This window comes from Trachurus japonicus, chromosome 24 (assembly GCF_045865225.1).
Source record: "Trachurus japonicus isolate A0001 chromosome 24, Traja_1.0".
In the NCBI taxonomy this organism is placed as follows: Eukaryota; Metazoa; Chordata; class Actinopteri; order Carangiformes; family Carangidae; genus Trachurus; species Trachurus japonicus.
The window spans coordinates 16,546,536-16,666,832 of record NC_140930.1 but is presented as its reverse complement, the minus strand read 5'-3'; the positions used below and the strand labels follow the sequence as shown (position 1 = coordinate 16,666,832).

The window sequence follows — 120,297 nt, the reverse complement described above, 5'->3', positions numbered from 1 at the left end:
TGAGAGTAATGGGCCCTTGTAAAGTGCTGAAAGTAAAAGTGATGATGCATTGTGTTTTACTTTGTACGTTACAATACTTTTTTCAGCTTTATGTGTAAAATAATTTAAAAAAACGTTTTTGTTGCTTCTGATTGGTCCATGTGAGTGAACTATACCCCTTTACCATCCAGTTTACCTATCCAGTTGGCCTGTTAGACCAACTCTTTACGAGCAAGCATTCATACTCCAAAAACACAAAAAATCCTCAATGCTGTCCTTAATTTAACTTTTTTATTTTCATATGCTGACACATATTGACCATAACAGTAATATCCACCTCATGTAGGATAGGTAACAGAACTGTTATATTAGATACTTTTCCATCAACAGCATTTAAACACGCTATATGCAATGACATTGAATCATATAGGACAAATTCTGTGGATAAAGTTTAACATGTAAGAATCAAACCTTAACAGTGATTTATGAGTGCGACCTTTTCCCAGAATAAATGCTAATCTCACACAGCCCATCGTGAAACAAACGATAAGCAGGTATCCTAAAAGGAAAGCCTGGAGGGAAGCTTTTGACATTTTTGGGAAATACCGGTCTCTTGTTGAGCGTGGGGACAAAGAATTGAAAGGTAAAAGCATCTATTTATCTCGCTTGTTAAAGCTTGAAGCCTACAAAAACTGCAGTGTGAAGAGAATACAGTAAATTGTGCTTTTACAGGGAAACACTGCCTGTTGCCTAGAACGGTGACAAGAAAAAAACTGCAGGAAGTTCCCTGCAATCGGCCAAGACATAGTCCAGCACGTAACCCCTGTAAAACTCGTCATTTTTATTGCTTGTGTGAAGTGCTGTTTTATGTTCAGATATCTTTTATCTCCAGACCACATTTGCTTGGACTAAGGCAGGTCTTGCCAAGGGAGCATATGAGCATGTAAATTATCAACAGTAAGGCAACAATGAAACCTGACAGTCTGAATCTGACAGCAATGCTTATTGGATGTATGCGTGAACTGGACGGGGTGACTGATGTACAGATCTCTCCGTTGTGTTGATCGTGGATCCTCCCATCAGGCCTTAATTGTGGCGACTCTCAAGAACACACCAGAGCAACACCACCAACCTCCAACACCAGATACTCTCTCTCTCCATATGGGCTGATGAGTCATAGCGCAAAGTAAAAGTGAAGTTTAAGCGTCTTTGAGCATCTGTAAAAGCGTGCTTTAAATAAAATGTATTATTATTTTATTATTATTAAGTGTTCATTTAATTAAAAGTGTTCATATGCACTCTTTTGGGGTGGTGCAAAGTGATGGATTCAACCTGTCCTCTCTTCCTCTCTCATTGGGCAGTCTACAGCCTCACAGTGGAAATGAGGCATCTCACTCAGAGTGAGAAAGTTCTATAATTCATCACAATAATGGGCTATGATTCATGCATTTCAGATAGGAGCACCAAATTGGCATAAGTGACAATGGAGACACTGTCCCTGGAGTGTACACGCTGTCCAGACAAACGGATATGTGTGAGAATGGACATTAATAAGCTTATTTCATTCAGCAGATCCTCCATCCATGGCTCCATTTTTATGCATTCGGCTATTATTCTCCTACAGAACTGGGCAGGACTTTGTGTAAAGTTGACTGTCTTCTCTTCCCCTTTGAAAAGCACTGTACAGTTAATGACCTCAGATATTTTTATGTGTTTGTGTAAGGGTGTTTGTATGTGTCCGCCCATGGATTTATGACATTACGCTGTAACACACTTGGCAGAATCTCTTTTGGAAAGATATTCATCTTATAGTAATTTGCCTGTTTGATCAACTGGGAGAGAATGCAGCCCCCTGAATTTAATATCTAATCTTTGACTTCTTAAATTCCTCATACTATAAAACAACCTCTGTTATCAAAAGATAAATGTTTCATTTATATCTTCTCTGAATTTCAACATTTAGCTCATGAGAAGAAAAAAAAACATCCCCCTTTTTCCCAGTTGTTTCTGTCACTCTATCTCCATCACCTCAGCACCTCTGGTTGTTTTTAGGCTGGGTTGCACTTTCCTCCCCAGCACCTCTTCTGTTGTGGCCTGAGAGAGGGATGTTTAGCGTTTGGAGTTCTGGGTGCATCCGAGAACCAAACCCTTTTTCCAGATAGGACGTTAAATCAAGTCTTTGAGTCAAACGCAGACAGCTTTTGTTGATGAATTTGGTGTAAGACATGGAAAGAAAAAGGGATTACAACCACAGCACGACTTGGTGAAACATTAGGATCCAGTTTTTTAAGTCACTGGTGAAAACTCAGCTATGTCAAGAATGATATTGCCAACTAAGCTGACACTAAAACAAAGCTCTAGGCAGTAATATTTGATTTTATGGCTCCATAACTGCCTCCATGTCAGTAGTTCCAGTTAACTGTTGCACAGCGGGTTAGCTGAGCATGCAAATGTGTCTAAGTTAGCGGGATAAAGTTTCCAATAATTAATTAATATTTATTCAGAATTAAATTTAAAAACCTTTCTGTCTAGGAAACTCACATTTTCCAGTCATTTGATTCCAGATTACCCAGGAAGATAAAGCATAATACTAAAAGCTGTTCTTGGAGCTGAAAAGCTTCTAAGACAAAGCCCACACATCTGTTGAGAACTCCCTGCAGTATTTGCGAATGCTTTTGATGCCGCTCTGTACGATCTCATCGCTACTGTCTGTGTTAACACTGCATGAGGAGAATGCATTGCATATATCAGCGCAGGGACCTTAAGGTCGATATGGGGAGCACTTGCCAGAAACCTTGTTTGTCATGTTGTGATCTGCAACTTCCCACAATGCCACTGGATATCTGTAACAGAGAGCGACCGCACACTGTGGGAATGCCAGCACACACAAAAACCGGGAAAGGTGAATAAGTCAGGGAGGAATCTTGTGCCGTATGATGTCAGGAATGATCTCACCTGAAATATAAATCTAACAATGTCAACTGACTTTTCTACATCTGGACTTTTGAGAAAGACCGAACTGCAGCAAAAAATGACCTTTCTTCCTAAGTAGAAAGTACACACATCTGTTTTGAAACACAGTTGCTGCATAAAGTGATACCCCAGCATTTCTTGAAACTGATAACGGATCAACTATAACAACTTTAGGGTACACCCTAATTCTTTTACTTTTGTTCCTATAATAAAAACAGGTTTCTTTTTCAATGTGCTGTGTCATACAAATAGCATAAAACTACTGTATAGGCTACTGTCTGGTTTGTTTCTCCTTTTTCCAGATATTTTCATTGCTGTAATTTAATTCAATGTTGTGATCACAAAATAAAACTGAAACTGCTTATCGTTTCAATATCTAATATATTTCTAATCTAATATATTTGCTAAAACACAGAAAATACATCAATAAATGTGACATGTGCATAATTTATTTTACAATACACACCTCATTTGTTTTGATTTGTTTTATGTCGTAAATACAAATACATCCTACTGCAAGTCTTGGTGGTTTTTGTTAGTCAGAAGCAGTAGCTTTATAGCTCACCAGTATGCATAGTATGCATAATAAAATAAATCTATATAATCATCTATATGACAGTGAGTCATTCATAAGCACACATCGAGTGAGTCATCTATCACTCTATCAGTTACACTGCTCTCTCCCTCGCCTTCTCTTTTCTTTGTATTGCATTACAGAGCATGCCCAGTCACAGTGTGACTCAACCAGCTGACAGATGCTGCTGCTGCTGCTGCTGCTGCTGCTACAGGACTCAGGCATCAGTTCAAAGTGTGCTGCCTTCACTGTCCAAAGGTACTGGGTTACGTTTTATGTTGCATTCAATCACTTGATAAATGCTTCTTAATCTCCTTAATTTATCTTTTAATTAACAAGAATAAGAACAATTCCAGGTACTTATTATGTATTCATCAGTAGCTCCTCGTGTGAAGGATGCATTTAATAGCATGCATTCTTGAAAACAGAGTTTAGTATTGCTGACATTATGATACATCACAGTAAAGTGATATATGACACGCGTGAATAAATCCTTACAGTTGCTTGGAGAAAGCCTAGGAGAGGAGGAAACTGTACAACAGTGAACAGGCCATTTGGAATTTTGCTTTGTGAAGTGCGTACATAGGCCAGATGTTTGGGCCAGATGTTTGGCATGACATAGAAATAAGACTAAAACTAAATGGAGTAAAACTATCATTAGTTCTGCTAAAACTAAAGAAGAGTATCTGACGAATGTTAAAATTTGACCTGATGATGGCGCTGTGATAGATAGTAGCTACCACAGATCCCTCCTGTGGGGGACGTCAACAAATTCATCCAAAAGTTTGGAAACATTACAAAATCAACCACAGATGACATGTTGTCAAAGAGGATACATAATATGGGGACCATCATGAGTGTCAAATCAAATTATGTTTTTTGTTATCTAGCACCAAATCATAACGGAAGTTATCAAACCGTAATTACCAGATTCCATGGCAATTCATCCAATGGTTGGTGGGTTATTTCGGATGGGATCAAAGTGACAGACATTAAGATTTCTAAAGTCATGCTTTGTAAATGTACCACAGACTCACAAAGACTTAATGGTAACACATTCTAACAACTATGTAATATTATGTTTTCAAGTATTTATTAACACTTTATATACCACCTGTGGGTGCTTCATATGTGTCACATGATCTTAAAACTATCCTAGAACATGTGATATTAAAGTGTTGGCGTGTACAATCTAGGCTTGATTGACATGTCCCTCATTCTCATGTTAGTTTGTTCCACCAATTAGACCCCAGCAGTTCACACCTGCTATCATGCTGCTACTGGTACAAAGAGTTTTGTGACATATAGCTTACACTATAACTTAACAGTGACTTGAGGTATAATCAGGCACAGACATTAAACTTTAAGGGTGTCTCTATTCTGCTTAGAAATCCTAAATAGCCTACTGGGTAAGAAAAAAAAAACATCTGTATATAATATTACGTTTCAGAGTGGAATTGAACAACAACTACAATGGGCTTGTCATAAACAATGAGGTTTCATGACAACACAGACCTCATTAAAGCAGAAGAGATAAACTAATTATTTTCACATCAAACTCGCTGTACATTGATGATCATTCGGGCTCTGCTGCTATGTGTAATGTATATTCACAGGGATCTCCATCAGCATAACATTGAATCAAACACAGTCCTGTCTTTATCAGTAGATTATACGACCACAGATGTTGGGGATCACAGCAGGAGCCAACATAAACTGTATAGAAAGAGTGAGGGAGGACTCTGTGTGACAGACGGTGAAAACACTGTCTTCATTTGAGCTCATTTCCTCTCTATGCTGGACAGATAAACTCACAGCGGCTGTTGTGGCCTATGCAACATGTGTTTATTCTCATTCTTTCATATTTAGTAATAAAAATGCATCTCAGGATTAGCTGGCTGTTGACTTGATGTGCACCGTAAACAAAAACATCCACAAGAAGTCAAAAACAAAGCCCATCTGTTTATTTCGGGGATTTATACTTTAGTTTCAGATCTGACCTGACAGCTTCATTCATTGTCCCTTATTGGGGTGGATGTGGGAATGCAAGCCAAACATTTGTGAGATGTGCTAAGAATTTTAATGTATGTAGACTGGAGAAAAAGAAATGCATATACATTAAAGCTGGCTAACAATTGAATAGGATCATTTATCATCTCTGAAAATAACCATTGCATGACTAAATGTTCATATTATTTTTAATTCTCTAATTGAGGAAATTAAACTTTACCGACATCTCTTTGGGGTGGGATGACCCTGTGACAAACAGCAGTCTGCTGGTGGGTTAGCTATTTGGCCACAAACGCATACTAATGCTGCCAAATGCTGTTCAAACACTACATTGCTTTATTTTAAACTGTGGTGGAGATGCCAAAATTTCCAAAGATACCACATGTCAGACTACATTTCAGGGAAACGGGTATAAACCAATGCACACAGCAACAATTTGATGGAATGTTGCACGCTTAAGAAAAACATATGGATTCTTGGGCTCACACCGCTTCATATTCAATACACATGTAACTCTGTCATAGAGTGGAATCTGTAAATGTGCTGAGGGGGAAATGAAACTGGAGACCTTAATGTTAAGAGTTTTGTGCAGATCAGACACATCTAACATTGAGTATGACTTTAATTCTGAATGCTCTCATCTGTGAAGTCCTAACTGCACAAAACCTGTGTGAGCCCCAGCCTCAGCTCACATGCCATAATACATTGACATGATTCATCTTCATGTCAAATTCTGGGCAAGTATTTCCAAATGTTTCCTAAAGCACTATTATAACATTCCTACTGTTGTTAAGAAAAAAAAAGAAAAAGAAAAAGGGCATATATGATTCTTTCCAATAACAGCCCACGCTCTTCTTGATCGATTAAGTTAGTGATAAGATTCAGCTTAAGCTTTCAATTAACCTTAAGTTGAATAACTTTGTACATAGTTGTGTCAGTGTTCAGCAGAGGTCAGGGTTGACTTTCATTAATCAGTGTTGTCTCGTTTTTGTCACGTACACTGTTCCCCACCTTGCAGCTTGAGTACTATGGTCATCTTATAAGACCTCTATTCTGACAGGTGGTGTTTCTTTTATCCAAAGTGTTTTCACCCACAGGACTGCAGCTGACTGTGTGTTGTGCAATGTGCTGTTACTGCATGACAAACACAGGGAAAGCAGCCATATCCAAGATACATGAACTGGTGAATTTGGCTGCAACGTCCGCACCAATCAGACCCGAAGATTTAAACGGAGGATAGCATCCGTTCAAATTTTTTGAAAAATGACCCTCTTGAACTTGAGCTTTCATTTAGACATGACTCATGTCTAGAGAAGCTGAACTGGTTGCAGCAACTGCGTTGTGTTCAGCGTGTGTGTGCGTAACACCTGCACTTGTTCACCAAAGAGAGGTCACAGTGCAACCCCAAATGCCTCTAATGCTCTAATGCTTATTCTCTTCAGACGTGATCAGTTCTTCTCGCCGAGCTTCCTCCCTAAGAGATGGAGCCTTGTCCAACCTACACCCTCGTCCACCCACACACACTTACCATCATCACTTCCACCAATATAACACACCCATCTATCTTCCTTCCGGTCTCCTTAAATAACCAAACATGACCGCTATTGAATCACTCATGTCCAAACTTAACGAGTCCTGACAGATGGATACAGGCAAAGCATACCAACATTGATCAAATGCATCTGGGAAAACAAGTAAAAGGTGATACAAAGAAAATCAAAAAATAAAAAACTGTAAGGTTGCAGCAACACATCCTGTCAACTCTCTATAGAGATTTGAAAAAGGTTTTAAAATGGATTAAAACATTTTAAAAAACTTGACGAAAGTCTCCCAGAGTGCATATCCTTTTGCTGATCTCATGTCATTTAATCTCTACTGCCCTCTAGTGGTGTACTAACAAGTGGGAAAAGACAAACACTTGGTATTGTGCACTTTTTGAAATGAGACCATTCTTTAAAATGTCAGGTGACTGAACATGACACTTTCAGACCTACTTTGTGACTTGTTTCAGTGCATATTACCAATTGGTGCATGTTCCTACCTGTTGTGTTATATACTTTAATACATTTTTTTTGCTTTCTTAAACGTTTACCCGTTCAAAAAGTTAGTTAAACGAAATGTCAAAAAAGCTCTGTGGATGACCCTTGGTCCTCATACATCTCTTCATTTTGAATAGTTTAAACCATAATCCCAAAATGTGACCTTAGTCACAAGAGCAGCTGCTGTGATGGAGGAAATCTCCTACACATACCTTCAGTGAAATGTGCTGCTGCACATCCAGAGATGGATTATCATTTGTAAAATGTCAACTTTCCCTGATAATATGCTGAGTGTAACTGCTGTGTCTCCTGGGAGAGGTGAGTGAAGTGGTCAAACTAGCCTTCAACAAAGAGGTTGTTCAAGTATCATCACTTCAACCATCCCAGGAAGCTGTTAAACCAGTTCAGCCTAGTCTATGTGAATTTTAGTAGTTGCTCCATGGCTCAATGACAACCTACTTTGCATTACTAATAGTCCCGCCCGGTATTAAAATGACCAGTCACATAAAAGTAATTCAAAAATGACTTTATCTTTTCTTGTACATCTTAACTTGCTTTAAAACAACTTTAAATACAAAACAGTATCTGTCCTTTGGTCCTCATAAAACCTAATAGTGTGCACAACATTCAGCAGCACCATCCAACATCCAACTGTCGTCACCAGAGACACACATCCAGTCCTGATATCAACGGACAATCCTTTTTGCAGTCTCAAGAAAGAATCTGCTTTTCCTCTCCAAACTCCAGGATAAGCGAGGGAGAGACTCCAAGCTCCTCTCAGCGGAGCCCATTTACAGACAAAAGGAGGGGGAGACCAGTCACTCTCACTGTTTCTTCTCTTTGCGGGCCTTTCGCTTCAACTGGAGGGTCTTCAGCTCGGTCATAGTGGAAAAGGTCCTGTACACCCACACCATCTATGATTATGTAACACACACAAACAGACATGTGATTATGTTATCTGAGGCACATCTGCTGCTGAAGACTGCTTATAGTATTTGTTTTGATCTGACAAGATGAAACATAAACAGTACAACTTACCACAATGATGATTGTGTTACACAGAAGAGGAATGGAGAAAACCAGAGATATGAACATGCCCTTAGAGTCGAAGTACTGGAAATCAGAAAAAGACCTAAAAAAAACCAACAAACAACAAACAGAAAGAAAAGTTACTGTATATTTGTCCACTACAGCATGCTGAATTTATGCACAAAGCCAGCACAGCTTCAAAACACATTATTCTCTACATTACACCTAAAATACCGGTGAAAAAACGACCTTACCTCCAGTTCATAGCTGCCAGTTCATTCAGATATTCAGCGCTATACACCAGGCCAACTGTAAAAAGACATTTTATCAGTTTGTGAACACTCAGAAGTCAGGACATAGACACATCAATAACAATACAGCGTTTCAATGGTCTCTTGGGTTTTTGCACTGGTCATGTTAGCATCAGGCCTCATTTACAGCTATTTATTGGCTCTTGTGGTGACAAAGACAAACAAGATATAAAGGATGCTATTATTGAGTTTTGAGATTCATCTGCATTTTTCCTGCCCATTGTTGGTAATAACATAATAAACTAATCAACTAATACACAGTTAATATTCTGGGATAATTAATAAGATAATTATCTGGGATAATTAAATCTTCATAGGCTTTATAATTTCAACCTCATTCCTATTTGTCAAGTCTCTGCCATAAAATAAAATACAGTGTTTTCAATGGTTCTGTGTTTTTTCTGATAGGCCTCTTTAAAAAGCACAGGCCCAAGAGAATAACCCCATTCAAATTAATTGATTTGTACAAACATTTCTTGTATGCACTCTGGTCTAGGGCGAACACACAGCATGTAGTTTTCTAATTGTGCAGAGTACAATTAAATCACTAATCTATGGATCCCCTAGCTATTACCCGATCTGCTACGAATTATTACCCGGTTAACCTAGGATTTAAAAAAATGGTAGAGCACAGTCTAGCGTCGGATCAAACTACATAATCCTGCCATTGTTAAAGTAATCGGTTACTCAAGTAAGACCAGGTCACCGTAGGTTACTTGGTTAGAAATTACTCGAAATGCCCATGCCTAATACATACATTTCTATACTGTAAGGACAAGACAAGAGACAAGAAAAACAATATGCAACAATTGTATGCATGGCACATAGGTTGCCATGTCAACATGAAAACTGCAGATGAAGAGTGAGTGCTGCTATTCTACAGTGTGTGTGTGAATCCCAAGGGACTACAGATGCCTATCTTGTAGCTATTATCTGGTTCAGTGCATTACATTGTGACATTTATGTTTGAGCCGTTCACTGTCCCTTTTAAATAAAATAAAATTTAATTGACATACATACCCATGAGCAGGAAGTGACAGATCTGAGCTCTGTAAAACCTGCAGGTCACCACCGTCACAAACAAACAAACCACATGAAACACCAACAGCCCAATGAGCCAAGGCTCGGACCACTGCACCTACAGACAGAAAAGAAAAAAGGACCGTCACAGTTAGTTGTTGCTGCTGTTTACTGATACTAAAATTAAATAAATAAAAGAAAGAAAACGTTACAGACGCCCACTCCTCTAAAAACTAAAGGGAGTCGATGCTAGTCGTGAGAGCTAACGCTAGCGCCATGGATAAACTCTCTACTTACAGACATTAGAAACGTCCATATCGACGTGATTCTTAAGTTGCTGAAGCCGTCGATAGGGATTGAGCTAATATTTTCTGCTTTCGTGTCCGTCATTTTTTAATAAAACACTGAGCTGAGTGTGGCTGACCACTGGCTGCTGCTGTTTCTGCTCTCAGGTAAACAAGACTGCGGAAGTACTGTAGCTTCTCTGTCGCAGTCTAACTACGTCACAAGGAGGCTCGTCATACTTTTCACTCTGCACTTCATTCAAACACTAGTTACATGGTATGAAAGACGGAAAGCTATAAAACATTATACATTTACAAATCACTTAAAACGTCTGTATGATTATTTGAAAAGATAACCCCTATTTTCAATTCAATTGTGTAAATAGATGTATATATTTCGTTTGTTTTTTGGTTTCTTTGGGTAGCCTATGTATAATAATAGCCTATAAAAAAAATGATATAGGCTACAGTAGGCTATAACATAAATATCAGATAAACGGTTATAAAACTAAATTTTACCATTAATTTTACAGGTAGGCTACTTTTCACAAAAAAATGCTCAGAATTTCACTATTTTACTTTTTTAATATGGAATTTTACATGAAGTCACAGTAGTCTTCTATCTTTGTATGTTGTTATTAAAAATACAACAACAATAAAGATTTTTCATACATTATATAACAATTCAAGATGTCTATCTCTAAACATTAGCTACATCTCCAAAACACGAGTGGGTGATTCTTCCTTTGTCCAATCCACAACAATCACACCTGTGATCCGTATCAATTTGAAATCTTTCCACTCCAACTTATTGATATCATGACAAGCAAAATCTTTACCACTCACCATAAGCTCTCAGATGTAAAAACACTCAACTTTGGGACCACAACACTATTTATAATCTGAACAGAAAACCTCCTTAAAATGCAGTCCATGGCAATTTAACCATAATCATCATTATCCAGTCATTAGAAGTCTGTTGTTCATCTGACTGCCTTGTTTTGACAGTTTGAGAATTGAAAAATACTCATGAGATGAGATCAGTTCAGTTGCTCCACTCTGAGGGGAGGAGCAGGAGGGTGGCCTGGTTTGTCTCTCCCTGTGTGTGTCCACATCCTGTCAGCCTTGGTGCTTCACTGATGATCACTTCCAATCCTAAGCCTTTCCTGCTTTAAAGTCCTTTGAACAGTATCCGTCTTGATTCACTTCATCTGCAGCTACAGTAAATACTCAACCATACAATTTACATAATCCATCTTGGTGCCACATTAACACATACTTGTACACATCTAGATGCTTCTTAAAAAAATAGAAAATAAAAAAATACATGTGTTTTTCTTTGTCTACAGCTTGATTAGTGCATGAACAATGTCTCATTGAGGGAAAAGGTCTAAATATTAGGTCAATGCAAAAAGCAAATGTACAGCCTCTGCTGCTAATTTCAGCAATTAATAAGACTAGCAATATGTCTTTTTCACAGAAGACACTTAAACGTATCACAGCAGAACCCAGGTGTATAATAAAATCAATCAAACTGTTTAATTGAACAGAATCATCCATCTGTCATTTTCCTACTATGGTGAGTCAAAATATCTGCTGTGAAAAGGTTTTTATTTATTTATTTTACAAATGTAGGCCTATATCTTAGCAATATAATCAAATAATCAAAATCAACATATGAGTACATTATTGATCAGATCATGTTGAGACATGTAAAAAAATATGTAATTTCAAATACACAAACATTAGGAATATCAAAAGGCTTCGGCCAGTGTCCTTCTGTACAGTGTAAGGAACGTGGGGGAGGTTGTGCGGATCAGCTCAGGGCCTGTTTCTGCCTGGGTGAAAGTCAGGGACAAAAGTTGCTGCCACTGTGATTGGGGTGGAATAGCCGAGGGCAAAATGGTAAAGCCCAAGCATTAAACACTTCCAAGTGGAGCGCAGCGCTTTTCCCACATTCTGAAAGACAAATAAACAATTTTAGATTAATTATGAGCTCTGTAAAATTCAATAGTAATCAATTCAAATCTGTTAGGTCACTTAAAGGAGGATCCGAATTACTCTAACAGGGATTAAAACTGAATCACAAACTTTGTTTTGCACCAAATGCTTATGTCTTCAGAATCAGAATGTAAATATTCAGGTGATGAATACTACACCAAAACATTTCCAGTGATTTCAACAGAATGGACAATTAATTCATTATTTTTTAGGAGTCATGACATGATCTTAGATGGAATATGTTCAAATCAGCTAAAAGTGAAGCCAATGTATCTCATCGTTTTAGAACAATGGCACAGCAGGGGAGAGAGGCACAGTCTGTCTGTGACCTCAAGATGTAAATAAAGAGTCCCGTGAACACTATTGTCTCTTGTGGTCTCTGAACAGGAAAGGGCTGTCCGTCTGAAGCGGATAACGGAAGTTAGGTGTTCAAGACAAATAAAGCAGAAACAATCCAACTTCCTCCGTGCAGCATGTGAATATGACTCTGCTCACCACTTAATCACTTAAAACTGACTATAACTTGAAACAGGACACATTATATAACTGAATAGTAAGTGGACCTAATCCAGAGTCAAGAATAAACTTGAACATTCAAGTGTCAAATAGTCGCTTGCGCTCTTTTATGATTTGATTCTTTTGGCTTTTTGGTTTTCATTGACTCATGTAGGACACAAGTGACTGATGAGAGTCTGGTAATGTCCAGTATAAACACAAATACCCAGTCAATGATAAACAAGCTGTAGTGATGTTGTTTAAGGTCACATTCCAGGAGCCATTTCCTTGTAAATCTCACGTGTGCATGGGTTATAAAGCATTTCATCCGGTAAGCAGAGTGATCCAATTGCTTGTGACAGTAATAACCCTGTGATGATTATTAACTTCTGGGAATGTCTCTTGATCATTTGAGATAAAACTTTGTATCTGGAATAATTTTTGAAAATGGAATCAGCAGTTTAGAGATGATTCTTTGGCCCACTAGCTTCCTAGTTTCCCTATAATTAACAGTGTCTGCAGTGTATCATTCAATAAGGCTGATTGACGCCAACAAAAAACAAAAAACAAAAAAAACAATACAACTACAGTACATATTTCAACTTACCAGCAAATGAACTGCAAGGAGAGAGACAAGTTTAATCAATCTTAAGTCAAAAACTTGAAATCTTACTCAGAATTTAGCACTGTATTTTCAAGATTATATTCACTAAATATTCAACATGTCAAACTCAATAATGAAACTATTCTCCACTTTTATTTTCTGTAAAATCCCACTTCTTGTATCTGCTCGTATGACTCAACAGTGGAACTGAATATTATTTCTATACCCCTATGTGGATATGCATCAGTTTGGCAGTTGAGTTGAAAACCAAACTATTAAATGTAAAAATAATCTAAATATAGCTAATAATTAGCCTGACCTGAGATTTATTTATGATTTGTTTTCAGCACGTGTTTTCAAATGGAAATCTGATAAACTGATAAAGATTCTCTTATGGTTCCACACAAACACAGTTTCCTTATCAATCACATGCGTGACTGGGTTATTACAGAAACTGTGCCGTAAACAGACTCATGTTTTTCTCAGAGGATTCACCACTCTTCAGGACTGTATTGTTATTTTCCCTTGATCAAGAGAAGAAGTTGATTGGTAAAGCTGATTGAGAGATGAGCAATGTAAAGTGATTGGTGCAGGGAAGAGGAAGGACACATAAGGAAATTGGACAGCACCTTTGAACAGCAATTTCTCTGCCTCCCCTTGCACTAATTGTCATGAATCACTGACTTTAGTCCTGCTGGGTTAACATGAACCCAGAGGATAGACCACCAAAAGCTGGTTGCAAAAGAGACCACAGCTGTAAAATCTTTTGATAATTGGGATGGGGACTGTGACAAAAGATGATCATGTGTAATTTGACATTTATGACCTTTTAGAGTTCTTTGAATTCTAAAACTGTCAACAATTCAGTGGTCAAAATATTGTTTTTGACGAGTAATTACCTCAATAATCAGAAACCTGAGCCTGAACTTTATGGGAAAATTGGGATGATTATGCAGTTGGAGCACAAACCGCAGAACCACAGCAGCAAATCACATTTTTCAGGATAATTTACAGCAGGAAGGTGACAACTGGGATTCATTTATCTCAGAGTTTGTTTTTTAACAGTTTCCCCAATAATTAAGAACCTTTTAGAACAATTTAGGGCTGATTACTGTCATATCAAAGACAATTGTTAACTTACCCAGGTTGAAGCTATAAAGAAAATACAAAGGAGCAGGAGATGATGGATCTTTATACGGCAATATCTATGCCACTAGAATGCAAACAATGTACTTGCAAGTTTATAATTATTGATAGTCAAGAGAAATTTGAAAGTATTTGAAGGGAACACCAACCTTCTTCACCTTTTTGTATTTTTCCTTCTTCCTTTTCTTCTTCTCTTCCTCCGTCTTGGCTTGTGCCTCGTCATCTGTCAGAGGCTCATACCTCTCTGACAGAAAGGCAAAGTGTATTTCTCTGTGGCTCTTCTCATTCTGTCTGTTGTTGCCTGCCACTGGCTGGTTAGCGTTGTAGGCAGAGTTGTCCTCGGTCTCTGGGGGATCCACGCAGTCCACATGTCGCTGGTACTTTGCTGCTCCTATATTCAAAGCCTCACCTGATGCTACATTTCTGTTAAACAACCTTGATGAGAGAGATTTAGGCTTCATGATAGCTGCTTGTTGGAGTTCTCAGGGATGTAATGAAAAAGTACCACTTTCCTCAGGAGGTTAGGTATGTTGTCAACAGACATTATGTGCATGAGTGGAAGTGCATTCCAGTGGACCGCCTCGTGTGGGAGATTTGGCACAGGGCCCTTAAAGGTGCAAATCCTTCCTCCTCAATAAACTGACCTCAATAGGTCTCAGCCTTTCCGGTTGAATGTTTCTATGCAGGTTTAAATCAGATAGGCTTTTATCCAACTGTTATCAAAATAACTTCTGTCTCTGTTTATTGATTTTCTCAACCACTGTTTATCTGAGTTTTCCAAAACTTTGCAGGTGCAATGTACGCATCCCAAGACATGCAGTGTGGACTGTCCAAGTTTTTTGAATGAGGGGTTCTCAAGAAAGCTTCAGGAACTGATTCTCTTCATGCAGTGATAAATGTGAAGTGGTTTGGATGACGCTCTTGGAAAAACCTGCAAGTTTGATTAAAGCAGGGCAAGCAATCAGCCCCATAAACAGGGACATTTTTGAATGGAAGAATATGTTCAAAATTTTTCAAGTTCACCTTCAAGACAAATTCAGATACTCAACATTGAAACAAGTTTTGCTGTCATTATTCTTTACTGTTCATAACAACTACTTAATTATCTCCACTCCACTTGTACGTGATCAGGGACAAAGTCCTCCAAACTCCTTTTTTTTCCCTGTTAAGGTTCAGTGGATTTTTCAATGGATATTAAAATGGCACAAAATCTCAGCTCTGCATAGGTATGAATATGGGTCAACAAAATGTTACTTGTTACTTTTGAAGTTAAGCAAAGGTTTAATTAGGTTCTTATGGACTTAATAAACAGGACTGGTTGGTTCATAGTCAACTGATCCTACTTCAGAGAGTAAAGGACTAGGAAATAATGTGCGGGTAATGATTTAAATGTCTATTGAAGTCCTACTGGTTCATTGATTAAGTAGAGCTGAGGAACAACGTGAAGAGCCTGTTAAGTGCTGAAGTTGAAGGCAACAGGATTTCTTAGATTTCAAGAATCTAAAGAAGTCCAGTTGCCTTCAACTTTAGCACTTAACCACTTTTCACTGAAACAAATGTATAATAGATACACTTAACTATGATGCATATCTTTCCTTTTAAATTTTATCCTAAGATAATATTAGATAGCTGACTGGAATTCATTTTAGGTCAAAATAAGAAAAACTCCCAAACACAATTTGGCATTCATCTTGAAATATATTTCCATGCATAAAAACCCCTCAAACATGCGTCTATGAACAAGTATTTTTAATGGATAACATTAAATGAATATTACAATTCTCATTTAAGCCATTTAAATTATTTTGACAAAAGGGATATAAAAATACTCCCCCACTGTACAAACCTCTAAAACATATTTAATGGTACTGTGCAACACATTTAATACGCTGCTTCTGAAACACAGCAAAAGTTATTCTGAACAGTCATACAGAAGTGGACCCTCCCTCCCAGCTCTGGCCTGTCCTGGTATCACACTCATGGAGGGTCTTAGCACTTGGGGTGGTCTCATCACCTCATTTGAGGTTGAACTGAGCAAGAAATCCTACTGGTCCTCGTCCTGACGGTCGTTCTGGCCGCGGTCGGGATCTTTCAGTCGCAGGATGCGGATGATTTTGCTCACGGGAAGATTACTGAAAAACAAAAACAACAAAAGATAAGAGCGAGGTTAAGAGGGAACCAAGCTGTGGACATAAAATGTATTATCAATTATTGCTAAACAGATTAGTCTTGCATTGCTCATTTACTAAGTTAATATACAGCCGGTACATCAATAAATCAAGTGTCTGGGTGGTAAAACTGCTAAAATATACAAATGTATAAACAAAGCAATGTATCAGTGATTACATACATGGTCTGTGGGGTGAGGAAAATGAATTGTCTTCGGCGTTGAGCAACAGCCACCTTCAGCATCATGTCCATTGAAATCCTCCTGTTCACCATATCCTAATTAAAGAAAAACAAACCCAAAGATTAATGTTATGTTTTGCTACGTGAGGCTACACACATCGAGACAACAGTTCCTCAACTGTCAAGGACCTTGAGTATGAACTCCCAACTTCCCCCCTCCCTTGAAGAGATAATTGCACTTCACTGTTTAGGCGATTCAAAACCAGACAGACTCAACAATACCAATAAAAACAGTCTCAGATTACCATGTAAACATCGAACTCGTCAAGGCAGCGGAATGGCGCCTCCGTGATGGCCCAAAGGGAGAGCACAAAGCAGACAGTGGAGAAGGAGCGCTCGCCTCCGGACAGAGTGCGCATGTCGCTCAAGTGGGCCTTGTTTCCTTGGCCTGGCTGCACCTACACAGCAGTGGATGAGAAGTCAGATTCTGAACAGAAAGGCTTTGTTGTCAGCATTTCATACTACACCACCTGGTAAAAAGCTGTGGCTGTCATGTCTCATTTCTTAACTTAGAGTCATGATAATTTAAGAAATAGTACAACATGCTCTAATTAGATTTTAATTGTGCTGCTGCTACATCGTTTGGTCTGTTTTCCACCAGCTGCCTCTCGCTGTCCAGGTCACAAGTTGTTTTGAACTCAACCCGAAAATATGTATTATGAAAACAGAACCCGTGTGGCTTAGAGTTGACTATTGTTACACAATCCAACTAGAAAAATTTCATTTTTGGAGGGAAATTGACTGATGAAACAAATGTTCCTCTTACTGTGATGGAAAGGGTTTCATTCTTGTGGTCAAAGGTCATACTTCCAGTGTAGCCTCTCTGGGCCAGCATGCTGTCAAAGTAGTATTTACAGCGGGCTGACAGAAACCTAAGACATTGAGAGATGCAGATAGAAGGGATCAAATGGACAAAAGAGGCAAGGAAAAAGGAAAAACAGAATAAACAAAAGGGAGGGGGACTGTGTCTGCAGTCAATGGGTCAATGGGATTTGACAACTTGCCTCCTGAGCTCATTATAAACCTTGAGTCTTTCGTTCATAACGCTGTCAAGGCTTTTCATGAAGGTGTTGAGGTTCTTCACTTGCTGTGTGAGGTTTTTGTAGTTCTCCAGAGCCTCATGGTACTGCCTAAATGTGGAAAGGAAAGTTCAGAGAGAGGATATTTGATATGTTTAGAAGAATCAACTGAAGTTTGTTGTAGTGGCTGTGTTGAAATTTGCCCCTCAAAAAACAAACAAAAAAACCCCGGCATTGTTTCACTGTAGCATTGAAGAGGGAAAACTCAGTGATTTAACTGTCATTTGGCACAGGAGTTGAGATAACATACCTCACAATCTCCTCACGGTCTCCCTGTTGCCCCTGCTGGGTAGTGATCTTAACCTTGAGACGGCTGATCTCGCTGTCAAGACTCCTGGCTGTCCGACGCACGTCCACGCGCTCAGGACAGATCTCTGTAGCCTTTGACACGGACGCCTGAACCAGAGAGCAAAGCAAACCATCGATCTCTGACACAAAAATTTATGTTGGAAAAAAAATACAAGGCGAAAAATCTATGCCATGCGTCCACATAAGTCATACCTGAAGTTCCTGCTCCTTGCCTTGGAGGCTGGCTTCAAGGGTCTGGATGTTGCGCAGATGGGAGCTGCGCTTCTCTTCGTAGTGTTTCTTGTGATGCTTGCACTTCCCCACATCCCGGTCAGCTTCACTTAGCTCCTCCTGTAGTGGGATGAGCAAAAAACAAGTCAACACATTGATGTGATGAGGCTCTGATGAGAATAATCACCAAATGACTGGGCTGCAGTCATATCTTCCACAACTCAGATTTGACATCTTCTAACGTATAAGACTTTTTTTTTTTTTTTTTTTTTTTACAGTTTAGTTCATTAGTTTCTGGAAACTGAGAGGAAGCTTTTTGCAGCTTCTGCAAAGCAAAAGCCTTAAGCCAGTTTAAGGAAACAAAGTAAGGATGTGCTGATTGAAGACGCTGACTGTGAAACAGTTCTAAGAAATGTTATCAATGTTTGAAACCTTCAGATTATTGTCCGTATTGGTTTCATCTAACTGCCTCAACTGCTTCACTCACACCTTTGAAATTAAAGGCTGAGAGTATGTTGGCTGAAAAAAGTTAGTTTTTGTGAATTCCACAATGAGCACAAAATCTCCAGGTGCCAATCTGGGTCTGTCTTGACACACTATTCCTCAGGTATTTCAGTACCTTGATGGAGTCTGCTTCCTCAGCGACAGTGTTGATCTGCTCCTTGTGCTGCTTGTACTCCCGCTCTGCCTTCTCATATGCGGCCTTGAGGTCGGCCGCCTGAAGTCGCGCCTCTTCACATTCTGCACGCTTTGAGGAAATCTTCGCAACAATCTCCTGAAGATCCTCCTCCTGTGGTAGAATGGTGACGGCGACAAATTACAACTGCTGACACTTTTTTAAGATAATATTTTGACAGTACGCTGCAATGACGTGTTCTGTACAAACCAGGGGCCTGAGGTCCTCTGACTGAGGCTCCTCCACATTCTGCAGGTCTGTCAGCTCCAGCTGTAGTTTTGTGGCCTTGTCCTAAATCAATAAAAAACAACAACAACAAAAAAAAACAATATCAAAATTTCAAACCCTGAGTTCAGAAAGAGAAGAAGTCTGATCATGAGAGGTAAAAAAAAAGGTTACTTTGGTGTTCTTCTGCTCTATGTGAGCTCTTCTCAGCAGCCCATCATTCTGTTTGATGTCGTCATCTAATCTTTTCCTCTGTTGCTGGAAGCGGTTTGCCTGAGCTACCTGGTTCTCCATCTCCCTCTGCAAATGCCTGGGAAGGGAAAGAGACGGAGAAAGTTCATAGAACACAAGAGGAAATACTTACACAACCACTTTTGTGATATATTTATTCATTTGTTTACTGTTTTATTGTTTCAAGATACACTAATGATTTCTTCCATCAGACATTCCAACACCACTAAGTCAGGAGGAGATGGCCCTGGTGGTGACCAGATGTATCTAGGAGTGGAGTAATAAAAGTCTGACTTTACAAACAAACACACACCTGATCTCCTCCTCGACATCTCCCGTGAGGTAGTTAGCTCTGGTCTGCTCAGCAGTGTAATTGCGGTTAGTGAAGATCTGGTCTCCGTCCTTGGAGTATGCCTGGATACAGTTCTGAGGAGGGTTTCTGCCCTGCATCACTCTGCGTGCCTCTTTGAAATTCTGCACACAAACACAAGACAAAACACTCTCAGAGCACTAAAAATGAAAACACTGCTGATACATGTCTCAACCTCTGCTGTCATAGATGTGAGGCCAAGTTTTATGCGGTTTGATTAAAGGGATTATATAAAGGACAAGATCCGACCATGGATTAAGTTAGAGACCTATAAAAACAGTTACTGGTTGATTATCATACAGGAAACCGTGTGTGTTACCTTAATGAGCAGAATGCTCTCTATACTCCTTTGATCAATCAGGCAGTTGGCCACAACTGGATCCTCGATCTCTAGAGCTTGAAGCACGGAGGGGTAGTCGGGATGATTCACAGCTCTGACAACAAACAGAACAGACATAGATTACTTGATTACAACTCCACACAATATTCTTGCACTGTTAAAGTAACATTTCAAACGTGTGCATTTTAACACGTTCCCAACATTTCTCAAACCAGCATAAGTTTCTGTGCTGCAATGTGGGTTTTTAAAACACATTGGAGACACAGCTACAAATATGGCTGTGGTATTTTTCTAAGAGGTCTGTCATAGTTGTGAGAAAGATGTGTAAAGTTGACTACAGTGAAAATGCATCGTCAGTGTGGTGTGGAGTGTGTGTGTTTCTAGGCAACTCACAACTTAACTTTTAAGTAAATGTATCTGTGAATAATGTATACGTCCTCACCTTTTTCGTGTATCATGGACGTTTGGGAGGAACTGGCTGGTAATGATGGCCGGTCTACGGCCACCTGGGAACACTCTGGCCATGAGGCCCTGCAGTACCCTCTCATCCTGATGGTTGTCACAGGTAAAGGCCTGCAGCTGGCCTTTAAGACAAATCTCTATAGCCAAGGCTAGCTCCGGGTCTTTGGGGCTGATAAGGTAACCTGTGGAAAGAAGTGTTAAAAGCAGTTAGGAGTGCATTTGCCACTTTCAGAAAGACACAATAACATATTCTTTAACAAGGGTCTGACATTGCTCAGCTTCCCACAGAAATTTTGTTGAAATTTTCACTTTATATCAGACAATGTTTTATTTATTTATGCTGAAATATTTACAAAACTACATAAATTGGCTTCTGATTGTTTTTTCTCTTTGAAACCAGAATAGAAACTAGAGACGCTACATATAACATTATCAGAATATCTCCCTGTTTGAACTCGTACCGCTCGCCGTTACTACAGAAAGTAGAGCCTGAACATTTGTTTAGAAAATGCTCTATTTCTTCAACAACCACGTTCTATTTTACTGTAGATTAACTATATCATTCAACTACTTTTCTACTCTTTATGCTTTGCTAGGGATGTCATAATATCATAATATGACATTAGGCTAGGGTTGTTCGGTATACCGGTACTAGAGTGGTACCGGGGTACTAACACATTTAAAACGGTACCATACTGCACTTAGATGGGACCGGTACTTTCATTTTGCGCCGCCGGCAGCGGTGACGTCGCCACGTGAAGTCGCCGCATTGTAATTTGAGCCGAGGCGAGTGAGAGAGCGAGTCACAAACGAAGCAAGGTGCTTTTTTTAAATTACCGTTACAGCGCCACCTGTGCCTGTGTTTATGTGTGTGTGTGCGCCGCGCACGAGAGAGAGACGGGCCGCTACAGACTCGTTAATTAATGCACACACTGTTTCGTTTCTACCGCGCACCACCACTGGCTGCATGCGCTCTCTCTCTCTCTCTCTCTCTCTCTCTGTGAGTGAGTGAACACAGCGAAGGAGCGCTACGCGGAGGAGGGGGGGGGGGGGGTCAGAATCAATTTGGTCTACGTGAGGGAAACAATAGGTGTGTGTTTGTGTAAAATGAAAGTTTGTGTTTCATTCTATAAACTACTGATAACAATTTCTCCCAAAAATTACAACTGGTCAAAATAACAAAAAAAAGATGCAGTGTTTTGAGACCTCAAATAGTAATGCAAAGAAAACAAGTTGATATTCATTTTTAAACAGACCACTAATGTTTTAATTTAGGAAGAGTTCAGATTAATATAGATGGAAATTTAATCCTGCAGCAGCAGTGCCTGTTTACTGATTTACTGATTATTTACTGATGCATATATGTTATAGTTCTAAGATTTTCTATTAAAATAAGGCCAATAATGACATTTCTCTTTTTATTTGGAAAAGTACCGAAAGTATCGAAAAGTATCGAAAAACATGTTGGTACCGATACCGGTACCAAAATGTTGGTATCGTGACAACACTACATTAGGCTACCTTAATAACAAGCCCATGACATTTATTGCAGTATTGTAAAGCATGTCATGATATCAAAATTTCACTGTATTATAATAGCACAGTAGCCTACAATAATTATTTCATTATCCATAAGTCAACAACAAGAACATTTGGTCAAAAATAAAATACTGTAGCTTATCTGCCTTTCTCATTCAACAGCCTCTCTCCCCTTATCCCACCCTCTCCTGCCTGTCTGCCCCCACCTCACTCACTCACCTCGCTCCTTCTCCCTCTCTAACTTTAAACCTGGTTCTGTATCTGCCGTCACACAACGGTAGTTTTTTTTCATTAGTGTGAAAAGTTTAACATTGTCTGCGACATCTGCGCTGTCGGTCCGTGTGTCTGTCTCACGTGCGTTACGTGTGACCCCAGCTCTCAGCAGAAGCTGCAGCGACTGTTGTTGTTGCTCCAGGTAGCGCTAAACATCAACAACAACAGCTGCGTGGAAGTCAGCAGTGACAATGCAGCCACACGCGCACCAAACAGTCCGCTGACACGGTGACACGGCCGTTTGCAAGCACCGTCATTTATATCGTCAAATGTCCGCGTCGCGCGGCTCTGCCATTTCACCCAAACCTGAGGCGCAAAGCCCGGAGGAGGGTGGGTGGTTGAGTGAAAATGAAGTGTTCTTTTTTTTTTAAGTATATTTTTTGGCTTTTTTTTTTTAATGCCTTTATTTGATAGCCATAGTAGAGATAGACAGGAAAGGGGGAGGCAGAGAGAGGGGGAATGACATGCAGGAAAGGTCTGCCCGACGCGGGATTCGAACCGGGGACGCCTGCGTTGAGGACTGTAGCCTCTATATGGGGCGGCCGCCTTAACCACTGCGCCACGCACCGCCCCGAAAATGAAGTGTTCTGATTGGCCTAAAGCACACCGCTTACGCGCAGATCTGTGTGGCACCGGAGCATGATCTTCAGTGACAACAAGGCTGGTGACAACTTGATTGAAAATTGGCGAAATACGAGATCAAACAATATGCGTACTTTAGAACATAGAATCGTACAAGCGTACTAGGAGGTCAAAATGCGTGACAAGTACGCAAAATGCGTACATGTTGGCAGGTCTGTAATAATATTTACTGATTATGTTTTGTGTAGTCTGTCCAGATTTTAATCTATGGATAAAGTGAGTACATGTTCTTATGATGTAAAAATGTGCTGCTCCTTTTGGTTGGCATTATACATGTGATTCAAAGGGTTCACAACTGAGTCTTACCCAGAGGTCCTCGGGGTTTGTGCTTGAACTGTCCTTTTTTGTGAGCTTCCTGGATGGCAGTGAGGAGCGCCGGCATGTGCTCTCCAAAACGCCGAAGCCGATTGGAGCGACTGCCCTCCATAGTCTTCAGGTTCCTTCTGTTGGCATCAATGGACCTCTGGAGAACTTCATGCTCTCTCCTAAAGACACACAGAGGTGGGCATTTTATGATGTTACTGGATAACTGTAGTAATTTAAACGTTGTTTTTTTTCATTAGTGTGAAAAGTTTAACGATGTCCGCGACATCTGCGCGGTCGGTCCGTGTGTCTGTCTCACGTGCGTTACGTCTGACCCGCTCCCAGTAGAAGCTGCAGCGACTGTTGTTGTTGCTCCAGGTAGCGCTAAACAACAACAGCTGCTTGTTAGTCAGCAGTGACAATGCAGCCACACACGCACCAAACAGTCTGCTGACACGGTGACACGGACATTCGCAAGCGCCGTCATTTATATGGTTAAATGTCCGCGTTGCGCGGCTCTGCCATTTCACCCAAGCCTAAAGCCCGGAGGAGGGCGGGTGGTTGAGTGAAAATGAAGCGTGTGGCACCGGGGCAGTGACAACAAGGCTGGTGACAACTTGATTGAAAATTGGCGAAATACGAGATCAAACAATATGCGTACTTTAGAACATAGAATCGTACAAGCGTACGACTCACAGATGTCTGCAGCTTTTTGAGTAGTTTAATGAGGCGGAGCGTACCAGCGTATTTTGATGTCAAATTGCGTACCTGCTACGCAAAATGCGTACAGGTTGGCAGGTCTGTAATTTTCTTGCCCTGGTTTCTTATTTGTGCAATTGACTTTTTTCAGTGTCCAGTTTCCTTTTCTTTACCTCATCTTTCCTTGTTCCTCCTTGGCACGGCTGGAGGCGTTCTGATACTGATCAATCTGCTGACCCAGAGTGGAAATCTGGTGCCTCAAGTTCTCCAGTTCAGACTCGATCTCCTCCGTACGCTGCATCCTGGCCTGACTCTCTGCTCCTGTTGACTGACTAATGCTAGAAAGATAAAACAAAACAAAACAAAACAAAACATGAGGACAAATATTAGGAGGAAAAGCACTGGGGAGGGGAGCGTCAAGGCAGAATGAAAACATATTTCAGCTTGCAAGGAACGCAAGAAAATAAAAGTCATACCTCAGCTTGAGATCATTTATCCTTGAGGATAATTGAGCGTTGTCCTTTTCCAGGTCTCTCAGGTTAGCTTTGCATCGATGGACAGTGACCTAGAGTGCACACACAAATAAAGAACAGAAAGTTGTAAACCAAGCGTCAATTTGCTTACAGACACTTTGGGAAAAATTTGAGATAGACGGATCTTGGACAGAATTTGTAGGCACCATCACTCAATAATATGAGGTGTATGTCAATTGTGTTACTCAAATATGGTTGCAAGGACTGAAGCCGTAGATTCATGTGGCTAATGAAAAGAAGGGAGACAATGCAAGCGATACAAAATTATATAATATTACAACTTAAGAACCTGACCTCACTGGACTTGAGAAGAGCATTACGCCTCTGGGCTTCGGCCTTGAGCTCAGCACATTTGGGCTGGAGCTCCTGCACTTGCTGGGTGATCCCCTCCAACTGTTCCTGAATCTGCTTGTACTTCTTCTCTGCCTCCTCCACCTTGTTCTGTGTGAAAACACAAAAACAGACAGGGTCAAAGGATATGCATGCACAAATCATGATGTCAACTATGAAACTAAATAAAGCAACTCAAAAATAAAAACAATGTTTAACCCTTGATTTTAAGGGGAGTACTACAGAGGTCCTACCTTCCATTCATCCACCTTCTCATCATATTTCTTAGTAGACTTTCTGTCTGATTGCAGCTTCTCCTTCATGGGCTCCAACTCCTTCTCCATTTCTGCCACCTGCACCATTTCACATGACAAGATTAATCATCTTTTAAATAATCAATGCACTCATCTGAACTTACTGAGACAAAAATGAGAGAAAATTATCTCACTAAAGCCCAGGCCATCTGCTTCTGCAGCTCCTCCAGTTTGGTGTGCATTTCATCAAGTGATGCCAGGCTCTTGTAACGGTCCTCCTTCTCCTGATATTTCCGCTTCAAGTCTTTCAAGCACTTTAACAATCAGACATACATGGTCATACAAAACTAGTCAAGCTGTCTACTTAGATTACTGAACTACTAACAAAAGGTTAAAAACAAATGCACATGGCCAGGCAGAGGGATAGAAAAACAGAGGAAAAGCGACCAGACTTGCATAGTTCCTCTTTAAAGTGGCAGACTAGAAGTCTTACTTCATTATGTTGCTCCACTTTATCTTCTGTGACATGCTTGGTGGTTTTGATGTAGACAAAGTCTTCCCTCATCTGTTCCAGTTGTGTGGCTTTCATGAAAAACTGAAAAACAAAAATGAACATTTACAAAAAAAAAAGTGTAGAAGTACAAAATACAAAAGTTTTTGACTTTAAGGTACAGTATGGTCGTCTGTAATGATTAGACAAACCTTATACTTGTCCCCCTCTCCTTTGGAGTGAAGGAAGTACTTGCTCATCTCTTGAGTCAGAACTGACACAGGATTGTTGACCTTTAGATGAAAACAATGTGTCAGTGACTCTTTCCCACCAACCCAGAAACACATGTTTATCCTACACGGTTTCCTTTTGTTGTAATAAAGTTTAAACAACATTGTACCATAGAAAACATTGCTCTTACCTGAATATTAAAATTATCCAAGATGCACAGGAGCTCTTCCTTTTTGGTTGAGACAATTTGACCTACAAGAGGAGAAAAAAGCTTGTGGATTCTTAACACTGAATTATACAGGAAGCATATGAAAGTGTTATGGTTGCACACAAATGTTGCAAAACTTTAATCCTAACTGTAATCCTTTTACACGTTTCATATTGTTGCTCTTTAGCAGAATTTATTGCAAAACAAATAAAATAAACACATTTTCTAGTCTGTTTAAAGATGTTCAACCTCAAAATGTCTTTCCATAAAATACTGAATATGAGAAATCCATAAACTTTCGGGGTCTTTACCTATTTTGCTCCTCAGTTTATAAGTTCTCAACCCTTCACGTGTTATTCTCAGGTCCACAATGATGGCTGCCCCATACACCTCAGGTTTGTAAGCATCCCGTCCTTTGTTACGCAGGGTAATCGATACATCAGCTGAGCTGGGGGGACAGTGACATTTTCAATCTATTTAGAGCCTAACAATGAACACAATTTCATATTAATGATGGCATATAGAGAGTCTCCTCTCTACATAGACAACTGATGCAAATTTGTAGTGCCTCTTTTACTAAGAACAGTCAATGTGTGACACTTAACAGCAGGATGTTGGGAGTTTGGGTGGAAAGAGCCACAATGTCAACAAATTTAAAGTCAACTACAGCTCATCTCTGACACAGTATGAAAACAGAATATCTATTATACAATACAAAACATTGTTTTACCTTTCACCCTCTTTCACAAAACCCTTGAGGGACGATCCTCTGTTTGTGGCCTGCGCATTCCCCCCTAAAGCAACTATGAGAGCAGTCAGGACGGCACTCTTTCCACCTGTTGCAAAAGCAGGTTGTGCAAAGAAAAGAAGAAAAATGTGAACACTGCAACAGACAGAAGAACTAAATGAAGATGAAGTTCAATCTGTTACCATAAATACATTATTTAGGTTTAAGTTGACATGACCATGTAAAATAAATGCTGACAGAAGAGGTCAAGCAGTGGTTGTATTGCTGAACACACATAGAAACAGTTGTGAAATTAATTGCCATAGAGAAGAATGAAGGAAGACAGACTATTTCACAACCACAAACAAATCCAAAGACAACATGTAATTCTTCAATTTGGTTCACAAGTTCAAATTTCTATCATCATCCCTTATTATCCTGTTAACATGGTTCTGTGATAAATGTGACACTTGGACGAAATTATTTGTGTTGGATTTCATTTTGGACAAAAGATTTAACTGCAATTTAGTTCCATTATAGAGTTGAGACATAAAACTGGTCAGAGATAAATAACTATGATCATTTTAAACTCCCACATACATGTCAAGTTATTATGTTTTGGTCAGCAGTTGCCAAAGTAACATACTACTTTTGCCAAACCTAGTTTCTGGAGTGGGTTACAAAGACTTCTCTGATTATTCTATGCTAATCCTCTATACTGGCACACCACATTTGTTGGGTAGTTTCACTCACTTCCATTGTTGCCAACGACAAAGTTGACATTGGAGCCAAATGTGAACGGACCGAGGAGTGAGTGGCACATGAAGTTTTTCAACGTGATGCTCTCCACAATCCCTGCATCACTCGGCACATCAGCAGCACGTTTCACCTATACACAGGTTATTGCTGTCAGTCACTTCACTCCAAGGCATGGCACATAATATGCAGTATGATACACAACTTCGCTGCAAGGGCACAAAATAGATTTCTATATAGACATTTAAACTACAATTTTCATGGTACGACAGTGACTGTAACGTTATATCCACGTACCTGTTTCAGTCGAGGACCATCCTGGTCACCATCAGCATCAGCATCAACATCTCTATCCTCCTCCTGCTGCTCAGGTCTGACCCGTTTGTTGGGGCTTTCCCGAACAGAGGTACTTTTCCTCTTCGACATCCTTGCCAATCTACTTTTAAATGAGGGAGAAATGAAAGTGAAAGGAAACACACGGCACGAAACTAGCATTGAGTCGTGTTGTAATTTCGGAAGTTTCAATTCAACAAAACGCGTGTCTCAGTCTCCATGTAAAACACTGTTATCGCGGTTGTGGGGGCTTTGTTACCCGTGGTAACGTGTCTCGGCAACTTTAGTGAGACTTCTTGAGGAGCGGCCGCGGCTACACTGACAAAAGTAAGTTAACGTTAACGTTAGGTTAGCAATGTTGCAGAACTAGCATAGCCGGCTAAATGATGCTACACGCTAAATGGAAAGTTATTAAGTGGACAGTGAGCAGTTGAGTATTTTGTGAGCGGGTTTGTATCGTTAAATGAAGCCGAGAGGACTCGTGTGATGAGGTTTTGGAGTCATTGCTTACCTCGTTTGCTGCAGCCACACAACACAGCTGACAGTCGGAAGGAACAACCGTCGAATTCGCGCCCGCAACTCAGGGGGAAATCTCGCGTGAATATACGAGAAGAGTGTTTGCTTTGCTTTCTAAAAAAACAAAACATGGATCTATTAAAAAACACCACAAAACTATGGCTTTATGAAAATATTGTTGGTATGTTATAGATTTTAATAAAGGCAATCACTGCTTGTTAAAATGTACAGGTCAATACGTCAAAGTTATATTTCAACCAGCCGTTTGTGGTCGTTTCATGTGTATTTATGAACTATCACCAATAATCTGTGATGTGAAACATGTTGGACTCAGGTTAAAGTTCAAGACCTAGTAACTAAAGTATCCACTCTGGTATATTGTACTGTTTGTCTACAGAGAAATAATTCTTGTAGTTTGTTTTTGAGCACTGACAGCTGCACCAGCCTTTTGATGTCATGCTCTTTATATTGAGATACTGAAATTACTAATTACTACAGATTTAATTTGAACCCTATTAGTGTATCAGAACAGGCATTCCAATATATATTTTATTCACATGTAAAATTTAATACACTAGGACGGCATATTGAAGAAGCAAAATTCACACAAGCAAAGTATTTTATTTATTTTTTTAGCCCTGATAATGATAAAGGACACTTTATTATAGATACCTCTCAATAAAATAAATTCTTACAGATGGTTACATTTAAAATATATTTCAAATTACTTCACACATCACACATGTCACCACAACATACATACAGGGACTGTCAAAAGTGCATAACAGGCAGAGTTACAGCACGCAGTTGGCTCTTGATGAGTCTTCCATGGCCAGGAACCTGTTCAGTTTGAACTTAAAGTCAATTGGATGGTCACTGGGAGGACTGTAATTCCCTCTCATTGTTGAGCTCAGGTAGGGAATGAGCGCACAGTTTTCTTCAAATAGGGCCAACTTTTTTTTGTACTTCTGGCGAGTGTAGTCTGTGCTTTTGTTGTTGAAAGCTGAAAAAAATATTGAGCTTTTGTTTATTACACAAATTAGAAGGATAACCGGCAACAGTAAACAGTAAAGTAAAAGTAAAACAAGTAAAACCAAACACACACACCCCGTGTTTTCAAGAAAAGAGTAGCTGACAACAACCCTCCCATTCAAACTCACCAGTATACTGTATGTTTAATTTACTTGATTTATTTTACCTTTGAGATAGAAGGCGACATAGAGGAGTGATGATCTCTGTATAGTGAGGAAGGGATGCTTTGGTTTGAAGCACCCAACAGCTGTCATGGCCTTGATGACTGCTACTGCCACACCCTGAAAAGTACAGACATTACTCAAAACAGAACAGATGTTTGCACTTATAGTAAATCTTGATATCACACAATCTCTGCAGATGGGACTAATTAGCATTTTGTATAGGTGTATTTATGTGTATTTGACCTGTTCCAGGTAACCCAATGTTGGAAGGGAGGTGAGGGGTACAGGCTCACAAAGAGGAGGAACTTTACAGGGCAGCCTCTGGTCCCAATAGGTTTCAGGAGTCCTTGATAAATTAAGTGTGAACATTCAGTTTTACCAAATAGACCAAAGTTTAGTAAAGCAATTAATGGTTCACTGCCAACAGTGTTTATCCTTTCATATGAGTCAGACACATTTCTGAAATTTGCAAATAGAAACAAACCTCAAAAACTTGTTCTGTTTCTGCTTTGTCTCAAAAATGTAGATCCGTTCTCTGTACTCCACAGCATATTCCATCTTTCCTCGAACCAGGGCTTCATACCTGAGAACAACACACAAAGAAAACAAATACAGTAAATAAATGAGAGCAGTTCGAGATCTGACACTATTTAAGCCATCAACATGTCTGTTGCGATTGTGTTGGGATGTGATGTTGGACCAATGGTTTTCTGTATTATGTGTCGTTTATTATTCACACTAGTTTTCATTACCAGTTTTCATTATGTGCTTGTAAAATGCACTGTACTTAAACCAGGGAACACTGTTGCTAAATGAAAACCTCTGTTAATCCAAATAAAAGTTGATTATGTAACCAAACACTTACTATAAAACCTATTAAAATTATCTATTAAAAATTAAAGTTTGGTTCATACGGATCCCTTTGCACTAACAAAAAATAACTAGAAAACATTGTCTTTTTATTCATGTTCGACAATGAACCAAAGAATCTAGTGGTGTGCACAGTTTTTACCATTTTGAGATATGGTATGTTTTCAAACAAGTGAGATATGGCAAGGGTCAGACTTGATATGGGTGAATACCATACCTTTGCTTTCCATCCAGATAAGTGACAGGACAAAAGCCCTTCATCTCAATTTGCTGTGGGAACTTGTTCTTCACCTGAATCTCAGTTAGTTTTCTTGGCAGCAGATGGGGCTGTGGGAGGGTGTAGGGGCAGCCAGGAGTCACAAATTGATCTGGAGTAGACAGGAACTTCTGTGGATAAGAGAATAATACATTCATTAGTCAACATGAATGTGTCCTTTATAATTGTAGAGTATGATATAGAATTAAGTAAATTCGAGAGGAATGACCTAAATCACCCAGAATTTAAACAACATTTCAGTATATTGTCTTGACTTGATTGTTCTACACCGACCTCTACATGGTCTTCGCCACATATCTTGTAATATTGTCCCCTGTATTCAGCAGCATGAGACAACACTGTAACTTCTGAACAGTCCATCAGGTGGTGATGTAGAGCCAGGCACACAGGACAGTACTGGCCAAACTCTCCAAGCCTATGGAGAAGCTCCTTAGGCGTGATACACAGCCTATTGATGCACGCTGCTTGACCTGCAAAATTACAGAGCATGGGCAATGACCTGATATTTGTCCTCTTAACAGCAAACTAGATGCAGTTTATCATTAACTTGGTCTTTATTTTACTTTTAAAATTCATTTATGTCCAAAAATCACATTCTCCTTTCTGTTCCTACTTTATTTTGTAACAGATAGTACTGTATGGTGTGCTATTTAAAATGTTATTTCACTTCAGGTATAACATTTCCTTCTGGGCTGATGCCTGATTAAGCTTCTAGTACTTACCTCTCTGTATCCTGTCCAGGTAACTATAGATGTATCTCATGCTGATACTGACTTCCTTTATAATGCTGTTCCAGAGCCACCATTTGCTCTTTAAGCCATCAAGCAGAATCCAGTTCTGATATTCTTGCTGATAGTGCTTCCTCACCAGCTCCACCTCCTGCTTGTAACGAGAGTTACGGATGTGGTGGATCTCGGAGCTGTCGTGCATCAGGTGAGGTCTAGGAGGGCACATTTTATGACATAAAGTTTAAAGGCTTGTGAACTTGAAAATATGCATAATTTCAGTATGTTCATTATCCCTATTGTTCCTCTCACTTGTTGGGCTTCATTTTGTCCTCAAGGCCTCTCTTCAGCACCTCGACTGTGTCCAACTGAAGCTCAACCACAACCATGGGGATGATGCTCCGAGAACTCATGAGCTCTGCCTGCTTAAGTGTCATCGGAAAGCCATCCAAAACATACCTGGAAAAGACATATCATGACATGTGGTAGTGATGTTCCTAAGGTAAGAGTTAGGTCCTTTTTAGGTTTTGAGTTTTGATAAACATAACTGGAATACATGCCCTCATCTTACCCCTGAGTGCTGCAGACCAAGCTCATGAGCGCCACCTCCAGACACTGAATGGCCAGTTCATCAGGCACAACAAGGCCCTGGGAGAGGTGTTTTTTCATCTGGACAGCCAAATCAGTGTGCTCCTTAATGTTCAGCACCATACGCATAACACTGCCAAAGGACAGCCGTGCCAAGCCATATTTTTGAGCAAACATCTTTGCCACTAGAGAGATAAAAATAAACAAAGAGAAAAGAGAAACATAAGTCTGTGAGAAAATGGAAACTTTAAGTCATTTATTTTGCAGCTGGTGCAAGTCTTACCAGCAGTTTTTCCAGATTTGGGTGGTCCAAGGATGGCCATTTTAACAGGAAGGGATGGGGAGGGCTTGGACTGCCTGAGGTACTTTAAAGGGTTGAGCATAAATGTGTTTCGGTTCTCCTTAGATGCAAAGAAGTAGATATACTGATGGAAGATCAGGGGGTGTGAGGTACTGAGAGGCCACTGCAGAGGTTGGATTAGGTCCCCCTCCCTATATTGCTGTAGAAATTGGATAAGTGTGGAGACAATAAACATGAAAATAAACAGCAATACACTATATTATGTACAGGAAATCTGAGAGTTCTGAGTCCTGAATTATAAATACCTTGATGGGATCCCAACAACCAAAGGCGCTATGTAATTTGTAAGAGGAGATCAGCAGCCTTTGTGCCAGGCTGTATGAGATGGGTTGACATTTTTGGAAGAGTGACTCCCTGTTAGTCAGCATAGGCTGTATTTTCTGGAGCAGCCGTTGCTGCACGATTCGGAGCTTGCGAGATGCACTGATTGAGATACTGGGTATGTTTTGCTCACTCAGCAGCTCCTGGTTATAGAAAAGTACACAGCAGAATATATGAGGTTAAATAACCTACTTTATATTGTAGAGCTTTTCCTGGACATTAAACGATGCAGAAACTGGAAGGTTTTGGCAGAAAAATTGTTTGTGTTTATACCGTTACAGTAACGAGTTGGTTTTCATCTGTCACGTAACGCTCTTCTATCTCTGTCTCAAGCCTTTCAGCAGCTGCATCCTCGGTCTCATCATTCACTGTGTCTTCGTTATCCTCTTCTGGAGGAAACTCCTCCTCCAGTGTGGCCTCTATTTCATCTTCTATGTTGCCTGCAGATTCTTCCTCTTCATCTTCCTCTTCCTCTTCCTACTCAGTTAGGTGATGAAGAGTACATGGGACAGTTAATTAGTGATTGAGAGAATGTTCAGCACTGACTGTGGTTATGACATACTGTACCATACCTCTGTTTTGGCTGCCGTACCACCTCTCTCTGCCATGAGTTCAGCCCTTCTCTTGACAATTCTCTCCTCCTGTAACAAGCAATGACAGTTGTGTAAAACATTCACACAAGCCAAGACAACTAATGCTTCATAAGAAAGCTGGTAGAAAAAGTCTATTACCAACTTGCTTACCCTGTTTTTCTTACGCAAATCACGAAGTAGGTTCAGCTGAGCTTCACGGTGGTTGCGACGCTCGCGCCACTTGCCCAGGTATGTTGGTAACAGACGTTTCTGAACATCTGCGACATCCACCGACATGATTACCACAATGTCAGGGAAGAGCTGCTCCTGCGATAGGTACTGCACCTCCTCAGGATTTTGGGGGAAGCCCTCCAAAATAAAACCTGTTGACCTAAGACAGAGATAGAATGTTAAGTTCAGCAAATGTCAGGTGTTCACAAAAAATAACTGTGCATAAATACACATAAATGCATGTATAATAAATGTAGGCCAATAATTAGGTATGAGAGAACCAATTTAACTCAGCACACAAGCAAATAAGCATATTTGACAACATTTTTACATTTATGAAGATAAAAAAAACTGAGTGTGTGTGTGTGTGCAGCTACATGTATGGTTCTTGTTTCCAGAATGGCGCAATAACCATATCCAGGATCTGTGGAGTCAGAGGTTCTCCATTTGAGAGGTAGGCTTTGATGGCCATTTCCTCGTCAGTCAGTTCAACTTCCTGCTGTAGACACACACAGATAAATACAAAATTGTGCTGAGTCAGAAAGTATCATAATTCCTTGACTATTAGTTCTAATGAGAAACAGATCTGAGGCAACATAATAATACTGGAAATGTTGACAGAGATTCAGTTTATTGTGGCTGACCTCAATGTCACTCTCATTGGCAGAGGTATCTTCCTTCTCCTCCCCTTCGCTCTCCTGCTTGGCTTCCCGTATCAGGATCTCCAAGTCCTCAGGAGACTCCTCTTGGGACTCTACCTCATCAGCATGAAGAACCCGCTTCGTTGTCTTGGCCATGATGAGCATTTGGAGCTGCTCTCTGAACTGAATATGGAAGAGGCCAAGCTGCTGGGCGAGCCACTCACCATTAGAAGTCTTGCCTGACCCACGAGTGCCAAGCAAAAAGACCCGCAGGGCAGGAGGCTTAGATATAAAAAGATTAGAAATGTAAGGATTAGATTAGAAATTGTTTATTTACTTTTTTTTTCTTACTATTTTCTTTACTGTCTCATGTATGTTGTGTTCATACCTTGAGTGGTTCAGTCTTTGCAACAAATTGTGCAGGGTTTTGAAGGAAAGATTCTCTTGCTTCGTCACTGGAAAAGTAGAAGGTCTTTTCACGGTACCTTGCTGCAATGTCTTCCGTGCAGGGGAACAGAATGTTTTGTTTTTTTAGGGCCACAGGGCAGAAATGATGAGTATCACCTAAGAGTCTTTTTGCTGTCATGTCCCCCTGGTTTCATAGAGAAGGAAGAAATCTTGTTAAGGGCTTGTTCATATCAGTAACATCTGTCTACAAAGTAGTGAAACAGCCCTGCAACTGCAGCCTCCTCACTTATAAACCTGTAGCTTTTAAATTCACATGACAATACTCCTCAGTTTACTGACTTCCTCCTCCTCTGCAGCATCATTGTCACTGCTGTTTTCCTCGGCCCTCTCCAACTCTGCTAAGGCCTCCATATCCTCTGCTTCCTCTTCCAAGTCCATTGATGACAGCTCCCAGGATACATACTGAAAGGGCTCTGTAGTGGACACAGCAGCATAGTCACACATCATCAAAGAGGTTTTCTACTGTATATATGCATGAGTTTTAATTTTGAATAGTCTATTGAAGACTTTTGGAAGAATGTGCATTTAATCATGTAAGGACTTCATAGGCAAAAAATACAGTGATCTCTTGTAACACACAATACCTAGATATATTGAACGTATTTCTCTGTGTGTTTCGCTAGACTTTTTGAATATAAAATTGCGAGATTTGGCCAAAAGAGAGATCTATGTCAACATTAATAAGCTGTTCAAATTAGTCTAAACATTAGTGAATTACTATGTCAGTTTTGGACTACAATTCACGGAGTAAAGGTAAAAATGAATTGTAGATCACTAAACCTGTTGTTAGGTTTTTATCTCTGTCTAAAGCCACCTGCATTACAGCAGCATTCCTGATAGCTGAGAATATCGTTGTCGGATATTGCCCCCGCTCTTTTACAGTACAGATGAAAGGAGGCACCAATATGCTTGAGTTTTACACTGTTGACTTGTCCTGCTATTTTCAGCCTTTTCAAAAAACTTTGAAAAATTAATTCTGCTCAGGTTTCATGAATGGACCCGGTATGTGCAGTCAATTACTTTTCATAGTGTAACAAATGTTCAAGACTGTGACTGAGGTTACACTCACTCTCCATCTGAAAGATCATCTCTTGAAGTAAATCCTCAGGGCTTTTGCCATCAATTTCCAGCACTGAGCAGGGAATACTTAGAGCCGACTGCATTTGCTCCCATCCAGACACAAACTGTTGCAGTTGCAGTTTATAGTCATTCATTTCTGGGCCGTCTGGATAACCCAACTCCCACTGATCAGGCAGTATCACAGCTTGAGCAGCAGAGGGAGAACAAGAGGGAAAGAGAATAGAAATTTGTAAAATATGAGAGTGGGGTGTGAATTTGTCTTCCCCTTTTAAGAGGAAGTCAGAGCAATTTGCATTTTCGGCCTCAACAACATATTATAGAAACATCTCACCTTCCCCTTTGGTCATATCAGGATGTACAGGGCTGGTGGTTTCAGATGGCTTAGAATTGACTGCATAGGAAAAGATTGCAAAAACACTACTGATGTAAAACAGCCTCTTGAAGAGTCTGAGCATGTAAAATTGATGACAGACAGTTAATACATACCATCAGTTTCCTCAACTACTGTCTCTAGATTTGACAGTGCCTCTGATTCTGGCTCCTTTTGGTTTCTAATGAAATAAATTAAGCAGAGAAACAACAGATACATGAACAAAAAAAAATAAACCACCAAAATGTCACTGCATGATTTTATCTTCACTTACGGGACCGGTTTATCCTTCTCAGACTGTTCGACTTGCAACCTCTTCCTTACTGCTTTGTCCACGCTCTCCTTGTTCATCTCATACAATCTTTTCAAAACTGTTCAACACATGAACACATGGTGCATGAACACTGACACTATATATTGAAATAACAACTTGTTTGTGATCCTTTATTTCTGTGTCTCCTACCTTGGGTTCCACCACTGTCTTTGAGACAAAAGAGAATGTCAGGCAGGGTTTCACCTTGCTGTAAGGCATTCACTTGGGAGAAGTTCTTGGGAAAGCTGTCAAGCACCCAGCCAGTCCTGACCTCTCTGTCTGTGTCTGCATCTTCCATCTGTAACATCAATGCTAATCAGTTTCAAATGGCCACATTTATGTTTATTACCCGTCTACAGTTTCTTGCAAATAAATTCAATAACTCAAATTTGAACAGCCTTGAATAATGTTGCAGAAGGGATGGTTAGCTGAATGTGTATACATTTCTGAAGCTTATGTAAATGCTGCTGCCATGTAGATCTTTAAAGTACCTCTTTTACACAGTTGTCCAGGGCCTTAGCATACAAGTCAAGGGGAGAGGTGCATAATTTTTTGGCTTCCTCCATTGCACTAAGCACCATGGCCTTCACCTCTGGATGATCTTCTGTCACTGAGAACAGAAACATTAGCATAAAAATTGTTAAATACTAAATTCCCTCTTTGTAACAGAATCACACTCATTGATATCCAACAAGACAGTAAAAGTATAAGTAACAGATTGCGAAGGAGATAATGTATCCTTGCCTGAACTCTCTCCATCATCCTGCTCCATCTTCAGCTTGATATTCTCTATAGCGACCTGTGTAGTCTCGTCTTTGACTTTATCAAGCCTCTCTTGTTCAACCTTGATCAGAACTGGCTGTACCAGATCCTCCATGTCAAGCACTAATGCATGGTAGTGCTGGGCTAGGAGCTTACATAGGGTGCTCTTTCCTGCTTGAGGAGGCCCAATGATGGAAACTCGACAAGGAGGCCTGGGCATTGGAGAAAGTAAATACCGTCTGGGGTTTTTGACAAATTTCTGGTAGGCCTCTTGAGACGAGAGGATGTACACTTTGTCCTGGAAGCTGTGTTGAGAGACGGTAAAACACATTCTCATTGTAAACTTCTGGGTAGATTGTTCACCAGGCAATAGCCTCTAATAATCACGCACCCTACAGAGAATTCAGACTGGCCAGGAACGACCTTGCCCTCCTTCAGAGCAACAGGACAGGTTTGCCCCCAGCGGCTCCTTCTCCACCTGAAGCCAGGGGCTACCTGCCTGGAAGAGGACAGAATTCTCAGCATCATGTCCTGGAAAAGAGAAGAACTCAGAATTAAACTATTTCTAGTTCAATTAGAATCACATGTGTGTTAATTTTTTTTTAAATGCTGGTGGTCTTAAAGCATTCACACAAGTGACTGTGTTTTGATGAAAAAAAACAAAAAAAAAACATGATCATTAATGTCAAACCGTGCCAACATCCTCTGGCAATTCTTCGTCATCAGTCTGGCGGAGGAGGATGGGAATGGAGACACGTTTTATTGCCATGGATCCAAGACGAGACATTACAGTCTACAGACAAAACAATTAACAAAGTAGCATCAGCCTCTCACACATGCTCACTCACACTGACAGCACTGCTGTCTCAAATTTAAGCCAGCACAAAGACTAATGTTGGTGCTGACAATGGTGACTAAATCAATCCAAAAGTTAAAGTTAAAGTTGGTTAATTAATCCCCAGTGTCTTTACCAAGTGTATCTCTTCAGGTGTGTTGTTTCCATCCAGCTCCAACAGGTTGATGGGGTTGTGGTTTGACATGTAGTCCTGAAAAAATATATATCAGTTAACTTTGGTCTATGTCACTTCTTCAGTAATGTCTGAGCTATTCGGTGGTTGTGCAGTATACAGTAGGTAACTCACCTCTAGTGGTCTGAGTATGGTATCCCTGTACATGTTGATTCTAACAGAAGCATGTTGTGCCAGATTCTCTGGTAGCCACACAATCTGGTCAATAATATCCTTTCCCAGTTCCTCTTCAGCAGCCTGTAATGAAAACAATAGTCTTTTAAATTTATACAATATAATATATTATTTTTAAAAGACAATAATCATATCTATATGCTTGTAATGCAAAACCCAATGACATCACTGAAGGCAGGAAATATTCAGGTATTTTCCCTTGAGCCATACCTTTTCCTTTTCCTCTTCATCTTCTGCTTCCTCATCCTTGCTCTCTTTCTTGTTGATATACACATTTTCACGCTTCCACTGGTCCCTGTTGTACACCTGCCCTGTCTCTGGATACTGCTTCAGACCTGACAGCCTTTTAGCCAGGTCCTTGTCTGCACACTATTGGAAGATGGGAATGCTGTGTTCATAATTAAACCAATGATACACAGATGCACCCTATTAAAAAGAACAAATATTGCTAACTTGAAAAAAAAAAGATCAATTGTGGCATTAAGATACAAATATAGCTAAAATGTTAACCTTGATATTAATGATGAAATCAGGTGTTAGCTTGAGGTTTTTGATCAGCTCAATTTGCTCATGAATCTTCAGACAATCTTCTGACAGGAATGGCAGGCAGCTCAGCACATATCCTGGGTTAAAACACAAGATTGATCAAATACAAGCAGTGGCAGAGCCCACATCCCGCTGTTTTGAATGACATTTACTTTGCTAATATTGGCCGTCCTTGTACACATCAATTTTTTAAAACTTATTTGCACTCTTCAAACACTTATCAACCAAGCCAGATGTTTATTTGAATGCTTGATTAAATGAAACTTTGAGTACATGATTTACCATAGTGTTCCACATCTGATGAGTTAAGCCTGGCAAGAATCAGCTCCAGCACCTTGTCTTCTGGTATACTTTTCCCCTCGGATAAGATCTTAAGGAGCTAAAATTGTCACACAAGGCAACTCAGTGGCCTCAATGAAGTATTGATGGAAACACATAAAATAAACAATTAACTGTCCTGTATCATGATAGAGCATACATATCACTCACCTCCATGCCTTGCTTTGTTTTATTTTCTATGTGTGTGTTCAGCAGATCTGAATCTGGAATAAGCAGAAGAGAAATATCTGACATGATGTTGTGCAAAGACATTTTATGTTGGTATAAAGACAAAAAACAAACAAACAAGAAGTACTTACCATCAATCAAGATGCACTTCCAGGACTCTGCAATTTTTTTGGCTAAGGTGGATTTGCCAACACCCTACCACACAAAATGTCACACAATTGAAAAACAGACTTAATTTAATCACCACTAAAATAATCAAAGAAGGGGGAAATTACCGGTCTTCCTACTACGATGAAACAGGTGGGTTTGGCCAGAAGACTTTCTCTCTCCGCGTCATCTTCCATTATGTTGTCCACAAAACAGTCCATTTGAGCTAAATAATATCAGGAACAGTAGAATTAATGCTCATACAAAACTGTAATGTTGGGTATGTTAACTACTAAAAGTTTGTTAGCTACTGTAGCTAAAGGTTGCTTAGCTACAGGATAACTACAGTTACGGCTGTTACAGTCCAGTAGTACGTTTATTTACCTTTAGTTTGACGCATTCTGTCCATTTTCACCAGTTTAAACTCATATTATTGGTTTTTTAACCAGTACTAGTTAAATTAAGTTGCCTGAACTCTACATAACCCGCATCCATCCACAGTTAACAGCCACCTAACACTGTTGCCATGGCAACTAACAAACACCGGCTTGTTAACGTTTGCCAAAACTGCTATACTACTTGTTACCAGCTCTACTTGTCTACATCCAAAACAACAACACACGAAAGTGTATTTAAGGTTCTTTTGCAAAGCGATAGACACGTGCACTTGTTTTCTGCCTGTATGACAGAAAGTCAAAAACAAGGACCAACTGTTTATTTTCAATCGCGTTTTCAGCCCGTCCACCTTTTTGGCCCTGCGAGGCGCCGTATCAGCTGACACAAGATCCTTGAAGTCATTCATGAATCACATGACTACAACAGATTCATGTTGTATGCTGCTGGATACTAGTCGAGAAACACTTTGGCAGCTTATAAACGCATTAAATGTATTTAAAACGTGCACAGTGCTTATTTGGACTGTTGGAGAAGATGCGTCATATCATCACTGGAGACGATTTGCTGCTAACGGAGCTAGCTAGCTAAATTGGTGAGTAAGTTAACGTTAGCTAGGAAGTGGCGAAGGCCAGAACTAAAAAAAAAGTAGCACACACAGTAACTATAAAACTTGGAATTGATTATGATGTGTGTGCAACCTGTCTGTTTAGTGGTATGTGACTTGGGCTTACATATTGTGTTTACATTCCCTTCACAGCTCTTGTGTTGTCTCTTCTGGACTGTGACTAGAGAAAGCAGAAATAAAGATGTCTCAGTCAGCGACTGTCATCAGTGGGATCCAGAGGATGGTTCTCTATGAAACCAGAGCTGTAAGTTTGACGTGAACATTTTGCTGTTATTATTGCGGTCTTGCCATGATACCCATCACCTTTGGCCAGTTTGTGTGTGTGTGTGTGTGTGTGTGTGTGTGTGTGTGTGTGTGTGTGTGTGTGTGTGTGTGTGTGTGTGTGTGTGTGTGTGTGTGTGTGTGTGTGTGTGTTGTGTGTGTGTGTGTGTGTGTGTGTGTGTGTGTGTGTGTGTGTGTGTGTGTGTGTGTGTGTGTGTGTGTGTGTGTGTGTGAGTGAGAGTTACACTGTGCAGGGTACAAACAGGCACCAAATGAATGAAAACTAATTGTGCAGCTAATACAATGCGTATGAGATTTCGATTGTTCTGATGCTTACTGGTAAACATACACAACACAGAACAATGCACTGATTGTAAGAACAAACTCATATGAGCTAAAGAAGAGATGATTTAGCATGACTGCTGTCTACCAGCAACAATCTGTTTTATATTCATACAGTTCCGCTTATTTAGGCTGTAGAAATGCAAAGCAGTACTAGAAACCACCACACCACTCTAATGAAAGTGCCCTGTGGCATAATGATTTGTTCAGGAAGGAGGATCATATTTAGGTCAAAATTTCAAAGACATTCTGGATATTCAAAGCGAGAGAATTCACAAGTCCTTGGATGACATGAAAAGTTAATGTATATACCGTAAACATGAGGATGGAGAATGATGGAGAGCTCCTGTAGGATTGGACATAGTACTTGTCATCAAACACTGGGTGGCAGCAAAATAATATTTGTGATAGCTTTCTGCTCCAAGTTGTGTCCAATCTACTTTGATTGACCATGACCTCCTTAAAATCAGTTATAAGGATTTGCATGAAAGTTGTACAGACTGTCAAAATAATTGCTTTTCAGCAGGAAAATAATTTGAACATATTACATTAGGGTGGATTTGGTTTCTACACCACTATCAATACATGCGCTTAGGGCACAATTCACTGTGCACTTTACCAATAGTGTGTTGCTTTGCCTTCCAAATGTATTTAAAAGTATTTTCAGCAACTAAAAGTGCACTTGTGTTTGTATGAAAGTCTGATTCATATCCGCCATCACTAGTCACAAACATTTGGAAAATAAGACAGGAAAACATTTGTTGCAGTCGAGATAACAGAATTTCCTATTGAATCTCTGTCAGCCAACTTTACTGAACATTGAATAATCTGTCTAACTACCCTGGACAAATGGAGCTCCATAGGATACTGGAAAGTGTGGAACAGGACAGAATGGTTTCAATGGTTGCGGACTGTACTGATACATGGTGTTCCAAAGCCCAGTATGAGGGAAATAATGACGTGAAAAAGAGAGACATACAGGGAAGACACAGATCTTAACAAGGGACATATTAGAATGGAGCGCTGTGATCAAATATGTGCTGTGCCCACATGTACTCTGGACTGCAGCTACTCTAATTCCACTTCAATTGAAACTCATGGAGTTTATGAAATGCATATCTGGATTGAATCCCTTGTGTCATTTCACATGTTTCTGATATTCATTTTCTCCTTTGGAGCCTTATTGTGAGGAGAAAATGTTGCATATTGTGAGAAAAAACCCTGAAGAAAGTAACTCTGTATCAATGGGACCCTATAAAGCTTGCTTATTACGTCAGAGTACATGTCTATTGGAATTTGAAAACATGTAGTCAATTTTGTTGGAATTGGTGGGTAGCGACCAAAGTGTGAGCTGAATATCTACCTCTATGAGAATGCCACTTGCATTGAAAACCTCTATGCACATGATATTATGCAATCATAAATAGAATGTTTTCAGTATGCACAGCTAGAACCATGATACATTGCATGGCACCAAATGCATTATAGCATACACTGTGTGGACATGATTTTATTTCTCTTTGCAGAGGTATTTTTTGGTGGGGAGCAATCACGCACAGACAAAACACAGAGTCCTGAAGATTGACCGCACAGAACCAAAGGACCTGGTCATAATTGATGATAAGGTAAGCGTTAAATTTCCCCCAGAGTTGGTATAGTGCAAATGTATATGCTTATGTAATGCAGTACAGTACGCCTGGGGGGGAAATTGTACAATCACTCAGCTTGTCCCAAGTGTATTGTGGATGACAGCTTATAGCTGATGAGTGCTGAGCGTGCCTCCCTTTCTTCTGTATTGCTCATTACCAGGATCTATGAGCTGGGAGTTGATTTGTTTGTCGGTGTTGCGGGTGATTATGATGATGTGTTTGTTATTATGAAGCATCCATGACTAAATATCCATTACCCCATGCTCTCAGCCCAGATATTGCACTGACCTGAGGAGACTGTGTTTATTTAATTTGCGTAGTGTAGTATTTTATAAACAGCATGCACGCTTGAGAATGTGGTGAGAGAATTGAGCCTCACCTTTCACTCTCTCCAAGTTCATACTGTATGTGAAGAAAGCTGACACACATAATGAAATAAAGAGCTCCATAGATGAATAAAGATTATACACTGTGTTGAAGAACCTAAACAACTGGATTGTGGACACTTCCTAGATTGATGCATTTTACAAATACAGAGGAAATGCACATACAAATACATTGCGTAGTACATAAAAAGTAAAAAATTATTATACAGGGGTAAGAATAAGTATATTCAGACGTTGGAATAGTTTTTTCTGCATTGATTTTTATTCCTAAAATGTGATGGTTTGTGTCTTTATTTAACACAGGCATTAAGCACTGACAGTGCTGGTGGAAAAAGTAAGTGAACCCTTGGATTTAATAACTGGCAGAACCTCCATGGGCAGCAATAACCACAAACAAGCTTTTCCAGTAGTCGCTGATCAGATCTGCAAAATGTTCAGGAGGAATTTTGGCCCAGACTAATATTATAAAACTGATTCAGCTCAGACATGTCGTGAGGATGTCTAGCATGACAATCTCTCTTTAGGTCATTTGTGTATGGGTAGAGTTACAGTACAGGGTTAACAGTTGTAGGTTTGAACAGAGATGTTAACCACCTCCAGCCTATTCCTTTAAGCCTTAGCTGTTCTGAGGTCTGAGGTTCTTTGTTACTTCACTTAACCTTCTCTTTAGTGCTTTTTGGAGTCATCTCAGCTGGGTGCCCACTTCTATTGATAAAATTGTCTCCATTTAATTGACAGTTTGTCAGACTGTGGACTGACTGATCAGTATTTCAGCAGCTGTTTCAGCTGAATGCTTTTTTAAAAAGGCAAACGGAGCTCTAACATATCCTATTATGGTTTAATTGACTGAACTTCAGGTTTGTTCACTCCTAATGCCAACAAACTTCTTTTGAGGCCATAAGTTGAGTGGCACACAGTTTTTCTAACTAGCCTACACTGTGAACATTCATCTGATCCACCTGTTTTCAAACAGATTGTCTTTGTTCTTAATAGTGACGTTTTAGAACAAATACATCCTTTAATAGAGGTAACTCCAAAGGGTTCACTGATTTATTCTTGCCACTGAATGAACTTAGAAACCTCCTGTGACTACTTTGCATAATAGTTGTTTAGAAGTGAATGATGAAAAAACACAGTTTCAGTGTAGAGGGCAGCTAATCTATTTTGGTTGAATTGCCTCAGTTTGGATCAGTCTAAACCCTTCTGTACAAAAATTGGGGCCATTGATTAAACAAGGGCCTGTTAGTTATTTATTATTGCACAGAAAAGAGTTTCATACAACAAGGCTCTGAATGAACTTGAAACATAGATATCAAGAAGCAACAGCTTTTCTTTTGAGTTAAAATAACAATAAACATCCTCTTCTTATTCATAAATGAAGAAACAGAAGCTTGTCACAGCTGTTACAGCTATTCATGTAGTGACTCTATCTGCATGTGTGTATTTTCTTATAGCATGTCTACAACCAGCAAGAGGTTCGGGAACTGCTGGGCCGCCTGGACCTGGGCAACCGCACCAAGATTGGCCAAAAGGGTTCCTCCGGTCTGTCCAGGGCTGTTTCAGCTTTTGGGATTGTGGGTGAGTATAGTTGCTCTACTCTTTTCCTCGTTGACATAGCAATAACTTTTGTAGGACACAATGATAACAACATGTACCTCAGGTATTGACCCAGTTTTACATATTGTGCTTAAGAGATGGGAAAAATGAAATAAAAGAAACACCTGACAGTGTACAGTAATGCAATTCACAATAATTTGACCCAGCTACTACGACTACCTTTGTGAGGCTAACAATGTTCAATTCTGACTTTTCACATAATGAGTAAGTGGTGTATTCAGAAGCAGCAAGAAGCGTTGCACATTTTTATTACTTTCCCTTTCATCTTCAGGCAGAACAAAACTGTGACAACACTATTTGGCAGGGCTGTCTGTGGAGCTTCCACCCATCTACTAGTCAGACTTATAAACACGGTCACATTCACACCGGTGGGTAATTTAGAGTCCCCAAATCACCTAACCTGTTTCTTTGGGCTGTGGGATGTGGAGGAAACCCACACAGGGACTGTGAACGAGGAGAATATGCAAACTCACAGAAAAGCCCCAGATGAGCTCAGGTTCAAACCCAGAACCCTGCTAGCCACTGCACCACACCTGTTTTGTGTTTATAACTTACTTATTATAGGTAATATCTGTTTTCCTTTAGGCATGAAAGGGTTTTTCTAAATTACATTGTAAAAAAGGCCACATTAAATCTGCTTGATTCAGTATTGTGAAAGAATAAAACATGTGTTTTTGATGTGTAAATTACATCATTAGATGCCATAGAAAAATGAAGGGCTCACTAAAGTTATTAGCATTCATCCTCAGTGAACCATTATGGTCTGTACAAAATGTCACAGCAATCCAGGTTTGTTTTGATACTTCAGTCTGAAAACTAGTGGTGGATTGATTGTGTGAGTGACAGGCTGGCTCACTGACCGACTGTCTGACTGACTGATGTTGTCATCAACTGAGCCACGCTGCTAAAAATATGTCACAGTTGCAACGGTCTTACATTGTACTTTCCAGTTCATCCTGTCCCTCTGTGTGCGTGTGTGTGTGTATACGTCTCCATTTTCTGGCCAAGAAAGATACCGGCTATTGTCAACTAATATTGCCGAGGCTCTTTCAGGGCATAAGAGTAATACATCAAAGATAAAACTCAGCCCTGCTCCCGTTTAAATAAGTGCTGTAATAGTATACTTTTGAGATTAAATTCAGCATCACCATTGAGGCTGTAGATGGGCTGGTCACACTGACACAGACAGACTCTGACATTGGCATCTGTGTAAATAAATGAGACGCTTATCTTTTTTTTCCACTGTGCCCCGATGCCATCTTAGTTCACAAGCTGCTTTTTTGTCAAAGTCACTGTGTCGTATGGAATAAAAGAGTGATGCCGCCATGTTGGGGAGAGTGTATCCTGAGAGCTCCTTTGCCTGGCACCTTTCGTAATACAGTATGTAATGAATACCATTATTATAAGCATATTTTAATTCACTTTCATTTTCCAGTTTTTGTCAGTCTGACCCATCTCTGGCAAGAGGGAACACAATGAACTGACACGTGTATTGTAAAGCAGCAAAGTCACAAGTGAGAGAATATTAAGGGGGCCATGGGAGGATGTTTTGCTTTCGTACACGGCTGTGGCTCACATACTTAATTGACTGTCATTACACAGGGAAAAATACCTCATACCAAGTTGCAACTTTTCCTTGATGTAAGTTCTTCAGATGAATGGCCAGGAGTTATTTACAGTAGTGTAGGTATCAGCTAAGGCAGATAATAAAATGTTATAATGCAACATTGTGTGTTATTCACAGATTTGAACATGTTACTTTTCAATGTTTCCTGTAGTCGTGCTTAACATAACAAATTACAAAATTAAAACTATCATCAAACTTACTTCATAGTACAGCTTTTACAGTAGGTTTTGATACATACTTGATAAACTTGAGAATACGTTCATAAAGTGGGAAGCAGATCAAAAACAAGAAGTTAAAATCGATGCAGCAGGGTTTAAGTCAAAGTTTGTTGTTAACACTTTTTAAACCCTGTGCACGGCCCAATTTTGCAATCATACAAGTCTCCAGTTGCATCATAACATCACCATCTCTAAAACTACGTGACACCATTTTGTGGTGAAGGTTTTCTCATGAATATTTGTCGCCTCCAATTCTGTGACTTCTATGTAACATGTTACACAACTGTTTTCACAGTCTCAGTGCTCCCAGTGACATATACACACATATTGAAATTACCGAGACTGAAATATTTATTGAGTGGATTCAGGGTTGGAGTGGAACACAGTATGTTGTGTGAAGGACCCGCAGTGTGTCTTCATTTGTAGCATTAGGCAAGGCAAGGCATTACATATATATTATTTGTATGTGGCAACACAATATGAATTTCATCCTCCTCACTAGTCACCTTACATCACACTGGTACTGGGACCTTCTGTTATTGTAAAAGGTTTGAATGTAAAAGGAGTTCAGTTGCAAAACTGTATCTGTGACACACTACTGAGCTGATTACACAGATTAGTCTTAGTAGTAATATAATGAAGGTGCATGTCTAGCTGGCAGACTTACATAAACCACTGTCCTTGAGGAGACAAATATTACTAATAATATTCAGACTATTAGAAAAACACACAACACCATTCACATCCATCTATTATTTACTGAATGCCAGATATTACAAAATAGCTCATCAAAAGCTGAAAGCAAATCATTGAGTATATTGCGTGATATTTTCTGGGTCAGATTTTTAATTATGTAAGACTAAATGGATTTGAGTGTATACATGACATGACACACAAACACTCCTGACTCAAGAGTAGTTCACTTGTTTGTGTTATGAAATCTGATTTGCAGGCAACAAAGAGATTGACCTACATATCTGCTCACTCAATTTTTTAAAAATGTCTGTCATAAGGTGAAAATGTTCCAAGATAGAAAGTTTGTTTATTCTAAAAGATCTGTAGATAGATGATCTAAAAATATCTTTATTTTTTTGTGTTATAACAACAGGGTTTGTTCGTTTCTTGGAGGGCTACTACATCGTGTTGATCACGAAGCGCAGAAAAATGGCTGACATCGGTGGCCACTCCATCTACAAAATAGAAGACACAAGCATGATATACATCCCCAATGATTCAGTCAGGGTTACTCACCCCGACGAAGCAAGGTACTGTCTGTTGTCAATGACGATTTTGCATTCACATTCGTTCTCAAACCTACCTGTACATGATGTAGCCATCAAGGATTAAAACTGATGAACCATTTTCTTGCCAATACAGTAGAATCCACAGGATGAATAAAATTGGTGAAAACCATAATTTCCAATCACTTTGCCAGTTTTTTAAAAACTTTTTCCCAATGAATACAAAAAGGCAGAAATGCAGTGCAAGGCAAGGCCACTGATGCCTACTGTATGCGCATGAGTCTAGATCATGTTTTCCAGCTCATGACTTTTAGATGGGTTTCTTTATAGATACGTGAGGATCTTTCAGAACGTGGACCTCTCCAGCAACTTCTACTTCAGGTAAGACAAATACTTGTTCCAAATTCTCTGTGGAGGTGCTCTATTTGTTTGCAAGATTGATATGATATGGGATATTTTTAGATTATTGTTTCATTTTTTGGGGGGGTAAACTACATTGATGAATTGCATCTACAAAACCTAAGACATGTGTCCATGATTGGCTTACATGTCAGTGTGCAAGGCTGAAATTTAACAGAGAGAAATTGCCAAGATTTTTTATTTCCCTTTTTATTTTTTGTGAAGCCGTCTTAAACTTAGCACAAGGCTGAGCATGTGTGATGATGCCTAGAGGTTAGATAAAGCCTTGCATCAGTATCAGTGAGTCAGTTGTCAGGAGGACTTTGCACACAGCCTGAAGATTTGATTGAATAAAAACACCTTAATAACATATCCTATTTTGCATGTGTGATATTGACTCATGGTAAAAATGTTTAAAGGGACATTGTGTAACTTCTCCTGTTATCTATTCACCACTTGTTTACATAGAGGCTTGTTTATGCCGTTATGTGCAGCGGCTGTCTGCCGTCTGCCCAATTTCAAGTGAATGCAGCATGAAAAATACGATTGAGTTGCTTACGATATACAACCGCAACACTAGATGGGAGTAATTCTTACACAATATACCTTTAAATGTTGGCAAAAAAATTAAATTTGACATTACCTTACAGCTACAGCTATGACCTGAGCCACTCGCTGCAGTACAACCTGACTTTGCTGCAGAGGCCGTACGACCTGTGGTCGTCAACAGCCTCGTCCACTGAGGAAGAGGTGCACACGCAGAGCAAGCAGGACAGTTTCGATATCTTCGAAGATGAGGGCTTGCCTACGCAAGGTGAGTGGAAGCTGACAAATAGCTCTTTATTCTATTGGTTGGAGTAGACCTTGGAAGACCATTCAGACAAACCTCCATACTCATGAACCTGAGGACATGTAAAGGCGAAGAGCACAGAGAAATGGAAAGGGGACACGTTTTAAACGGGAAGAGGGACAGTAGGCTACAGCAGTGAACCAGAAACTTAGATAGTGATTGGGTGGATGGTGCTAGAAGTAAACTCCCAAAGTAGATGATTTGGGACACTAAGGCAGAGAGTAGTGTTTAGAGAAGCAGTGACAATGGGAAGACAGTTTTCAGGTATTTTGTTAACCACTGTGACATGTTGAAAGGTTGCAATTCCATGGTTTTATGCCTTTTTAGACGTATCATTATTTATAATTATACCTTGTTACTATTGCCACATAATTGATAAAAAAAAAAAAACTAGTACCTAAGATATTAATTTCTTAATTAAGTTGTGGAGATAACTTTATTAAGAAGTTGATATTTTAGTTTTTAAAGAAAAAAACTTTTACCATGGCTTCGTTCCAGGTCCAGTTTTTAGTTTCTAAATATATGATCTTGGTCAAGGCCAATATCACCTAAGATAATCTTTTTTTTTTTTTTTTTTTTTCCATCTGTTGCTATTTAAATGCTAATTCAATCTGATCCTAGATCAGTAAAATAATCCAGAGGTTTCATGTGTCCCTTCTCTTCCGCTACAGTTGTTTACAGCCTCCAGACTGAGCCGTACTACAAGTACGTGTGGAACGGGAAGCTGCTGGAACGGGTCAAGGACATAGTGCATCATGACTGGCTCATGTACATAATTCATGGCTTTTGTGGTCAGTCCAGTATCCTTTGACAACTGTCAAGTTAGTTATACATGATGGAATTGTTTGGTTGTTGCTTTTCTAAATGTTTCTGCGTGCTTTCTTGAATTGGCTTCACCAACCTGATGATTTGGGCTCTAAAAGAAACTTTTAAAAAATGTGCCAATGTAAAAAATCTGCTATACAAATTATATAGTGCTTTTCAATAGATAGACAAGATCTTTCAAAATCAGTGTTCATACGCTTGTAAAAGACACAACTCTCACAATGTCATCCTTTGTCAGCACTCCCCCTCATCTCCCAGCAACACTTGTTGAACTGTGCTCGGTCTCCATCAAAGCACGTGGATTTTACTGTGAGCATAGGCTGAGAAAGTGTGTGATTCAGCACAGAACTGCAGAATCAATTTGTGTTTGTTTTTAGGGCTTTAGCCGAGCAAGTACAATGGCAATTAAGCAACGATTATCAAGTATGTAAACACTGCCACTTGCATAATCTCTCCATCTGTTATCCGCAGGGAGAAAGCTGCAAGATTCTGATTATTTGATCACATGAAATAAGTGACTGCTATTTTGTACATGCATGCACACATTTTTGTTAGATTTTTTTTTTTTTTTTTTGGTCTTGCATTTAGCTCTGTAGCAGTTTTTGCTTTGATGTCTTTACTAGACACAAACTGTGTACCAGGGATTTGTATATAGCTCTACATGAACAATTTCCCCTGTTTTTTTGAGAAGCTTAGTTAGGTAGTATTGATGCATGGGTTACTGCTGCAGAGGGACTTTGGGCTAGACTAGAGCTGAATAAATGATTTGATTTATTATGGTAAAATGTAGCCTTAGGTTATCTATACTAGAGATTTCAATAACTTTCCATTAAGTCCCCTTTTACATAAATCATAGAAAGCAGTGTAAAGTTGTTGCCTTTTGCTTTTAAGTCAAGAAAAAAGTTTATGAAACCATTTTATTTTTTACCAGTGATTATTTTTAATGCAGTAATTTGGTAATACTTAATTTTGTCTTGCACTTGCTAATGCCAGTGTGTTGCACATTAAAACTCTAAAACTGTCATCTCTTATCAGTTGGCGTTTGTTATCAGGCAGCATGCTGCCACAGAGACACTGTATGAGTGTTTAGAGAGTTCCTGGAAACAAGCCTTCGGTGCTGTTTTTCTGTGAGTATAAGAGAGCCAGTGGGAGTAGAAGTGGGAGTTTTAAGCAGAGAGGGTAAATGCAGAAATTTGTGGTTGATGAGGAAACACTGAAGCGGACAGGAGAAAAATCCATGTTTGAAAAGATGTGATCTGACTGAGGGTGAATAAAAGGGAGACATCTGGCCCCATTAAAACATTCCCAAGTGTATGTGTAGTAGAGCTATGGTAAGATTGATTATTTTGTTATTTCCAAAATGCCTGTACTGTAATTAAGAGCAAGATTTATGTGATGTAGTCCTGTTATGGTGTTTTCATGTTTTGTGTTAAATTCACATGCTAACTCATATGAACCACAACTGATGCTGATTTAGATGTCAGACAAATTGCTTACTGTAAAAATAAGTTGGAACTTTTTTTTTTACATTGGCTGACTTATTTTTTCAGCAAATCACTCATATAATTTAAATTGCAATTGACATAAGGAATACTTTAGACCTGCTGCACTACATTTCTCTTGGCTGTAATACTTCAACATCTTTTGTCTTGCAGTTTAAGCAACTACACTTTTGAGTTGATCTGTGATCATTATAATAATTATTTCTATGAATTGCAGTGTTTCTAATGGTAAGTTCCTGATGCTTCAAGATGCACTACAAGTGTGTTAATAACAGAAAACTACAAACACCCCACATAATGCACACAATAGACTCTATGTGTGTTCAGTGTCAGTGTCTATCATGTTGAGTATTCCTCCTTGACCACCAAACTTTACCACAGAGCTTCTCATCTACGGCCGGCCAGTTTACATCACCCTCATTGCCAGGAGATCCAGCAAATTTGCCGGGACCCGCTTCCTGAAAAGAGGAGCCAACTGTGAGGTACAGCAGTTGCCGCGGCAACAGGGAAGAATAGATAGCGGAGGCAGGCTCAGAGCCACCAGGATGATTGAGATGACTCATGGTGATCACGGGGGGTTAATTTGACCCACTGCCTCTTCCTTGAGTATGCATGGGTGTTTGTGTGGGTGTGTGGCAGGAGGGGAGAGCAACTTTAGGAACAAACACAGATTTCCTCTTCCAATTTGGACCGTTTATTAGGTTGGACGCTATCTTCGCCATTTCCTGCTGTTGTGTGCATTGCCACATAGAGTTGTCATATAAAACAGTTAAACAGCGTAGCACACTGATTTTTTGGACAGTTGATATTTTGACTAATAACAGAAACAGCACAAATACACAGACATGTGCAATGATAGATCTGTTTAATTTAAATGCATCAGAGAGCTATTTTACATCAGAGCCCTGGAGTGAGTGTAACCAGATGGAGTTTAAAAATATGAGGGTATAAAAATGCAATTTTTAACACCGTCATGTAAAAATGTCCACCAAAAAAGAGGCATGGGTTAAAGTCAACTCCTGCCCTTTGAAACAGCATCTCGATCAGCCTCTCCAAAATCTCTAGGCTAGGTACTACTTAGACCCCACTTTCTTTTTATTTTTTTAATCAACCATAGGGTTTCTCTGTGCTTTTCTTGTTTCCAGGGGGATGTTGCTAACGAGGTGGAGACAGAGCAGATCGTCCATGACGCCTCAGTTATGTCTTTCTCGGCAGGAAGCTACTCCTCATATGTCCAAGTGCGAGGTTCAGTCCCGCTCTACTGGTCCCAGGACATTTCCACCATGATGCCAAAACCGCCCATACGATGTAAGAACCACGGCTTTTCCTTGAAATGCATCTCATTTTGAGCAGCAGCAGCATCCAAATATTTGGTACATGTGCTACACTCTGCATTTCCATGAGTTTTAAAATTGAAATGGTAGAGAGCTGCCAAAGGTCAATGGAAACGTGATGGAAATTTCTTCTATCCATTTTGCTATGAGAACAGATGACGAGTGATGGATCCAAATATAGCCTCTTTAATGTTTGAATGGGAATTATTACTTAACTATTTATAAATATTTCTAATACTCATATATTGCATATACGCATATATCTTAGTAGCTGCCCAGGACCAGAAATAACCTTGCAGAGAACAGAGGAAAAATGCAATGTCTTTCAGGGCCATTCCTTTCAAGATAAAAAAAAAACAGAAATAGGTGAATTCAGGACAGACCCCCCCCTCCCACACACACACACACACACCTAACATTGGTATTCATCTTTGAATCCATTTCCTCATCTCATTATAAACTAGATGAATACATAAAACCTGGGGCAGAGGGAGGTGATCAGGTCTCTGAGATAGATGACACTGGAGACTGCTGTGTATGTGTGTTCCTGTGTGTCTATAGGCTGGAAGACATCAGTGTACAATGCCTGTATTAAATCATAATCTTTCCCCCCAGTTTGCCCTTTTATTCATCCTTGGATGACATTTACCCATGTGAGATAGAAACACCGAGCCCTGTCCCTAAGATCCCCCTGTGTATCAACTTACCTCATTACACTGGTCCCGCTTTGATCTTGAAAGACAGTCCTTATTTTACATTTCCCAAGTGTTGCTCAGTTCTCCCACGTCAGTCAGTTGGCCCTTGGTGTTGGTATATTTTCCTATACTGATGATATGTGAAGACTTGTTTAATTTGTCATTCACAAATACATACTGTATCTGAGCAGATGATAATCATGCACACACATCAAGATCGTGTCCGTACTTATCTGAAAGGATTGATTATGTTATATACTGTACACTGAGATCAGGTGAGAAGATAAAGTATTTGGTTTCATGATGTCGCCCTTTTCTTTGCATTGACCAGTCAAAATGCCATTATGAGAGACAACATGCCAACATGAAAGCCAGAGATTTCCAACAGCCCATTATCGAACTTACCAACTTGAGACACACATATCTAGTTGTGCGCCTCAGTTTGTTGAAGGCATCACCAAAGCAACATCTACAGTACGATGAGAAAGTGCATCACTATCAGTTTTCAGGCTTGATAGCTAATTAGCTTCTAAGCGGCAGCACATTAAACAGCCTCAAGGAATAATTTGACATCGGGGGAGTTCGCATATTTGCTTTCCTCCTTAGAATTAGCTTGGGTGATACCACTCTCATGTCTGTAGCTCAGACATGCAGCCCATGGTCTGGCTAAGTGTTTCCCTGCTTCCTCTATCGATCTTTTTATTTGACTCTCTACAAGGGATTAAGCATGTTTCCCCAGGCCTTCTCACTAGAGTTTACTTAGTCTGTCTGTGTCCCAGAGAGAGCACCACAGTGTGTGCACACATTTTATTGATACGAAAAAATTAAATAAAAATCACATTGACATTATTTCTAAATAAGCAAAATTACTAATTTAAGATATAATAAGATATACCTTTATTTATACCACAGTGGGGAAATTCCAGTGTTGCCAGCAGCAATACACACAAAAAGTGCAGTAGTGTAAAAATTGTATACATGAAACAACTGTGCAAATATAAATATGGAGCATAGAAAAATTGTTGTGATATTTTAAAAAGGAAATTGCACGTCTGTTGTTTGGGCTACTGGTAGCAGACCTGATTGTGGAGTCTGACAGCAGAGGGGAGGAAGGACCTGTGATGGAGAAGCCTGTCACTGATGGACAAGCTTATTTGATGCAACTCAAACCTTTTGTCACCCATTTTACACCCTTTTGTTCTACCACAGCCTTGACTGTTGTGAGACTGACAAGAAGCCTCATCCATGCAAAAGTGGGCCCATGTCAAATCAGAGTGATAATCAGCCCACGTTCAATACAAATATGATCTTTGATCGGGATGTGGGCTGCATAGAATGACTTCAGACAAATCTAGGTCAGCGATGTAGCTTTGAACTCGATGTCTATGTGTGCTGAGCACATTCGTCCATATCCCAGGATCCTTTGCCCCTGGCCTGTCTTTGCCATGCCATGTCCAGACTAATCGTTACATAAGTATATATAAAATGTCTTTATGACTGGCCTGAAGTGGTGGGATGTCTTGGTTGTGATGGAAATGACCTGAATGGGCTTCTCTTCTTCGTCATCGTCATCATTATCAACTGTCCCTTCCCAAGGTGCATTAAGAATGTTATAGGGTGCCATGTCTTTATGTTTACCTAAAGCCTCGTTCCCCAAAGGGGCCTTGTGAAGTTGAAAACTATGTGACCACGCTTTTGTTTATTTTGTCACTTTTGTAATACCCACAAGAGACGGTGTGGGATAAAGTGTGGAACGAGCTGACCTATTTCTTCTAATCTGCCTTCTGCCTCCTTTTCTGGTCCAATTTGGCGGCAGGCTGCAGGTGTGGTACTGTGCGAGATTGGTAAATGGAGGCATTAAATATGATTTTAAGATAAAGAATGAATAGAAGAATGAAAATGGAAGTGAATGCATGAAACGGTGGAACAATAAGCCAGAACAGACTTTGCTGCTCAGTATTGCGTTAGACTTCACAGTCTTGCACTTTCATTTGTCCATTTTATTGGCCTTGAACTAAACTCAGCCATGTTATCACATGTTACTTCATCTCTCTGTATTTCAGAATTGAAGCTTGAGTTATGGAAGAAGGTGGAATCCGGTTTTTTTTTTCTTTTACTTTTTGGATTTCAGAATTTCATATTTTGCTTGTTTTTTCCTAAATTGTGGTTACCTCAGTGTGTTGAATGTTAAGCAACCAGTTTTCCCTCTCTTGTAGTGGACCAAGCTGACCCATATGCCCATGTAGCCGCCCTCCATTTTGACCAGATGCTCCAGCGGTTTGGCTCTCCTATTATCATCCTCAACCTGGTCAAGGTAACAAACATGCACACACACTTTTTTTTCTACATTTCTGTGGTAAATCATCCATGTGATTCTGCTTGTCTTCTTGAACAATGGGAATAAGAAGAACACAACTGACATCCCATTGAAAACAGTAACAGGTGGTGTTGAGAAGAGGGTTAACATTTTCATATACATTAGGGGAATATTTGCTGTACACAGACTGCTAGATAAAATGACAGCCCATCGCCTGTGCTGTATATAACATCACAATACACAATGTGCCCATTTTGTGTCATTTGAAGACACACAGTTATGTAAGTGTTCAGTCTCTCTGAGTTCCTTGAAATGATTGCAGTCTCTGACCGTGGCTGTGAAACTGTGAACTGCTATGCTTTGTGCTGGCACATTTAAAACATCTATACAGAAAGGACACATGTGAAGAATTCATTCGGGAGAGTTTTCTGTGGTTGTAAACATGAAGTTACAGTACATCTATTGTTGTAAAGGGTCTCCAGCTACAGCGGTCTAGGTCCACACATTTGAGGAGACTTAAAAGTTATAGGAAGAAGGATTGCACTACTTAAGCTCTATGTTGTTTTGTTTGTCTTAATCTTATTTATTTAAGTGCTTCAACCTTGTATCTTTGCTCCTCGTCAAATTGAATTTGTAGCTCCTTGAATGTCAAAGAGAAAAGAAATGATGACAAGATAATATGACAGAGGAAGAAATGTTGTTTTATGACAGGCAAGTGCGATCTGCTGAAAACTGCAAACCAGCAAACCTACAATATAAGAGTGCAGTAGTCGAAATGACCTTAATGAGATCCATGTAGTTAAATGTTGGTATTGTCTTTTAAGAAGATTTAGATTGTCATTGTAAGATCCAGATGTGGATCTTTGTGAATTTGTTGCTGTGAGTCTTCAGTTGTCTTTGGATGAAACATCGCAACCCTGCGAAATCACTCAACAGGTAGTTATCAGGGTGTTATTGTAGAAATTGTCCGAGCGCTCACTTAAACAATCACAGAGGGTTTCCTGGTGGCTGGTGATTACTACCAGTTGAAATGTTCCTTTGACTATTGACAATCTGCCTGTGCATTGCGTGGAAAAGACACAAACAGACACAGCCGTGGTGAAAGGTAACGCATCACTGCACACAAACAAAGCTACCCCACCCCCCCATTTTCTTCTTCCTCCCTCCTGCTGTCCGACTGTAAGATGTTATCCAATTTGAGCCGCTGCTCTCGTAGTAGTAGTTTTGCAATGCTTCTTCGCATACACTCACATGGACACAGTGGAGCACGCCGCTCCATATACACTCTGTAGCTTGGGTTTGCGAGCTCACGTTGTCGCTCACAAGGGGAGCCGTGAGACAAGGGACCAATCGCAGACCTCGGAGGTCCGCACAAGCTGCAGCCATGTGATAGTTGCAGACTGTGGGGAATAAGGGAGGGGACCCCCTGCTCATAGACTACACCCTCTCTCTCTCTTATCCAAGTGAGACGGAAAGAGGAAGGGAATGGCAATTAACCATAAAATCATGACAGCCCATCTCTCCGTGGTGGTGACTGGGGGTCGGCGTGGCAGTGTCGACTCTGGGATGGGTGCACGGTTTTTTCATGGGTTAGTGCATGTTCCTCGGTGTGCATGCTGAGAGAGGAAGAGTGGGGAGCGCACATGGCCAAGCATGTGAATCACTTTCCTAACTGGCTAACCTAATTAGAGTGAATTTTCTCCCAACTGTGGGAGAAAACTTTTACTCTCCTCACATCGTCATTTCTAAAAAAAATTATTTCATTTGCTAACCCTAATTAAATCAGTGATTTCTAAAGAACATAATCTTTTTTCTTTTTTTTCTGTCCAAAATGGCAGCAACCACCCATCATCCAACCAACACACACACAAGGAGGAGGAAAAAACTGAGAAACATTAAAAAAAAGCCATTCAGTGAAATCTTTACTATGTAAAACTGTATTTAAAAATAATTACAGACCCCATTTCCGTCTATTAAAATGTCCATTAACAGCTCCCTCCTGTATGTACATGTGCATGGGTGGATTCATTCCTGATCTATAGCTGAACCTTCTTACATCCACAATGATGATTATTACCATGGCATTTGTAAGCTGGTTTGTACCTGTGAATGGTGTGCTTTTGTGAGTGTAATGTGTTTTTGGGCGTGCATGCGTGTGTGTGTGTGCGACGGAGCGAGTGTAACAGAGGAAATGTATGTAGGAAATGCACTGGTAATTTCACTGGGTGCTGTGTTTTGCTTTGCCACTTTGCTGGATGTGTGGACGGAGATGTGGGCTGCTAAATGATGCAGCCAAGCCAATTATCACCCAGGGTGATCAGTCAAAGAGCCACAGTGAGGGGTGGAGGAGTACATGGAGAAATAACTTAATCGTCAATGTGATGACAGGCCCAGAGAAAAACTACAACTGTGAGCATTGATTTTCATCAAAATCCCTTTTTAAAAAAAAAACAAAACAAAAAACTTTTTTCATTGTATTTCCCCCTCCTGTTGATTGACTAAAAATATCTGGGGCTCGAAAATATACAAGTAGTGTTTATCTACTCATTCAGAGAATAAAACACTCAGAATTTTTCACATTATCTTTGGACCTGAGTTGGGTCATATTTGTTTTATCCAAATAGGATGCTTTGTATATGCACTTGGTTTTATGTGTTAGAAAAATCATGATCACCACGTTGTTATTTCACCTTTACATTCCATATTTGTCATTGCAGAAGACCAGCCTTGATACAGTTTTATAGAAATTTGCTGTATTACTGTGCTTCTGACAAAATAGAAAATGAGGGTAACCATACATCAATGTGTTTTTAACCTTGCATGAATTTGTAGTTATCAAAATTTAATTTACTATATCTGGATTCCAAACGCTCTAGCTACTCCAACCCTTAATACCTCTCTTTGCAGCATAACAATTTCACATCGCTGCTTCACTTATCATATATCTGCAGCATCAGTCATCAGTACTACAGTACATATATCCATCTCTGCTTGTAAATTGCCTCTCACAGGTCCATTTTTCTCTGAGGTCACTGTGGAGAAGACCTGAATGCATCAAAGAGAGAAAACATCTGTCACATGTCTGACTATCAGTTCATGTACAGTACTCATGTCATGAGACCTTTGAGCAACTTGAATTCTATTGTAACTGTAAATCAACATCTTTGAATAGGACTTTTTTTCTTAACCTTTGTCGTCGCAGAACTGACTTCATGTGCTATACTTCACACCTCTCTTATGCCACAGAAACGGGAAAAAAGGAAACATGAGAAGATTCTAAGTGAAGAGCTCTACCCAGCTGTGATCAACCTAAATCAGTTCCTCCCTCCAGACCACTGGATCGACTACATCGCCTGGGACATGGCCCGCTACACCAAGAGGTTAGTCTAGTCAGCCTAAATTTGCTTAAAACCCAGCTTTGTCACGTTAGTATGTTTACACCTTCACTTGTGCTTCAAACACAGGACTAAAATAACTGAAAAAGTAAATTAAATGTACCTGAATTGGGCATGATGCAGCCTTTGGGTAACACTTTACTTGAATACGTGTTCATAAGACTGACATAACACTGTCATAACCATGACATGACACCTGTCATTCGGTAAGTTATGTCACTTTTGATGCAAAGTTGACATTGTTTGAGATATACTTGTTAGGACAACTTGACATAAAGATTACATAACCTGTCATAGCAGACCTAATTGCCAAACTTTAACAATTATGTCAAGTTCTCATAACAAGTATATCTCAAACAATGTCAACTTTGCATCAAAAGTGACATAACCTACCGAATGAAACTTAACGGCAGCTGTCATAAGTATTCATTGATGTTTATGACAGGTGTCATGTCATGGTTATGACAGTGTTATGTCAGTCTTATGAACATGTATTCAAGTAAAGTGTTACCAACCTTTGCAACACAGGAGTGGAAAAAACACTGACCCATGGTGGTTTTAGGCTTAATGCACAACAATGGCTACATCTGTATGGGGATAATTACAATTATCCCTATATGCTTTCATTGTATTTCAATTACAATTGAAATACAGTACTTCTTAAAGAAGCTGTATGTGAGATTGTTTTATCTCCCAGCCGTAGCTGCAGCTCAGTGGTAGCTCAACTGGCAACCCGGACGCTGAAATGCCACTGACGCTGTGATTGGGAGAGGGTGGTGGGTGGCGCAACAGGCCAAAACACAAAACCAACACATAAACATGATTTGCAGGCTGCAAATAAAATGTCTGGCTGTACTATTGTTGTCACTTAGATGAGTATTTCAAATTAACATTCCTTAGTCTCTGGTGACATATTGAGTGATTTTATGATTACTTGCTGTACATTTCTTACATACAGTTCCTTTAATATTTTCTATTAGGTTTGAGATTATTATCCGTACCTCATGGGGATTATAGTAGCGTTTGGCAGTTCTTTGAAACAAAATCACCTTTTATAGATTTTGAGGCTAAAACTAATTTTGTGAATAAAGTGTTGTGAAAGGCCTGGTGAAATGTGAAGCATTGTGTGTACAGCTGCTTTCTCCATCTGAAATAACAGCCCAACTCTGGGAGTGACGCACATTTGCTTTTTTTGTGCCAAAACCATGCTAGGACAATTATCCCCAGAAGTTGCTCTTGTTAGATGTGTGCTGACAAAAAAATAATTAAATAAGCATTTAACAAAACATAGAAGTATCTCTGCAACCCAGCCTCAACCACAGACACAATTTCTTAAACTACCAATGTAGTGAGAATCTTTCTCGCTTTTTTTTTTCTCAGTAAGTTGTGCAACGTTCTGGACCGTCTGAGTATGATCGCGGAGAATGTGGTCAAGAGAACGGGCTTCTACATCAACCGATCCAACTTCTACTGTCACACCCTCAGACCTGATGACAGGTGAGCCTCTGTCAGACCTATACATTACCTCTGCTGTCTCTCTTGAATAACTGACAGATACACTTTCAGAACAGATTTTAAACTTTGGTCACATCAATTTATTTGATGCAGAAGTGCAAAAGGGATGTTTAAATGATTAGAGGTAGCACTGGATCAAAGTGCAGTAACAGATGATGCATGATTAATATAAGAGAACTGTAAGAAGACTACACCACTATCTTTTCTGCAATTGCATATCAGACTTTTTCTAAGAGCAAGTACATTTTCCATTTTTGAATTCATACCTATCCAGAGTCGTACATTAATCCACACGGCTTAATTTGGAACCTCTCTGATATGAATTCTTAATGGAAATTCTGCCTGATGGCAGTTGGGCCACGGAGAGTTTTATGCTAACGAGCCGAGTAGATTCCCGCCCGTGTTCGTAACGCATGCCTCCTCCATTGTCTGCATGTTTTAATCACTTTCACCCAACATTATGATTCTGTTACATAACCCAACAGCGGCACCATGGTCAGTATTTATTACCCTTTTTCTTTGCATTACCCGACACCGTCTCGCTGCAATACACACTCACTTAACACTCATGCACGCAATGCTCTGCTCTCATGTACACACACAAAAAAAAACACTCATAAGCTATCATGGAGATGCACTAATCATTATGGCACCTGTAGCACTGATCACATGCATAGGTTGGCTCATGAATAGTAAAGAGGATCAGAGATGAGTCTGTCTTTATCATACTGTCTTTGTCATTCCTCACCACCTCACTTCTTTTACACTTACATTCTTTAGGACAGAACATACATGATTTAACTACACTTGTTCATCGGTCTCAGCCAGTTCATTGAGTTCATGCCCTGAAGAGGCAGACTTTGCTTTCAAACTCACCCTTCACCAACTATTGAATTCTGTTTTCAGAGCTTCTCCGTTGAGCAAGGTTTTTGTCGCAGGCTGATTCCTCTTTGCCTATTGCTGTTTTTAAAGAACACTTTAAACAGAAAGTGATGAATAGTGTGTAGTGTATTTAATCTGGGTAAAAAGGACTAAAAAAGACTGAAAGCCCAGAGCAGAAAGTGGACTTTGTTCACTTCTGACTGTCCTTCAGCTTGAAAATCTGATACTAAAATCCATCTTGCTTTTATTTTCACGATCTGACATTTAATATACTTTTTAGGGGTTTATGTGCTGGTGAGCCTATAGTTTTTCTCTCATGCTTAACTGTGCTAACTAGCAAGCAGCTGGCTTTGTATTTTCTATACAGATGTGAGAGTGCTATCCAGTTTCACAACTAGTTCTCAGAACAAGGCAAATAAGTGCATTTCCAAAAAATGTCAAACTGTTCCTCTAAAATATGTTACAAGGTGTTATTTACACTACATTTCCAACTATGTAAGCAGTCTTAATGGGTTCATTCTGTTTGGGCTCAGATTTATTCTCATTTCCACACATACACACCTGCAAGGAAGTGAACTGTTGATGCTCATGGAGCCTAATAGAGCATAAAACAGACATTAAGGATAAGTGTAAAAAGGATGGAATGGATGCAAACAACGTGGAGGCAGGGAAATGGTGATTTTAACATTGATCACACCTCTTGCAGCAGAAGAAGATGAGCCTGTGGAGCTGACAGTTACACTTTAATGCCTTTTGTTTGTTTTCAGTGTTTTATCCTCTCAGTTGAATTAAATATCTTATTTTCAGGTGGGGAGATGTAGGAGGACACATCACAGCCAGTGGACGAGTGCAGGTATGCCACAATAGAAAACAGGTCAAAATTAATCAAATGTAGTTTTTTTTTCTTTCTTTTCTTTTAGTGACTCCTTTGCAGTATTTGCTCATATAAAACGGGTGAATAAAGCAGAGTTAACAAATAGAAACCATCAATTCAGTCATAGAATGAATTCAGTTTCATGTTGAGATATCTAGGCTGAAATAACTTTTGCTTATTTAAAAGAGACCCATTGCTGTAACTGCAAAACTAGGCCATTGCATTGACATTTAGTGCATGAAAAGCGGTTTTATGAGTTTTCATGGAAACCTTGATTCTTGTGGAATAGTCATAAAAGATAAATACATACAGATAAATATGCCGTTAATGTTGTGATACCAATTGTGGGCTTTTCATGAAGTTTTTGTCTGATATCTTGTAGATTAATAGATTGGTGTTGAAAGTTTCATAAGTTTTTGTTATTGCAGACCGGTGTGTTACGGACCAACTGTGTGGACTGTCTGGACCGCACCAATACTGCCCAGTTCATGGTGGGGAAATGTGCACTGGCCTATCAACTTTATGCACTAGGAATGATTGACAAGCCCAAATTGCAGTTTGACACTGACTGTGTGAGGTAAAGCTCATTTGTTTATTACATATATTGTGTGTGTGTGTGTACTGTATGTGTCTTTTTGTGTGTGTTTTTTGTGTTCTCGCTAAATATTTTTTGTTATTAAATTCTAACTAATTCTATATGCATGCTTTGAAGAAAATGAAAAATGAGGATCGCTATAGCCACATATCAATATGTCTATGAAACTTGGAAATTAGCAAATGAATCACTTACCTCCGGCCTTAATCCCACTGTTTCCAGCACAATATCCAATTCCACAAAGTTGCACCACTTCTACTATATTCAGATGTATTTACTGTAGTGTAGCTTGTATCTATGATTCTGCACCCTGAAGCTGAAATCTATATGTGTGTGTTTTTCATGTCAAAGGCCCCATGCTTATCTGCCTGCCCAATACTTGTGTGTTTTTCTGTGTGTGCGTGCGTACCTCAGGTTGTTCGAGGAGCTGTACGAGGACCATGGAGACACTCTGTCTCTGCAGTACGGCGGCTCCCAGCTGGTCCACAGGGTCAAGACCTACCGCAAGATCGCCCCATGGACCCAACACTCCAAAGACATCATGCAAACCCTGTCACGCTACTACAGCAACGCTTTCTCAGGTGTGTGTCACATCAACACAGTCTTTTTTTCAGTATTATTTGCACAGGCTTTTCTTACACACAAACCATCTTCATGTCAGAAGTTACCATAGCAACTTTGGGTGTAGACTTTGAACTTAGACAAATAGACCATAGAAATACAGGCAGTATACAAAGAAATAAACACACACAGATGTTTACAGTTTCCAGCTGCTGTACAGCACCACTATTGCTAGGCTGCTCTGAGAGTAGTCATAGCTTTGCAGCTGTAAAAATATTCTCAGCAATACACATGCAGCACATTACGCACCCAGAATTCAAAATCATAAAAATGATATTGTTTTACTATAAGAACAAGTACTAACCTTTTATACATTACATACATCCTGTGATAATAAATATAGGCATACACAGATTATTGTAGATACTGTTAAACAATTTGAATGGCAGCTGCAATATTATTATAGAAACTTTTATCGTCAACACCTGTGAAATGGGACATTTGTTGGATTTGCAGTTTCTATTACTGTTGTGTGGAGAAATCTTTTAATTTCCTGAATTGATTTTTTTTTTCTAATTTGTCTTCCAATTAACAACCTGGGCATAATTGCAAATCAATGTGGCTTTTGCAATTCCTACAGTTCACGTTTGTAATCATTTTTAATGATACCCTGGCTTGTAGTTAGACAAAAGTGTGTCCAAGACAATTGTTCATTGGTGTGCACAACATGTGTTTTCACAACATACTAGTGACTGTTCCACATCAAATCTGTGGCATATGTGTCCCCAGAAATGAGGAGGAAGATTGTCCTTTGTGTATTAAGCCAGGAGTTGTACAGAGCTGTACTACTTGACCTACTAAGTCGACCTCCTCTCTGTGTGTTTTGAGAAATGGGATCAGTGGCTGGTTGCAGAGCAGATCCCGGAAAGTAGCAGGTTGTTTATTCAGACTGAAATGTCAAGAGTGAGAGACTCATGTGATGCCCCGCACAAACACACACAAAGACCGACAATCTTACACACATAAGTGCTCAGTGCTTTATGAGCTATAATGGTGTGACCCGCAGTATATCAGATCTTATAGTTTGAAGTGGCTGAGCTGTCTGTCTCCACTCCTTCCTCCCAAAACGCTGCAATCAGGGCGGAGAAATTATCATAATTCAGTTGCCTGAGAGCAATCCACTGTCTGCTGTCAACCTGCCCTTTTCCCCAGGGCACAACCATTTTCATACATTTACCCATGATTACATTTTCATTTCCATGTCCTACTAGACTTGCCAACTCATACTTCTTCAGTCACTTGCCCGTGGTTACAGTGGTGTTCATAAATTGAAGTAATCTAAATGTGACCTTGTATTTCCATGTAAGTCTTTTGCTCACAATTTAAATATATAAATGAACTCTACTTTTCCTTCCTTAGAATATATTATTCCCACATATTAACCTCATAAAACTTGGTGTCAGATCAAAACTTGATATAGTGGTGTCAACCTCCCTAATCCGAAAAAGGGATGTGTTTGCACAAAAATATTAGACTTATGCAATTAAGTTGTCACCACAATTTAATGATTCACCCCATTATTGGGAGAACACAGCAGCAGACAAATCAAGTTGTTTTATTTTGCTGTTTTGTTTCCACTTTTTTGTTTCTGTGTGGGTACACAAAGGTGCAGTACACGCTAAGAGATGTTTTGCTGCCTTTGAATGACTGTTTTGATGAGACCAGTGAAGAGGTGGGAAAAGTGTGCTGAGACCTGCAGACAGATTTTCATTCATAATACATGTCATGAGACAAGGGTTTTTTGTCAATGCCTTCTGTTGCACGTGTATTATTATGTTCATCCATAACTCTTATCTCATGATGTATTGACCGAATCTCATGCTGAAAATTACCTAGAGAAAAGGTTTGATAGAAGGCTTTAATAGAACCCAATTTAGTTTCTAATTATCTAACGTGACTGTTGGAGCAGCATGCACGTGGCTTCACAGCTGGGGGATGGATTAAATGGCACCAAACTGGGCAACATGCAAAACACGTGCCACACGCTGAGCACACAAACACACACACAGATTATCGCAGCACACTCTCTTAACCAAACATGCTGCAGAGAGTTTTCGTTGGTCTGTGTCCTGTTAACAGACAGACCAGGGGTGAGGGAGTTCAACTTTACCTGGATTTCATCAATCATGTTACATAACACATCGTGGGGGGTAAATGCATGATATCAATAGATACACTATTCCCAGCTTAACTAACTCCATGACAACGGAGGATGTTTTTTTCTGCCTACATGTAGGGTGATTGTAAGCAGTAGCTGAAAGCTCAAGTGAAAGCTGATAAATAGACTTTATGGTAAGATTACTTTGCAAAGGTTGAGCAGGATGCGTCTTCGTTTTGGTGGAAGGTGAACTGATAAATTCACACCACAGTCCCGATTGGCATTGCGCTGTAACTAACAAATATGTACATTTCTAATTGATTTTCTCACTGTTTTTTTTTTCCTTATCGATTGTTGATTTGGTTCAGAAAATCTCCAAACAGTCAGATATGGGTAAAATGTCTTAAAACCCAAATATGGTGTGAAACACAAAAACAATCAATTTAAAATCACATGAAACTAAGAAAAACAATAAATAATTGGAAATATTTTTGACAATCATTTGCAACTCATTTCAATTCCCCATCATTACTGCTGATCAAAAAACCAATTGGTCAACAAATTGTTTTAACATTGCAAACGACAAATGATAACATTGTGTATTATTCCTTTGTGTTTCACAGTGTTTTTGTTGTCATGTGTCCATCTTGCTCCTCCAGATGCGGACAGACAGGATGCCATCAACCTGTTTCTCCAAGTCTACCAGCCGTCAGAGACCAAGCCGCATCTGTGGGAGCTGCCCACTGACTTCTACCTGCATCAGAGGAGCACCATGGCCCTCCCTCAGGACAGGCGCAGGTAAACACACATACAGTTACAAATACACAGCAACTTATTACACAAATCTAAGGATCTACTTATGTAATATATCTAATATATCTGAATACACAAATGTAGTCTTACACACAAACAAACAAACAAACCCAGAGACACATTTGTCGACACAGTAAGCTCTTAACCTAAATAGCTCAGTGAAAAATTGGTCACCAAAGATTTCACCTTTGTTGCCGTTTGTTGAAAGCTTTTTTTTTTTTAGCTGATACTAAACCATGTCCACCAAGAGTGCTGAGGTTGTTCATAGGAGTGTGTGGATGCGTCACCATCCTCATTACCTGGACAATGGTGTCAGAGCTTTTGGCCATGAGGTGTAATTATGTGTCACACTCTTGATGCCCTGAGGATTCAATCGAGTGTCTACATTACAACAGTATATGATATGAGAAGATCATTTCTCATATTTCGCTTCTGATTTGAAGAGTAGTGTCAGTATGTGAATAACTTCACAAAAAGATTACATTTCCAGTCTGTTAATGAAGCTGTCGTTTCTTCAAGATGATGTTTTGTCTGTCTGTTAAGTGGACTTTGTTTTTCCCTTATATTAGAAAGTGTGACTCAAAGTAGCTCTTGTCCTAATTGGCCGCTGTGTGTGGGAGCATCCTAGCACTATGCATGTTGTTTGCTCTTTATAGGACCCACGCTTACATAAAGTAGACCCAGTTTTCTGGTACAGCCCACTGGTTGATGCAGCCACAATGGGCCTATGTAGCTCAGCAGTTATTCCAAGAAATTACCGCGGGCGGAACTGAATTCAATTCGGCGGCCACACACTGTGCTTTTGCTCTCGAACCCGCCTAAGTAGCACATCACACACTAAATCATAATCAGTGCATTCGCTCAAATTGGTCATATTGAATAAAAGGCTGATGTATTCAGGAGTTGTACAGTGGGTGGTCCAACCAAGTCAATTTGTATATCTAGGTTATGTGAAGTCCCAGTAGAAACAGCGTAGACTGCAGTGCACAATAATCAATGCAAAGTCTTCTGAAAGGTTTCAGTACTCAATCTATCACTCTGTTTCTGTCTCCAGCTACACATTTTGGTGGTCAGAGGGAATCCTGTCCTATCTTCCTGTTCCCTATGATGAAGGTATTTCTTCATTATCTGTAAATAAATTGTATCCACCTTCCATTGGTACTCTAATCAGTCTGTACCTCCTCAGCCTGTGGCTCTCAGCCCAGTCATTCCTACTGAGGAAATACAACTTTTGAGTCTTTAGCTAGCCATGCTAACTGGCAGCCCTGTGACTAGTCGAAGGCTCAGCTGTGCTTTGAGCTGAATGTTAACGTCAGCATGCTAATTAGCTCACAGCACAGCTGAGCTGAACTACGTTCCATGAGTATATTGAAAATATATTCACTGCTCCATCTTAATTTAGCATCTTAGCGGGCTAACATTTGCTAATAAGCACAGCTGAAGCTGAATTGATACATGCGAAAATGAAATAAAAAGTCATAAGAATGAATTCATGGGGTGTCATCTTTGCTAAAGTTCATGAAAAGCCAACCAGTAGGCTAGCCTATTTTTGATGTAGCTTCTTCAGTTCAGACCAAAATGATGCACCAATAATGACATGATTAGATATTAGATAACAGATAAGAATACAGTATTATACTGTACTTTATCACCAACCTTATTATATGTGTATTAAAACCCTTTAAACGCTGTCTTCCCTGTGTGTTCCTGTTTGGATGCAGTCCCCTGCGAGGACAACATGAAGAAAATCATAGTGAAGAGAGTGAACCGCTTTGATGAGAGTACCGACACTTACACAGAATTCTTCAAACCTTATGAACTCACCTCCTTTGACGACACGTTCTGTATCGCCATGACCAACTCTGCAAGGTGACTACACAAAGAAATACACAAAAGAAATTCTAGCAATCAAAGATTTAGTATGGGTACATACAAAAACAAAGGTTGGTGGTTGTAAATCCACGTACAGTTTACTACAGTGAGTTTATTGGTTCAACACTGCTGAAATGTTTTTGTCAATGAATAGCGCCTCACTTTAAGGATGTAGCAAACATTCATTAGCTGGTATTGCGATGGTACCGCAGGATGTCTGCTAATGGCTTCCCTTCTGCTCTGTGTTCATAAAGGGAATTTATGCCCAAGACCGTAGGGGTGGATCCAAGCCCATTCACAGTTCGCAAGCCAGAGGAAACAGGAAAATCAGTGCTGAGGTCAGTAAATCTAAGCCACTACACATGTTCACATTTGTTATGTTCTGGTCGGTGTTTTTTTTTTTTTGGATGCAATAAATCCTATGTCACTGTGCCCTCATACACACAACTTCATTTGACACTGTGTTCTCAGGTAACCAAAAACAACTCTCCACTCTTTTTGTTCATAACATGGTGTTGATTTCATCAGTGACCAATTGTGTGAGTGTGTGTGTGTGCCAGAGCATGTACATGAATAGATTTTTTTTTAATAATCACTCTGGCACACACAGGCTTCTTTTAAACGAGTTATAGCTGAATTTGTCCTCGGTTAAAGTCCTCATGTGCTGGTGTCTCTTAAATGCACAGCACAACGTGACCACCACTTTGCTACACCTGACAACCCTGATGTTCTATACTGCTTCAGTGTTTCCCTTGAATACTTTACTCTTTAGGGAGCCATCTGCTATTGTATTTGTCTGTTCACCTGGTGAAAAATACAGCATGTAGCATTTATGACGTGATTTGACTCACTGGCTCTGAACTTCACCACATCACGTGTACGGTACTCACACATACACACATACACACACACACACACACACAGACTATTCTATTCATCCATCTTGTTAAGCCACCTGTCTCGGTCAGGTCACAATGGCAACATGTTGAGTGGAGGAAACCAGAGGTCCTTGAGCATCATTGCCTCCTCTTCTCTGGTTATGCAGCAGTCAACAGATAGGGTTTATTATTATCAGGTGCTTTTCATCATGTGATGGAGCAGCTTTGGTGCGATTGACCGAACGTTGCCTTTGTGAGCTCTTTGGTGCAGCTCTCTGTGTCACATTAGTCAATATATAGATATGTTGATCAACAGGGAAACAATCTGCAAATCATTTTCAGACTAATCAATAATGGAAAGAATTAGTTGCAGCCCTACTCTGGGCAGTTGCATGAGATGAGATGATCTTCATCATCCAGTGTATGTAAGTGCACCTGCCGATACTGAATCAAAACAAACATCGGTGTTAAGAGCTTAAAACAATCATTGATCATAAACAACCCCTTAAATTTGTATATTTGTAATGCTGAAGTGTGACTCAGATGTAGACTGATAGAAGATAATCAACCACTATATCAGCTTTCACATTAACTTTCTTAAGTGAGCACTGCCGAGAAATGACCATTAGTACCAAAACAGCTGGGTACATGCCCACCGAACCAAGAGGGGCAAACACTCTGAAGAGTTGGATCTTGTTATAGAGATTTTTGAGTCACCGTTTGGTGAGTCAACCAAGCTTTCCTGGCAGAGCTGGGAAACACTGAGTTCAAGTGAGATTTTATTTGCAGAATCGAGGGAGAACTTTGTCTCACGAAAAATCTCCCTAATTTTTGTGTCTATGTTGGTCTGGTTTGTTGGGGAGCAGTTATGGTGATATTGTCGCTTTTTTTTTAATTTTGCAGAAGACATGCAAAACATGTTTTAAGTTTACAGATGAATTAATTAGGTTTTACACATGAATTAATTAGTTAAGTTAACAAAATATACAAGCTTATTGTTGTGTTTGAGTATACAGTTGTGCTCATAAGTTTACATACCCTGGCAGAAATATTGGCCATATTTCAGAAAATATAATTGATTAAAAAAGAAAGTATTTTATTCAGAGTTAGTGGTTGGGTGAAGTCATTTATTATCACACAATTGTTTTTGCTCCTTTGCTCTGAACATTTCATCCATTGCTGCACTGACTTTGCTAGATTGTGAGCCATAGGGAAAACAAGGACCTGAGAGAGAAGGTTGTTCAACTTTATAAAAAAATATTAAAAAATATAAATATAGAAAAACTTTTTTTTTTTTAATCCAAAGATTTGAGAATGCCCATCATCGGTGCTCAAACTCTCATAAAAGTGGAAATTTAGGGGTTCAAAATCAAGCCACGGTCAGGTGGTAAACCAATTTGTTGGGCAGACTCTCTGATGATCTTTATATTTTTAGGTTTTTTGGTTTTTTTTTACTTCTTGCCTTTAATTGATAGGAAAGTTGAGAGAGAAAAGAAAGGGGGACTGACATGCAGCAAAGGGCCACCTGATTCGGGTTTTGAACCGGGGCTGGCTGCAGTGAGGACTGTAGCCTCTGCATATGGGGTGCCTGCTCAACCCACCGAGCTATACGGCACTCTGATCAAAGTTTTTTAATGATTGTGTTATTTTGGGATGTCTCATAGTTTCATTTAAATCCCATTAGAAATAAGGTAAATGTGTTTTTCCTGATCACTCATGTTTTCCTTAAAGAATGGTACACATTTTACAAAATCTACCAACTTATGAGCACAACTGTATTTAATTTAATGTCTGTGCATGTGTCGGCAGCAACAAGAGCAGTAAGGAGGAGACGCTGCTCCAGAGGAAGACTGCAGCCAGCGCACCCCCACCCCCGAGCGAGGAAGCCATCTCCAGCACGTCGGAGGACGACTCGGAGGAGGACCGTGACGACGACGGCTCCGTGTCCCAGCGCTCCACCCCGATCAAACTGCTAACAGAGTCTGGAGAGAGCACCCGCACACAGGAGGTATGAAAACACAAGTAAAACAAAATCAAAATCACCTCAGAGCATCTGTTTAATAGGGAGGAGGAACAGAATCCTGTCAAATAAGACTCTATAATGAGTCAAGGTTATGTAAGCACCTCTCAGGACCTCAGGAAAATGTCATTACATTTTAGGCTGTGATCATGCCACCTGCTTGTATTTTAGGCCTCGGAAGCATTTTTCTTTCCAATTTGAGTATGTCACCCTGATTGTTTTTTTTTCTCCTCTCCACCCACCGCCCTGAGTCTCCCACAAGAAATCAAGAAATTAGTTGTGTGTTTCTGTTTGCGTCAGACAGAAGAAAAAACATCAGTCTCATTAGTGTAGCCTTGTGTTAATGCTGTTCTCAGGGCGATTAGATAATAGAAGGTCCCTTATGCCGTTATTTCTTTCTTTCTTTACCTCTAGTTCTTGATCTAGCCTCAGTTATCCTCAACAGTAGATCTGCTCTTATGTAAAATATTAAAGCTAAAATCCATATTCTTTTATAAATGTGCAATTTTATCCATCTGTCTGGTGGCTATTACTGAGATTTGTGCAGGTTTTGCTCCGTTTTACTGCTTCACTTTCTAAATCCACTAACTGGCAGCCTAGAGCACGAGGGGGGAGTTGACTAGTAACTAAATTAAAGTAATTCAGTTTTGATCTCTATTGCGTCTTTCTGTCTTGACTTTTGAATGCTTTTGTATAAAACGGAGAAAGTGTTCAACATGTAAAGCATCATTCTGAAATGTAAGCTTTCTTTCTGAAATCTCCCTGTCCTCTCTGGAGGTTCGCATAAAGCACATAATGTATCCTGTGTACAGCATGATCAGGATTTTTGTGGGAATTTATAGCATTGCTTGTTGTGGTGTCTTATATGCACTTGTGTTACTTTAATGGGAAGAGTAGCAGTAATTTTGTCTGTGGCTTCGTCCTCTAAGGCCCAGGTATCATTAAAACCTGTATGTAGGACAGGTGCTATGGGATTTGTCTGATTTTAGGGCATCAGGGGATATGTGGTCACCTGCAGGTGTCATGGTCGCTGTGATTCTTTTTTGATTGCTCACTTAATCTCCTCTTTGGTTTTCTTGCTCAGCTTTTGATGTTTACATTGAAATGTTATTTATGGGAAAAGATTTACTCTATGCTTTAATTTATTGTCAAAGCTAAAGATGTATTATTTGCTGTAAAAATGAACACAGTAATATCACCACTATTCTTTTTTTTTTCTTTTTTTTTACATGCATTTACTGTAACACACATTCTGCTTTATGGACCTTTGGCCCGATCCATAGTTGGATTCAGTTGCCGGAAACTAATCGACTCACGGTTTCAAGCTAAACCGTCTCTGCTAACATTAAGGTCACCACTTGGATGGAGATGGACCTTCATATTATTATTTGAGCACCTTTCACTTTAGCACATAAATGCAGAGAAGCCTTTGGTGGTTTTTGGATAATGTATAATTAAGTTACATTTGCGTAAAGCAGTATATTTGTTATTTTGAACAAATAGAAATGTGCAATTATTTTGAGATTAATCGTGATTAAGTATTTTACAACAGCCCTTATTATAATTACAGCCATAATTACTTAATTTGCTTCAGATATCAGTGATTGTGTTGTGAAAATCTGGTATAGTGTACGTTGTGGCGTGTTATTGATCTGGTGAGTAAAAGTCAAATATTTACTCTACCATTTTAGGTCTGTTTTAATCTCCACCAGCTGCTTAGAGACATATCTGGCCTCTGACCAGATAATTAGCCACTGTGTTCATTAACTAGACATTAGCACCTTGGCTGCTCCGGCTAGAAACTAGGTTGATGAGAGTGAGCCCAACAGTAAAGTTGCAGCTGCAAAACGTAAATAGTGAGTTAGAAGACATTGAAACTCACCTCTATGGGCGCCTTCTTTCACATTACACATGGTTGCTTGATCTATTGTTGAAATACGTATACAGAGTTTTCCTTAAGTCTTTTACTTAAACTTCGTAAAAAAACACACACAAAAAAACATGCATGCACTGCTATGCCGAGACCCCCTGTGACTCAGAGAAGCCACGGAGGAATCTGAAACTTCTTCCAGCCCTTAGTCAACATGAGGGTGAGTAGATAATGAGCGAAATATCATTCTAGGGTGAACTATTCCTTTAAATCTCATGGAGCAAAGTAGGGAAAAAAACGGTTGACTCAAAATGCTCTTCTTGACATCATGGTGTAACCAGCCACAGATAAGATGTGAGATGTTGCTTTCTTAAGTGGCACATTTCATTTTATAGCTCACCACACGCTGTCATTTAGTATATGTAGCGTACAGTGCAGGGGTGACGAGTCTCCAGGGTCAATCATCACTATACTGGTATCTATTTCATGCCCCAGGTGGACTGTTGTCACGTTTGCATCTCCCATTAACCCAGATTCAGTAGCACAGCTGAGAGAGGGAGCACATCAATCAGAACAGGTAGTAGGTCAGTGTGTCAAGAGGATCAGTCGGAAACACCAGGTAATGGCTTCCTCTCTGGATGTGTCAGTTGATAAGAACTGTCTTAAAGGTGCAAAAGGGGGAGCGAGTCCTGCACTTTGCCCTTTTGTCCTAATTTTCCATCAGTCGTCTCATTCAGAAACGATTTGAAAAGTCTATGGACACGGTCCTGAGTGCTGGTAGGCAGTCGTCATCCAACCAAGCAGATTAGTTGAAGAATTACAAACAATCTCCCAAAACACCAGGGGATTGTGGGTAAATCAGTTCTTGTATGCCTCAGATGGTGTCAAGTCTTTGCTTGGCATCACTTGAAGGCTCGTTCAGCTCTTGCTGTTCAAACAAAATCCACTTCAGCACTTTGATGGAGGGACTTCTTCTTCAGTGACGATGGCAGTGACATTGTTCCACTGTGGGAAATATGGGTCCCATATTTTTAATTTACTTCAAATGCAAAATTTAACACAATACCTGTACATAAGCTAAAATCAAAACAAGAAGAGACATTACATTCATTTTTATTTTTTCAAAAAGAAGTGATGTATCTGTTGCCACATACGGGAAGGTTTAATAATGTTTTTTATCAATTTGTTTTGTGTGACAAAGACAAAATCTATGAGTTTTGGATGACTGCCAGTAAAAATGAAATAGAACTGTCGATAGTGAGAGTTAACATTATGTACATCCTGTGACTACTACTGATTTTCCACATGTCTGGTGAGACTCATGATCTTGTGTACTTGACCTAGTAATTTCTGATTTTCCAATTTTAGTTCTTTGGAAGCAGCTTGTGTTCAGTTCACATTAACACATGAGTATTTAATACGCCCTCATCAAAGGAATAGTCAATCGGAAAATGCATTATAGGGACCGTGAGTAAAAGAGCTGCCCTTCCTTTATCCGGATGTCACTGCCATTCAGGACCTTAAGGCTCATTATTTAACATGTTACATAAATTATAGTACACAAGTAATTATTTTACTGTATGTGGTGGTACATGATACAGTCATTTCATTGTCAAACAGACACCATGATTTTCCCCTGCATCAAGTCTTTAAGCTAATTGGTGTGTTGCTTTGACACAAATAGATGAGAGTGGTATCCATCTTCTTGTGAACACTTAGCCAAAATGTTGGCAAGAAGGCCTCTTTAAAAAAAATTAAATCTAATTTGTATGGAAAATGATTTTCTTAAAAAAAAAACCTGTGGACTGGGAGTGGTACTTCCAATTTTAAGTTTTTTAAGGAATAAAACCATTTTGCTCCCATCTGCATGGTTTGCCAGCCAGAATTTGGTACATTGCAACTGTCATTCGTCACTGAGACGGTTGATAAAAACACTTATAACTGGCCTCATGATTTTACACAAAGACAAAAAATTGTTTTGCCAAGTATAATATTTCAAAAATCCAGTTTTGCTTCATGTAAAATGAGGAGTTTTCAAAGGACCGTTTTTGATTCTCTCCCCACTCCTGCTCCATCCATCTCTTTCCTCTTCTGATTTATGATGTATTTTCCATAGGCCCCCTCTTCTCTATCTTCTCGGGGCCTTGAGCACTGAGCCGATCATGAATATTTCGAGCTGGACAGCTAGCTCACGTGTTGGGTGCACACTCTCACTCGCGTGCGTCTCGTGTCGCTGGCTCCCAGCCTGTCCCTGAGAATGGATTGCCAGGGTGCCGGCACAACACAAAACTGCTGAAATATTTAAACATCAGATCATTACCACGTTTGCCATGTAATTACACATTCTCATTTCATATTCCTCCTCGATACAGGCATACGTGCACCTGCTTAAACATGGATAGATTTGCAATGCGTGTGGGTGTATGTTGCTGTGCTGTGTATGTTTACACACTCGTCTGTGCTCTAGACACCATATGTGTGTATGTTGCATGTGTGTGTAATCTTGGAAGTGTTTTTATGATGCTGTGTGTGTGTGTGCGTGCGTGCGTGCGTGCGTGTGCATTCATAGCGGCTGTTTTATAGAGATGGTCGTGGAACACCGTCATTTGTTTTCCCCTCCCCGCATTGCAGATCAATACAAATTCAGTGAAAATTCAATTCATTATGTCGAGGGTATCGCTGCAGCTTTAGAAGAATGGCACCACTGACTGCTTTAAGGCCACTAATGGGCATGCCGTTACATAACAGCTTCATAGAAAGTCATAAAACACACATCCAGGTTTCACAGAACGTCTGTCCAAGAAGTCATTTTCCAATGGGGCGTCGTGTACAGTAGCTCACTGGGTTGAGCAGTCGCCCCTATATACAGAGGCTACTGTATAGTCCTTGCCTTTCGAATCCCCTGGCGGCCCTTTGCTGCCTGTCATTCCACCTCTTCCCATGCCTTCCCATTTCTTGTCTGTCTCTGACTATCCTATCAATTAAAGGTATAGAAGCCCAAAAAGAAAAAGAAAAGTGTCTCAAGGCCTTCTAAATAACTTAGATGAGTCTTCAACTATGAGCCATGACATCCAGAGCAGGAGAGAATGACAATGTACACTATGAGACAAAACAGATAAACATTTACAGACACTACTGTACAGTATATTGCCTTCATCAGTGGTGTCTGAGGCTGTGGTTAGTTTCCCTATACCCAGCTGCATGACTAATGTATCGCAATAGACATCAGATATATATATTAAAAGAAACACCAAAAACACAACAACAGGGTAATTTTCCTTTGAAGTTGTTCTCCAAATTAATTTCTATGATATCCACATTGATGTAAAGGGGTTTCTCTCTTTTTTTTCTCCATGTTTGAAGCTGCAGTGTTCAGATCATGCTCAGTTGTTGAGAAACGGTCCCACACACGCGCCTGCCAAGAAAACACTCACGACCACAACATGACACCATCCCCACAATCTCACACCAAGACACAAGGCAAGACGGATTCACACTGTTTACATGAGATTCATCAGACTAGAAAATGTTTACCCACCAATTCAGCTGTCTGGTGGCGGTGAGCACGTGTCCACTGGAGCCACAGCATCTCGTCCTCAGCTCACAGCAGTGGTACTGTGATGCGTCATACTCGGCTTCAAGGTTGAACAGGTCATCGTCTTGTGCACCACCGTTGAACGGAGCAGTTTTTTGGATCAACATCAGCCTTGTGCTTGGTAGGAACCTTGGTAGGTTTAGCAGTGAGGACGAAGGGCGAAAAACCTAATAAAATATATATTTCCACATGAAGATAACAGGCAAAGCTGAATAAAAATAACTTAAGTAATGAATATGTATACAGTATAGTTTGGTCTTATTGTGGCTTGAAAAACTTAACAATATATCATAACATGCCCTGATGAGGAAATAATTCATTTCTAATCATAACGTGGTCTCATGATACATGACCCCCTATTACAGTATAAATATTGTTTCCTTTTTTCTTGCTTTATGTTGAAGAAATTAATCCTTGTTAGGCCACATTCATTTGATTGATTAATATATTTTCTATTGAAAATGCAGTATTTTTGTTTTTCTATTACTTCATATAGTGTGCAGTAGTGTTTTTTCTTTTACCAGAACAGAGCACTAATGATTTGGTTGTTATTTTGTTATTATCATGACTTGATTTAGCCAATGATTATTTTTGACTGATAATTTGTCCGTAATTACAAACTTTTTTTTTAATGTTGCTGATTTAATAATCTTCTACTATCTTTCTTGATGAATTAGAGATACAGGTTCCCATTACCTTTTTTTGGTATTAATTAATTGCATGCGGTTATTTTAGTTTTATTTAACATGACATTATGAATTTCTTTTTCTTCTTTCTCTTTCTCTTTTGAATCTGTCATCTTGAACCGATCTGACCTTTTTAATCTGATATCCTGTTTATTATTTTTGTCCTATCTCCACTTACTGTGGACACGGTGTGCAGAGACCCCAGGAGGGCACCACCCTTGCACATGAAACCACCTCATCAGACACCAGCAATCAAATTACATTCAAAGTTGCTTAGTTTACACTGCTTTGGCCACTCTAATTAGTGATTTCGTTGTAGAGAAGCAACTGAACCTGATGACCTGAGTCACAGCTACTTGATTTGCTGGATCCGGCTGTTAACAAGGAAGCCTTATCTGCTAAAGTGTGCCACTTTGAATAATTCTTAACGGTGCATTTGAGGTCATGGTTAAAACTCTTTTATTAAAGCTGTTTGTGTGTTTCTCCGGCTCACACATGGAGCTGCAGTTTGAGTTTCTGACCTGTCCTCTCTGACCTCCTCAGGAGCAGCAGCAGGTAGTGAAGGAGCCATATGGACTCAATCTGGGCAAGTTTCCTGCGGAAAAAGACCTGCTCATTTATGAAAGGTAATATGACACATACATGCACATTATGTATTATGTCCATATTTAAAAAAAAAAAAAAGGCACATACTAGAACATTTGGACCAGTGTGCATGGGCATTTTGGTCTTTAAAGGGATAAGAAAGGTAATAATGCATGTCCGATAAATTTAGTAACATGTGATTTTTTTTTTTCGACAGGTGTTTAGTCAAAGACCAAAGCATTGGACATTTAAATTAAATGTCATGTTGACGATGGTCCTAAATAAAAAGTTTAGGAGTCACCACAGTTATCACAAGGCAGCACATACTGTGCTGTATTTCAAATATATGATCCACACCACATGTACACAAATTTAGTGTATGTATTGTGTGATTAAATGAGGGAGGTGAGTAATAGATGCTGTAACTCAGAGAAAGTAATACAGACATCATGCACACAACTCTAACTTTAAGTCACACTCAAGCAAACGCCCACAAAGAAAAAGGCCCAGACATCTTGTCCAACTACCACTGTACCACTGTTTAAACTGGTCCTGAGGAAAATGCTTCCTTTTTATTGTTATTGACAACGCACCCAATGCCCAAGATGGAGAGGGAAGGCACAGACAGTCGGTGTCAGCAGCCCCCTCAGGGTGATATCGGTCATTTTGCAAAAAGGGGACATTGTCAACTCTACCCTGCTGTGTGCATCACACATCTGACCTCACTGCTCTTTGTCCACCTCAGCCTTCCCTCAGCCCTGAGTTTTTCGTTTTGTCTCTGTTCTTTCTGTTTCATTTTGTCCGTTCTCACCGTATGCTACCGAACATGTTGATGAGCCACAGTGAATAGCCCTTATCAGGCTCTGAGACTGAACACAACTATCTGTTCTTTGGATCCCAACTGCTGATGTGATACAGTGTGAAGCTTGAATAGCTTTTTGCTCCCATGCAGCTGTCCTAAACCCACAGAGGAGGATAACTGCTCCACTGTGTTATTCCAGTGGCAAATGTTCAGTCATGTCTATTAAAGCACTATTTACTTTTTAGTCTTAATTAAATGTGGCCTGATTCACTGTCTGGGCCATTTGTTTCAAATGAAACCACAGAAACTAAATGAGAATAACATTTTTTTTTTTAATATTCAATAAACTTGCATGCAACATGTAAACCCTTTTTTTTCTACAATTCGTTACGTGACTTTTCTTTCCTAGATTGCTTCTATAAAAACATTCAGTTATGCAAGATAAACAGTCATGTGTGACTGTCTTTATGCCTTTAATTATCTTGTGATGCCTCAGAGTTATCCTGGGAGTCACATTTAGACTACAAAAAATGTTGTTTTTACAACTACTAAAATATCTCTACAATTCTGAATCTCTGTCAACTCAAAGAGAATCACTGAAAGCAGCATTTTTGATTCACATTAGTATCAACCATGCCTGTGTTTGATACTGGTTGTCTGCCCTACAATGGAAAGCATGCTACATACAGTATGTATGACTTTTAATCTCAGATTCGTATCTCATCAGACTTTGATATCAGGCACAGTTTTGAGGCGACAAAAACAAACAAACAAACCCCAACTGCAATGAAGAATGTTGTTCATATCCTCCCACTGTAGTGGCACATTATGAAAATGAAACTGCATTCATTATTGAGGCAAGATTTTTGGAACAGCTCCAAAGATGTTAGCTGCAGCCATACACGCCACTAATCATTGCATTAATATTAAAAATCCTAAGCAAGAGCCAGAGGGGAACTCTCAACTTCTCCTCATTGTTGTGACTTTAAAAAAAAATTACCTGTGGGAAAACTTGAGATTTGATGATGACGTGCTCTGAACATTGTAGTTCTCACCAGAGATGTTCAAGAGATGTTCATCTCTGAAAAATGTGTGTGAAAGAACAGACAACATGAACCTGCAATTTTTTGAGAGCCAATTTCGCTCTGTTAATTGCTCCTCAGATGATGAAGACTGCAACAGGAAGGAAGCAACAAAGATAGCCACGTGTACATTATTGGATTATTCTGCAGTAATGTGTTTAATTTTGTTCTATGTTTTTCTTTTCTTTTTCCTGCAGGTTTGCACATCTGGGTGAGAGCCAGCACAAAGTGGAGAGAACTGAACACATAAATCTGGTGAACATCATCTGTTTGTGAGTAAAACATGTGACACATTCACCCAAACACAGAGAGAGAGAGAAAAACATATGTACCCAAACCCAATAATCCTCACTCACGTCACGTGTAATGTTGAGCACTACGATGCAATATTGGTTTAACGTTCTAATCCGAACCCTTTTAAATACCACTCAACATTTCCAGCAGCCTTGGGACAAGTGAATACAGTTGATCGAGCTAAGTGGCCTCAAGGGAGGCTTCTAGCTGTGAACAGTTTAATCTTCATCTCTTGTAACCAGCCACTCTTTCTTCACTTCTTGTCACCCCTGCTGTTTCCCAGTCTGTCCATCCACGACCCAGCAAGTCACTGAGATTGTGTTTTTTTGTTTTTGTTTTTTTTACCTCATAAAATCAATATTCAACCACATGACAGGAGGCAATATGGAGCCACAATGACACCTGAGCATTTTTCCTCATTGTCTTTCACTCTTTTTGTCCAGCTCCAACCTGCTCTCACTCTGTTACACCCACACAAAGACACTAAATAAAATAGGAAATGGTTTAAAACATAACATGGGGCGGTGTTTAGCTCAGTTGGTAGAGCACCCGCCCCAAGTGTTGAGGCTATAGTCCTCACTGCAGGCGACCCCGGTTCGAATCCAGCACCGAGCGGCCCTATCTCTGCCTCCCATTTCCTGTCTCTCTCTGAACTATCCTGTCAATTAAAGGTGAAAAAGCCCCTAGAAAATATATGTATATATATATTAGGGCTGGGACTCGATTAAAAAAATTATTCGAATTAATTAGAGGCTTTGTAATTAATTAATCGTTTTAATCGCATATAAATATTTGACCTGAGAACAGTGAGAAGCATTTTTTTTCACATGGATTTTAGTATACCATAATGACTGAATACATAAGCTTAAGCATTCAAGGTGGTACTTAACCAAGACCAACAGACTAGGGATGCAAATTATCGATTAATTCACCTAAAATTGCCTTGCCTTGCCTTGCCTAATCGATATTTGGTATACAGATTAAATGGTCTTTCCTTCCAATACACTATGATGATTACTGTAGTATTTAACTAGGCTACTTAAATCACAGTAGCATAAACTGATTTGTTGAACTCAGCCTGATGTAAACATTAATAAAACTCAGTAACCAATCACACAGCAGCTCCATGTTGTCCCTGTGTGATGTTCAGGGACAGGTCAGGACAGTCTGAAGACAGACAGCTCTGAGGGTGTAGTCCTATCATAATGAGATGAGCTGCACCTGTGACAGTGACAGGTCATAGATATAGCGCTGCAGCTGAGCAATTAGCGCTATATAGCGCATTTAGCGTGCGCCCGTGTCTGTGTATCTATGTGCAGGCAGAGATCAGAGATGGTGTTTTAACATGCTAGCGTTTCACCAGCTCTCATCTCTGCCAGTCAGCCTCTCAAACTGCCGCCTCTCTCGCGTGCGGGCGCACCGCACGTAGACACACATGAGAAAAAAAAATATATATTTTTTTTTTTTGATAAGTGCAATTAAAATGCGTTAATTTTTTTTAACGCGTTAATTTTTGTGTAATTAATTAATCGTAATTAATGCGTTAAAGTCCCGGCCCTAAGATATATACAGTATATACATATATATATACAAAGGGAGGCAGGCAAGCCCAGCAGTCCCCATGCACTGCCCCCTTTGCTACTGTTGCAGCACAACTGTCTCTCAGGTTAAAGAGACTCAAGCGTTGTTATTTATAGATTACACTCAGATATGATGGCAGTTTTATACTTTGCAGAGATCAAACAAACAAGACATGTTGTAATAATGTGTTGCCTTTGGATAGAACTAGACTAGCTCTTTTCAGTCTCTGAGCTAAGCAAAGCTAACCAGCTGCTGACTGTAGCTTTATAATTAATGAGCTGATACAACAGTCGTATTGATCTGATCTTCTCATCTAAATCTGCCAGAAAGCTAATAAACACATTTCCCAGTATACTATATCAAAGACTCTGGTGTAATGTCTGATTTAGTGCATTGCAAAATAATACACAGGACATTGATTTGCCCACCACAACATTAGCACATACAGTAGTAATGAGGAGGCAAGAAAATATAAAGGACGTTTGTTTGTTTGTTTGGTCCAATTTTGACATATCAATAAAGGCCAATGTGCAAACGAGCAAAGGAAGGGAAAGTATTTGTAAAGTATTCTTATTTTTGTCATGAGGCAAGCAACAAAAATATTGGACACAAGAATAGTGTCCTGAAAACTCAGTACTTCCTTCTGGGGAAAGAAAAAAAAAAGTATAACCAGCCTACTCAGGAAAAATAACCCTCTGAACCCCACTCAAGATGAGAGATGCTTGAAGGCTGTTCACGGTGAGGCACGAGAGGAAACAGAAGGGCTGTTTTATTGTTTTGCTCTAAAAATACATTCAGGTCGCCAGACTGAGTTTACAGTTTCGCTGTGTGCATCATGGGCTGGAGACTAAAATTGCAGAAATGATACATCAACAGGATGGAAAAATGGTAGATAGAGGACAAAAATATATCCACGTGGCGATGTTTTGCTTCATCTCGTGCTGCACTTTGCTGTCTGAGAGCACAGGTTAGAGAGGGAGAGGGAGTGCAGGTGAATAAAAAAGGATTTCATTGTTGATCAAGAGGACCATGAGTTGACGGTTTTCATAGTTTTGACTGCAAATTAAAATATGATATTATGAAGAGGACATGTTAAACAGGTCAGTTTTACCTCATAAGAAAAATAATAACACTAATCCCCAAAGAGTTTTAGCATTCGGAGGGTTTTGGTTTGGAACACAGAATCGTCCTTTAGGTGCTTTTTGTAAACTTAAAGGAATAGTTCACCAAAAAATGAAATTCATTCGTACAGTAGTCCAACAAAAACTTTATATGAGAGTAATACTGTAGCTCCAGACACAAAAACGTCCATAAAACTACACAAAAAGCCTCTAATATTCCTCCTTACTGCTCGTCCACTGCAATCCAAGTCTCCTGGAGGGATATAGTCCAGAGTTTACTCGAAACAACATCATTTAGGACATTTTTACAGCCTAAAACAGTCCTGTTTTTGGTGAACTATTGCTTTAATGAGAAGAAACTTCCGTCCATTTAAGGATGATCCAATGATCAATGTTTTTATTGAGTTGAAGAGCTATTTAGTGACTTGTTACCCAGGACAGGTTCAGGACGTCCTTTGTATCTGCTACAAGTTTTATGATGAACATTGTCGCCAGCTGCCTTTGTTGTCGATGACTACGTTGATCTGATGCATCTGGTGCTGATGTTGATCTGTTGATGTTGTTCACTAGGTAAGTAGTTCGACCGAGGATTGTGGAGCTTAGAATCCATGAATTTGTTGATGTTGATGCTACATATCGTATTGTACAGTATCGTGTCGCATTGCGTTATATCGTAGTGTCGTATTGTACAGTATCAAATCATTTAATGTCCAATCAAGAGACACCTGAGCTAAATGTAGTGTCTGAATCCTTACGTCAGAGTGATATTTCCGTCATTCCTTTTTAATACTTTTTCAAAAGCTTTTTTGAGGGTCTAAGTGCTTATTTCTGGCAGTGTATGTTGGATGTAACGCAGAGATATATTTTGTAGCCTCTGAGTGCTTCGCCTTTTTCGAGGGAACACAAGATTGGCACATAACTTGCACTTTTTTTCTTTTTTTGTACATTTTGATCAAGGAAAAAGACATACCATTTTTTGCCCAGGTTGTTAAACGTCACTCAAAGATGACCGGTATACAAGAACAGGGAACCTTCAGTCAGCAGGGGACCTTAACATCTTTTCATCCATGCTCGCTTTGCATCTCACCTTGTCCACCTATATATCTTCCACTCCCGGTCATTAGTCCATTCATCCGTTGCGGTCGTCCTCATGTTAGGTCTACAGGGTCCGGCAGGTGTGTCTGTTGTGTAACAGTGCTATTCTAAGATGCTGTTACAACACACCAAGCATGTTTCCACTGACAGGAAAGTCTGTCACCTCCCTCTGTGCAGTTCCTCTATTGACCCACCAGGCAAAGGCAGAATTTACTCAACTGGTGGAGATAAAAGCAGAAAGGATGTGAACATTGTGCAGATTCCCGTCAAGAAGAATTAGTGCTGTGTGGTGATTTATTTTTGCCCTATGTTATAATTAATGTAGACTTGAGGAACTATGCAGGATTTTCAGCTTAACTATGCTACATTTTTACCTTAATTAAACAGCTTTGAAGTAGTTGTGATGGTTTAATAAATGACATGTTACTTGTTACGAGGGAGAATGGAGGCTCTCTGCCTTCCACCCAGCGTCTCTTGGCTGAAAAACAACTTTGCGAGATCAGTGTGTCCCAGCTCTCGTCCTGTGCACTGATTATTAACGATTATCGATTCAAGTTTGATTATTGCCAATTATTGTTTTTCCATTTGCCAGTAACAGTAAACCAAAATACACTACAAACTTATTGCACCGATTACTTCACTTCTTTTTCATTGTGTTAGACCTCACTGCACCTTCGATTTGTTTAGTGTAGATGTAACTTCCAAATTATGATTTTGTAAATGTATTGTATTTATTTATTTTTGTTTTAGATGTAGTCTTCAAGGTAAAAAAAAAAAAAGAATGTCAACATTTGCAAATAAAAGTCCATAGTTTGAGTTTTTTTTCCTACACATCAAAGATGCAGCTTGGGAACTTTAAAAATGTAACACAACAAAATAATCATTTGTCAACATTGGTCCCATGCCATCGATCCTAAAGCTAAAGTTCACAGTCTCCAGTGGCTGGAGGAGTCACTGGTGTGTATTCCCTGGTTTGTGTTACGATGAAAAAAACGCAATAACAATTGATTTTTGGAAATGTAATAATCGACTCATAATCATCCATACAATGATTGCGATTAATCAATAATCGATTTTTTTCACCACCCCTACTGTGAACAGGAGAAAGTATAAAGTTTTCTTCTACCAGGTTTGAAGTAGAGCAGAGTGAAGTCCTGAAACTGGGCGACAGTGAATGAATGTAATTTGTTCCTCATTGTGGATGAGGCGCAAATTGAACAATGTTCTGGCACAGAAACACAGTACTCTACTTCCCTTCTGCTCAGATGCTTGAGTAGATCTTGGCAGTCCCAAAGTGGATTTCCATCCACCTGTTTTTAATGTGCACTTTTAGTTGATGCCTGAAAAGAATTCCCCCGAATACCTCAAATGTCACAAAAAGGTTCAACCTGTCCATTAAACATAACAAACCTGTGTGATGTTCTCAGCCTCTCTTCGGCTGTGTGTTGGTGTCCCTTGGACTTTGGTTGCTTTAATTTGCATTAAACCCTTAGCTGAAGTCTCCAATGATGACACTCACTGAAGTCATGATTCATCTCAAGGCTTCCTCGAGCTGTCACAGCCTCTTGAGCCAGTCACCAAGGAGCTGCATCTGTAATGCAGCCATGTGTCTGAGCAGCTTCTCACTGGGGCCTCAGCTGCTGCTGAACTGGCTGACTGAATGGATGACCAGGCAAGCACACCGTTGATAATGCCCCCTTAAGATGATGAGACATGCTTTGGAGTGAAGCTTCTGCGAAAAATATGAGTAATTCCTTTGTAAAAAGCCCCATCTGTGCTATCCTATTTTGTTTCCATTAACGGCCCTCTTTATGCCCTGCTCTCCCCGGTAGTGTTTTAAGGTCTTAGTTGGATTAAAAACAATTTTCCATTCCTTGGTGCACTTTTTGATTATCTTGTGATAACTATAGATAGCAATATTTTTCCCCTGATGTTAAAATAATTGAACTTCACGGCTTGTTTCTCCACCACCACTTGAGTCATCGAAAATGAATTCTCCGCTACACCCACCATTCCTAACATGCCTCTTCCTCCTTCTGTCTTCTCAGAGAGCCGGTGTCCTGCTTCACCGAGGACAGCATCTACGCCGTGTGTCCTCCACAGGCGGACAGGGACACCCGAGACGTGTTCGAGAGCCACGTGTTGACCGGTCAGGGCCAGGTGAGGGCGCTGTGCCGGGAAGACATGCTGATGTACAGGGAGTACGTCAAAAACAGGTACATGTGAGGCACAGCTGACACGAACTGGATCTTCTGTTACCACTCTGAGTGTTGAAGATGATCAGCTGATGTCTAGTGACACATTCCGACTTTTCCGACATTTTGCTTCAACTACCCACCTCTTTAAATGTTTGTTATTGCTACTACAAGAAGACTTTCCAAAATGAAGATAATGGTTCACGAGCAACTCAAATGTCCTGTATTTGGACTAAACCTTTTCTTTTGTAATGAATCAGTGGACGTTTTAAAGCGACAAATCTAATCCAGTTTTGTTTTTTACTCATTCAGACTTGCCTTCAATGGCTGCCTTTAAGGATTCTTTTTATTTTTTCTTTTGTGTTATTTTCCATTAATTACATTTTTAATTGCAAATCTTTTTTAAACAAAGTTTATTTAACTGTATATACCTTTCAAAAATGTCAATTGTTTTTGACTCTTAAATGATGGAACCATTGGAAAGATTGTAAAAGGTCCAAACACTGCAATGACTACTTCTTTAAAAATCCACCTCTGATCTACGAGGAGTTTAGATTGTCTTTTTATTCATTGTGTTAAATCATTTTCGTATCATATGAGACTCTAAAATCTGCTTTAAAAAGTGCCAATATGAGTATGTGTTAGTTTTTTTGTTTGTTTTTTTACTTCAGTGAGAAACAGTGTTTCACAGTATTACATAATGCAAGTCAAGTCATCAAGACATGTACTGTCAATGTCAATCTTCTTCTTTCTTTAAGCTTATATTTGGACTGCATAGATTGAAACCTGGATTTTTTAAACCTAAATCAGCAGATAAAATAATGACTGATAGCTTGATATTAAGGGTTTTATGAAACCTTAAAACTGCACCCTGAATTTGAAATGTCAGCTTGTTGTTGTGTATAATGCTTCTAAATTAAACATTTATTTATTAACAGGGTGTGAGAGGTTTGATTGCTGTTGCCTTGAAGCAAGCAAGTCATTTTTCCCTCTCTTTGCATTTCTACCTGTCTGCCGGAGCTTTGTGCTTTTCCGCTCTTTTGTTAATGCAAAAATCGAATCATGCCTCTGTAATTGTTTTTTGTTCCTCCCATCCCTCCTGTACTGTCAGCTACTCTTTCTCTCAGTCCTTTTCCACCCATTATGCCTCCTGTTCACTTTCCTTCTGTCAATCACACTTTTCTGTTTCCTTCACCCCCCCCCTGCCTCTTAGTGCTCAGCTTTCACCCACAAGTGTCAGAAAATGTTAATGTAATGAAGACTCCCTTTCTAGCAGTACACATACACATTCAGCTGCGGCGCTGGCTGACCACCGGTCTCTGCATCAGTGCCTCGTGAGCCTGAGGAGGGTGGGCGAGCAGGGGAGGGTTGCTCCAGCATGTGATGTGATGGCAAATGGCAGGGGAATTAAAGAAAACCTGTGTTTCACTGTATTTTAAAGCAAATAAGGAGGAGAGGAGGCCACCCCGCCCCCCCAACACACACACTCACTCACTCACTATCATTATACAATAATATCATTATATGGGAGGTGTTGAGAGTGCACTACAGATATCTAGTGATAGCACATGTCACTTAAAGTGGTAGAAGAGCACACAGGCACTTGAAATTGGTTTCTCAGAAGTTGTTTTGTTTCGCCTTTGAGAATTCGTGCTATGAATGTGAAAAACCAACAAGGGTCAGTCAGCTGTCCATAAAGGAATTGCAGGTGGTTACAGGAAAAGATTAGTTGAAATTTCGTGGTACTTCTAGTCTCAGAGACTTGCTTACACCACACACAAGGACACTGCTTCTATTGTTTCTCATGTATTGTTGCCATCACCTCGAAGGTTTACATGTCTTCACCAAGATTTTTTTTTTTATATAAAATTCTGCTCAGATATGGTTGAAAAGGGGAGAAAACCTTGCATCAGTAGAAAAAGAGTCTGTATTCTAATGCTGGCAGAGAAACTGACTGCACTGAGGTCAGCTTTTTATGACTTAAACAACAAATAACTAAAGGTACAGAAGGCCTTCTGGTATTATAGACATACTGTACTGTACTGAGTGCAACTCCACCAAAGTGAACCTCAAAAACACAAGATATTCAGTTTGTATTTCATCATTTTCACTTGTCCCCTGACTCAACTTGACAGGTTATGTGTGGCTTCCAATATGACCTCTTAAAGTGCAGATCTATAATTAACATAACATATTTACATGACTTTGAATCCTGGGGACCTTCCTAATTTTGGCCCCAAGATTGAAAAAGAACAAGTTCCCATTGTTATATTTACCTCTACCGTATTACTTCTATTTTCTATTTTAGTTTTATGTGGAAACCTAAATGTACTAAAAATCTGGACAAACACTGAACTGCTTCATTTTATTTTGATTTAACTTCTTTGTATTTTCATCTCAAAACAATTGTATTTGAAGAGATCACTCCTAAAAATGTCAGATTATACCTTAAAAAACTCACCATGTGTCATTTTTAGGGTTACTTACTGTTCAAATCCTCAAAAAGAGAAGACAATAGCGAAGACATGAGCACAGTGTCCTCAATGATGGCCCTGCTGGTATGCATGAAACAATTTTTTATTTTTATTTTCATTTTTAAGGCATCTTCATGAACCATCACCCATGTTTACAGCCAGTGCTTAATTTTGAACCCAGTGAATTCATTTAATTTGAGCCATTGGCCGTGAGCAAGTTTTTAGCAGATGCGAGTATCATACTGCAAAATCGAGGTCAAGATGACATCTGTGGCAAGGCAGTTATAGTATAGGGTCGGTCAAACACATTTACCAGATTATGTGATCGTTTCCTCCATGACTTCTTTGTGAGTGGTGATCTTATTTTGTATTTCGAGAGCGATATAGTGGGCTTAATGTTATAGTGCTGTGAACTACTTCTCTTGTCCGAAGTAGGTCAAGTAAGTGAGTAAATTATAGTGTTACGTCTTCGCAATAAATATGTCTCTGTTATGTCTCTGTTTAGGTGTCACAGTTATATTTCTCACACCGTGTTCTCCCTACCTCCACCTCCACCTCTTACTTCCTTATCTGAATTTCTTAACATTTGGCACAAACGTTCTCCATGCTTCAACTGACTAGATGTTGGTGGTCAAGATAACTGTTGACCATACGAAACATGTTTTTGACCATATCTCAAGAATTCAAACACCAAAGATCCTGCGCAGCAATGGTTGGGGCCGGGCAATTTGAAAGTGAAAGTTCCAAAGCTGGGATTTGTTATGAATTTTCAAAGTTTTGAAATTCAGAGGCTTGCTGTAACACCACCATCAGGACTAATTTGTGTTTCCAGTTGTGGATGTCTGGCATGGGACTGGACCTTTGTGAAAAGTATGGGTAGATTTCTCATATGGAAAGGTTTTAATACCAACAACCATCCTCTATTTCACTGACCTAATTGTCAGTTGGAAATGTCACATGTTTGACTATAGTCAGTCACCTGTGTGCAAGACAGCAGCTGTTAGTGTGTAAAGGCAGATTTCAAACAGCTGTCAAAAATTCAGTTATTAAGACAAAAATCTGAAAATACACGACCTGCATCTACAATAGACAGCATGGAGATGTTGGTAATTAGTTTTTAACATTGATTTATTGGCTCCAGAGTGAAAAACATCTGAACACATACAAGGATTTTTTTCTTAAATCAGTTTTATTTATATTCCTACAAATTGAAAATACACTTTATACCTTTTATTGAATTGAAGTCTATTACTATATGAACCTAAACAGCCATCGGATGTAAAGCATGTGCCTGCAAGGTGGTAATAATTGCTATCTAAAATCAATCGATATATGGCCCATACTTTACCATCATTAGTTATTCAAATTTCCTTTGTCTCCTCTCCATTGTTAATGGCCATTTTTTCAGTTTAATTGATGACATGCTCAGTTTATCCTCTGTAATATAAAAGGGCATTCTTACATTGAAGGATGAGTCACAGAGCTTGTGTGCTTGTATGCAAGCACGTGATAGCATCTGTGCACTCTTGAAAATAAGAGCACTGCTGTCTGTGTTTGCAGACAGGAGTTAGGGTCTGTTTCCCGAAAGAGGCTGTTTTGAAGGGAAAAAGAGGTCTTTTATGCAAGGGCTGTGTTTTTCTAATGCTTTTGTGTTCCTGATGGCAGGTGTCTCATTACACAAACATGGATATGGGAGAAGAAATGCATCTAGTCACTGACATTTTTTGGCATCTGTTTTAGTAATCCTCACAGAAATAGAATAAAGACTGATGTTGTTGGCTACATCACAGCCGTTTCTATTTAGATGAAAATACAACTAGTTTAGTTAGGACTAAAAATACATGTCAAAATCATACTTGATTGTTTCTGATGACAGACCGGTGTGTTTGTTGGGTATCTGCCTAGGTCTTTGACATGAGTCACTAGGCACTTCATGTGACCGCTTAGCTTATGAATGAAGACAACCCCCTCTCCAGCTCCTGGTCCACTGACAAAAGGTGGCCCAACAGCTGTTGCCTGGAAACCAAAACTGGTTACCATATTGCTATGCTGCTCTGTATCTTTCTCCTGACATTTCATCCATTGTTATATGGTATTAAATTACTGAAGTTTAAGGCAACAGACAGTTTTGGACATCATATAATTTATATTCTAAGATACAGGATTCAGTTTTAGTCTTAAGAAGAAAAAAAAAGGTTGAGATTTATTGACAAATCAAGGTCTAAACACTAAACAGTGACTAAAACTGTGAGCAGATTTGATCATGTTTGAATCAAAGTCATATTCCACGTGTTGTATCACATTTTCATCTTTTCAGGGGTCACTATGGACTAATTGTAGGCTGCCGAAATACATGTACAAGTCAAAATAGGAGGTAAATGTCAGTAAACCCAAGAAAAATGATAAAAGAGATTCAAAACTTTTCCACCAGTGAGAAAGGAGTGGTGATTATTACAAAGGAGTAACAGTAGTACTGTGGGTACCTAATGGGTATAACATGTTTGTTCCAGGTGGACATCATTTACTGAATATAATGAACCACAGCCTATAGTGAGTTGTGGTGTGGGTCTTTAACTTGTTGCAGGTACATTTAGTGTTTAGAGACAGATCAAACTGAGCTGGATATGTTTCTGCAGGCTGAAAGACAACTTGCTATGGAAACAGAGAAGTGGATGATGTGAGTTGTTCAGAATGACTTCTACCATCATCTTCAGTGAGCATCTCTCCGCCCCATCCCCCAGGGAAACATGATTGAAGTCTCCTGATGCCTCAGGATGTTTAATCTGTATCCTAGCAACAACTTCATGGAGATGAAGGTTGGTGGGATGGGATCTCCACTTTCATGCCTTCACCTTTGCACCTGCTGGAATAGGGTGGCACCGTGGCATCTCTCCAGATCTGCTCTGTTTTCAATGAAAGAAGGCCCTCTCCTGAACAAACTCCTCTCCCCCACAGAAGTATCCATCGGTAGGTGAGTAAAAAGTCCGTTACCAGACTTTGCTGCTACCAGCTGATGCACATTTTCCAGAAAGTTCTGTAAAAATAGCTTTGGGGGAAAAAAAACAGCAAAGTTGATGAAATTGGTTTCTTTTCAAATCACAAAAACATGCAATACAATGAGCAACATTTAGAGTAATTGTGTTATGATAACAAGAAAGATTCACAACAACAAGCAAACAGTCAAATGAGCATATTTTGATACAATTTCACTGTCCATAAAGTTCTAATAACCAAACTTACCAGAAATATTGTGTGGCCACTGAAACATACATCACAATAAGAATTCACAAACATTGATGGACAATAAATAAATAAATAAAACAGGCCTTAGCAACACTTTCAGACAGCTAGACATAATGGCTATCATGATTAAACTAATCACAGAACAAGACTAGTCAGTGTTAGGCTCAAAAGATTAAGATTAGTCTAGTTCACATAAAATATTTAGTTACTTTGAGTCTACAGCTATAGCAGCTCTGTGATTAACATGCAAACATGCATACAATGAAATAACTGCTATATGACCTACTATTTAGCATTTTCACCACTGAAGTTTATTGTTTTAAGATCCATAGATTTGCCAGTTCTCTCTTGATAAAAAAAAACATGGTCTGAGTCATCAGAATAAATCCTCTGGGGACTATACATGTTGTGCAAAATTTATTCACAGTCCATGTCAGATAGTTATCAGTTGTGATAAATCTGTCTGGATCAAAGTGGAGTACGGTATCGACGAACACTGCTATCCCAGGTTGTCCCATCATCGGCATAACTAGACACTCAAAATATCAATAAATCATGTGACATCTACAGATAATGGTTAATTAAAGGCACTGGGGAGTACATGTATAGAAACAGGAGGTTTGTTACAGATCTGACCTATGGTGGATGAAAACTTGAACTAAATGCCACTCAACTGGGCCAGAAAGTGTTGCTATAGTAACATAAATGAAACCAAAAGCTGGTGGTTGAATAGATAAGGATAGGCTATTACAAGGCTCACATTGGTTTTGATTAGATAACCGTTCTTCACATAGATAAATACCACGTTGAAGCATAGACGCGTTGAAGCACCTTATATTTTTATTCCTTTAAGTAAGGGAAAAAAAACATCATCATCATCATCAGCCACTAAATCTTTCCACTGAACACTCACTCTGACATTAGGAGGTGTTAAAGATTAGTTGACTCATCCCATCTATTCAGTCAAACTCTGAGAAACACTGTTCTCTTACATTTTGATTACAGTATAACCTCTATAATTGAAAGAAAGTTGAACTGAAAGTTTCAGACTATATTTAGACCATTTTTTTGTTTAGGTTTGTTTATATTCCTGATGCGAACACCTATTTTATGGTTAATAGTTAATAGTAAGTGGACTAGCCTAATTATAGCTGCACTAAAAGGTACACTAATTACGCCTCTGGCCTTGGTGACAGCCAGAGCCAGACATTGTTTTCAGGTTGTCTGAACGTCCATCTGTCCCTCCGTATGTTCAACTCATCCACCTGTGCTATTCTTGTCATGCCTTGACAGAATTTCTGAAAAAAATGCTGCTAACGAGGATTATCTGATTTCATTTTGAGGGTCAGAGGTCAAAGCTCACAGGCGTGGTGACCTCAGAAAACACAACTTTGGCTTTGTAAACTTAATATCTCATTAAGAAGGAACTTCTTCAAATTTGGCACAAGTCCACTTGGACACTCTTCACTCAAACCAAGCTTGAAAAATTAGACAAAATAGGCAAGATTTTTTTTTTCAACAACTTTGGAACAGATTAGGCTTCAATGGTTTTATGTGCATGAACTATAGAAAAACTTCAAAAAAAGAAAAGAAAAAGTCACACGCACATCCGTGCCAAAAACTTTGGGCAAGGTGTTGAGCCAAAGACTTGCAAGAATTAAAAAGAAAGTAGGAAGGCTCGCACACCGCAGGGCTCCAAAGTGCAGTCCATTTATTATCAGGAAAAATGTAACGTTTCGAGCAACAACTGCTCTTCGTTAGACATGATGACATGATAACACTTTCATAAAATGCCGTCTAGCAGAATAATATCAAGCAGATATTATCATTCATCTGTGTATTTGTCAACCAGATAATGAAAGGCAAGCTTAAACAAACACACCATAGAGCTCTCCTGAAATCAACATTCATCATAGCTTCAGCAGAGATGAGAGGAACCTTCAAGAACCTGGAGTTTTATTCTATTGAGAGAGAGGGGCTGTCTCTCTCCCTCTCTCTCACTCTCTCTCTCTCTACCATGACGTCACTCAGGTTTAAAGCTCTCCTCGCGTGTCCTCGGTCGGTTCCCTCCTCGTCCTCCTCTTACTCCTCACATTCACCTTCCTCACTCAGCTGAACACCGGCCAATGCTTCACACCACCCCTGCCCTGCGTGTCTGTCCCATGCGTGGGAAGCACAACCAAAGTCAGGGCTTCACTGCACAGGGTCCACAGGAGCGACGAGAAGGGGGCAATCTTTGCATCCTCTTTATCTTGTTTTTTTACATTTTGTCTTCGGACGAAGGGCTCTGATTTCAGCGACAATCTCATCTAATACCGTTTTGTCACGGAGGTATGTATCCTAAACTTACCATAACTCCTATTCTAAATAGAAAATTATTATCTGTCAATAATAGCAATGTTTTTTTTAATGCACTTCGGTTATTAACTATATTAGATGTTCTTGTTGTTCCATATGTTGTAGTCTTAAGAATGGACTTTTATTGAAATCAGCGATCAATTTAAATCAGTTTCGATTCTATTTCCTAATGTAAATATAGCCTACATATTATTACATACTTATTAAACACCACAATAACGTTGTAAGTCCATAAAAGACGAAGAAATATTAGTTTTAAACCATGTATAAAAGAATTGAGACCAAGAAACTTGTGATGTTCAGATTGTGATTTCAGCACCACGGACAGCTCTTTAGCCGCTTCTATGTGCTGAACTGTAGGCGACAACTTTAACAAGGAAAATCCACCTTATAACTCAAACTGTGCTACTGTATGCCAGTGATTTATTTGATTAACAGACAGCTGTTATCCCGAGGATGAAACCAAAGCCAAAGATTTTCAGTCTACTTAAACGGGCTTTAATTGAATACTAGAAAAAGAGGAGTGTGTCGGTTTTCACTCACTGTGCAGTAAAATAATGACGGAAAACCATCGAGTATTTTGACTCTAATCTACAGCTCCCGGGTTTGTAGATGACTTTATCACTCCACTTTCTCTCTCTGTTTTTCAACTCAAATGTTGAAGAAGAGCTGTGTGGTGGAGTGAGTCTACAAAAATGACAAAAATCTTGGTGAATTTTCTTTGTAGCTTTTTGCTTGACTCCTGCAACTGATTTCTTGCAAAAGAATCCAGCATTAATAGTTTTTTTTTTCTTTGTTCTAATTTAAAGTACCTGTCTTTATAGTGTGTAAATTGCTTTTATTGCATAATTTTTCTTTACATTATACATTATAACCGATCATTCCTCTTCTGCCTGTAGGACAAAGGGACAACAGATAGGAGACATGAATGAGTCGCTGGTGTTGAACGACTCCTCTCTGGCTGGGGAAGCCGTGCCATGGATGGAGGCTGAGTCTCTAGACAACAACGGCACCCTGGAGTTCTCCACCGCCCCGTTAGAGTTTCCCATCAACCCCTGGGACATTATGCTCTGCATGTCAGGCACAGTCATCGCCTGTGAAAATGCCATAGTGGTAGCCATCATCTTCTACACGCCAACGCTAAGGACTCCCATGTTTGTGCTGATCGGGAGCCTGGCCACAGCAGACCTGCTGGCTGGCATGGGATTAATCCTGAACTTTGTGTTTCAGTATGTGATCTCCTCTGAGACTATTAGCCTTATCACTGTAGGTTTCCTAGTGGCCTCCTTCACCGCCTCCATCAGCAGCCTCTTGGCCATAACAGTGGACCGTTACTTCTCCCTCTATAACGCCCTGACATACTTCTCAGAGAAGACGCTGCAGTACGTCCACCTGATGTTACTGGGGACCTGGGGGGTGTCTCTGTTCCTCGGTTTGCTGCCTGTTCTGGGCTGGAACTGCCTGGATGAGCCGGCCTCCTGCAGCATCGTCCGACCTTTGACCCGGAGCAACCTCACCCTCCTAGCCACCTCCTTCTTCGTCATCTTTGTGCTCATGCTCACCCTCTACTTCAAGATCTGCAAGATTGTGTGTCACCACGCCCACCAGATCGCTCTCCAGCAGCACTTTTTTGCCACTTCGCATTATGTCGCCACCAAGAAGGGGGTCTCCACTCTTGCTATCATCTTGGGAACATTTGGTGCCAGCTGGCTCCCCTTTGCCATCTACTGCCTGGTGGGCGAGAAGGAGTATCCCCCAGTGTACACTTACGCTACACTGCTGCCAGCCACCTACAACTCCATGATCAATCCCATAATCTACGCCTACAGAAATGCAGAGATCCAGCGCTCCATCTACATGCTTCTCTGTGGCTGCTTTCAGGCCAACGGAGCCTACAGGTCCAGGTCACCAAGTGAAGTCTAAAAAAAAAAGGTGCTAGGGCTCTTTGTGTGTCTGTTTGTGTATGTGTGTGTGTGTGTGTGTGAGTGCGTGTGTTAGTGAGAAAAGAGAGCAAAAAGACAAACCATCCTGTGACCATTGACAATCTGCTTACAGTTGACAGTGAATGCTTTACAAACACAAAAAGAGGGGTGTGATGCTAGAATCATGTCTCTCATGCATACTGTATCTGCACTTTACTATGTCTCAACATGAGTGAGGATGAAATCTTGGAAATGCTGTGAACAAGAAAACTTCTGTGAAAAAGACAAAACAAACTTGTGAATGTACTTAAAAGAGAAAAAGGAATGGAAAATCTTGCACTTTATTCAATGTTTTTGAAATGCCAAAGCAGTATTGTAAAGCCCTTATTGTGTTTCAACGTTTGAACCTGTGAGTTACCATGTGCCATTTTTCTATTTTGAATTGTATTGTCTTTGATGTACATTTTCTACAAGACGAAATAAAAGGATGAAAATCCAGCTGTGGCTCCATCACGTGTCCTTACTCTAGCACGTTTCTTTAATACGCTCCTTATGTCACACCTGACACCTTGTTTTCGTTTTGTTTTCTTTTACCTTCTTTTCACCTCCTTCCAGCCTCTTCCTGCGGAGTGCAGGTGGGTCTGTTTGAAGAGACTAATGGCACATTGAGAAAGCAAGTACTTTGCCCCGGAAAATAGCTTCAATTTACACCTAGACACATTTGAATCCTGTTTGCTCAGTCTGCGTGTAGGTGAGCGAGAGAGAGAGAGAGAGAGAGAGGCAGAGAAAAAGGGAGAGTGAGTGAGACAGACAGATAAAAGGAGAAACCACAAACATGTGCCGTGTAGTGAAGTGCGCTTAGCAGCTTTGATTACCTTCCCAGCATGAGCAGTGAAAATGTAATCTAATACACAGTATGCCCAACTATTAATGCTGCAGGAATCAAATGATTTAATTTCATTAAATAAAAAAAATAAAAAAAATTAGAGGGTGGGGGTTGTTTTGCAATTAACTACCTATGTGACTCCATATTTGCTTTGGTATATGGTTATATTGATAAGATATATATTGCAGGAAATGAAAGAGGTTGTTTAGACTGTTGCCTTATCGCCGCTTGTCTCATCATCATCTACAATTATGACTGCGGAGTGAAGCAGCTGCAGGCACGTGTAGGAGTGTGTGACAAAGCAAGAGCAGCTCTCTCAGGTAGCTGTGCTGTAACAACTGAATCAACCTGGGAGCCACAAACACAGCAGTTTATCTGCCACGATGTTTAAGCAGGTTCTGGTTGAGGGCATCAGGGTGCAACACAGGACTGAGAATACTGCCGTACGGACCATTGAGACCTGCAGGTGTCATTGGAAACAAATAAAGACAAGTCTCCTCCCTTTGAAAGCCTTTACATGCCCTGCTGTTCCAACGTGACATCGGAGCACTGCCATAAATGTTAAATACACCCACTATGATTATAAAAACGTGCTTCTTGATTCTGCCTCTCAGTTTAAAGAGCAAGTGCAACTTTTAATCTGTTGGAAAATGAAAAAGTCACACAGCGCACACATTTACATAACAGCTACATCAGCCAAGGCCACACGTGGCAATTCTTTAGTACTTTCTCTTATGTACCTCCTATAACTTTTCTTCCCCTCTCCCACAAGTGTTTTATGTTTTCTTGCAATTATGTTCCTGCACAGTTTGTTCTCTCTCTTTGATATCTTAACATCCTACAATGTACAACAGCCAGCTTTAACCTAATGCAAGCCAGACAGAGTCCTAAATCCTACTTTGCACATGGCCATAGTATGTATTGACACTATTGTAATACTATAACTGTATACATGAATTATTGGATTGAGAGTCCAGGACAAATTCATGCATTAAGTAAAGTTCAATGCTTTGTTAATAAAAAAGACTCCTAACTCGAACTGGTAATTATTAGTGTGGATATATGAAGTATAATTCAGTGTAATATACCTGATAAAGTTTTGTGTTAAAATATTAAGAAACATTTCTATTTCTTTCAGCGCAAAAATAAATAACAGTACTTTATGCAATGTTTGTTCAGAATTGCTTATGTACCATAAATCTCTGGGTTACATTTTGGTCGGTAGTCTAAATAAATAATAGTGCTTGGCCCACTTTGTCATTATAAGCTGGCACTATTGTGTGTGTGTGTGTGTGTGTGTGTGTGTGTGTGTGTGTGTGTGTGTGTGTGTGTGTGTGTGTGATATATATAAATATGTCTAGGTCCAGTATAAATCCACTTCACACTCTTGTTCTGTCCGTGTGGGGCAGCTTGATACCACTCGTGTCTCAACAGTAGTTCTCACACAACAACAAAATAAGGGTCACTGCCCTTGCTCCTCATGTGGACGATCAGCCGTAATGATCTCTAGTTTCGAAGCTGTGAAGCCTTCAGTCAGTTTACGGCTGATCACAAAGTGGGGGAGAGGTGAGGGATGCTGAGGATCACTAATGGACCGCACGCTTTGAGAGCAGGATTTGTTTGTTCATCTTGTTTTTTTGTCCACCTTAACAGATGTTGCTTTTGGTCAGCCTCCACAGCAGGCAACCACCTGTTTGTACACAGTGGCCAGCTCAGGGAAAATGGCTACAATAGTGTTTCAAAGTGAGATATATTTAATGTTACCTTTCTAATGCACATTGCTTAGGATTATTTGATTCATGTTTGTCTTTAGATAGGTGACTGATATAGTTTATCACACAATTATTACTGCAGGTGACCAGAAAAATACAAACTCAGCCACTATATGAGAAGAAGGCTCTATCTTTGATTGGAAACACGCTGACCTTAATACAGCACAACCATGACTATAGTTGTGTCCTAAACAAGTTTAAGTGGGATATTTTATGTTGCCATTCAGTGTCATACATTATGTTCATGTGTAGATTCCCCTCTTAATGCCAGATCAGACCCAAATGTGCTTTCAGTAAAAATATTGTAGTCGTATAGGTTGCATACCACCTACTGTACGTTAAAAAGCCCTGAGCAAGCCCCAGCTGGCTGGCTTCATGTTGCTCCCCTACCCTCTTTTCTGCTGCTGTCAAATGAAGACACCCAAGATTTAAAGGTAGCTCAAAAATAAGATCTTCAAAGATCATTCTTGTCCTGAGAAACTACAGTTGGCAAAACAATGCCAACTTAGACTTGAAATAACTTGCAAGCTCTCTTTCTTTAAAAAAATAAAAACTTTTATCATGTTGTAAGTTACTTACGGTAATTACTCATTCAGCATTTTTTCAACCAATATTTGGAGTCCACCTCCCACACCAAAATCAGTGCTCCACTATGAAAACGGTTGGCAAAAAACAACAACTAAAAACAGTGAGGTATAAAATGCACTCAAAGACCCTTAAGAGATCAGGGGACCTGGAGATTTTTAGTCCAAGGTTCTAAGAAAATAACAGTGGCAGTCCAGAAAGTATGTGATTGTGTGTTGTCCCATACAAAGAGCTATAAAGCAGGAGGGCAGTAAGCCGCTGCTATTGGAGCCAAAGGTGGTCCCAACCAGCTTATTATCTGTAGAGGCAAGAAAGACTTTTTCTCACTTTTTTCTTTCCTCGACACTTGTACTTATTTACTTGTTTCTCTTGGCATCACTAGAGCTTGAATCCAGTGGCATGCTTCACATTTCAGCAGTGCCAGTAATGCACATATTTTAAAATCCAGACAACAACAAAAGTTATGAAATGCATCTATTTTTATAAACTCTGTGTCATCTGTTCTCAGCAGCATGTCGTCTATATTTTTGCAGGGATTAACCTTAACAACGCTGATATTCACCTGTAGACCCCTAATTTTTGCTCCTACATCCATTAGACTAAATAGGGGCTGGCAGCAGTGTTTGAATTATGTAATGCTTGATCAGGGCAGACCTGAGCAGCTCTCCAGGCAATTACCAAAGTACACAGTTCAACGATTCCCTCATTAATAACATTAATTACAGTGGTGTAGCAAATGCATTACTATTACTGAGTAGCCATTAGCTCGATGGAAAAGACTTTGGTGTTATTGATTGTGTAATCACACAAATTGCTGGTTTTTGCGTCCCTCCTGGGTTGTCGCTTCATATTCAAATGAAAAGAATATTTAAGATAGAAACGGCAGAGGGAGAGTCCAGTGGTGTTGAGGGGAAACCTCGGACCCGCCTACACAGTGATTGTTAGACACTGGGGTTTACCATGATGAACACACACACACACACACACACACACACACACACATGCGTGCACACAAACACACACTTTATCTCTTAGAAACGCACAGACAAGCCTTCATCAGCTGCATAAAATCTGCTTTGCAATAAAGGCTATCATCATTTGCCTGTGTCCCTCTGGTTGCAGCCTGTTTAAACAACAGTGTGTGTGTATGTGTCTGTGTGTGGAGACAAGAGTGTGTGTGTGCACGTGTTGACACAGGACTGTAGTGTATGAGTGTGCTTGTTAGTAGCCTGGCTGCCACCACGATTTGTCACGGGTAACTTACCAGATGATTGTGGGAGGGTGTGATGGGCTGTGTATGATGTCTGTATTGTAAACTGTATAAAGTGTGTGTGTGTGTGTGTGTGTATATAGGGTGTGTGTGTGGGTACCTGTATGTGAGTGTGTTGTAGAGAGAGAGAGACATAAGCCATGGCTTAACTTTTCTTCCTCTGGCTTCTCAGAAAAAGCAATGTGTGACGTAACAAGTGAACATGAGGGACATTTTTCAAGGAACAATGAGTTTAATAAGTAACAATATCAAACAGCTTGAGGTTTATTCCAGTATTTTTGCCACCTAATTTTGTTCATTTTAGATGCTAAACAACACATAAAAAGAGTTGAATGTCCTTAATTAAAGGTAATTGTTGCAGCATGACATCGTACAGAACTTTTTCAAACTAAACTGATGCAAAAATAACAAATGAATTGAATAAGATGAACAAAGATGACATGAACATGTAATCCTTGTCACCTATTTTCTGGTGGTCATTTGACCCCTGTTAATCAACTACAAGTCCAGATTGGTTTACAAGCCACAATCATCCAATGTCTTCAGGCTATGAAGGAATTTTGCTGCATTATATTGATGAAAGGGTTTCATGAAGTAGATAAACAGAGTGTACACAAAGACCTGTCTGTTCTGCAGGTGTTTTTCTTAAACCATAATGTGTAAAAGATTTAGGAGAGAAAAGAGAATTTGGAATTTGTCTTGTATAAATCAAAAAGATCATTACACATTATGGAAAATTGTGTGTTTCTGTGGTACAAGATTAAGAAGGAAATGGCCACTTAAAAATGAGCACCAGTTCAAATTGACCGAAATGTTACCTTATTATAATTGAATGTATTTCTAATTATTTTCCATTTGTATTGTAATCATATTTTTTTTTTTTTTTTTTTTTTTACAAATGAATGAAATGTCCTGGATAGAACAGGCCAATTTGACACTCAAGGTCATGGGAAGGTTAAAAAGGCAGATAAAACAGCTGGATCTCATCTCCTCTCCCCTCCCCTCCTCTCCTCTCCCACACATTCACTGAGCCTTCATACTCCAGTCAGGACAGTGCAGGCTCAGAGAACAGAGTAGTGTAACCTTCACAACCTGACAGCTCAATACTTAACAGCCACTTGTGTAACAAATTAACTTTCCCCCTCACCATGAATTACATCTCTCAAACTCCCGTCTTTCCCCAACTCCTCGACCCTACCCTCATCTTCTCTGCTCTCATCTTCTATTTACTTATTAAGAGATTAATCACCACTGTGTCTGCAGTGATGGTGACAAATGTAGAAATTAGGTGTGGAGTGGATAAAACCAGCCATGACAGGCCTATGGACTTATGACTTACATTAGTGACTGAGCACACTGACTTATCTGCTCTGTCTTTGTGTTAATGCTTGAACTTAGAGAGAATTAAACTTGAGACATTTTTACACTCACTCAAGTGCAGAAAGAGATGATATGGAGTGATTTAGTACAGATGTACTTAGTCAAAGTGATGTGTCATGGTTTAAATTGATTGCTCACTGATTTAAAGATTATTTAAAGATGAAATACATATATTGTGTTACGTAATAATTCACATTTGATGATATCAGGATGGCAGATGTTCCTAGTGGAACTTTTATTTATCAGTTCCTCTGGTTGGCAGATATTGTGATAATGTTGTTATTTTGATTTCCTTTGGCCACAAAAATTGTATTGTAATCTTAGCCAATTTCATAAAGGAGAAAACGTTGCTTTGCAGTTACTTTGCAAACATTTTATGCAGAAAACATTTGACCATCTCAAACGCTACCTCTGCTTAGTGATTGATGCAATATGCTTCATGTACTTTTTCTGATATTAACAGATACAAGCCTATGCTTTGAATTATAATTTACATTTTGCTGCCAATGATTCGTAATCAAAAACAAATACACATATTGCATTGGCACACACCTTCAGCTGTGTATGAAATCTAACAAAAACATGATGAAGCATCACATGTAAAAACTTTATTATGTCATTTGACTTAAGAGCACTAGACCAAAAAGGGCAGCAACGAGGGTCCTGTACCTGAGGACATAACCAAACAACTGCTGGACAACTTACATAATTACATCTGACCTGAGTGCAGACACTGAACCTCCACCTGCTGTGTGTGTGAGCTCAAACATCCCCCTCCTTCAGAACCAAAAGAATTCAAAGTGACGTCTGGCATTTTGGTCCTCAGACAGACGTAATCAATTTTTTGTGACTCATTTACTTTCATACCTCAAGGCCACTAACACACTGTGTCATGAAAAGGCAAGGTCAGAGTCTGACTGTGTAGGGGACACACACACACACACACACACACACACACACACACACACACACACACACACACACACACACACACACACACACACTCACACACTCAAGTATTACATTTAAGTTTATGAAGCATTGAACGGTTCTGTCACCAGACAAACTATCCAGACCAATTTGTGACTTTTCACCTCTGAAGTTTTAATTGAGTCATACTATCAAATGCAAAGTATAAATGAATATTCAAACATCTTCAGTGTGTCCCCACTCAGCATTTAACATTACACCCAATTGTTGCATAATGGGCTTGTTTACATTTGTTTTATCTGGGGTCGAGAGAATGAGTGTGTGTAGGCGTGATGCATACTGTGTTGGTGACAATAGTGTGTGTAGGAGGGAGCGCACACAAACAATGAGGTGGCATTGGAGTGAAAGCAACATGTTCTTGTCAGGCTGAAACATTCTTTACTACTCTTGTTTTTATTTGTGTCTCCTTGTAGAAACTCCAATAAAATACTGTTTTGTCCCCCAAAATATATATATAAAAAAATTATTTTAGGGCATTTGAATGGACAGAGTTCAAAATCTCCAGTTAACCACAACTTTTCATACATTTCTCACACCCTTTTACAGCCAGAAATTCAGCATTTCATTCAAAACTTGTCTTCTTTCACACAGTGTGTCAATCAAAGCACACTGACTTGTGCTTATGAGCCTCTGAACAACAGGAGAACCAATCAGAGGCAGAGCATTCACTCCAAAGTTAACTGAGATCAGGAAGAGAACAGAGGGGGTGTTCTTACATTCATTACACCTCCAAAATGTATCTTTTTATTCCTATTTATACACATCAGTGAACGGCTTTGACCAGGTGCAATGGTTAGTCCCAGTTGCCAGTATTGAGAATATACACTTTATCATGGATAAATCACATTGTCACAATCATTTCACAAGAAGAGGTAAAAACATATTCCAAGTTTATAGGCAACAGTGTATATTGACTGAACAAAGTGTCATCCCTTAACGTCATCATCACCTACTCACCAACATGCTTCGGTGCCCATAGGTTCCGACTCTCAAGTGGTTAAAATCCAGAAGTAACGGTACCGCGTACCGACCAGGTACCGACGTACCGGCCCACTTAGCACGGACCGTGTTGTCTTGTTAAATTAATATAACTTATAAATAACGTGACACACGGGCAGGACTGATAAACTTTGCTGTTTAGCTTCCGTGAGTCCTTCTTTAGCCGTAGCCGCTAGTTTAATGATAACTTTCTCAGTGACTTTTCTCTAGCGCGTTTCCCATTTCCCATGAGGCTTTGCGCCATTCTACAATTTAAGAACGAACAAACATTGCTGGTTATTTTATGTTTGGTCATGAAAGTTCAGTTATATCTGAACAAAAAGAATTAGATAAAGACAGGAGGCTAAACAAAAATCATTTAGTAGTCTGGATTGATGAGAGTCTGCGTCACTATCGCAACCATGAGTGAGATGTAAAAAGACAAGAAGTGGTATAAATAATGGTTGGACTGTTGTTAAAGATTATCATGAGAACATGTTTGACTTACTATAGCCTTAACTCACAGTGGCTGGTCATAAAGACCGCATAACCGCGCAGGGCAACCTGCTCGATGATTAGTCAGGTACAAATATGACTTGACCCTAAACAAATTCTAACAAAAGGTTTCTCAGTTGTTTTTTATAGTATTAGATGTCCTTAATAACATACTAAAAGTTTACCAAAATTTGACCACTAGAAAGGTGTTATTTTCAAGATGGCGTCCAAGATAGATAGGAAGCCTGAGGAGACACCACAGGTGAATAGGGTAAAATTTTTAACTAACAGATATCACCATGAAACTTCCCAAGTTTATCACTTACATTAAGACAAATATTTTTTGTATTACAAGTTTTGTCAAATTGTATGTTTAAATATGTAAATTAGGCAATATCTCATTAAATATGCGCTAATTTGCATATCCAAAATCTGAACAATGGATAAAAGCCACTTTCAAAATTCTTGTTTTATTTTGTTGACATACTAGAGTCAGAAGTTTTTACAGAGGGGATTTTGGATATCTCTCTTTATCACTCTGTAAATGAGAAAATACTATAGCCCTAAAAATTCAAATATCGTCGTGTTTTTAGGAGTAAAATGTTGTATAAGAGCCCGAAATCTCCACTTCAGCAGCACTTACAGACACCAAACCTTCCAGTTTGATCCCTTTCTATATTCTGAAGGTTTTTACAGAGGGGATTGTTGATATATCATTCATAGCCTGATTTATACAACATTTTACTCCTAAAAACACGACCAACTTGAATTTTTAGGGCTGGTGACAGTATTTTCTCATTTACAGAGTGATAAAGAGAGATATCCAAAATCCCCTCTGTAAAAACTTCTGACTCTAGTATGTCAACAAAATAAAACAAGAATTTTGAAAGTGGCTTTTATCCATTGTTCAGATTTCGGATATGCAAATTAGCGCATATTTAATGAGATATTGCCTAATTTACATATTTAAACATACAATTTGACAAAACTTGTAATACAAAAAATATTTGTCTTAATGTAAGTGATAAACTTGGGAAGTTTCATGGTGATATCTGTTAGTTAAAAATGTTACCCTATTCACCTGTGGTGTCTCCTCAGGCTTCCTATCCATCTTGGACGCCATCTTGAAAATGACACCTTTCTAGTGGTCAAATTTTGGTAAACTTTTAGTATGTTATTAAGGACATCTAATACTATAAAAAACAGCTGAGAAACCTTTTGTTAGAATTTGTTTAGGGTTAGGTGGTTTTTTTTCATATATGTACCCGCCTAGATATGCTGGATCGTAACGGCTGGGCGGCCAACCGGGAGATCTCCTGGTCGGCCTGATAGCCGCTCCTCAACTGATATATATGATACAACTCTGCTGCGACAAGAAAATTAAACTCTTGACAGCTTTTTTTCCGAGCTCCATAGGATCTGAATGGAAAGTAGACGGTGGACACGGCCCCTTTGCATATATAAAGAGAATGTATTCTATGAAATGTCAGAAGAGGTATTTTTTTCACGGCACCCTTGACGCAGTCAGACGGCACCCCAGTGTGCCGCGGCACCCACTTTGAGAAAGGCTACGGTCCGTGGGACCGGCTGCTCTAGAGTTGAGTCATCTAATGAACTCGAAATTTTCAAAATAAAATGCACTGCAGATGATAAACCAACAAATGTCAGGTAGCAGCAAACAAGGTGTTTCCAAAATGGATTTAAGTGTTTAATATGTTCATGAAAAAACACAAGAGATCAGATTACAGATAAACAAAACAATATATGAAGACCAAACTCAGGTCTTACAGTATTCCCTATTTTTTCTCAAGTATGTATCAAAACAAGCACTTCTTTGTTTGTGAATATACATTTGGCATCTTTAAGCTCTAATCAAGAGATGAGTGAAGAGCAGCATCGGTTTACCATTAGAAAATACATTCCTCAGGTCCTCTGTAAAACCCTTAAAAAAAAACTCACATAAAAAAAACCAAACAAATTTACTCATGCATTCCCGTCCATTTATGGTAACTCTCCGACATATATATGCATGTGCACCATGAAAACCATGCACTATTATTTATAGGATACACATTTATATGTCATTGAAAAGCAGGCTGGCTTGGCACAAGATTTATTCACTACAGTATATAAAAAATAGCAGTATTAAATTTGTTTATTTGTGGCATGAAACAACCTTAAGACTTTACTGTTTTTACAAATAAATTACAAATAAAATCTAAATTATTCTCCATAATATCATAATAAACAGTGAGGTCTTTTGTTTTATGTGACTATATCTAGCAGGAAAACACAGTAGATGCTGGTTTGCTTCCCCTTAATATAATAAAAGTGGTGACCTGCAGGTAACACAATCCTAGTCACTTGCTGGAGTAGTGTGCAGATGTGCAGCATGTGGCTTAGGTCTATCATGGGTTAATCAACAGGCAAGTCACACACTAATGAATATTCACTGCTGTCACCTGATGGCCTGGTTACTATCCAAACAGTGTCAACATTGCTAGTAACAGTGCCAAAAGTGCTTGTATGGAGACTTTCAAAAATAATTGTATTTTCAAAAGTGGAAATAAAAAACTAAACTAAAGAGATGATGGTTACACTGGACAATGCAGCAAGCCATTGTATTCAAATATAGTAGAAACAAATATTTCACTGTTGTGGAAGCTGTGATAGGGTTTTGGACATGGATGTATTGGACTGTGCAGAATAAAAACAGTTTGATGACCAGATGAGATAGAAGAAAATGAAATGACGCCATCTAGAGGCAGAACTGAGGTATAACACCAACACAGCTCTTGAGCTTGATTTCATGTGTCTCTTTGAGCAGTAAGTCCCTTTATGATACTGCATGGTATCATGATTCCTCCTCATTGTAGAGAAAGACGTAGTAGAAAAGAGCGCTGATAGCGAGCAGAGCCACTGACAATAGCATGTTTTTCCGATTCTCTCCTCTTAATGTCTGCAGCTCCTTGTCTAGAAAAGAAATACAGATTGTTACTGAGTGGTAGCACTGTAGGGTAGTACTGTAGCAGGCAGCCATCATTTCCAACATGCATGCAATCTGTTAAATATTCATTATCGTTTGTATAATCTAATCAGGTTCCACCAAGGAAATAATGTATTTATTCCTACATGTCATGACAGGAATGACACTTAATTTTTATAACTTGTTATCTGGTCTGCTAAGTTCAAAATTTTGTACTCTAGTTGTGTGCACCAGACCATGGTCAATACTCCAAACTTTAAACTTGGTTTGCGTTTAACAATAAAATGTATCAATATCAATAATAAGCTAAGCATATAAGCACATAAGCTCACCTAGCTTTTGTACCCTTTCAGTCATTATTGCCATTTCATCTTCCAGGTCCTGCCTGCGGAGCAGAGAGGATGAGACAAACAGGAAGAAGGGTTTTATTATTTAGATTAGCTATGAAGTGAGAAAGTCATTCATTAGGTCTAATTTCCCATGGACATTTTATTAAATTAAATCAGAATCAGACATTAGTTCTTGGTTGTTCTAAATTATCAGAGGAAGAGAGGCTCAGAGTTTCCCTCCCTTCTTCCAGAGAAGTCTTGGTGCAAGATTTCCAAAGAGAAACATGAGAGAGTTTTTCTTTTTTGTTGTTTTTTGTTTTGTTTTTTTCTTTTACAAAATGAGGACTGAATTGTGTCCCCCATCACTTACAGAGGGATCTTTCAGGTGCCAGGGTGAAAAGGAGGAATGATTTAAAACTATCAACCAGTAATGTTTGGTCATGGGGCACCGTTTTGTTCTCTGGGTTGAGCAGGCCCCCAGATGCAGAGGCTACAGTGAAGTCCTTGCTGCAGCCGGCCCCGGCTCGATTCCCCTGGTGGCCCTTTGCTATATGTCATAATTCCCCCTCTCTCTGCCTCTCAATTTCCTGTCTCTCTCACCTGTCCTATCAATTAAAGCAGAAGTAAGCAGAATTTTTGTGTTAATATAAGTCTTAAAGCAGAAGTAAGTGATATATTTGTGTTAATATAAGTCTTAAATAGTTATATCTTCCGACAGCAATCACTTACATAGAGTGTTTGGACTGAAACACGGGTCTGTCAGTCCCTCTGCTCTGCTCTGAGCCGAAGAGAAAACATTTATCGTATCCTACAGTTTTTATCCAATGAGGAGAGAGAACGGCATGCAGGGCTGTGTGTGCAGCCAAGGAACGCCGTGAATGTGGCGACGTAGGGACGAGGACTGTTATGGTGCGTTCAAGGAAACTCGTATTTTTCCGACCGTGAAGTGGTACCAGTTCGATCTGGTACGAGTTCACCGGTCGGAAGTTACGAGTGGCCGTTATAGTGACTTTCACCGGTAAAACAGGTCGGAAAAACACGAGTGGGTTGCCTGGAACGCTACAAAGTCGTAAGTTGTGACTTGAAGCTGTAATTTACGATTTCAAAAGCCTGCCAGGAACGCAGCATTAGCGAAAACGACCGGACCACTTACTTCTGCTTTAAATAGTTATATCTTCCGACGGCAATCACTTAAATATAGAGTGTTTGGTCTGAAACACGGGTCTGTCAGTCACTCTGCTCTGCTGTAAGCCGAGGAGAAAACTTTCCTTGTATCCTACAACCTTTATCCAATGAGGAGAGAGAATGGCATAAAGGGGCGGCCCTCTCTGTGTGTGCAGCCAAGGGATGCGAGTGAATGTGGTGACGTAGGGACGAGGACCAATAGATCCATGACGAGGGCGGGGGCTGCTAACTCCATCGGCTGACAAGAAGTTAGCCAAAACAACCGGATCGCTTACATCTGCTTTAAAGGCAAAAAGGCCCCGAAAATACCTAACCCTCCTGTCCTCGGGTCAAGGAAGGAAGAAGAAGGAAGGACGAAGGGAAAGAAGTGAGGAAGGAAGGAAGGAAGGGAAGGGGAAAAAAAGGATGGTGAAAAGGAGGAAAGAAGGAAACAGATTGGGTCAATTTTACAGAGGAGGACAACAGGGGGTGGGTGGGGGTAATAAGAGTAATATTTTAGGACAAAACCAAAGGAATGACCCTTTCCTTTAAGATCTGTCACAATCTCCATCATCCTCCTCCTCACCTCTCCTTCTCAGACAGCTTCTCCTTCCTGCTCCTGAACTCCGCCCTCTCCAGGTTGTCCTGGCAACGCGCCCGTCGCTCCTCCAGACGGTCAATCTGCGATAAAGTATTTACAGACGAGATACACAAGATTAATTAAGTTAGATGAGATCTTGCTGGTTAGTTTATACTGTTTACCAGGAGAGCAGCCCGCCAGACAGAAACAGTGAATGAATGAGTGACACTCAAACAACGCTGAACATGAGGTGGAAGAGCGTGTTATTAGCATGAAGAAGCGTTAGCTAAAAGAAAAACTCTGGCTAGCTAAAGGCAACTCTTGCAGCGCCTCACCTCTGTGGCGACGCTGATTTTCTCCCGTCTTTTGTCTTTCTGTTTGGTCATTTTTGTGGCAGGACTTACTACTGACAGGTTGGCTGCAAAACCGTCTTTGGCTGCATATAAACTGTGACTGTGCGGAAGTGTTGTCCTTCTTCGCCTGTGTTTATTTCCTCCTTTTGCCGCATCAGTCCTCGGGGCTTTGCTGCCCTCTAGCCGTGTGCCGGAGTGTTGGCCTCCTGTCTCAACCTACTAAATTTATTACTGTGGAATATTTTGCATGAAAACTGAATTAATCAGCCCAGAAAGACCCAGGATAGTTGGCCAAAGTGAAATGACACCTTGAGTTATGAATACCGTGCGACCTCCAAATGGTATTTCTCAGTCAGAAATCGACAAAACGATGTAAGTTACTATTTGTGTCAGCCGGCGTTTTGTCTGTGTGTCTGACTGGTCTGGAGGACGCTGCCCTCTCACACGAACGCAGACGAGTTGGAGCAGAGTTGACAGAGTTGTTGTTGACCGGTCCGTCCCTAATCGGATTATTTGACACGAGAGGACGCGACTTGTTCACCTAGGAAGGAAAGAGACGAAGCTTCCGATTCTTCTCTCTACTACTTAGTTTTATACTCGTTAAGGAAAAATGCCTCTTTTTATTAACCGGGACCAAATATTTGCTCACCAGGTGCATCTGCTGGAGCACAAACTGAGGGTGAGTCACTGTTCATTGAATGCATTTTATTAGCATTAAGTAATTGGTAGTTGACTCCTGTCTGCTAGATTTATTCAATAATTGCACACTGAAATTTGTGATGTGAAATGTCTTTACAGAGTAAAGAGGAGCGAATATTGGAGCTGGAGACTGAGAATGCCATTCTTCATTTAAGATTTGCAGAGGTAAGACTGTTATCATTCATTGATTACATTTGCTGTCTTTTATTTATGTTCTTTTCTTCTCCTACCCTTTACTTTTCTTTTCTTTTGTTTGTTTGTTTGATCTTCTGAATGGCTTAACTACAGTAGGCGTTTGTGTGAATGAATGGCTTGTGCCAATTAAGGGTGTGTAGCGTGTGTATGTTGCATGCACTTAACTTGGTTTCGTTTCAACAGGTTTATTTTACACCTGTCTGAGTGCTCTGGCAGTGATGTAATATAATTTCACATGTGTTCAGAGTTGGTGCATGACAATAGTGGAGCATTCAATGCATGGAGCAGATGGTCTGTGCACTGTCCAGCCAAGATGCCAGACAACAACAGATATTGACTCAATTTGTTCTGTGTGTCTCTCTTTTAAATAGTCATAATAAGAATAGTAAGAATGGTGTGGTATAGTCAGGCAGAATAAGTCTGTTGCTCTTCTGTCCAGTGTCTGGGGAAACTACGTCGGGAGCAGGAAGAAGAGAGCAAGGCCTTGAATCATAATCAGCACCAGAAGGATGCACAGGCTATAACCCGGTCAGCGTTGGCCAACCTCCTGTCTGAAGTCCAGGTACAACTCCATGAAAGATGAAAGTGTGTGTGTGGCATCCAGAGTCTAGATGAACAGGTTAAGTGGAAATGCCGAAAGACATAGAGTCATACATTTCAGATATTCTCTGTGTGTCTGTGGCAGGCTGTGAAGCAGGACCTGAGTGAGGTGTTTGCAGTGTATGTGAGTTTTGCAACTGAGCTTGAGGAGCAGAGCAGACATCTCCAGGAGAAAGTAGTGCAAGCCAGCTCCTCCCTAAATGGTCACAGTGGAGACGGGATTCAGAGTAAGTAGTATCTTGAACACTATCAATATGTTTCTGAGGGAATGTCTTAAAGCTGAGAACCATGTGTACTGTTTGGTATAATCTTGGGTGTTGTTTTGAGGTGGTCTAACAATATGAAAACAAATAGTGAATAAATAGTGGTCTTTTTGACCCTTGCAACAAATTTCTGACTCAATGTAGGGAACACAACAATTGAGTTGTATCCTTGGCCATGCATGTTATTTAAATTACCATTTGAAAATGATCTTTATAAGAAGCCTTCTTGATTCCTTCCTTCTGGTCAAACATAGGTCTTATAATTTCAAAAAGTTCACTTATTTATGTCCCACCCCCTTCTAAAGTGTCACACAGGCTCTGTACTGGCTATATTTCCATTAAGGTGTGTGTGTGTGTATGTGTGCTGGTAATCCTCTCAGACTGTTCCTCCTCCTCTTCGCTCTTACCCCTCCCGTCGAGGTTGTCCAAGGTTGACTGTTCTGTTGCACAGCGTCTCGCAAGTCAGCTGGTGTCCTGGCTGTGACGATAGGTAGAAACTGATCTTGTCAAATGCTTTGGCACACATAAGCCTCAGCACATGCTGTTCAGTGCATAACACAAGCTGCTCCAAACAAAGTGCATCTTCTTGACCTTTTATTGTTGATTTTATATCACAAGAATTGTGGAAGTACTTCACTCGTTTGTATTAGATACAAAATATTTTATTTCTTGGAAGCATCAACCCCACTGGGATAATTAAAATTACTGGAGGTTTTATGCATTGCAGCAAAGTTTTTTCAAATATTTTTCAAAGATTACCGTTTTTATTTTTTTGCTCTCATGATATGGAAATTATTATAATTTTTTTTGTCCTTGTGTGATGCTTTGAACTCACTAAACTGAGACTATGCCAAGGAAATGAACTGTTTTGCTACTGTGAAGGTTTTTAGAGGATAATCTTTCAACAGAAAGAGAGAAAAAAAACATTTTATTCTACACTATTTTGTTCTATTTCTGTTCAACCCAGTCTATACCCAGCCTATTCTTGAATGTCTCAGCCTGTCCTGAGTGAATGGAGTTGTGTGGTGCCAGGTGTGTGTGTACATGTGTGCTGCAGGATTAAAGACTTGGCCTGAATTCAAAGATTTACACCAGAGAACAGATGCCCCTGGGTTTGCAGTTGATTGTGACACACATTTCCATTCACGAAACAGTTTTACATCTTAACAGTGTGAGTTCATACTGTGCTGCAGCAGATCCACCAACAAATCTGAGCTGTGGCTCACAATGTCTGATGACTCATAGAAGGCAGTGGAAGCTTTTCAATGCTGATCTTGTTAAGTGGGGTTCTTAAAATAAGCGCAGGAAAGGATTAATGTTGTCAGAAAAGCACCTTTAACCTCAGTTCATGATTTTGAAAAATAATCTACTCTGAGTTTTATTGATATTTTCACCAACTTTCTGCATTCCCTTCTCAGATTTACAGGCCCATGTTGCAGCTCTGGAGCGCTCTCTGGAGGAGGAGAAGGAGAGATGCAGGGCAGAGCGACAGAGGAGGAAAGAACTTCACAACACACTGGTGGTGAGAACAGATGTTTAAATGCCATATTCCAAAAGTAAAATGTTATATCCTTGGATGATATGGATACATAACTGCAACATCTAAGGTCTGTAATAGTCCTCTAATGTCTGTTTTTTGTGAACCTTTGTTTTGCTGCAGGAGCTGAGAGGTAACATCAGAGTTCACTGCAGGGTGCGACCAGTTCTACCCTTTGACCACAACCAGTTGTCGACCACTGGATCAGGGTGGGTCAACACACAATGCATTACGTGTCCACACAACATGAAATACATGATGATGATCCAATGCTATCATTGTCTTTTTAACTATTAGGCCTACAGCATCAGAGGAAGTGGTCCAGGCAATTAGTGATGTGAGTACCATTTGACTCTGTCATTTAATAAGGTTGCTGTGAACCTGCCTCAGTCTTCTCACTTTTATTGTTATGATTTTTGTGTTTCCAGGACACAGTAATGGTAAATTGCCTGAAGACAGGGATGCCAGTGCAAAACAAGATGTTTGAGTTTGAGAGGTAAAATACCAACATGATGCAGTAAGCATTAATGTGATTTTTCAGTTCTTTTCAGTCAATTTTTACAATTTCATTTCTTCCAGGGTGCATGGACCAGAGGATTCCCAAGATGCTGTGTTTGAGGAAGTCAAGCCACTCCTGACATCACTGTTGGATGGGTAAGTGTTAAACCTAACAAACAGGATTATATTAAATTATGTGCCATTCAAGTGTGTCCATTGGACTTGTTTTCACACTATGCTGTATAAATGTGGGATTTCAAATGAACAAACTGAATGAAACCGATTTCAAACAGTATAATATGACAGCAGGGCTTTAGCATTAATTTAATGTAATTTCTTTGCCCTGCAGCTATAATGTTTGTATCATGGCGTACGGGCAGACAGGCAGTGGGAAGACTCACACCATGATGGGATCCCAGCCACTACACCAGCACTCAAGGACACAGCAGGAGGCACAGCAGGGTATTATCCCTAAGGCTGCCACTGAGCTGTTTCGGTGAGAGACAATAGCCTATTTATTCATTTGTTTTTTGCAAAATGTAAGCATTTATTTATAGGTGATAATAAATTCAGTATGTAAGTATGTGTATGGTTTTTGTGCTGTGCTGCCGCCTTCAGTTTGTGTCATAAAAACCACAGTTGAGGTTGTATTAAGTGAATTAATCCATCATGAAAAAAGAAAAATTCTGTCTATTAATTTATAATGTGCACTGAGACCTAAAAGAGACTGTAATTGTCTTGAACTTTAACACCTTCTTTTCATTAACTGTCCAATGTTGTTTCCATGTGCGTGACCCAGGCTGATCTCTGAGAAGCCTGCAGAGAGCCACACGGTGGAGGTGTCAGTGATGGAAGTGTATAACAATGAGGTGTTTGACCTGCTGGCCAAAGATGAGCAGGGGAACGCTGCCGGCCAGCGCAGGGACGTCATCACCACCTCCTCTGGTGCCATCCAGGTCACTTCCCTCACATACGAGTGAGTAAGGCCATAGCTGAGGCAACTGTGGCAACCAGTGTTTATTTGTGCTTCGTTATTAAGAGTCTAAAATGTGATTTTTGTTTCATGAAATAATCATATGTTTTGGAGGAGTAGTTCTTTTAAGCTGCACTAGTCAATACTTTTTTATATGAAAAATGTATCAAGTGATGTGTAATGGGAAAGGGGTTGCTTTCAGATACATGGACTTTCAAACTATTTAGTTTTTTGTTGTATCGTCTGCAAGTTTCACACCAAAACCCCACTTTGCACTATGAGCTCGGGGGAGAAGGCAGCTGTATGCATTGCAAACTGCTGATGGACAAAGATTACTGAGCAATAAACAAGATAAAGATTCAGCAAAGCTGATGGAGTGGGAATTTTGGGATGTCCTAATTTTCTCCAACTGAATGCTAATGTGGCTCCTGTAGCTGCTGCATGGACAAATAGATTTTTTGGCCACTTTTGAGCAGAGAATATAAACTGTAAGAAAACAACCATATTGTGAAAACCTTTAAGTAGAACTATGGTGAGCAGTGTTAACATTCTTGTGCAGTCGTATTTCAGGCCACCTGATGAGGGATTATCTGGGTCCTCCTCCACTGTGTTCACCAGCTGGTGACAGATTTTGTCTGTGTGTGTTGTTTTGGGCTGGGTTGCTAGTGTACAGTGGGTTTTGGAGCTTCTAAGCTGAGAACAGCTGTGAAAACAATGCTATTACAGGAGTAATGTTAATAGATGCCAAACTCAATAGAGCTTAGAAGAACTGCAAAGTTCAGTGATAATTAACTGTGAGCAACACCTTTCACATGCACCCAGTTGTTTGATGTGTGTGTGTTTTCTCTGTTGAACAGGCCTGTGCGTAGCGCCTCTGAGGTGATACAGGTCATCAGCGGCGTTCTGAAACTCAGGGCTCACTGTCCCACCCTGGTCCACACCGACTCTTCACGCTCTCACCTCATCGTAACCCTCACCATTTCCTCCAAGAGCCCCAACGCATTGGCCCTGGGTGAGACGCACTCGCAGACCTACACACGTCACTAGACACCTGTTGGTCACATACTCCCGCACTGAGTTTGAGTTTGAGTTTATTTCGATCAGCAGCACATCAAAAAAATAAATAGAACCACAAGAAAAAGTAACACATCCCTCTAAGAGCATGGCTGCATGAGGCTGATCGAAAGGGTCAGGGCTGAAGCTACTAGCTTATAGATGCCCTAACCTTTAAACCATACATGTAAATATATGTATACAGTACCTATACATAAACAAACAAGCATACATGCCATCTACACACATACACACACACCTACATAGTATATACTCAAGCAAAAATAGACAATTAACATTTGTCCCATAAATCATTCCCCACCTTCAAGACTGTATCTTTCCAAAATGAAAATTTTGAACTTATTTTTAAATTGCACCGGATTTTTACTTTTTTTGATCTCATCAGGTATCTTGTTCCACAGCTTCACCCCACAGACAGATACACACATGCTTTTCAGAGTAGTGTGAAGAATTGGTTGTTTAAAATTCCATCTCCCCCTTAGATCGTATCCCCCTTCTCTATCACTAAAGTTTTTTTGTATATGGCCAGGAAGTAATTTATGATGTGCTTTATACAGAATTTGTGCGGTTTTGAACTCTACTAGATCCCAAAATTTCAGTGTCTGTGATTTTATGAACATTTGTGACTTTTTTTTTTTACTACTCCACTTCCATGCAGCCCGCAGGCTACAGAGTGCCAAGGAGGACATGCGACGCTCCACCCAGAAGGAGTGGTGGAGTCCACGCTGTCGCCGTCGTGCCAACCCCGCCGCCCGCAACTCATCCGATGAGCTCTTTGCAAGCTCCGCCTCCTCTCCCTGCCCTTCACCTTCCTATTCCCCATGCCCCTCCCCTAGGCACAGTATCTCACAGACCCCATTCAGGACCAAGCTGCAGCTGGTGGACCTGGCAGGGAGTGAGTGTGTTGGTAAGAGGGTCTCACTGTGTTTGGATCTTCTCAGAATTTGTAGATTTCACATGAACACTGGTCCCCGTGGGTTTTAGCATTTGCCTGACTGAAATGTTGTAGATTAACTGCTACTAAAAGTGAAATTCAAGTGTCATCTGCTCTGAGTTAATTTTTAAATCAAAACCTGACTCTTAGGAATGGTCAGTGGTTGAGCAGTCAGAGCACATCCCATGTTGGCATCGTCTCTCTCCTTGCTTTTCTGTCTCTCTTCACTGTCCTATCAAATAAAGGCATACATGTCCCAAAAATTAAACACCAGAGTGTACTGTATTGTTTGGTATTAGGCAGCATAAATCAGGCAGGCTGTATTTGTAAAAAAAAAAAAAAAAGATTGATCACGTGACTGATTGGCTATGTGAGGTTTTGGTAGTTGGTGTCTGTTACCACCTGCGGTTGTTTGAGGAAGGATGGTGCTTTGGTGGAAATTAAAAACACTTCAAACACAGCTTGTTTCCATTTCAACCAAGAGTCTGATGAGTAATGTGTCTCTTTGTCTCAGGTATGTCTGGAGTTTCAGGTGCAGCTCTGTGGGAGGTGTCCTGTATAAATCGCAGCCTCTCTGCTCTGTCTGATGTCCTGGGAGCTCTGGCAGAACAGAGACCACACATCCCCTATAGGAACAGCAAACTGACCCATCTTCTCCAGGACAGCATAGGTGAGGTACAAACACAAACGCACTCTTTTGTGCGCGACTGATTCTTCATATGTCTCCTTCAGCGCCACAGTGTCTTCCTATCTACTTAAGACATGTTACATATCGCTGTTCTCAAACATGCTGGGAAAAAAGTACAAAGTTATTTATTTTTTTCATATCATCTCTTTTTTCCTCCTGTTGCTCCGTCTTGTCCACCAGGTGGTGATGCCAAGTTGTTGGTGATGCTGTGTGTCTCTCCCACGCAGCGTTTCATCACAGAGTCTCTTCAGTCTCTGGGTTTAGGCACACGGGCCCGTCAGGTGCAGAGGCAGCTCCCACGAAAGAAGAGTAACACCCTCAGAGTTAAGTGATGAGACAAGAGACAGATTTTTCTACCATGCAGCTGCTGTGGCAGTGTATGTCCTCAGTCATGGGTTAGGGGGTTAGGGTTTATTTATCAGTCATGCTGATAAATCAAATTTAAGATTTTAAGATGCATACCTGCTAATTTGTCTTTATTTTACATTAGCATTTAATATGTGACTGTATCTGTGAGCTCCCAAAGACAGATCAAAGTTCACGGCCTTACAACAATTACACAGTAATTTATTAGGTCATTAGACATCTTGGTTTATCACTCGGTTACTTGGTGCTGCATACTTATTTATATCAAACTGTTAACTGTATTAAATAGTTTTTGAAGGTTTTAGTAGTGATTTTAATTAGGAAATATGTTAGATTTGCCAGCATTGTTGCTCTTCTTGTTTTTGGTAGCACTAAATGTCGAGATAGGCTTCCTGAAACCGCTTGTACTTTGTTATATACATTCATTATGTCTAATTAAGTCTGATAGTTACTAAGGGTGCTGAATGGCTGTACATAACAATAAACTTTTAGACGAGTACGATGTAAATAAGGCAATTTAATTGACTATTAAAACCTTAATGAATACTAAATATTTAGTAGCACTTTATTTAATTGTTATATGTGCACACCAGTATATTTAGATGATCGTGCTAATAGAGAATTGTAGTGCATTGCAATGCAGAAGCATTTTGAGACAGGTAGTCTATTCATTCAGCTGTAAATCATTGGAATACCCAATGCTCATGCTATGCCTTCTCCTTTCTAGTGTTTTGTTGCAACTATGTTTATACAGCATTTATACTCATTTCCATGTGTTCTCTATCTGTATTCATCACCTTTTTGTTACACATCACAAATCCTTCAGAAACCTTGATAGAATAGTCTCAGTAGAAAACGGTGTCAGTTTCCATTTGAAATAAACTGATGATGTGCTAAAGTACATGGCTTCTTCTGTCAGTCTTTTCTGTAAATCCAGCATGCAGTCCCTTACACTTTCCTCTGAAAATAAGCTATTTATATTCAGTTTATTGCACAATGAAGACTTTCTATACAGGTGTTTTGTAGAATACAACAAGGGCATTATAGTATTTTTCCTCTTTTTTCTTGTTTTACATTAAACTATTAGCAACAGCAGACAGGGATATTCTCAATAAGTATAATTCAAGTATGGAGCTGTAAAACTAATTGTCCAATTTGATACTGGCCATCAGCCTGACGCTTGACGACAGCAGATGATGATTATTTGCAGAGGCTATGTCAGGTCTGTTGACTACAGTTTAGTCTTTGTAAGAAAACAAGTCAGGCAATTTCCTCCAAGGTGAAACTGTTGGACACTCTCCCAGCATGAATAGAATAACACACTGTATCTGGTAATTAAATCTCATTTTCATCATGCTCCCTTTAGACAAACGCACACAGTCACTTTTTAATAGGCCTCCTCCCACCATCGCACTGTGCAACTGTGATGAGAGCTCTGCACAATGTACTGAAGTTCGGTTTCACGCAGTCCCAAAGCTGACATCATGTCATGTGCCACCCCGACATAAAAGCTGAAATGCCCAGTGCGTATTTGAAACTGATGGCTTGGAGGAAAAAGAGTGACAGACAAAATAAATAAATAAATACTGTATAACAAGAGTGACAAGATAATAAATATGAAAACTCCAGGAACTACTTCTGTTTAGCGGGACAAAAGGAAAGCAGGAGATGAGGAAAGTGAGGAGAGGAGGAAATAATGACAAAGTGGAGAAAGATCAGAAGTGAGAATGAGAGAAATGCAAATCAAAGGAGTTGAGAGTGAAAGTGTGACAGCATGTGAAACTGAACCTCTAATTTTAGCCTCTATTCTTTATCTGACAAATGAAATCAAAGACAGATGGTTGTCAGCAGGTGAATTATTAAGGAAAATCCCAAGGTCCTCTTCTTTCTTCCTTAGATTAAGAATTAGCTGATGCTTGTTAATTATTAGATAATTTTAAAATTTCAGTTCCACAGTTCTGGCCTGAAATGTATTTACTTTTTTCATACCAACATGTCATTAGGCCCAAACATTAAAAAGTCTCTGTCACAGTTTAACTTTCACAATAAAGATTTAAACATAGTGAAGAACATTTACATCACTTCCATTCACTTTCTATGTTGTGCTGGTAATGCGAATACATTGAATACATTTTAGTGTTCAAATAACACAAGGAACAGTTTTT

The 120,297-nt window shown here is 39.7% G+C and overlaps 8 protein-coding genes across 9 annotated transcripts; 3 read left to right on the top strand and 5 right to left on the bottom strand.

Annotated features, from left to right (window-relative positions):
- Positions 1 to 8,085: 8,085 nt before the first annotated feature.
- On the bottom strand, positions 8,086 to 10,402 carry tmem18 (transmembrane protein 18). Its single transcript, XM_085770463.1, has 5 exons — positions 10,233 to 10,402; positions 9,936 to 10,053; positions 8,859 to 8,913; positions 8,614 to 8,707; positions 8,086 to 8,489 (listed from the first exon to the last, which is right to left on the bottom strand). Exons 1-5 carry the CDS (start codon positions 10,323 to 10,325, stop codon positions 8,400 to 8,402), a joined length of 450 nt encoding a protein of 149 aa, XP_085626589.1. The 5' UTR covers positions 10,326 to 10,402; the 3' UTR covers positions 8,086 to 8,399.
- Positions 10,403 to 11,894: 1,492 nt separating this feature from the next.
- Positions 11,895 to 15,064, bottom strand: LOC146961752 (uncharacterized). Its single transcript, XM_085771162.1, has 2 exons — positions 14,615 to 15,064; positions 11,895 to 12,178 (listed from the first exon to the last, which is right to left on the bottom strand). The coding sequence occupies exons 1-2, from the start codon at positions 14,924 to 14,926 to the stop codon at positions 12,041 to 12,043; spliced, it is 450 nt and encodes a 149-aa protein (XP_085627288.1). The 5' UTR covers positions 14,927 to 15,064; the 3' UTR covers positions 11,895 to 12,040.
- A 1,132-nt stretch (positions 15,065 to 16,196) lies between these two features.
- On the bottom strand, positions 16,197 to 28,651 carry LOC146961751 (structural maintenance of chromosomes protein 6). Of its 2 annotated transcripts, none has more exons than XM_085770415.1 (27): positions 28,606 to 28,651; positions 28,059 to 28,200; positions 27,759 to 27,894; positions 27,009 to 27,114; positions 26,590 to 26,726; positions 26,261 to 26,322; positions 26,052 to 26,132; positions 25,843 to 25,944; positions 25,544 to 25,663; positions 25,350 to 25,448; positions 25,060 to 25,206; positions 24,709 to 24,797; positions 24,406 to 24,570; positions 23,537 to 23,715; positions 20,757 to 20,958; positions 20,294 to 20,408; positions 19,918 to 20,078; positions 19,548 to 19,683; positions 19,359 to 19,439; positions 19,092 to 19,262; positions 18,455 to 18,592; positions 18,204 to 18,349; positions 17,879 to 18,004; positions 17,641 to 17,746; positions 17,120 to 17,272; positions 16,816 to 16,910; positions 16,197 to 16,597 (listed from the first exon to the last, which is right to left on the bottom strand). In XM_085770415.1, exons 2-27 carry the CDS (start codon positions 28,185 to 28,187, stop codon positions 16,510 to 16,512), a joined length of 3,270 nt encoding a protein of 1,089 aa, XP_085626541.1. In that variant the 5' UTR covers positions 28,188 to 28,200; positions 28,606 to 28,651; the 3' UTR covers positions 16,197 to 16,509. The 2 variants fall into 2 exon arrangements, with proteins under 2 accessions (XP_085626541.1, XP_085626542.1); XM_085770416.1 differs by having other exon boundaries at positions 28,059 to 28,197.
- Positions 28,652 to 29,252: 601 nt separating this feature from the next.
- On the bottom strand, positions 29,253 to 40,314 carry ak9 (adenylate kinase 9). The gene is made up of 36 exons (XM_085770873.1): positions 40,172 to 40,314; positions 39,916 to 40,013; positions 39,772 to 39,835; positions 39,623 to 39,675; positions 39,416 to 39,512; positions 39,098 to 39,210; positions 38,798 to 38,956; positions 38,528 to 38,650; positions 38,357 to 38,431; positions 38,077 to 38,178; positions 37,777 to 37,916; positions 37,368 to 37,690; positions 37,115 to 37,233; positions 36,774 to 36,921; positions 36,585 to 36,681; positions 36,427 to 36,491; positions 36,272 to 36,331; positions 35,930 to 36,124; positions 35,140 to 35,273; positions 34,781 to 34,984; positions 34,396 to 34,674; positions 34,129 to 34,250; positions 33,692 to 33,911; positions 33,521 to 33,589; positions 33,222 to 33,425; positions 32,873 to 33,091; positions 32,550 to 32,766; positions 32,250 to 32,451; positions 31,991 to 32,137; positions 31,676 to 31,893; positions 31,227 to 31,423; positions 30,894 to 31,063; positions 30,291 to 30,389; positions 30,050 to 30,152; positions 29,809 to 29,923; positions 29,253 to 29,613 (listed from the first exon to the last, which is right to left on the bottom strand). Exons 1-36 carry the CDS (start codon positions 40,194 to 40,196, stop codon positions 29,405 to 29,407), a joined length of 5,184 nt encoding a protein of 1,727 aa, XP_085626999.1. The 5' UTR covers positions 40,197 to 40,314; the 3' UTR covers positions 29,253 to 29,404.
- Positions 40,315 to 40,544: 230 nt separating this feature from the next.
- Positions 40,545 to 87,475, top strand: fig4a (FIG4 phosphoinositide 5-phosphatase a). Its single transcript, XM_085770317.1, has 24 exons — positions 40,545 to 40,775; positions 40,941 to 41,052; positions 42,938 to 43,036; positions 44,901 to 45,024; positions 48,017 to 48,173; positions 48,480 to 48,530; positions 49,199 to 49,362; positions 50,070 to 50,198; positions 52,107 to 52,207; positions 52,871 to 53,033; positions 55,971 to 56,068; positions 59,318 to 59,451; positions 60,847 to 60,963; positions 62,671 to 62,716; positions 63,166 to 63,314; positions 63,747 to 63,913; positions 66,711 to 66,849; positions 67,919 to 67,977; positions 68,586 to 68,733; positions 68,991 to 69,074; positions 71,424 to 71,622; positions 78,329 to 78,411; positions 80,452 to 80,526; positions 86,394 to 87,475. The coding sequence occupies exons 2-24, from the start codon at positions 40,990 to 40,992 to the stop codon at positions 86,569 to 86,571; spliced, it is 2,727 nt and encodes a 908-aa protein (XP_085626443.1). The 5' UTR covers positions 40,545 to 40,775; positions 40,941 to 40,989; the 3' UTR covers positions 86,572 to 87,475.
- Positions 87,476 to 94,349: 6,874 nt separating this feature from the next.
- On the top strand, positions 94,350 to 96,669 carry gpr6 (G protein-coupled receptor 6). Its single transcript, XM_085770318.1, has 2 exons — positions 94,350 to 94,588; positions 95,515 to 96,669. Exon 2 carries the CDS (start codon positions 95,540 to 95,542, stop codon positions 96,536 to 96,538), a length of 999 nt encoding a protein of 332 aa, XP_085626444.1. The 5' UTR covers positions 94,350 to 94,588; positions 95,515 to 95,539; the 3' UTR covers positions 96,539 to 96,669.
- A 10,900-nt stretch (positions 96,670 to 107,569) lies between these two features.
- Positions 107,570 to 110,440, bottom strand: ccdc167 (coiled-coil domain containing 167). The gene is made up of 4 exons (XM_085770392.1): positions 110,288 to 110,440; positions 109,959 to 110,053; positions 108,212 to 108,264; positions 107,570 to 107,866 (listed from the first exon to the last, which is right to left on the bottom strand). The coding sequence occupies exons 1-4, from the start codon at positions 110,336 to 110,338 to the stop codon at positions 107,748 to 107,750; spliced, it is 318 nt and encodes a 105-aa protein (XP_085626518.1). The 5' UTR covers positions 110,339 to 110,440; the 3' UTR covers positions 107,570 to 107,747.
- A 324-nt stretch (positions 110,441 to 110,764) lies between these two features.
- Positions 110,765 to 118,151, top strand: kif25 (kinesin family member 25). Its single transcript, XM_085771160.1, has 15 exons — positions 110,765 to 110,984; positions 111,104 to 111,169; positions 111,639 to 111,761; positions 111,885 to 112,026; positions 113,481 to 113,584; positions 113,723 to 113,808; positions 113,897 to 113,936; positions 114,028 to 114,095; positions 114,179 to 114,253; positions 114,447 to 114,593; positions 114,897 to 115,073; positions 115,928 to 116,082; positions 116,803 to 117,051; positions 117,593 to 117,748; positions 117,947 to 118,151. Exons 1-15 carry the CDS (start codon positions 110,916 to 110,918, stop codon positions 118,096 to 118,098), a joined length of 1,809 nt encoding a protein of 602 aa, XP_085627286.1. The 5' UTR covers positions 110,765 to 110,915; the 3' UTR covers positions 118,099 to 118,151.
- The last annotated feature ends 2,146 nt before the right edge of the window (positions 118,152 to 120,297 follow it).

Excerpts from the sequence above, each read along its gene's own strand:
- LOC146961752 (XM_085771162.1), bottom strand. The coding sequence starts at position 14,926 with ATGAAGCCTAAATCTCTCTCATCAAGGTTGTTTAACAGAAATGTAGCA. Across the intron at positions 12,179-14,614 it reads AATACAAAAAGGTGAAGAAG|AATGTGGGAAAAGCGCTGCG; the intron begins GTTGGTGTTCCC and ends TTTGTCTTTCAG.
- kif25 (XM_085771160.1), top strand. The coding sequence starts at position 110,916 with ATGCCTCTTTTTATTAACCGGGACCAAATATTTGCTCACCAGGTGCAT. Across the intron at positions 113,937-114,027 it reads TGGTCCAGGCAATTAGTGAT|GACACAGTAATGGTAAATTG; the intron begins GTGAGTACCATT and ends TTGTGTTTCCAG. Across the intron at positions 116,083-116,802 it reads CCCCAACGCATTGGCCCTGG|CCCGCAGGCTACAGAGTGCC; the intron begins GTGAGACGCACT and ends ACTTCCATGCAG.
- ccdc167 (XM_085770392.1), bottom strand. The coding sequence starts at position 110,338 with ATGACCAAACAGAAAGACAAAAGACGGGAGAAAATCAGCGTCGCCACA. Across the intron at positions 110,054-110,287 it reads AAATCAGCGTCGCCACAGAG|ATTGACCGTCTGGAGGAGCG; the intron begins GTGAGGCGCTGC and ends ACTTTATCGCAG. Across the intron at positions 108,265-109,958 it reads AAGCTGTCTGAGAAGGAGAG|GCAGGACCTGGAAGATGAAA; the intron begins GTGAGGAGGAGG and ends TCTGCTCCGCAG.
- gpr6 (XM_085770318.1), top strand. The coding sequence starts at position 95,540 with ATGAATGAGTCGCTGGTGTTGAACGACTCCTCTCTGGCTGGGGAAGCC.
- ak9 (XM_085770873.1), bottom strand. The coding sequence starts at position 40,196 with ATGGACAGAATGCGTCAAACTAAAG. Across the intron at positions 32,767-32,872 it reads GTTGTTGGGATCCCATCAAG|CAATATAGGGAGGGGGACCT; the intron begins GTATTTATAATT and ends CAATTTCTACAG. Across the intron at positions 31,424-31,675 it reads CCTGGACAGGATACAGAGAG|GTCAAGCAGCGTGCATCAAT; the intron begins GTAAGTACTAGA and ends GTAATTTTGCAG.
- LOC146961751 (XM_085770415.1), bottom strand. The coding sequence starts at position 28,187 with ATGTCGAAGAGGAAAAGTACCTCTGTTCGGGAAAGCCCCAACAAACGG. Across the intron at positions 26,133-26,260 it reads TGGATAATTTTAATATTCAG|GTCAACAATCCTGTGTCAGT; the intron begins GTAAGAGCAATG and ends TTTCATCTAAAG. Across the intron at positions 20,409-20,756 it reads GTCCATGATACACGAAAAAG|AGCTGTGAATCATCCCGACT; the intron begins GTGAGGACGTAT and ends GTTTGTTGTCAG.
- fig4a (XM_085770317.1), top strand. The coding sequence starts at position 40,990 with ATGTCTCAGTCAGCGACTGTCATCAGTGGGATCCAGAGGATGGTTCTC. Across the intron at positions 52,208-52,870 it reads AAAGAGGAGCCAACTGTGAG|GGGGATGTTGCTAACGAGGT; the intron begins GTACAGCAGTTG and ends TCTTGTTTCCAG. Across the intron at positions 59,452-60,846 it reads ATGGCCCGCTACACCAAGAG|TAAGTTGTGCAACGTTCTGG; the intron begins GTTAGTCTAGTC and ends TTTTTTTCTCAG.
- tmem18 (XM_085770463.1), bottom strand. The coding sequence starts at position 10,325 with ATGACGGACACGAAAGCAGAAAATATTAGCTCAATCCCTATCGACGGC. Across the intron at positions 10,054-10,232 it reads TATGGACGTTTCTAATGTCT|GTGCAGTGGTCCGAGCCTTG; the intron begins GTAAGTAGAGAG and ends TTCTGTCTGTAG. Across the intron at positions 8,914-9,935 it reads CTGTCACTTCCTGCTCATGG|TTGGCCTGGTGTATAGCGCT; the intron begins GTATGTATGTCA and ends GTCTTTTTACAG.